Source organism: Polypterus senegalus, chromosome 14 (genome assembly GCF_016835505.1).
Source record: "Polypterus senegalus isolate Bchr_013 chromosome 14, ASM1683550v1, whole genome shotgun sequence".
Lineage (NCBI taxonomy): Eukaryota > Metazoa > Chordata > Cladistia > Polypteriformes > Polypteridae > Polypterus > Polypterus senegalus.
Genome location: NC_053167.1, coordinates 35,077,685 through 35,221,863, shown reverse-complemented (window position 1 = coordinate 35,221,863; position 144,179 = coordinate 35,077,685). Strand labels below are relative to the sequence as shown.

Sequence of the window (144,179 nt, the reverse complement as noted above, 5' to 3'; positions counted from 1 at the left end):
GCTCTGTGTCAGGCCAACCATACCATGCTCTGGCCCACTTGGAAGAGGTGAGCCCTGACACGGTTCTTTAGGATTTGGTGACAGTGTGGTCCCAAGAACGGAAGCATAGGCATAACATAAATGTACCATCATTTCATTCAATACCATTCGAGTTTAAAACAGGGTTTTATTCTCACCTTACAGATGAACATGAACTGTACTTGGCAAGAAAAGTTGTTAAAGGAGGAATTTGCATAATTCGTCTCTTTAAAAATCTTCTCGTACATGCAGCATGATTAACAGCAAAACACTGCGTTGCACACTCAATGAATCTGTAAGAGGGTGGAGCGTTATCCTGCCCTACACAACTACAAAAAACACAAAATAAAGAAAATCATTTTGATGTGCACAGTATGCTGTCATTTTGTGTTCAGATCTTGTTTTGGGGCTTTACACAAAGTCACATGGTGATGACAAAAGCGTGTATGGGTCCAGAACGTTAAAGCACAGTGTGAGTGCAGGCCAGCGAGGAAGTAGGGAGAGGCAACAATCACGCTCATGCATGATACGTAACAAACATGCCCAGTGCGAGTACATCCTTAAAAACGTCCATAAAAAGACCATACATTAAGCACACCACTTAGTTTTTCAATTTAGGAAAAAGAAACAATTAAGGAGTCTGAGTCTTCAAGAGCACGTCAATTAAAATTAATTCAAAAGGAGTTAATTAGCACCAAAACAGGTCATTAATTAAGAAAAGGGTTAGAATAAAAACTTGCAGCCACTATGACCCTCCAGAACCAGAGTTGGGACCCCTGGTTTATGAGGTGACCAGTGCTTCTAGTATTTTTAGGGGACATATGGCCAAGACACTGCACATGACAGAGGGGGATTTAACCCTTTCTTATCAGACCCAGTGGGGCAGCAGGGATTTGTTTCCTATCAATTATTTTGTTACTTTGTATTATTATTTTTGGAACCTTTTTTCCATTTCATTATAAACTCAAACAGTAATTTACAAAATATTAGAACAACGTCAAAAGTTGTGACTAGAGCAGGCTATTAATCCCAATGAGCTTGTCCATCCAATTCAATCTTGATTGTCCAAAATAACTTCAAGTCAACATATGACGGTCCTTAAAGTTTTACTATTCACCACACCACTTGACATTTTATTCCTTGTGCTTTCAAGAAGAAAAACTTCATAACATGTGTACAAAATCTGCCCTTAACAAGTTTCCAACTGTAGCCCTATTCTTCAAATGGAACGGCTCCCTTCAATCTACCCCTAGAAACTAGAAATGTAATGCTTTAAATGGCAACAAACCCAAACCCCTCCAGATTTCCTTGTAGAAAAAGGATGCATAATAGGTTGAAGTTACTGAAGCCTGTGAAGAAAATGGCCAGACAGACACAGCAAGCCTCACTAGAGAAAAAGGAAGAAGAAAAGGAGGAAATTAATGATTAAGATTAGTGGCATGGCACAGACCACCGCTACCCAGCTCTGAATCAAGGGCACAGCACCTTGCCACTTCTTTACATTGAAGCCAAGATGATTCATTGATCTGTGACACAGAACATTCAGGTAAAATTAGATTATTGAAAGAGGAGTTCCAGAAGTATACAGGGAGTGAGAGTCAGAAGATTTCTAGTGAGAGCTTAAGATTAGTTTAGCAGACATGGTACCCAGACTGAATAACCTCCTCTGAATAGAAGTCAAGGTAAGACAAGAGATGTGCAGGAGAATAATTGTATGAGACAAAAGGGAAATATCAAGAGGATAAAAATTAAACAGGCAGTTTACAGAAACATTCACCCAAAATATAGAAAACCTGAGGGCACTCCTAAGACATGTGGAGAAAATGGCCAGTAACATTTAAAGGGCACAAAAGGAAGATGGGATGAGCATACAAATGCAAATTTTCACAACTTTTAAAAGTTTACGCACCCATTTGGAAATCCTTTGAAAACATTACAAAACAATTAAAAAAATGAAAGAGGTGATTGAGTTTAGGTGTTAATATACTGAGGCATCTAAAATGCCAATACTTAACAGAAAATCTTAGAAAACACAGAATACCTTCAGAGATATGCACAAGGAGGTGGCTACTGAGGCTTAAACCCCTAGCCCCTTTCGCCTCAATGGTCTAAGTGGCCTTTTCTGCCATTGCAAATGTGAGGCTCAAGCAGAGGTAAGTAATAGGCCTTATTTATGCCAGGTAGACTACTGTTTACTATCCCATATGGAAATAAAGTATGTTCCTTAATATGGGTGTAACATTACTCAGGCAGTTTTTGTGTTGTTTAATAATACAAAAAAAGCAAAAGTGCAATTTCCAGCCTATATCTGCTATAGACAAACCGCCAGCTTCAATGGATTAAAATGGAGAAAATTGTCAATGGTTTAAGTAAGTCAACAAAACTATGAGCATTCATTGGTCAGCAAGCCTTCAAACAAATCTACCAACAGTTGATACTAAATGTACCTGATTTTTATTATCATAATTTATACATTGACTTGCTCTGTTTTGCTGTTTGAGTCACCAAAATTCAAAGCAACATGTAAGTCAGGGATTCATAATTTGGGGATCGCATCATAATTATGACAAGTGACTTACGCGCCGCCACGAGTGGCAGCCATTCCAGCAGCTCCGTTTATGACTTTATCTTTCTACCTTTTTCTCTGTTTTCTCTATTTCACTGTTAACTCCTACCAGTTTCTTTTATGTGGACTCGTTCCCTGGACACTTTTTACTACTTAGATTCATCTATTCAAGTAGTCAACTTCAAGTGCTGAGAACAAAGGCCCGCGCCGGTGTGGTTCTCTATTTACCTGATGAGGTAAGAAGGCGGTATCGTGGCAGCAGAGCTGGTGCTAAGATAAAAGCCAAGTGTCTAGTGAGAAAGTGGTGCTACAAACCTTCGGTAACTTCTGTGATCCTGGGAAATGTGAACTTACCAAATAAGATCGACGAACTGGCTGCGCTGGTGAAAAATGTCAGGACCTACAGAGAATGCATTTTGTTGTGTTTTAGTGAAACGTGGCTAACAACTAACATCCCAGATGCTAACGTGGAGCTACCCGGGCTTAGCACAGTTAGATGCAACACAGAGATGCAAGTACTTGCGGGAAGCAGAAAGGAGGAGGAGTTGCTCTTTATGTCAATACAAGGTGGTGCAACTCTGGACATATAAACATTAAAATCTCCACTTGCTGCAGGGACATTGAACTGTTGGCCGTAAGTTTGCATCCCTATTACTTGCCCAGGGAGTTTGGACACGTCATTGTTGTTATCGTTTACATCCCTCCTCGGGCAGACGTGGAAATAGCGGGTGACATCATCCATTCTGCTGTTGCTAAAGTAAAAACGCAGCACCCTGAGGCGCTTGAGCTAATTGCTGGAGACTAACCATGTGACGCTGGACAAAACATTACCTGCCTTCTCTCAGTATGTGGACTGTAACACCCGGGGAAAAAAGACTATCGACCTACTGTATGCAAACGTTAAAGATGCATACAGTGCCACCCCGGTGCCTGTGCTTGGGAAAGCAGATCATAACCTGGTTCTGCTTCAGCCTCACTACAAACCAAGAGTGAGGGAGCTACCTACAACCACACACTCATTCAGGAAGTGGTTCCCTGAGGCAGAGCAAGCTCTGAGAGACTGCTTTGGAACTATGGACTGGGATATCCTTCAGGGGTCACATAATGAGAACATTGAGGAGGTTGTTGACTGCACTACTGACTACATCAACTTCTGTATGGACATTGTAGTTCCAGTAAGAACAGTACGCTACACCGATCCCTCTCCCACTTGGACAGAGGCAGTGGTGCTGTAAAAATTATGTTTCTGGACTTATCTAGCACCTTCAACACCATCCAACCTCTGCTCCTTTGGGACAAGCTGACAGAGATGGGAGTAGATTCATACCTGGTGGCATGGATCGTGGATTATCTTAAAGACAGACCTCAGTATGTACGTCTCGGGAACTGCAGGTCTGACATTGTGGTCAGCAACACAGGAGTGCCACAGGGGACTGTACTTTCTCAAGGTCCTGTTCAGCCTTTACACATCGGACTTCCAATACAACTCGGAGTCCTGCCACATGCAAAAGTTTGCAGACGACACTGCTATCATGGGCTGCATCAGGATAGGAACCTAATCAAGGACTTTGTTAAATGGTGCAACTCAAACCACCTACAACTGAACACCAGCAAAACCAAGGAGCTGGTGGTAGATTTTAGGAGGACCAGGCCCCTCATGGACCCCGTGATCATCAGAGGCGACTGTGTGCAGAAGGTGCAGACCTGTAAATGCCTGGGAGTGCAGCTGGATGATAAATTGGACTGGACTGCCAATACTGATGCTCTGTGTAAGAAAGGACAGAGCCGACTATACTTCCTTAGAAGGCTGGTGTCCTTCAACATCTGCAATAAGATGCTGCAGATGTTCTAGATAGATAGATAGATAGATAGATACTTTATTAATCCCAAGGGGAAATTCACACGGTTGTGGCAAGCGCCCTGTTCTATGTGGTGGTGGGCTGGGGAGGCAGCATAAAGAAGAGAGATGCCTCATGCCTGGACAAACTGGTGAGGAAGGTAGGCTCTGTTGTAGGCACGGAGGTGGACAGTTTGACATCCGTGGCAGAGCGACGGGCACTGAGCAAGCTCCTGTCAATAATGGAGAATCCACTGCATCCACTGAACATCGTCATCTCCAGACAGAGGAGCAGCTTCTGCGACGGACTGCTGTCACTGTCCTGCTCCACTGACAGACTGAGGAGATCATTCCTCCCCCACACTATGCGACTCTTCAATTTCACCCGAGGGGGTAAACGTTAACATTATACAAAGTTATTGTCTGTTTGTTATACCTTCATTTTTATCACTCTTTAATTTAATATTGTTCTTTATCAGTATGGTGCTGCTGGAGTATTTGAATTTTCCCTTGGGATTAATAAAGTATCTATCTATCTATCTATCTATCTATCTATCTATCTATAATTGACACCAGTTGTTCACAGTTCATAGCTGTCTTTAATGTTACAAAACTACAGATGAGTGAGTGTGACTTTAAGAAGATGGCAACGTCAAGCAGAACTTCAGAAATCAAAGAAAATTCAGTTATCTCTTTAATGAAACAAACCTTCATAAATTGTTCACTTGATGAAAAAAAAAGAAGATAAAGGACCTTGGACTGGACCGACCTGACTTAACAGTTTAGCAGCAGGCAAGTGTTCGAGGATGAGCTAACACATGGACTTTCTCAGAATTTTTGTTATGACAAATGGTAAGCTATAAATACAGAAAGAGCAGGTCTTTGTTATGTGTATTATTTGCAAGGAGATCAGTTTCTGATATTATTTAATTCCTATGTTTTGTTTTGGCATCATCGTAAGGCCATGCCTAGACGACTTGCTCTTTAAACTTATGTGTGTGCATCTTCTAATGTCTTATACACAACTGTGCAGGATTTTTATTAGAGAATCACCCTCGTTTGGCTGATGATGGCAAAGTTTGATAAAACCGTCTCATCTGGGTGAAATGTTATTTACCCACCTAGTTTTATATATACCCACCCACCAACACATTTCAGGCTAAACTACTATAATAATTCTTTCCGTTTATGCATTTATATAGTGCTTTTCTGACCACTCAAAGCGCTCTGTGTGTAGTTTGTGTATGCGTTTTTTCTTTTCTTTTTTTCTGAACTATGAGGTGGTGCTTCAATCTGTCCACCCCACCCCAAACACTGCGCCCCCATCCAAATTTTTTTTACCAGCCTACGCTGCTTATTACACTACACATCCACTAAGGACATTAGTCAGCCACAGGCCAGGGAGGTATTTTCCGTACTTCGCTTAAATCATTCGAGATCAGATGCCTCATCTTGGATGAGTTAATGCCAGTGAAACTCATTCAGGATAAGTCAGTTTTTCAAACGCAGTCATGTAGTAGATTAGTTTAGCTGGATCTAATCATCCTAGAGCCCGCACTGATTGAAAATCCCATATATACTGAGACTAGAAAATACGATCAGCAAGTCTTTGATAGGCTGCAACAAAATGACGAAAGAACAGGCGTATTTTTTCACACAAACGGAGCAGGACCTTCTACTCGAAGGATATGAAGAATTTCAAGATTTAATATGCACAAGAGGTAACACTGCAAAAGCAGCCCAAACCAGAAAAGACGGCTGGCAAAACCGTCTACTTAATCGTTTAAGTAGTGTGCATTGTACTCACTGAATGCAGCGTTTCATTTCCTGTGTGCCAGAATAATTATTATTTAATATGTCATAATTCCAGATCAAATGTGAGCACAAGGAGTACATGAGAACAAGTTAAAGTGAAGTACAAGAAAAACTGGTAAATATTGGTACATAACTAAAGAATTGTTGACATAAGGAATCATATATAATATAAAAAACATTAATTTCAAAGCTAATAAGAAGGCAGGCAAGCAAAAAACAGGTGGAGGTCCACGCGGTCCAGACCTGACCCCTGCAGAAGAGTTGGCTCTCCAGCAAAATGCCCATCGCCCTGTTTCTGAGGGCATTCCATTGGGAAGCTCCTCCTCAGAACCAGTGGCAGGATGCAGTGGTCACTTCATTTCAGGTAAAGGATGGTCATTGCATATATTTGTCCTCAATGTGTGCCATAGATATGTTCCATATAGCCCTCTTTTGTTGGTTCAGTTGCAGGGAATGTCATATCCCTAGAACTTGTGTCTGACCAACGAGATATTGACGAAGGTCAAATATTTGATGAAGACACTGTGTTTGATTATTCATCAGGAGGAGAAGTACATTTTCCAAATAATGTTTGATCAAACTCCACTCTGATCAGTCCCATGTGCCCCAATCACATCTGGAAATCATGGTTAATGAGAATGTTAGGCTGATTGTAAGATTCTTTATGAAACTGTTGGTGTTTTTGCCTGTGTATTACCTACCTGCAATGGCATGAAACACTTCTTTTATTGTCTGCACATGCAGGTGTCCAGGAAACACTATGAAAACTCGAAGGAAATATTTTAGAGCCAAACAGACTTTATGAATTGACTGGCAAACTGCACTTTTAGATCGATTTTCTGCATCACTTACAGTATATAAAAAATATACCGCTTGCAAAAAACCTCAAAGCAACACATACTGTCTGTGTGGTTGTGAGAGCCCGACTTCGCCTAGTTTGACTTCGAATATAAGGTGCTAATAAATCTTTGAGGTACAATATCCCCCCTCCCCTCCAGTTAAAGTGGTATCTTTCGAAAGGAATTTCCTCCGGGAGCAATAAAAGATCTTGCCGATCGCACAAAACCCTTTCTATATGAAATTCTCTTCTTATAATTTGCGCACCAATAGCAATTGGTCGATCATTCATGAACGGTGAAGCCATGACTGAATGAATTCCGTGCACGGACACTGATTAAGTGTGTGAGCTAATCCTTGCTTACATAAAACAAACTTGCTCTGAGCAGGTTTGAGGATTTGGATGTATTGCTATGACAACATATCCAGCAAGAGTTTCAAAAAACCGACAGATCCAGGATTATGCCAAATCATCAAACAATTACATCCGGCTAAACGAGTAATCCACGTACGAAAAATACCCCCCAGGCATTAGGCATAACAAACCAACAATGATAACAAAAAAAAATAGAAATGCATGCAAATCATTTACCAGAACTAATACCATTGGCATCACTGAAAACTGCACTACAATTTACAAAAGCAGAATTTAAAACTATTAATTTTGCTACATAATTTACTGCAGTAAGAAAATATGGAACAATAACGATTTCTGAAGAATTTAGAAGTTAACCTAAAATGAGGCTGACATACAAGACTGTCCCAAGGAAATGCAACACACTTGGCTGCCCAACCCAGGACTCTTCCTGAACTAGATAGGCACAATAAACTATTGTGGCAGTAGGGGGCACTAGTGCTCCCTTGAACCCTGAGGTAGAATTCCAGACGCCAGGTAAAAGTCCAATAATTTTTATTTTGACTCACAGTGCACCAGGCACCTTCCACACTACTCATATAATAAATCAACACAATAACCACTACTAATAAACTCAATACTCTCTTCTCCTCCTCGCCCAGACACTTTGCTCCTCCACCTCCCAGCACAGCTCAGTGTCTGGACTGAGGCACCGTCCTTTTATAGCCCCTGACCCGGAGGTGTTCCAGTCCAATTAGACCACAGTTCCTTTTTCCTTCCGGGTCAGGGCAAACAGTCCTGTTCTTCACCCCGGGAGCACGTCGTTCCTTCCCGTCACGTGACCGTGACGTACTCCTGGGTTATAGGGCATCACAGAGCCCCTAAGCCCCCTCACAGGGACTCCTGGTGGTCCCCAAGGTATCCAGCAGGGCTGTGTATAAACACTACAAAGTCCATAAGGCCCTGCTGGACCTCGGGGCACAATCCTGCTGTCGGGAGAGCTCCTCCTGGCGGCCTGGGGGTGAGGACCGGCATGGGAAGCCGGCAGGTCCTCCACACTATCTTTCACACTCTTCCAGGATCCAGTTTTGGCATTCCTTATTTTAATTGAAACCATACATTTATCATTTTCTGACACTAGCAGAAACCATTTTTGCTGTCTGCTGCTGTAGGAGCCTCTCTCGGTCAATTGAATGACAACACAGATAAGCCAAAACTTAAGCATTTTAAAGCACTTGCCAGTTTTAAACTCTAGCAACATCATTCTGAAAGACTAGTCACTTAACATTGATCAAGTCAAACTGCTGAAGTGTTCACCGAGTATAGCCAATTCTACCAGCCAAACAAAGTGTACAGCTTACACATCTGTAACTCAACAGATGAGATCCCACTAAGGCAATCTATGAAATTTACTCAAATAACAAAATGGATCAACTGACACAAAATTAGGGCACATCGCATTTATGTTTCTCTGTGTCATTTTTCAAAATGTATTAACCTTTGATTATATTCGAGTCGAATTTTCATTTTTAACAGTTTTTTCAATCTCGTGGGTGAAAATATTGCGTGTGGCTTAAGGGAGTTTCTTAACTCGTGACATCTAGAAGAGGACAAAGAGGTATCTAGAGGAGGAATCTAGAAATCTAGAAGAGGTATCTAGGCATCTAGAAGAGGACAAAGACAGCGGGGCCAATGTTGTTACAGCCTTCGCTCTTAATAACTGGACCAGACTGTCACGTTTTGGCACATCTTCTGCACATTGCAATTTGGTAAGTTTCACTTACTATCAAAATACAAAACTTCTAATTTATTTTTATGGGTAATGGCTGCCACTTTTCCCCAAAAATCAAGTAAGAACAAATACAAAAATCATAATTGTCTTTGTTATAAACCACCAGTCTATTCTCAATAGCAGGCAGTCCCAAAATAATTGTCATGGGTCATATTGAGAGAGAGACAGAATATGAGAGAGTGTGTGTGTGTGTGTGTGAGAGAGAGGGAGAGAGACAGCGAGCAATGCAAGGCAACTCTTATTTAAGTTTTGACAGCATTTTTATTTTATTTTATTAGCAGTGTGTGTTTACATCTTAGCTGAAGGTATGTTTGGATTGCTGCTGTGTGTTGACATTTGTATTTAGTATATTGGATCAAATTTATTAGGGGACAATGATGTGCAGGCTCTTGAAGAGTTACAGTACAAGGTTAAGTTACTTTAGTTATTGTTATTGTTCACTGTTAAGTATTTATTTTATACTTAAGATTTTAAGGGTAAAGCACTACCTAGACTACTTTTGTGCTTGCTGTGTCACTACTACTGCAGTGTAATGCTGCTGCTGCTGGCACCTTGTGGCTATAGATTCACACTTTGAATTAGGCAGGCTGTCATCAGTGACAGCAGCTCATTGGAAAAGAAGGATGGAAAATGCCCTTAATTTTGTTTGCACTAATAAATACTATTGCCTGCAAGCTGAAGTCACTGATAAAATGTTGTTCAGTATTCTTTTTTCCATATCTCTCTATTAAAAAAAAAAACTTGTGGCGAGACGTGAGCTTTTGAAGAGAGATCTTTGAGAGACACTTTCACGTCCCGTGAGACAGGCAAGTCACGTCATTCTTACAACCTTTGGAAGCAAGTCCCGTGATACACATGCAGAGCAGGTTAGAGATAATGGAAGTAGGAAAATTTGAAAGTCTCAAGAAAATGAGAGTAAAGCTCACATTAGTGCAAACAAACGGAAATTATTCAATCAATCAATCAATCAACATTTATTTATATAGCACATATTCATACAAAAAAATGTAGCTCAAAGTGCTTTACAAAATGAATAGAAAAATAGAAGACACAATAAAAAATAAAAATAAGTCAACATTAATTAACATAGAATAAGAGTAAGGTCCGATGGCCAGGGTGGACAGAAGAAACAAAAAAAAGCTCCAAAGGCTGGAGAAAAAAATAAAATCTGTAGGGGTTCCAGACCAAGAGACCGCCCAGTCCCCTCTGGGCAATCTACCTAACATTAGTCAAACAGTCCTCTTTGTATTTGGGGTTTCAGGGAAGTAACGGAACAGCGAAATGAGATTGAATAGTGTTTGAGGATCTCCGGGGGAGAAGAGAGACAAGGCAGTGACTTTAAAACGTTCGAAGCACTGCACGAAATGCAGATCACGCGGCAAGGGGAGCAGCAGCAATCCAGCAGCTGATTGAGCAAACAGGACGTAAATAAACAACTGTTATTTGTTTTCTATTGTATCACCATTTAAGAAGGGTTTCGGAGGAGCGACCACGTCTCCTTGGGATGAGTTCAGCCCCCCTCTTCACAACGGCAAGTAGCACAGATGGTGGCGGTGGGGTGGGGGGTTGAAGGTGCTTGGGTTATGCGAGCGAAGTACAGATCACGCAGGGTTCACCGACAAAAGCGCGATAGCCATATGCGCCCAGACAAAACCGCGACGGAAAAATGAGCGCTGACAAACCTGCTAACTGGTTTTCGACAAATGCGCGCCGACAAAATCGTGAGAGAGGCCAAGAGAGTGGGACGCATACGTGCGCATTATGTACACATTATGTGCTAGGTTATAACTGCTGATGGCATGCCACGAGCAAATAACTCAGTCGAGGGTTGGCATAACGCATCATATACAAAGCGGAATTACCAGCAGTCAGGCAGCCAGCAAGTTTAAATACGCTCAACTATCAAGACGTCTTGCTGCAATTCTTCCTACATATGCAGGGCGTGATCTTAAGGACTATCTGCGTGCCGTGCTGATGGCATGCCGCGTCTCATAATATTGACTTCTAAAATAAACATTATTATATATGCTTTAAACTAGTAATTCATATTTAATGAAACTTTCGCGATTTTGTCGGCGCGATTTTGACGCCGCGTTTTAATCACCGCTATTTTGTCGGCGTTCATATGTCTATCGCGCAAATGTCGGGTCACATCACACGGCACGGAAGCACCAGCAAGCCAGCACCTGATCCAGCAAAGAGGAGTTTTTTCTTCACAACGGCGTATAGCACTTGGCTTTTGGTGAGCAAAGCAAGCAGGGGGCAAAGTCCCCAAGTTATTATAAATATCATTATTACAAATTTCCTTGAAATATTGTAATATAATTTTGAGGCTATATCAGAATCAGAAAACTTTATTAATCCTGAAGGAAATTACTTATGTTACAACTTAAGAACAGACAAGGGACATGTTACACTAAGAGCAAGTATAAAGTAATTTATGTAAATATAAATAAAGTATAATAAATGTAAGTATCAAACTAGAGTGCAGAGTGTTGCACCTTAAGTTAAAATTGAGCATTCTGAGAACTAATAAGGTTATTCTCATGTGAAGAGAAGACAATTTATTGCACAAGAACAGATAGTATGTTGCACATTTCAAATACTTGAAAAATGTACCTGGATATCCAATAAAGAAAGAGGGTAATACCTTAAAGTGTGGGTAAGTGACCAGAAAAGGAGTTATAGAGTCTGATGGCTGTAAGGAGGAAGGATTTTCTGTGACGTTCAGTGGAGCACTTGGTGCTAGTCCGTCTACTGCTGAAAACGCTCCTCTGTCCAACCACAACACTACGAAGTGGTTGATTAGCATTTTCAATAATAGACCAAAGCCTAGACAACATTCTCTGAACTGTCACAGTTTCTCTCCTACCACTGAGGAAACCTTCTTAATTAGTTATATTGCCCACCCTCTAGCTGGAATCCTGTTCTTTTCAGTACTTGCAATGAGATAGCTAATTTGATGGCTGAAGAAACACCATATAGTGAAGTGGCCATCACCAGAGACACAAAATACTAGAAAATGGGTGATGCAATCAGTGTAATTTGCCAGTGTCAACACACTGGTAAATTACACTGATTGCATCACCCATTTTCTATTATTTTGCAATAATGATGGCAAAATATGTACATCATCCCGAAACAAATGCCTATGTCTCTTTGCTTGACTAGCCGAAATGTGCATCTGAAGTATAGCTGGAAACTTCCAAAAGAGATACAAGCTGAACTCCAAAGTCAAAGGAACATTTTGCACAATCATTAGAAAGTTCTTTCTTTTCACACTGATGTCCATAGACACATGTAATAAGTTACCAAATAGTGTGTTGGACAGCAAAAACTCAACTCAATGTTACTTTGGAGAAATTAAGCAGATGGGATTGAAAGGCTTTGTTGGGCTGAAAGGCCTGTTCTTGTCAAAATTTTCTAATCAACAGCATGGCCCGTCTGTTTCACAAATGAAATATTCATGATTTCAAGTGTTAATGGTTTCATGAAACGGGATTGAGCAGACGCCACAATGAGGTATACTTATATTGATCCAGCAATAAGTCTTTCAATCCATGTGAACTTTTCAAATAAAGAAGACATTTGTACAAGGGTGGGCCATTTATATGGATACACTTTAATAAAATGGGAATGGTTGGTGATATTAACTTCCTGTTTGTGGCACATTAGTATATGTGAGGGGGAAAACTTTTCAAGATGGGTGGTGACCATGGTGGCCATTTTGAATTCGGCCATTTTGGATCCAACTTTTGTTTTTTCAATAGGAAGAGGGTCATGTGACACATCAAACTTATTGGGAATTTCACAAGAAAAACAATGGTGTGCTTGGTTTTACCGTAACTTTATTCTTTCATGAGTTATTTACAAGTTTCTGACCACTTATAAAATGTGTTCAATGTGCTGCCCATTGTGTTGGATTGTCAATGCAACCCTCAGCCTCAATACAAACCAAGAGTGAGGGCGCTACCTACAACCACACGCTCATTCAGGAAGTGGTCCCCTGAGGCAGAGCAGGCTCTGAGAGACTGCTTTGGAACTACAGACTGGGATATATTGCTGAGATCACATAGTGAGAACATTGAAGAGGCTGTTGAATGCACAACTGATTACATCAACTTCTGTATGGACATTGTAGTTCCAGTAAGAACAGTATGCTGCTATGCTAACAACAAGCCATGGATTACAAGTGACATCAAGGGCCTTTTGAACCAGAAGAAAAGGGCTTTTAAAGGTGGTGATAAGCATGAGCTGAAGTGCGTGCAGAAGGAACTCCGAGTCCAGCTCAGGGCGGCGAAAGAGCAGTACAGGAGAAAGCTGGAGCAGAAGTTGCAGAACAACAGTATGAAGGAAGTGTGGGATGGGATGAAGATTATCACTGGCTGCAGCTCGAAGCGGGGTGCCGCCATCGAGACAGACGTGGAGAGAGCAAACCAAATGAACAACTTCTTTAATAGGTTTGATCACAGTAACCCACTCTCACCTCGGAGTACTGCATCCTCCAACCATCCTTCTGCTGATACCAGCATAGGTGAGACATCCCCACCCACAATTACAGCAGCCCAGGTGAGCAGAGAGCTGAAAAGACTTTGTGCCAGCAAAGCAGCGGGTCCAGATGGTGTATCGCCACGATTGCTGAAGGCCTGTGCGCTGGAACTGGGGAGTCCTCTACAGCGCATCTTCAACCTGAGCCTGGAACAGGGGAGAGTCCCGAGGCTTTGGAAAACATCTTGTATCACTCCTGTCCCAAAGGTATCACGCCCTAGTGAGCTGAATGACTTCCGGCCTGTTGCTCTGACGTCACATCTGATGAAGACCATGGAGCGGCTGCTGCTTCACCACCTGAGGCCACAGGTCCGTCACGCCCTCGACCCTCTGCAGTTCGCATACCAGGAGAAGGTGGGAGCGGAGGATGCCATCATCTATATGCTTCATCGATCCCTCTCCCACCTGGACAGAGGCAGTGGTGCTGTAAGAATTATGTTTTGGACTTCTCTAGCGCCTTCAACACCATCCAACCTCTGCTCCTTAGGGATAAGCTGACTGAGATGGGAGTAGATTCACACCTTGTGGCATGGATTGTGGACTATCTTACAGACAGACCTCAATATGTGCGTCTTGGGAACTGCAGGTCTGACATTGTGTGCAGCAATACAGGGGCACCGCAGGGGACTGTACTTTCTCCGGTCCTGTTCAGTCTATATACATCAGACTTCCAATATGACTCAGAGTCCTGCCATGTGCAAAAGTTCGCTGATGACACTGCTATTGTGGGCTGCATCAGGTGTGGGCAGGAGGAGGAGTACAGAAAGCTAATCAAAGACTTTGTTAAATGGTGCGACTCAAACCACTTACACCTTAACACCAGCAAGACCAAGGAGCTGGTGGTGGATTTTAGGAGGCCCAGGCCCCTCATGGACCCTGTGATTATCAGAGGTGACTGTGTGCAGAGGGTGCAGACCTATAAATACAGTGGTGTGAAAAACTATTTGCCCCCTTCCTGATTTCTTATTCTTTTGCATGTTTGTCACACAAAATGTTTCTGATCATCAAACACATTTAACCATTAGTCAAATATAACACAAGTAAACACAAAATGCAGTTTTTAAATGATGGTTTTTATTATTTAGGGAGAAAAAAAAAATCCAAGCCTACATGGCCCTGTGTGAAAAAGTAATTGCCCCTGAACCTAATAACTGGTTGGGCCACCCTTAGCAGCAATAACTGCAATCAAGCGTTTGTGATAACTTGCAATGAGTCTTTTACAGCGCTCTGGAGGAATTTTGGCCCACTCATCTTTGCAGAATTGTTGTAATTCAGCTTTATTTGAGGGTTTTCTAGCATGAACCGCCTTTTTAAGGTCATGCCATAGCATCTCAATTGGATTCAGCTCAGGACTTTGACTAGGCCACTCCAAAGTCTTCAGTTTGTTTTTCTTCAGCCATTCAGAGGTGGATTTGCTGGTGTGTTTTGAGTCATTGTCCTGTTGCAGCCCCCAAGATCGCTTCAGCTTGAGTTGACGAACAGATGGCCGGACATTCTCCTTCAGGATTTTTTGGTAGACAGTAGAATTCATGGTTCCATCTATCACAGCAAGCCTTCCAGGTCCTGAAGCAGCAAAACAACCCCAGACCATCACACTACCACCACCATATTTTACTGTTGGTATGATGTTCTTTTTCTGAAATGCTGTGTTCCTTTTACGCCAGATGTAATGGGACATTTGCTTTCCAAAAAGTTCAACTTTTGTCTCATCAGTCCACAAGGTATTTTCCCAAAAGTCTTGGCAATCATTGCAATGTTTCTTAGCAAAGTTGAGACGAGCCCTAATGTTCTTTTGCTTAACAGTGGTTTGCGTCTTGAAATCTGCCATGCAGGCCGTTTTTGCCCAGTCTCTTTCTTATGGTGGAGTCGTGAACACTGACCTTAATTGAGGCAAGTGAGGCCTGCAGTTCTTTAGACGTTGTCCTGGGGTCTTTTGTGACCTCTCGGATGAGTCGCTCTGCGCTCTTGGGTAATTTTGGTCGGCCGGCCACTCCAAGGAAGGTTCACCACTGTTCCATGTTTTTGCCATTTGTGGATAATGGCTCTCACTGTGGTTCGCTGGAGTCCCAAAGCTTTAGAAATGGCTTTATAACCTTTACCAGACTGATAGATCTCAATTACTTCTGTTCTCATTTGTTCCTGAATTTCTTTGGATCTTGGCATGATGTCTAGCTTTTGAGGTGCTTTTGGTCTACTTCTCTGTGTCAGGCAGCTCCTATTTAAGTGATTTCTTGATTGAAACAGGTGTGGCAGTAATCAGGCCTGGGGGTGGCTACGGAAATTGAACTCAGGTGTGATACACCACAGTTAGGTTATTTTTGAACAAGGGGGCAATTACTTTTCACACAGGGCCATGTAGGTTTGGATTTTTTCTCCCTAAATAATAAAACCATCATTTAAAAACTGCATTTTGTGTTTACTTGTGTTATATTTGACTAATGGTTAAATGTGTTTGATGATCAGAAACATTTTGTGTGACAAACATGCAAAAGAAAAAGAAATCTGGAGGGGGGCAAATAGTTTTTCACACCACTGTATCTGGGAGTGCAGCTGGATGACAAATTGGACTGGACTGCCAATACTGATGCTCTATGTAAGAAAGCTCAGAGCAGACTATACTTTCTGAGAAGGTTGGCATCCTTCAACATCTGCAGTAAGATGCTGCAGATGTTCTACCAGACGGTTGTGGCGAGTGCCTTCTTCTACGCGGTGGTGTGCTGGGGTGGCAGCATAAAGATGAAAGACGCCTCACGCCTGGACAAACTTGTTAAGAAGGCAGGCTCCATTGTAGGATTAAAGTTGGACAGTTTAACATCTGTGGCAGAGCGACGGGCTCTAAGCAAACTCCTGTCAATCATGAAGAATCCACTGCATCCACTTAACAGGATCATCTCCAAGCAGAGGAGTAGCTTCAGTGACAGACTTTTGTCACTGTCCTGTTCCACTGACAGACTGAGGAGATCGTTCCTCCCCCACACTATGCGACTCTTCAATTCCACCCGGGGGAGTAAATGCGAACATTAATTTTATTTTAATTCTTTTCATTTTTATTACTATTTAATTTAATATTGTTTCTTTGTATCAGTATACTGCTGCTGGATTATGTGAATTTCCCCTTGGGATTAATAAAGTATCTATCTATCTATCTATCTATCTTCTCCCACTCTTCACACACTGATAGCAACACCGCAGGAGAAATGCTAGCACAGGTTTCCAGTATCCGTAGTTTCAGGTGCTGCACATCTCGTATCTTCACAGCATAGACAATTGCCTTCAGATGACCCCAAAGATAAAAGTCTAAGGGGGTCAGATCGGGAGATCTTGGGGGCCATTCAACTGGCCCACGACGACCAATCCACTTTCCAGGAAACTGTTCGTCTAGGAATGCTCGGACCTGACACCCATAATGTGGTGGTGCACCATCTTGCTGGAAAAACTCAGGGAACGTGCCAGCTTCAGTGCATAAAGAGGGAAACACATCATCATGTAGCAATTTCACATATCCAGTGGCCTTGAGGTTTCCATTGATGAAGAATGGCCCCACTATCTTTGTACCCCATATACCACACCATACCATCAATTTTTTTGTTCCAACAGTCTTGGAGGGATCTATCCAATGTGGGTTAGTGTCAGACCAATAGCGGTGGTTTTGTTTGTTAACTTCACCATTCACATAAAAGTTTGCTTCATCACTGAACAAAATCTTCTGTAAACTGAGGGTCCTATTCCAATTTTTGTTTTGCCCATTCTGTAAATTCAGTGCGCCGATCTGGGTCATCCTCGTTGAGATGCTGCAGTAGCTGGAGTTTGTAAGGGTGCCATTTGTGAGTAGCTAATATCCGCCTAAGGGATGTTCGACTAATGCCACTCTCCAGTGACATGCGGCGAGTGCTGAATGAAGCTAGGACAGCCACTGATGTTTCTTCATTAGTGACAGTTTTCATGCGTCCACATTTTGGCAAATCCAACACTGAACCAGTTTTACGAAACTTAGCAAGCAGTTTGCTAACTGTAGCATGGGAGATGGGTGGTCTCGTAGGGAGTCTTGCATTGAAATCTGCTGCAATGACCCGGTTACTGCGTTCACAAGACATCAACACAATTTCTATCCGCTCCTCACGTGTTAACCTCTGCGACATGTCAACGGCTGTAAACAAAGAGAAACTTGTAAATAACTCATGAAAGAATAAAGTTACGTTAAAACCAAGCACACCATTGCTTTTCTTGTGAAATTCCCAATAAGTTTGATGTGTCACATGACCCTCTTCCTATTGAAAAAACAAAAGTTGGATCCAAAATGGCTGACTTCAAAATGGCCACCATGGTCACCACCCATCTTGAAAAGTTTTCCCCCTCACATATACTAATGTGCCACAAACAGGAAGTTAATATCACCAACCATTCCCATTTTATTAAGGTGTATCCATATAAATGGCCCACCCTATATTTTTCTTATTATATTATGGCTATTTTAAATCAATTTTTGGTGCTGATGTTCTTTGTGACTATATTGTAAGGAAATAATTGAGCACAAAAAAAAAGTTAATCTTGGCAAACATAGAACAAATTTAGGACATAATTTCATTTTCCTATTCAAACATTCCCATTTAAATTCATTTAAACACCAAACATGAAAGTGCAGTGTCCCCTTCTGGTCATTGAAGGGACTGCCATTTTCTAGAGTAAAAGTAATCACTATAGCAGCTGTCTTGAAGGTTTTTTTTTTAAATTATTTTTAACAATGAGGTAATGAGGGCTAACACTAGGTTGTCCACTTATGATATTGTTGAGGTGAAAGCAGCAATGATCACTTTGTTTTTGTATCTCTTGCAGTAAAGGAATTTTGGTTGGGGTGGTGTATGGGTGCTTGAAGATTTTCTCTGATATGACATAAGTGGTGCTGCTTAACATACGGTACTAGACTTTGTTCTTTTAATATTAATTGTGGCGGAGAGGTTTGGCTTCTAAAGTTATTTGACTCAGTTAGCACAGAAACTGATATTTCTTAGACATCAGTAGATGTTTAAAAAGACTACTGACTTATGTTAGATGACTTCTTCTTGTGCTACAGTTTGCTGCAAATGCATCTTTGACGTCCTTCACCGTTAGTTTCATTTGGGTTGCTAAAATCTTTAGGGCCAGGCACCTGCAAAGCATAACAAATCCAACATGGCTACTGTAACAACCTCAATATTTTGCTGTTACAATTACATTAAAAAGAGGTTCTTCATTACTAGCACTGTCCTTGCTCTTCTCAGCACTAGCAGCCTCCAGTTTAAACAAACTCTGACAAGGATGTACAGTGAGAAACACGTTCAAGTCATTATTATTAATCTTTGATAGACTTTGCAGATCTATCCTGCTTAGCCAAAGCTTGTTACCACTGTGTCTCCCATGATTGCATGAATAAGAAAGCAACATATTAAAAGGAAAAGAAAAACTAAGTAACTGTTGGCTGGTTATAATAAATAGGGCTTTAGAACTAAAGTGGTTTTATTTGTTTACAGTTTTCATCTTTCAAGCTTATTCTTTATCCATTTTTCTTTGTTTCATGGCCATTTGCAGGGTGTGGCAGAAGCACTGCTAGTAGGCAAGACTTAAGCTAATAATAAAATAATAATACATTTTATTCACAGCGCCTATCTCTAGTAAGCCACCTTGTACAACCGCAAATGGATACCAGCCACTAAAACGTTTGTGGGTCAGTCTACTGTGACCTGGGAAACAACCGACACATCTAAGTATAACAATCAATGGTATCCGGTGTGGGGTAGAAGGTAAGACACTATAGACTTACCCACAGCCTTGCACTGAAACTCTTCTTTTTGACATCCCATTCATTTCTGTTTTGCTTCCAGGCCTTTGCCGACTTTTGTGGCCATTTTCTACACACCAACTGTTGAGCCTGAGCACCTGTGCCTCATCTCATCCAACACACAAAAGCTAACTAATGACCAGCTTCTAAAGAGTTAAGTAAAAGCAGCAAAAGGATAACAGATAAGCTGTCAGGCTTTTCTGCTAACTTATAGACCCTGGCACCGTCTTCAGGACAATACCTGTTACCAGGGCCATTTCATAAAATAAGCATGTTGAGCAAATGCATGGGGTCATCTGGGAGGTACCAAAAACCACTTAAGACTATGAATAGGCCTGTTGCAATAGCAGATTTGTTCACTATCTTTCATGGCTTGTTTTTTTTTAATTTTGTGCCCAAATAGGTGCTCTTCATTGTCAATAAGAACTAGAGTCTAAGCTAATAGACACATTTAAAAACACATCTTTTTTGGTTTTTATTATTATTTTTGACCTCCATTCACAATGAAACAGTGTTTTTAACCACTGAAAATGAAACATTTTATTTGAAAGAGCTATGCAAAGAGTATAAATCTAATAATGCCTTGTCTCGAGATACAGTGTGAATGGGGAAATCTAAACTTCTCGAAAACGCTGATGTATGTCATGGGATCAAGCACCGACTTTTGGTTTGTCCCGTGATCTCATCTTTACTGTGGGTATTGTCCTTTCTTAATTTCTCAGCATCAGCGGGCATGTACTGCGCCTTAAAGCACACTGAAAATTTCAGGGTTTTTTTTTTTTTGTAGAGAAAAGCCAAGAAAAATGACACCTTTTATTGGCTAACTAAAAAGATTACAATATGCAAGCTTTCGAGGCAACTCAGGCCCTGGCAAGACTTCTAGGCGCTATCTTTCAAGGCTTTGACAGTCATATACTCAAAATGATGGGACCTTTAACCCAATATTTTGTCGCACTACCTTTAGATGCAATTACTGCTAACCAGCAATTCCTGTAGCTCTCCATGACACTTACGCACCTGCTCCTGCTGTGTCAGGTTTAAAGGGGGCCTTCTCCAGACAGCACGTTTCAGTTCTTTCCATAGATGGTCCATAGGATTCACATCAGCGCTCCTAGAAAGCTACTTCAGAATACTGCAGTCTAATGTTTTGTTCTTAACCATTCTTGGATGCCTTTAGCTATGTGTTATGGCTCATTACCCTATTGGAGGACCTGATCTGTGACTGAGACCGAGCTTTCTGACACTGAGAAGCACACTTCACTCCAGAATGTCTTCATAGCCATGAGATTTCGTTCTTCTCTGCACAGACTCAAGGCACCCCATGCCAAGCTCAGCAAAGCAGCTTCAAAAAATAAGCAAGCTTCCTCCGTGTTTCACAGTAAGTATGGCTTTCTTTTCTTTGAAAGCTTCATTTTGTTCATCTGTGGTCCTAGAACTGATGTGGCTTGCCAAAAAATCTCCAGTTTTGTCCCGTCTGACCGAAGGACATTCTCCTCGAAGAATTGTGTCTAGTCAACATGCATTTTTGTTTTTTCTGTCAAGAGTGGAGTCTCCCTGGGTCTTCTTCAATTGAATCCACTGTCACTCTAAAAGCAACTGATGGTTCGATCAGACACTAATGGACTTTGACTTTGGAGTTCAGCTGGTCTCTCTTTTGGAAGTTGTCCTTGACTTTTTGTCTACCATTCGCACTAGCCACCTGCCCATTGTGGAGTTGATTTTCCTCTTGCGGCCACGTCCAGGGAGGATGGCTACAGTCCTACGGACCCTAAACTTCTTAATATTTGCAACAGTTATGAAAGGAATATTAAGCTGCTTAGTGATGGTCTTCTAGCTTTTGACTTTAACCTGTCTGTCTATAATTTTCTGTCTGATTTCCTCAGACAACGTTCTCTGCTTTCTGTTGTCCATGTTCATTAGGGGACACAAAGTGATGATACCAAACAGCAGAGTGACGACTTGTCTCCATTTGAATGACGTGTGATGCTAATTAAAGAAAACAGCTAGTTTGAAAAATCACTTGAGTTCAATTATTTATGATCCTTTGTAAAGGTACCAGCAAATGTGTCAAGAACATTTTAGAACATCTCTGTAGAATAAGCAATACTTTATCGTATTTCACATTTGCTTTGCTTATTCTATGACATATCCAAGGCATGAAAGTATACTTGAGACATTTGCTTTTGTGAATTCACATTTCAGGAGGTATACGGCACTTTTTCAAAGATCTTTAAGGGTACCAACAAATTTGTTCACATCTGTATCTCAACTATATACATATATTAGGACCCTTGTTTGTGGTTAACAAAGTCTGTAGGAGCAACTTTAACGGAACTGAAACATGTGACTAGAAATGCTAAAAGAACAGGATACTGTGCGAGTTTTTTGGCCTGCACGACTTTTCAATTTGTGCAAGTAAGTCAAGGACAGTGCAGTGAGACTGCCATACTGGAGAGGTAGTCCAGGATTTTAGAAAGGTAGGCTTGAGGGTGTGTTTAAATTATCAAGAGAATCAAAGCCCTCAGTCTCTCCCAGGACTGGTTTAAGGTGGGTGCTATTGATGCTGCAGCATTAGGCCCATTCCTGAAATAGGCCCAGATGAAAACAGACGAGAATTTTCCGGAACCTGAAGAGTTTTCCTTTGCTATATTAACCTCAAAATAATTCTTAGAATGAAATTTACAGTCTGACTTTCGGACGCCAAGACACAGCGTTACTTATTATACAATAACTATTGTTCTTTGAGCTGTGACATAACTATAACGTCGTTGTGTTTATTGTTAACCGAAGATTAATGTTATCAATTTTACGTTAAGCAGTTTACTTAGTAATTTAGCTGCATTTTTTGCAATATCTTGGGGATTCTTGACACTTTATTATTGTTCGGTAAGTGCCACGTAGTAAATTTTTCACCTAGAAAGTTAGTTGTACAGTAAAAATCGATGGCTATTTAAATGGTTATCTGTAAAGGTAAAACTAAAAGCCGGCCCGCGGGCCCAAGGTGGATGTTTAGAATTTTTAAAATCCTCGACAGGATTCTGGTCTATTATGAAATTTAAATCGTGGACAAATTTTTACCGTCAAGAGCCTGAACTGAGTCACTTTGACCCAATGTCTCTGCAAATTCATTTTTTCTTACTCTGTTTCATAAGAGAATTGCAAAATTTTGTGCATTTCATTGTTAGGTTTTCTGCATTAAGTGCACTTTATCAGACAATTACTATTGAATATTGATGTTACATAGTTTGATATTAATCTCGAGTTGTTACGATACTACATCGTTATTATTATTCATGTTCAATAAAGGCTGGCAGGTTGCGTCGCAAGCAATTAAGGCTCCTTGGTCGGTCTGAGTGCACATGTACGGCGAGTGTCGAATGCACCAATGCCGAGAAAAAATAGCCCTTTTTAGCACTGCAGCATCAGGCCCAATTTCGTCTTAATTCGGCCCTGGCCTCTCCAGGTTATCATAGTGAAAAGTTGTGTTTGCATAATAAGTTTGTTTAATGTGAGCTTTGGATTTTGCACAGGAGTAATCTGTTTTCTTACCTGTTGAGTTTTCATGAACAGAAAATGAAGGTGCAGCCAAGACTGTCCTCCAGTTTTTTAACCCAAGGGCTGTATCTCTGTTATTTGCAAACAGTTTTGTCTTCTTGACCACACCTGATATCTCTGGCACATACAGGAATGCTTTGCAGCTCAGTGTTAGCTTTGTTCTTCATTAAACCATGAATAACTGCAAACAAACATGGATTAGGTAACAGATTAAAAAATAATTTTGGGGTGGATTACTAGAAGGAATAAAAAAACACAATCAAATTAAATGGCTTGGACTGATTATTTACTCAAATATGTCAGGAGACGGGGTGTTTAGCTGGCAAAGACAACATTTTATGAAAACACTAGAGATTCATGACAGAGCAACAAAAGAAAACACACAATATACAAAACCGAGGTGTCCTTAAAACACCTTAAAAAGTTTAAAGATCAGCACCATATATACCATAAACTTGTTATATTTTCTCATGATAGTAAAGTGAAATATTAACATAAGAAACTGATTTCCTCCTTCCACAATGTAACAATCTCATGAATAGCCATATCTCAAAGAAAAGTTTGAAACAGCATGTTTTTTGCAACCGTTTACTATTTTATTCAATTTGACTGTTTTATATAAGGAAAAACAAGGTTTTCATTCATTACCACATAAATTATAGAACATAATACACATATATGTATATAACATATATAAATCTTTACGATTTACATCAACAACAATTTATTTCTTCTACAGCCCAAAATCACACAAGTAGTGCTATAGTAGGCTTTACCAGGCCCTGTTTCTTGATAGCTCTCCCAGCCTCGACTCCCTAAGAAGATAGGTCGGGGAACATGCACTGGTACAGCTTGTTGCTGCACCCACCACACAACGAAACTGCTCGAGATCCTGGTTGGAAACCCCCCAGGCAGACACGTGGTCCAGTGCCACCCTCTGGAAATGATCTGCTGCGGCCAGGTGTAATGCGGGCGTCCCCATGGCATGGTCCAGCCACTCTGGCCCTTAACAATGATGATTCTGAGTCACCCTCAGGGAATTGTGCTACATAGTCGTAGTGCCATAACGGACACTCCCTCACAATGTAGGTAATGTGCCACATTCTTCATAAGAATACAAGAGGGAAAGAAAAAAAGAAAAATGGAACAAATCTTGGGAAAGACAAGAGAGAGAGAGAGAGTACCTTTCCAGGCAAGTTGGACATGCAATGGGTGTCAAAATTTGGGGTAAAAAAAATACACAAAACAGAACACAAGTAATCCTCTTCACAAATCTTAATGGCCAATCTATCATTGCCATGTCAGGAATAGTAAAATATTAATAGTACAGAGCAACATGCAAGAATAGATTATATCACTCACTGATTGTTCCAAATTATGAATTTGCATACACAATTTTGATAGAAATCGGTACCTTTTTTGTAAAGGTGCAATTAAATTGATTTATAAATATAGCAAAGACTGTTCTGTTACAACCTTTTAAAACTTTATATGTATTAAGATTTGCAGTTTAGCTCCATCTAGTGGGTACAGCTGGGATTTTTCCTCCCCTCCCTTGCTTTCTGTCATGCGAGGTAATCAGGAAGTTCATTTAAGAATCAGGAAGGCTGCTGTCATGTGCATGGAAAGGCACTAGTCAAATCCTCGGTCATCTGTGCTTATCTTCAGTGCTTGTGATAGCATCATCTGTATGTATTATTTTATTTTAATGTTATCCTTCACTATATATATACATTTGCAGTGAAAAGTAACTCTTTTACTAGTTTATTAATAATACATATATAAGGCACAGTAATATACATTTAGAGGATATGTTTGTTGTTTATATAAAGCGACTTAGCGTTTTGTATCCTTTTTTTCCCCTCTGTATTAGTTTCACCCTTTTTAATTCCAATAAACCTGTGGATCAAGAAACAAGGTCTATAGAGTTTTGGATAAGGAAAGGTGTTTATCTGCCTGTCAAAACACGTAGTCTGTGTAGAGGACAGGACAAAGACATTACTAGTTTTTATACAGTCTGTTACTGCGTGAAATGACTGAATTTTAATGTATTATTCACATATGGCTGCAAAGCAGCAGTAGCTTCCTTCAGTGTCCCAAGGTAAGCTTCCTTAGACATGTTTACATGCTAATTGGTTATTAGAGAAACTAATTGTCAATTGCATTAGCGCTGCTAAAATCTGCAATCCTGTTCACTTATGTTGCAAAGTACTGGTATTTATAAAGTTCAGTTCTGGTTAAAAAAATGTACAAAATGAAACCACTTTCTCTTTTTTTTTTGCATAATGAAGGCCATTCTATGTGACAGACTGCCAAAACACAAAGGTGTCTATTATTATCGAGAGAAGAGGGATAACTGGATCTTACTGGGACAGAAGAAGGGGAAGGCTTAGATGGGTAACTGTATAAAAGCACAAGGACATCAAAATCTGTACTTTGAGAAACAAATGCCTTACAAGTTCTCAGCTCTCTTCTTCACCAAAAACACACTAGTGTGTGTATAATACTGTGGTGTTATGGGTCCACAGCTCTCTCTCAGCAAAGGCCAGTTGTTTTTAAATAAATAATCAGCGCGCTCGCGGCTTAGTGAGGGGGCGTGGTGGCTGTAACGGATCTCAGGGCGATCTGCGGTGTGGGTGTTTCTCACCTAGTGAACAGGTGAGGGACTGCCCACAGCTGCTATGGCCCCTTTCAATATATAGAAGCACGAGTCGGTTAGGAGGCAGGAACAAAAGAATAGATAGAAGGACAGAGGTTGCTGGAGAGCGAGGAGCAGGAGAAAAGAGAGACAGCCGGTGTGAGTGGGCAAGTGAGCGCTCGCAGGCAGCTGTGTAGCCTGGGTGTCGTAGTAGTGGCTGCTCCCGATGAGTGAGCATGTAGCGGGAGTGACCAATGAAGAAGAAAGACTGTCTGCGTAAGGCTGGGACGGCAGCGAGAGTCTTGGTGGAGAAGTCCTTGGTGTGAGCATCCTGGATGCCAAGGTTTCCAAGTCTCAGGCCTGGGATGAGTGCCAGACTGAAGCCAGGACCGGAAGGACTCCAGACCTGTGTGAGATGTGAGAAAGGCCAGCTGCTGAGAGAGCGTCTTGCCTGCTGTAAAGCCTAACCGGGAGAAGCAGGTGAGACGCTAGGAGTACCGGGCTTATTGATTTTAAGGACTGCTTCCAGCGCCGTTAGAAAACAATCCTTTAAAACAACGAGGTTCTATTTTATTTTTAACCTCCATGTTTCTTTTAGGGATTATTTATTTGATGAAGATTTTTGGGAATCACAGCACTATTTATTTAAACATTGCTTTATTGTTGACTGTTTTTAATAAAAGCACTTTTATACACCATCCCCTTGCTCCATTGTTAGTGCCTCACTGTCTAGCTCATCTCAGTTATATCTATCGACTGTGTTGGGTTCAAGGGCTCCCAAATAGCCGATGGGAGCATGAAGCTGAACCCGCATCATCACAAATACACACACACACACACACACACACACACACACACACACACACACACACACACACACACACACACACACACACACACACACACACACACACACTCTCTCACAGGACAAATCTTGTTATAACGAATGCTGAAGTAACAAAATATTCAGAATAATGAATATCTTTTGTTGGCCCGAACAATCATTCATACATTATACTTAACAGATTTTGTTTTAATGAAACGTAAATTTCAGCATAACAAAATGTTTTGTCAACCTAAAATGGCCACCGAAGATAATAATGCGATTCAAAAAATACTTAATGCTGTGCCTATACTTTTGCTGTCTTGGCAACCCTACAACAGTTTGCCTCTTTCTTGTTAGATCAAAAGAAAGTGACAGTCTGTTGTGAAATTTCAGTTCTTGGGCAGTTTCGGTAAGAGTGTAGGCGTGAAATCATACAGATAATCAAAATCTGAGTCAGTGCTCCACCGAACATCTGCTTTGGTAGTTGTGTCATGTGTAGATACTGTACTGTTTGAGTTTCATCGCACTTTTCAAAGTTTCCTTTGCAATGAACAAATAAAGTGAGAATAGTGTCGGTTTACACTGAGAAAAAAAAGCTGCATCTCATGTCTCATTTTCATTCTGTATTCATACCTGCATTTCCACAGAAAAAGTTGCATTTAACGTTTCCTTTTGAAATAATTTTTTTTATTTTGCAGTTTAAGAAGTGCTGTTTTTGTATGCAGGTATTGTCGAGCTTGGGTCACAGACTTATACAAGAGACAGGAAGGCGAGTCCAGGTTTCTAAGGAAAATGTAGTTACTTTATTACTGTATAGAGAAGACCGATACAGTCTGAAGACCTCATTCAAAACCAGAGCTGTTACTTCAGGACACAAGAACCACGACAAGGGGGACAATCATCCTGCTTTAGCTCCTATCTTCAGATTAGAAGAACATCAGCAGCTCAGAATCACCACTGTGGCAGAGCAGGTGAAAGCCCGGTGTGAAATGTTCTAAACATTGTGCGACGAGAATGTTACACGGCAAGCCTGATCCTGCAGAGGACAATCAATTGCTTTGCTCTTGGTTTTCTGTTTACCAGATGCAGCAGAGCAGAAAAAAGAAAGAGTAATTAAACAAACACAGTACTAGTAATAAGAGAATAGACTTTTGTGGATTTTATTTAGCTTGACTTCCAGGTTAAGTGAGGTTACATATCAACATGATTTAAGACGACAATCTTGTATGTTGTCGCATACTGGGTATAAACCACTCTTTCCTGCATAGGAAAGAAATGGCAAAAATAAAAACTCTTTTTCATGCTGGTGGCAGAACAAACACAACCAAGTATATTTACAGAAATATACATTTCCTTTGTGTTAATGGAATGTCTGAATCAGACAAGGCATATGATAAATGACACGTCAAGTAAAAAATAATAAAATGACACTTATTCAGAAGAGAAAAAAAAAACACACAAAAAAACACACACAAATATTTATATAATCACAATTTAAGAGGAAAAAACCCAGCCAGGCAGAAAGGAATATACAAACAAAATTAGCAACATAAAATTTTCATTCAACAGCAATACATTAAAACACTAAAATTAACAAAAATGCACCAGAGATAAGAGTACAAGTTACATTTTGAAGCCTTGACGAAATTTTTCAACAATACGTTCATGAGAAACTGACCCCAGAACCATAGTAACTAGGATTGGGAGGCATCATATAAGACGATCATTATCAAGCTATGGAACACTTAAGAGTTGGTACACTGCATATTTTGATATTAACATGACCTTTCCTAGTATTTAAAGTTGGTGACAATGAAGTGCTTAAATCATTTTAAATTAAAAATGTGACCTTAAGAAATATTTTTGGACAATTTGCATCAGACTGAACATATTTCTGTCAAATGATGAAAGGAACTGTGCCACCAGACTGTCTGGAGAAAAGTTGCGTCACTGAAAACTAAGTGTTAGTCCAGAATTTCCAATTGAATTTGAACCAGAGTCGTCTCTGACCACTTGTATATTGAGGGCCTTGTATGACAGTCCAGACTTTGTGACAGAAAAGTGAAGCTAACTTATTAAGATGTTTAACACATTAAAGCTATGAACTGATTAGCAAAGTGGAGATTGTCTGCACTACAGTAAACTAATTCAAGAAGTTTAATTTATTTTCTCCACATCAATTTAAAGCAAGTCTGAAAACTATTAAACAGCCTCTAGAATTATTGATGGTTTTCTTCATCAGTCAACAACTAGATGACAGCAAAGAAAAAAAAAAAAAACAGTGGCTGAACACTCACTTCATGTGTACATCATTTATCGCTGTTGCATCTTTCATTGCCAAGAAAAGATACCTGGTGTAGGAGCTAGTTACATTTCATGTATTCACTCCAATGGGTTAATGTAATTGGAAACTACTGAACTGTTAAATATAGATAAAAAAAATTAATTAATATTTGTATCCTGTCACATTTAATAATTTACAAATGGTGTCATTTCAGCTTGTTATTCATTTAGGACTGCCCTTAGATGGTGAAAATATAAAACTAAAGGTTTATTTCCGAAAATTAGAAAAGAGAACAAAAACTAGCTACACTACATTCAGCAAGTTTAAGACATGCTAATCACAATTATTTATGCATCTTATTTGTCAGACTTAAAAGGAAATTAAAGCGGTATGGATCGCTCTCTGCCTCTTTTCATCTTTAATATTTGGACAGTTTTAAACCAAGTTGATCAAACCAGATATCTGTTATGTACTGAACAGTAATGTTCTTTCATTAATTGTTTAAAATGACTTTGCATTATAATGGACTGTGGACCTTCCCCCTCCAGATGTTTATTTTCTGCAGGGATTTTAAACCCAGGAATATTTATTTATTGATTTTATTTCCTCCATTGTCAGACGGCCATATTTCAACAATAATATTAAAATAATATACATTGTTGGGATCCTTTCATGTTAAATAGAATTAAAAAATTGTATTTTTATCTTAGTGTGCACATATGTAATTAATATTTGTAAAAGTTTTGATTAATTTTGCACTCACTGAACGGTTCTATACAAAATAAACTGAAATTATACTTAATAGGATATATAGCATAACAACCACAATATGGACTTTTCTTAATATCATTCAGGTCTAATCTCAGTTTTGCATACATAAAAAGCACCAACAACAGGAGAAAAAGTGCCAGTACATTCAAAACAGGAAAGCCTCTGAATTCTCAATGAGATCACTTTATAAAATTTAAAATACTGGTTTCCCCCACTGTGTGTTCCAGTCATCCTATCCATTTAAAAGCCTTCCCGCGTATTCATTTAAACAAGTGCAACTCTACAAAAGTAAAAGGAGAGAGCACACAAAGGCTTTTTTAATGCATTACTTCCAAACTCAGGAGTGAAAAACAAAATGTTGGTTACCTGGGCCTGTGCTAATACTTGTACTTCAAAAAACAACAACAAAAAGTATTTAAGAAAGGTTGACTCCTTCCAAATATAATGTCAAGGCAATGCAAGTAAAATGACTTTTAATAAATTATCAGCTGTAGCTTTTAAGAAACTATGGACCTCCAATCCAGACTGAATATCAGCTTCCACATCACATCTATATGGTTATTTCAAGGAAAGCTTATATACAGAAAAGCATGCTTAAGGACTGTGCAAATGATTTCTTTACTGTTAAACAAATAAATAAAAATAAGTAACAACAGATCCCAAAGAAGAAAATGTCAAGGATGCCAAGTCAGTATTATGCAAGTCTGTCTGTCTTCCATTAAATTAGAATAATTATGTCACGGAAAAAGTTTATCTAGATAATATTGTGTATTCTGGTGGCTTTAATGTCAGCCTCACCACTAGAGTATGATGAATAATCCTAGAAGTCACAATTTGTATTATTAAAAAATAAAAAAAAAAAACACTTTTATTCAGTCTTTCTCCCCACTTATAAACGTATCTGTAATGTTTTAGAAGTGGAGGAGGTAGTTTTTCAATTAGTAATTTACAACCTGAACAAAAAAAAAACTAAACTTTGTCCTGATATGATTTAGCATAAAAATAGGGATGCCATTTGAATATGCATTTGAACTAAAGTGTTTATCTATGTAAGGTATTTTATACATATTAAAGCACCCTTAAAATTATATCTGCATTATTAGAACCTAACAATCCTGATGGCAAGAAGTAGCTGGACATACTTTTTATAGATTTCAGACTGTGTAATTATCCAGTCAACAAGTACTACTAAAACAAATGAAAATAATGAACATGATTATTTCATTGAAAAAAAGTTTTCTAATGTAGTCAATTATTTCTGTATGTGAGAAAAGGCAAATACCTTAAAATAGAACATTACCTATTACAAGTTGATATATGCATTATTCAACAATTAAAAAGACCTAAATACTAACTGAATGTTAATGTAATACTTAATTTCTTTCAATATAGGGTTCTTTAATAATTAAAAAAAATACATATTTTAATATGAATAATTTCCTTACTACCCCAGAAGGCATCTATGACTTTGCAAATAGAATAGGGGTCGAGATCAAGCACATTCTCAACCTTTTAAAGTTATTAGTCAAATCTATATGGTCAAAGAATTGCAACTATTCTTTGCAACGTTTTAGAGCCAGGGCTGTTTTCCAACAAGTTTTGTTTCTAGCCAGATATAGCCTCAGTATTTTTAAATTAACTTGTCTAGTAGAGCAGGGCAGGCAGAAAGTTTTTCTCCCCAATATTGACAGTAATGGAGAATCTCTAGAAAATAAAACTCATTTGCCATTTACTCAACTGAAAATACTGACCATCTCATTTTCCAGACCCCTCATTGCTTAATACAGCCATACAGTTTCAGCTTTGAATTTAGGTGTTCAAAGGTACTTTTGAGTGCAGCATAGACATTATGAAATCAACAACAGTGGGATCATATTCTTACAAAAAAGGAAAAATGGGAATTACCATCAAGTAGTTAACCATACACGGCTAACTAACACACTGTTGTCAGCATACAACACAGGAATACTAGTCAAAAGAAGGTGATGGGTCTACCAGTTTTGGTTATCCCAGGCATCATCGTTGGCCACTTTGGCGGTCTTTTTGGGTGATTTTTTTGCTTTACCCTCACCAGCAGCATCCCAGTTGTTATCCCATGTCTCCCAGCTTTCTCCAGTGCTATGGTTATTCTTGGAAACGGCCTCAGAACCCCAATTGTCCCAGCTATCCAAACTCTTTTTCTCAGTGGAATTGTTATCTGCATATGTCCAGCTGTCATTACTGGGTGATTTTTTCGTCTTGGATTCACTACCAAAGTTTTCCCAAAATTCCTGGTTACCCAAGCCACTGTTCTGATAACTCTCCTCAATGCTGCTATTCTGGTAGCTATCACCCATTGCAGGCCTGTGGGTAAACAGTAATGATGCATGTAGTTATTAAACCGTTGTCAACAAGAAAATTACAAACATATATTTTAAATTTGTGTCATGGTACACGTGAATAGTTTTATAGGATAACACCTGATGCAAGATCTGAACTTTGAACTTCAAAAGATATCAAAGCACATAATTAAATCCAGAATCTAACATTCAAATAATTTATCTTTCTGTTGTCAGGTTTTCTTAATTCTAACAGCTGCCATGAAATAAAAGAAGAAAAAACTTGACAATTATCATTCCTCTATGCCATTACCTATTAGAAGAATCTTCTGGTTTTCCAGAAAAGAATGTGCTCATGTCTTTCCAGCCTTTTGTTCCAGCTCCCTGAACCTAAATTTGATAGATAAACGAGTAAATAAAATTACAGCTTGCAATTTTTTTTAAAGAAACAAATATGCAGAGGACTGAATTAGCAAAAATCAAAACAAGACAAAATATGAAATAAATAATAAAATGTACTTATTAATTTGTATAGTCTTGGAAAACATTTTCTTGCTATGACGTGCATATTGAATACTTACCACCATAACAATGGTCACGGCAGCAAAATCAACAAGAGATCAGAAAATTAGTTTATATGAACATTTTGAAAACAAAATGGGAGTTCAAATCCAGCCAGCCTACATAAGAAACCAGAAAATAAGCTAAATAAACCAATCACGTGGTTGTTTACAGGCAGGTTTGTATGAAAATAAGTTCTCAATTACCAATGTAAATTCTTGATAACAATTAAAATTACCTATCAAGTCTTCAGATGTAATAATTGAGAATTCATCAATGGCTTTATTTCATAGGTATCATAAGTGATCCTATGCATGAAAGGATATCTAGCTCTGAAGATTACTGAAGACCACACTGACATGGTACTTCTAACAAGATTACTTAGTACTCCACATCCACACATTAAAATGTTTAATAATTCTGAGATATGGAGGCTGGCTTGAAGATCTCCACTTGGCACTAAAGTGCCTCATACCTTTGAAGCCAGATGAGACATACTACTTGCAACATCATCAAATAATTTGCCCTCTTTCACCTGGACAAGTAAAAAAAGACCATAAATACAATACAAGCAAGTTTATAAAATACTTTTACTTGTATGTGTGGTGAAAAAGTACATATTTCCCCCATTATACATTAAGGATTCTTCTAATATAATAAAATAAAATGTTTCCTTAGTAACAATTTGAAATGTATGCTGCTGTAAAATTTACTACAAGGATGCTTGATAATTACTTCACTTGGGATTTAATTGATTTAAGAATCAAATCACCACCTAGAAAGACAAAAATAACCAGTTCTAACATCTGTTTGTACCAGCAGGACAGTGCAAATTATTATACATTTATATTAAAACTTTGGCCTCTTTATGTAATGCAAATGAAACAGTAATTGTACACTGTAATAAGTGATTAAATAAATATTAACTGATGGGCTTGTTATAGTTTAATGTCAGGAAAGAGCACTAGAGATGTGATGTTTGGTCTGAGGGTGTTGATGGAGAAGTTTAGCGATGGCCACAAGGAGTTGCATTGTGTCTTTGTGGACTTAGAGAAAGCATATGTCAGAGTGCCTAGAGAGAAGTTGTGGTACTGTATGAGGAAGTCGGGGCTGGCAGAACAGTATGTTAAGAGTGGTACAGGATATGTAGAAGGAATGTGTAACAGTGGTGAAGTCTGCAGTAGAAGGGACGGATGCATTCGAGGTAGAGGTGGGATTACATTAGGAATCAGCTCTGAGCCCTTTATTTGCAATGGTGATGGACAGGTTGACAGATGAGATTAGACAGGAATCGCCATGGACTATGATGGAGTGGTGAAGATATGCTCTAGAGATGAGAGGAATGAGGGTCAGTAAGAACAAGACAGAATACATGTGTGTGAATGAGAGGGAGGTCAGAGGAATGGTAAGGATGGAAGGAGACAAGTTGGTAAAGATGGGGTGAAGAAGAGAGTGCAGGCAGGGTGTAAAGATGTTAAGATTTGCATTGGCTATGAGAAGGATGGACAGGATTAGAAATTAATACATTAGAGGGTCAGCTAAAGTTGTACAGCTGAAGACAAAGGCAGAGAGGCAAGATTGTGTTGGTTTGGATGTGTGCAGAAGAGAGATGCTGGATATATTGGGAGAAGGATATTGAGGAAAAAATGAATGCCTAAGAGACGGTTTATTGTGAGAGAGGACATGAAAGTGGTGGTTGTAATGGAGCAAGATGCAGAGAACAGGAAGATATGAAAAAAGATGCTAGGCTGTGACAACCCCAATGAGAGCAGCCAGAAGAAGCTGATGAGCTTGTTCCCAAATCTGCAGAACCCACCAAAGTATAATGTCTTTTGACACTAAAGACAGTAATAAATAAAATTAACAATGTAATATTCAAAATGCCTATTAATCTAATCAGAGCTAGATGATTAAGCGGAGCAGATTGTTCATCACTGGGCTTTAAAGACAGATGCCTATTTCTTCAAAGGTCTTAAATAATGTCACAGTATGTTTGAGAGGTCTGCTGGTTTAAATTTTCTTTCCAAACAAGAACCAGCCACACAAACCAAGCTTTCATTTTGATGTAAAACAGTGAATCCAAATCTATAACATACAGGAGAGAAGATATCCTTAGAAAGAGAGGCATATTGTATTAGATTGGACAATTACCTTCTCTTGTGTAGGTTTGATAACATTTTCGTTTATACTCTGACTCAACTCTGTCGCCTATTTAAAAGGAAAAAAAGTTATTTCAAAACTGATTTAGTAACACAATACGATGTATACTTTCAGAAATAAAAAAATTATGTTTTTAGAGTAATTCTTCAATTTAGTTCTTTATGGATGAGATGGTCATTCGAATAAAATGGAAAGTGCTAGCACAGAAGATATACAACTGTATCAATACAAGTATTAAAACTGTGGACATGATTATGATGGAATAAATAAAAGAGCAGAAGACATTTTGACAATAAAATATGTAAAATGTTAAGCTCTGCTCAGCAAGATTATTTCTTTCAGATGTCTCCCACCTTGATTTATCAGCACCATGGTGAAACCTTGATAGTATTTTCTGTTATATAAGGTTGTGTGTAAATTAAAAGGGGTCTTTTAAGTGCTTTCTATAGGATAAAAAGTCAATTTCATGAAGCTTTGGTTTCCTGTTTATGATATTTGCTCATTATTCCAGAAGTATGTATTTAAAAATACTTCAGCAAAAAAAAGCATTCATTTTGGGCATATGACTGGATAACTCTAATATGGATTATCCAGCATGGGTAATGTGGTGTGGTGGATGTTTTTCAAATCATTTGCAGTTGTATGGCATTGGTCTCTGTTGGCTTCTATTAATATATATCAAACTTTTTTCTCTCCATTTTGTATGAAAACATGAGATTAGTTTTTTTTCTTAGCATTTGCTACAAAGTACATTGGGTAAATAACTTAAAGTATTACAATTGGGGTGGAGAAGTACATTTCATCAAACTAAACAGAAACTCAGCTATGTTCTTAAATCTTAATTAGGGGATCCTTCCTACAAGTGCTGGAAACAATTCTGATATATATATATATATATATATATATATATATATATATATATATATATATATATATATATATATATATATATATATATATATATATATATATATATATATATATATATATATATATATATATATACACACAGACAATTTATATACAAGTCTGTCTACTATCCAGGAAGAGAACTCAAATTTTTATGGATTATTTTATAACATGATCCTCATACTAAATGGTGAGCCCATGGGAAGAAGTATTACACATAGGAAGTAAAAATATTAGGTTTGAATACACAATGGGCGGTCGGAAAATCGAGAGTACACCTTATGAGAAGGATTTAGGAGTCATAGTGGACTCTAAGCTATCGACTTCCCGACAGTGTTCAGAAGCCTTTAAAAAGGCTAACAGAATATTAGATTATATAGCACGGTGTGTGGAGTACAAGTCCAAGGAGGTTATGCCTTTATAATGCACTGGTGAGGCCTCATCTTGAGTACTGTGTGCAGTTTTGGTCTCCAGGCTACAAAAAGGACATAGCAGCACTAGAAAAGGTCCACAGAAGAGCGACTAGGCTGATTCCAGGACTACAGGGGTTGAATTATGATGAAAGATTAAAAGAGCTGAGCCGATACAGTATAAACAAAAGAAGATTAATAGGTGACATGATTGAAGTGTTTAAAATTATGAAGGGAAATAGTACAGTGGATCGAGACTTGTATTTTAAAATGAATTCATCAAGAACATGGGGACACAGTTGGAAACTTGTTAAGGGTAAATTTCGCACAAACATTAGGAAGTTTTCCTTTACACAAAGAACGATAGACACTTGGAATAAGCTACCAAGTAGTGTGGTAGACAGTAAGACGTTAGGGACTTTCAAAACTCGACTTGATGTTTTCTTGGAGGAAACAAGTGGATAGGACTGGCGAGCTTTGTTGGGCTGAATGGCCTGTTCTCGTCTAGAGTGTTCTAATGTTCTAAATAAACAAAGGATTTCTGTTAAAAACGGTCTTGGAGAAACTATCAGCACAACACTGTGTGAAGACATAATCTTAATTCAGTCTTCTGTCTTAATGGAAAATCTTTCCTAGATAAGGGTCTTCTTTGTTTTTCTTCCTACTGCTTGCCATGTGAGACAACAGAAATCTAAATTTATGTACTGATGCCTGGCACATACTGTCTATACATGTAAAATAACTATTAAGGACAGAATTTATAGCTTGTACATGTAAATCTCAAAAGAGCAGTGCATGGAAAATAGTCCATGAATCTTGCAGAATTAGAACCCTTTTTCACGGATGAATGACAAAGTATTACAAGTAAGAATTGAAAGACTTTAAGCTAGCTACAAAAAGTGTTTAGAATCTGTGATTTTTGCTTAAAATATTAAAGAAATGTGTCATTGTTAACTTTATGCCTTTTGGTGATCAGTTGTTCTTCTACTCAATTAGCTATTCACAGTTACAGACATTTTAACAAAGGTGCCCAAACGTTTGAAGGCCACCTCTTTCAATTTGGCATGTATATTTCGAAGTGCTTAATTTGGATGTGCAAAACTTAAAATACATCCATGGGACATCAGATGTTTTTCTGATCTTAGTTTTAGTCAGAATTTTATCATCTATTAGATGTGCAGCCTTATATACCTAGATCAAAAACTGTAAAGCCTCAGGTCAAACTTGATTAATCCAGTCACAGTTAGTGTGGATCAAAAAGGCTAAAGGGACACACAAGATGTATTCTTTCCATGGGCAGAACCACTGGTGACTCCACTTTCAAAGCATGTGATGAAACTGATGTGGTAAATTATACTTATAACAGCAGTTGTCTGTCACAACCAGCTATTCTTTTTTCTAATCTAGGTGTTAGTCTTCCCCTATTCATATAAAAACAGTATACAAATTAAATTCATTAAAAGTAAAAATAATATAAAATACACATTAGGAAAATATGCATACATTTTGTCGAGGAAGAAAGAAAAGAGTAAAGAACAAGCAGGAATTGGAGCACTTTCCCAAAAGGCTAAAAGAAGAGAGAACATATTCAAAAATATAAACAAAAAAATATATGAAGCTATCATTCTTTTTTCTTAGTATTCCAAATTGAGGATTTTAACATATTCTCTACTATAGTTTTAAATTAATGATTCCTTTCTTCAGTATACAATTTTTTTTTTTGTTATGGGTGTGCAATTTTTACTGTGGGCATTGTGTTTATTAAACTAAACTAGTAAGCTCAGAAAGCACTTATACAATGTCAGCCTAGTCATTTTTAAAGATGATATGCCATGATTTCCACTGTGAGTTTTCTGTGAACTCCACATTAAAACCAACATTTTAATCTACTACACATTCCTATTATTTTCTAAAATACATCTAAAACTCAAGGTCACTTTTTGGTTAAATGTATTCACCAACAATAGAAAAAGAGTCAGTATAACACGATCACTTGAAATGGGCACCATTTTTTATTACCCTGTGGATCTTGGATGAACATTTCTGTGAAAAATTAAATGAAGTGAATCCCAAATATGGAAAAAAGTGAAAAGAGGAACATGCAATGCCATTATATCAAAGTAAGGTGAGATTACCCTTTCCCTATATTATCAGGATGTTATTATTGTTTCAGTGAATACTATTAGAGTATTGTATTCATTCTTTATTGATGTGTTTTGGTAAGCAGATGTGCCCAGTGGTCAATTTGACAACAAACTTTAAAAGTACATCACTAAATTTCTTCCGCATTAATTTTATCCAGCAAAAACATATTTCTTCTTCTATCACTTGAGCCTAAATATTGATTTTATTATCCTTCCTACTTTTCAAAATGAAATCCTCCTTTTTTCCTATAACTGAAATCAGTCCTGTACTTTGAATAGTTTTAGCATCATTTCCCCTTACTTTGGTCTTTCACTTGAGTTGTCCTGGCAGCAGAATAAGTTAAAGTATTAGAAACAAAGAGAAAAAAGTTCAAACAAAAGGTCTTCTTATAAATGGATTATGTGCCACTTTATACAGCATCTTTAATGTAGTCTCTGTTTAATCAAGAGTTACTGAATGATCTTTATAAAATGATTTATGGATTCCACATAATTTTGAGCAAATTTTATTTGTATGCATAAATCTAGACACACTTTCCTCTTTCTAGGTAATTTAATTTCACATAATGCATTGGTGTCTTAATTAAACAAATATTCAAAGACTAAAGTAAAAATCTTATTCCAGTTCAGAAAACCATTATAAAGGTTCTTTCTGAATTGGCCCCAACATATTTATCAGTGGTATGAAGAAAAGTATTTCAATTTAGAAAACAAAACCTTTTCTAAAACTTAACATGGAGTCATGTCATGAAATACAAAAAAAAAAAAAAAACTGTTTTAGAAATTTTGGGCTCTATATTTTAGCATGAAGTCTATATTTCTCAGTATTATTGCATGTATATGTATTATTGTGCTATACAGCTTTAATAAAAATAAAAAACAATTTTATACGAAATATTTTAATTATAAAGACCTGTTGACATTAATAATTTTAGCATTACCATCTAACTTTTTGACTTGCTTAGGAGAGCTTAAAGGCATTTTTTATCAACCTGTTCAACATCTTGACACATTAAACCTGCATCACAGAAGCAGAGGCAGCAAAAAAAAAAAAAAAAAAAAGTGCCTATACTCAGAATGGAAATGGATTCAGTATATAGATTCAGAAATGGATTACTGCAGATCAGTTTAAATACTTAGGGGTTAAAATCACAAGTAAACATGAAGCCCTTTATCAACAAAATTTTGCTGTCTGCTTGGAAAAACTTAAGCAAGACTTGCATAGATGGTCTACCCTTCATCTCACTTTAGCTGGAAGAATTAACACTGTCAAGATGAATATCCTTCCTAAGCTTCTTTTTCTATTTCAAAGTTTTCCAATATACATCAATAAATTGTTTTTTAAGAAGTTAGTTTCAATCATAACCTCATTTATTTGGAAATCAAAACATCCACATATCCAAACGGAGACCCTACAAAGATCTAAGACAGAAGGAGTCATGGCTCTACCTAGCTTTCAATTTTATTACTGGGCAGCAAATATACAAACCATAACAACCTGGACATTGACACAAATAGATGAACATACACAGGCTTGGTCCGCAATATAAATAAAATCCTGCAGCACTTCCTTATATTCCTTGCTTTATACCTCAGTAAATACAAGTTATTGCCAATATACTAACAACCAAATTGTGTTTCATTCACTCAGGATATACTTCAAGTTAGAGAAGTTTTTATCTGTGGCACCTCTGCACAATAACCACCTTTTTCCACCATCTCAAAAGGTACACAGTTTTAATGTTTTGAAAACATTCAGGATTAAATCTCTTAGAGATTTGTACGTAAACAACGTCTTCACATCCTATGAACAATTAACCTCCAAATTTAACTTTCCAAACTTTTCTAAACAAAACCTGCCCAATTTTCCTCACCTTCCACCTGTTTATATTTAGGAAAAATTACTGATCAGTACTGAGGACTCAGACAGCATTTCTGTAATATACAAAAACATTTTAAAGACCCTCCCTTTCAAAGACCCTAGAGTACAGTTGGGAAGAGGATCTCTCACTGAACATTTCAGAAAAGGATTGGAAAGGCAGCGATGCATAGAATTTACTTGAGCTCCATATATGCAAAGTGTACAATTAACTTAAAATCATCTATCAAGCACATCTGTCTCATTTAAAATTGTCCAAAATGTTCCCAGGGCAAGTTACAATCAAGTTCCAGCCTCAATAGGCCATATGTTTTGGGTGTGCACCATATTAACATAATTTTGGACCAAAATTTTTAAATGCCTTTCAGAGAGGCTTGGTGTCACAATCTCTCCTAATCCACTACCAGCTGTGTTTGGTGTACTTCCAGATGGGCTTAAAGTGGAGAAGGACAAACAAAGTGTAATTGCCGTTACTATACTATTACCATGTAGACCTATCTTGCTCAACTGGAAGAATCCTAACTCACCTCTTTTAAGTCAGTGAGTAACTGATGTTATATATTATAAATCTAATTCCCACTTAGAGAATCTGTACAAAACTTGAAAACCTGGCAGAATCTAATCAATAACATTTTAGAATAAGGATTTAAAATGAGAATGTGGATTCTCTTCCCTTATTTACTTTTATTATTTATGTTGGCTTAACTCTCTCTCTCATGGGTGGGGGTTGACTTGATGTGAAGTTTTGTAAAAATTTGACTTGCTTGTATGGAATGTTATTTGCGTTTAATAAATTCTTAAAAAAAAAAACTATTATATTTGTTATTGTGTGTAAGCCTATCTTTATTAAATAGTGCTGTATGAGAAATGAATTGTGTTAAAGCTAACTTTGCTCAAAAAAGCTGCAAAATGGCATGCCCTACAATGAGCTGGAGTTTCAGCCAAGGCATGTTACTGCATTCATCCCTCATCCCACATAAACAATTTGGTGCTTACTTATTATCTGAACTTATTACTTACAGCCCAGAGCACAGATTGAGATTAAGACGTCAGCCTATTTAAGATTCCAAGGATCAATAACAGTGGGAGGTCAAGTTTTTAGTTAAAGGGCCCCGAAGCCGTGGAATGATCTGCTTGCTAATATAAGGCATGCCACTTGAGTCTCAGCTTTTAAATCTAAACTGAAGACTTACTACTTTAGCCTAGCACACCTCGACTAAAGCTGCTGATTAGCTGTACATACTACATTTGTGTTAATTATTTGAACAGAAATAGAAGTAATACAATCTTTTTAAACCGTTAATAAATCTAATCTATTGCGTTTCTCTTCTTGTTGTCTTGATATGGCACTTGGTGCCACTGCCTTCTATCAGGCTGATTTCCTGCATAGGGAAAAGTCATCTGGGATAAAGGGGCGCTGGAATCATGAAAAAATTATCTCATCAGATCCGACAGCCAGCACATACTCCACTATCAGAAGAAGGAGGAGGCAGGCAGCCAGGACTGTGACTTTTTTAATCTCCTTCGCTGTCAACTGACCATACTTCATCAATTAACTAATGGACAGATATTGCTGGTTTCCATTTATTTTAATCAGTTTCTGCCTTGTTCTCAGTGTGTTTTAACAAATCTATATTTTTATGTGTACCAATTCTGTATTTAGTAATTAGTATAATCTATACTTGTATTTTAACTGAGAATTGTTCACAGAGCTCTGCGTCTGCACTAAGTGAAGAGAGCTATACAAAATAATAAGTTGTAGTGTTGGACAACAGATGAATACTTTTCGATGTGAAGTCACTAAAAATGCAGCAGGTATAGAAAGATTTAGTTTGTTTATACACATTGAGGAAAAACAAAACAGAATCATCTGCTATGAAATCCCATGTGTGCTGGACACTAGACCATAGAATAAATGCATTGGTGAATTCAGTGGTGTTCACTAAAGAAAGAAGAGCCATCAGTAAAGAGGTATGGCTTAAACATCAATACAAATAATCAAATAACACAGTGGTCATGAGTAAATGAAATACAATTACGTATCATTATTAACACAGGCAGGCAAAGAAAATGTGAGCCATGCAGAGTACAATCAACTGCTTTACCGGCTCTGGTGGGGGTTTATAACCCCATATCTTAATCCAGATATGATGCAAAGAAGGATAGAAAGTAGAAACTGATCAGATAAGCAGAGCAAGTAAAGGCATACAAATACACAAAGTGTGACAAAAGTTATTACATTCATAAAAATAAAAAACTTAAGTATTTACATTTTTTTCTCAGTTTAAAAAAGGTATTAATTAAAACCAAGTTGTATAAATATAGAAAGTGTAGTATTTTAAAAATATTTAAAAAATGAGCAAACACTTTAGAAAATCTAGGATTTCCTTGATTCAAAGTCAAGTAAGAATAAATAAAATTATATTCCATTGGCCTTTGAGGAACAGTAATTCAGAAACAACTAAATAGTACTTATCTTTTAACATTCATTTACGATACCATAATCAATTTTAATTTTTTTCCATTGTGTGCTATAAGTTTTACTTTGAACCGCTAAAACCAACTACTGTATCTTTACTGTATGTATGGTGTCTTTTCTTATCTCCTGCCATGTGGATTGGAAAAAAAAAACACACCATTGCTTTGCTGCTCATAACTTTACAAGCAATACTCTATGACTTGCTTCTGTGTAGATTAACAAAAGGCTTACATCCTGTTAGAGAAATAAAGGACAGTCTGATACAATATATCATATCTGCATGAGTCTATAAACAGTGGTTATCCCATTAACCTTTACAATTATTATTAAACAGTTTTTTTACACTGTTCTGAGTAGTCCAAAAGTACATAAAAATATTAGCAATACTACTAGAAATGCCCTATCAAATTATTTTTCAGCCACCAAACTGCTCCATGTCTACTGTTCAGATGCCTCATGAAGACACGTTTGTATGGACCAACTTGGGACACCTCGGAATTTATACCTCTTCTGTTCTCTGGGATATCTATAGCTGTACAGTCAAGCAAGAGCTTGAATTCTTATTTATCACCTAACCTTAGGACTAAAAGTAATGCTACAAGACATACTGTACTCGACTTTGAGTTTCAGTTCTCAATTGCTTGCTAGGTTTACAACATAAATCTCACAAATTGCATGTATTAAGGCTTTGCTTCATAATTCTCCCTTGATAATGAGATCTTATAAATGAAGAATAAAAACACAAAATACAGTTTTAAAAACAAGCAAATTGAAAGAGATTATATTAAAACCTATAAAGAAACCTTCACAGAAAATGAGAGGAAAAAAGAAATCATTTCAGGTATTAATATATATGCTTAACTAGCGGATTACCCAGCGGATATTCCCAGTGGGGAAAAAAATTAAATGTAGTATATAAATTTTTAAACAGTAAAACATTAACATTTAAGAAGTAAAGATACATTGAGCACTACTGGAGTGCTTTCAGGTAAAGTACATTTTAAAGGTGCTATAACACAACAGGTAAGTAATACTAACAGCAGCTTAAATGTATTGGGATCATCTCTCGGTAGGAGATCACTTGTGAAAGGTGCCACACGACCAGTATGGTATTAAAATAACATTTTGTATGTGATCCTCCAAATTTCTGCCTGACAACGTTGCACTATGTGCCTGTGATTTAAGAGAAAAATTATTCAGAGAAATGTGGATGCTGCCGTTCCGTGCTTAACGGGCAGAAGGTCCAAACAATTCCCAAGTCCAATACTTTACATGAAGAGGTCGGTACACCTTCTTAGATGTAAACCCTACATGTTGTTAAAAGAATTCATCAAAAAAGCAACCTTGAATGTTCAAGGGTTTTAGTGACCCGAACTCACCTTAAGGGACAATTAGTAGTGGTGCAGCGCCATTTACAAAGACAGTCTTGCTTTGATGGCGCTGATTACACTCATTCGCAAAGATTTCCATTCTCCCAGGAGCCGACGGGGCACTCAAAGTGTCACAAACAGTGTGAGAAGAGAGGACGCTGCCTGAAACTGTGAAGCTCTTGCCCTGGTGGAGGAGCCTGACATTCCACGCCTTTCAGCGTACACTTTGTTCTCACGACCCGATGCCGCTAAAGGCGGTCTTGTCTTCACATTATTTACAGCTCAGTGCAGTTAAAAAGTAGAAAGACGCAAAGCTATTTTCCTCATCTCTTCTACTATCAAGTACTGGCAATTAAAAAAAAAGTTACAATGTGGCAGTTTCCGCGACAGTGACGTGGACAAATAAATAACACTTCTCTGTCAGAACGCACCTGGTGGCGGACGGCTCAGCGCTGGAGTCCAGATAGGAGGGCTGGAAGAGGGTGACGCGGGGCGGACTTCTATGGGATAGATCGGCATGTTTGTATTTATTTCTTTTCAATAGCAGTAAAATAACTCACACACAAATAATAATAATTCATAAAGACGATATAAAAATGGTGTCCACAAATGAAGTGATTAGTTCCTGTATTATAATATGTTCTGTGGTCATACGTAATTTCCGTTTTGCGTGGTCATACGTAATTTCCGTTTCAAACGTGAAAAGAATTATATATATATATATATATAGTAAAATTACAAGTTACATATTGGAATGGTGAGAATACTGGTTATATGCTTTTCAAACTGCATTGCAAATGAAACAGTGATTGCTTCTTTTGTTTTTCTATTTTGAATTTTAAGTTAAGTTAAAACCTCAAATATACAATTTCAGAATACTGCTAAATAAATAATCATTTCAAAATATCTTTTGTTTGAAATATTAAGTGTGTGATAAAAAAGTGACATTCAGGGTTGTAAAGCAATTTTAAAGACAATGTGAAAGAAATATCAAAGGGATCATGGTATAAAGTCGGTATTATGTGTAGGCTACTCCTGAGACAATCAAAGGAATTTCATCCAAAGTGGATCAGTTTCATGTGGAATGCTTTTTATTTACAATAAACTCTTAAGTCATTTAATGGTGTGGTTTTATTACATTTCCTTTTGCATTTGCAAACCTTAAAGGGGTGCTATTAAGCTACAATATACATATTCTTAATAAACTGTTGTTACCATTCTTTTCCATATTGTATGTATACACAGAAACAGTTCACAAATAAGGAACTACAAAAACAGTCAGGAGCTTGTTTGATGGAAATGATTCAAAGCTTGACAAAATGCAGTACACAGGCATTTCACACCCCATAATCATAATATATTTGATAATCACTGCTATCATGTTGAGTTTAAAATAATGTATAAGCAAGAATAATTTTTATATTCCTTTAAAATTTGTTTTCAGCACATTGCAAAACACCTAGATAGAGAGAAAAGTATGGCAATGTATTTATTACGATTAAAAGATTTTCCAGAGTGTCTGACTTATTTGATGCTTTAAAATTTACACATGATCACATAATTAAACTAAAGTGACATAAATAAGGTATTACCTTCTGTGTTGCTTGGTTTGCAAGTTTTGTTGTCTACAAAAAAAAAAAATAAAAAAATAAAAAAATAACTATTTCATATCAAAAAAGACAAAAGCATAGCTCTAAATATCTATAACCTTTTAAAACAGCAGTGTTTAGAAAAAAATATGTAAATTACAAAATCATGTTATTAATTGTTATTTTTAAAAAAATGCATTTGAATCACAGTCACACTTACGTTTTCTTTTGCCGCTAATGCAAATTTACTTGCCCCAACAGTAAAATTGCTCCATCCCTGCAGAAACACAGAAGTTTATTTAAAATGAAGACAGCTTTAAACAGAAGGGTTTTTCAACAATTCCAACATTTGCTATGTGCAAACTCTACACTAGCAGAACCAGTCTCAAGAAGGTGTGTAGCAGCAGTACATTATGAAAACATGTAAACTGAACTTTTCCAGCTACCAGTGATTAATAAAGCTATAGGGATGCTCCAATCAGGTTTTTTAGGGCTGATGCAGATAACTGATTTAATATTAATGAACTGGCGGATTCCTTTTTTTTTTATTCTTTTAAAAACATTTTACACTAATCTCCTGCATAACCAGAATAAAAGCTTTACGTTCTATATTAAAGTGTTAAACTGTAGACCACAGGTGTTAATTATTTATTTTTAATTGGCAAAATTAAATTCTGTAGGCTTATTGTTCAGTGACCATAAAAATTCTAAAATAAATAAAATTACCTTAAAATCAAGACTTTGCCTTATAAAATAGGTGAAGAAAATATTTACTCATAATACACTTGGCATAAAGTAGTGATGTTCTGATCAACTGACCGCCGTTCAAAATCGATGGATTTTCACGACAAAAGACTCAAAGACAAAAGAGTCGGTGATCTGTAAATTGGCCAATCACAAATTATTTTCCTCAACATCTACTTTTTTAAGTCAGCATGGTGGCGCAGTGGTAGTGCTGCTGCCTCGCAGTTAGGAGACTTGGGTTCGCTTCCCGGGTCCTCCCTGTGTGGAGTTTGCATGTTCTCCCCGTGTCTGTGTGGGTTTCCTCCAGGTGCTCCGGTTTCCTCCCAAAGTCCAAAGACATGCAGATTAGGTGCATTGGCGATCTGAAATTGTCCCTAGTGTGTGCCCTGAGGTGGGCTGGCGCCCTGCCCGGGGTTTGTTTCCTGCCTTGCACCCTGTGTTGGCTGGGATTTGCTCCAGGTGACCCTGTAGTTAGGATATAGCGAGTTGGATAATGGGTGGATGGATCTACTTTTCTAAGCTTTACAGTAATTTGGTTGTAGTGCTCCTTTATGGGTAACATTACAGTACTTCAGCTAGCTCATAAGTTTTTTTTTTTTATATATGCCACAAACTTCCTGTTTACAGAAAGCAGCAAGGCAGACTTTACCAAAGAGACAAAAAAATAGAATATTAACCTTTACATCAAAGAAAATGAAGTAACAAACTGAGAAAAAGGAATTGGAGAAGCATCTGGTACAATTAGACAAATGGCAAGAAAACTTGATACATCAATAAATTAAGACCTTTTTTGAATTATTTAATTGAAGTGGACACTGCTTGTCTGAATTTGGACCGTGAGCAAGCTTGTGTTTAGTATAAAAGCTCACATTTTCAATAAAAATAAAATATGAAAAATAATTGAAAATTGCTGCTTTGTAAACAATTGGCTTGTTTGCATAAAAGCAAAATTTGTCATTTTCCTTGTAAACATTAAGCATGTTAGCCCAGTCGGTTTGAAAAAACCTGATCAGAGTATCGCTACATAACAGAAAATGAAATGATTCTCACAATTGCAAGGTGTCACACTGTTAATTTTTTCATTAAAATACTTATCTGAATCAAATCTTAACAACAACAAAAAAAAGTCGTTTTCAAGACAAGTCACTTCCAAAATGCTGTACATGAAAGTAGGAAAATTAATTCAAAGATTATTAAATAAAAAGTTAATACAAAGAAATAAACTTGAAAAAGTAAATAAAAACAATAAACAATTGACAACTAACAATTGGCAAAACGTAAAAACATATCATGAGCCACTAAAAGCCAGAGAGAGAAAAAAGTGTTTTCAGCAAAGATTTAGTAGTAAGGTCTTGTACCGTGTTAGCTATTATGGATGCAATGAGAAGTTAAGCTAAGTGGCACCTTTTAATGACTAACTGAAAAGATTACAAAATGCAATATCAAAAGATCTTGACTATACATTGTTCTCCTCTCCTGCTAAAATTTAGCAGCAAAATGAATCTTAGGCTAGAGAGATCTGCTAAGTTTTTTACATTCCCTTGGGTTCCCTGCCTGGAGGTTTGCGTGTTTTCCTGGTGGGTTTCAACAGTGTGCTTTGGTTACCTTCCAAACGTATGCACGTCTGAGGATATGGTGATGCTAAAATGATGCTAGTGTACATGTGTGCTTGTATGCACCTTGCGATGAGCTAATGCCCAGTCCTGGGATTGTTTCTGCCTAGTGCCCAATGCTAGCTGGAATGGGCACATCCCTGGATTGATGGATTTAATCGTTAAACATCCATCCTTTTCAGAAATAATGTGGCAAGGTGTCCTTGGATTTTAATGGGTGTTTTAGGCAATTCACAATACATTGAAGCCGAACCTGTTCTCACCGTGATGATATCTTGCGCTGCCACCTGGTGGAATCTTCCAGATTTACATAAAGTACATACGCAAGCATAAACAGTACAGCGCTTGTATAGCAGTACCGTCCTCAGGAACATGCATTGCGTGAAGTATAAACTTGGCCTTAGGCTGTTCCATAGCTGAGGAGCAGTTACTGCAAAAGCTTAATAACACCACTGATCATGGTAAAGCCAGTAGCAACTGGCCGGACAATCTCACGGATCGAGAAGGGGCACAAGGAAGTCAGACTGATAAGCCAGAGCCAGTCAGTTTAAACATTTAAAAGTATACAATAAACTTTTGAAATCAATTCTAAGACTGACAAGAAGCCAATGGAGTGAAGTTAAAATAGGAGTGATGTGCTCATGCTTACATAAACCAGTTAAGGGTCTTGTAGCAGAGTTTTGGACCACCTGCAGGCGAGAGAGAAGAGTATGACTGACACCACTGTACAATGAATTAAAATAGTCTATGTGGGATGAAACAACAGCATGAACAACTTTTTTCAAATCAGCAAAACAAAGAAAGGGGTTGATTTTTTTTAAAACGATACTTAACTGGAAAAAACAGCTTCTTACAGAGTTTATCTAGTTATCCAGTTTAAGAATATTGTCTAGGATAGATCTAGAATAGGCCAGATCTCCAATTGAGGCACTTTACAAGAAAAAACAAACTCTACAATCAAAATTTAACCTCTTGACAACAAAAGAAAAAAAAAAACAAAAAACAAACAACTTTAAATCGTGCCATCACTAATATGAACATAGACAAAGGCTAATAAAATCTTAGATCAACAAATCCCCAAGCAGGAAGATTAAAATAATTGATCATAAAAATAAAACCCACACATATAGCAAGTACTTTAAGTCCTTATATTTTACACAGTTTAAAGAAGACAAGACACAACCTAAGGAGTTTTTTGATGTAATACAAATACTCCAGCTAAATACTCGGTCTAGAGACACTGATCAAACCTCTGAAACTCTCAGAATTACTGGATGCTATAATCTCAATCCAAAGTTGTAAAGCAGCAGGGCTTGATGGCTACCTAGTAAAATTTTATAAAAAAAAAATTTCAACTAAGTTAGCGCCATTATTATTAGCAACATTCATAAAAGCTAAAAACAAAACTCTACCTTAAACTTTTCTTCAAGAATCAATTATCTTTACAAAGAAAAAAAAACACTTATTACAATGTGCATGATACCAACAAATTTCACTTACGAAAAATTATGTTAAAATACTCTCCAATGTTTTAGCTAGAATGACTCAGAATGCGCTTCTGTCTGTAATATCTCACAAGACCAAACTAGATTTATTAAAGGCAGATACTTACAGTAGCTTCAAACGTTCAGCCTTTGTATAATGTAATATTCTCACCTACATAATCTAACACAGAGATCTTAACATCTTTGGATGCAGAAAAAGCCTTTGACAGAGTCAGAATTGAACTACCTATTATACCAAATTGCACAAATTTGAGTTTGGCACAAATAAACGTGCACGGATAAAATTACTTTATACAACTCCAGAATACTCAGTCTGAATTAACAACATGACCTCAAATTACTTCAAATTAGAATGTGGTATTCAACAAATTATGCACTTTGAGAGAAGCTGTTAAGATGGTTTCTTGCAGCTCTACAATTTAAATGTGTTCTGATGAGTCACTGCTAGCTAGATAGATAGATAGATAAACTTTATTAATCCCAAGGGGAAATTCACATAAACCAGCAGCAGTATACTGATACAAAAAAACAATATTAAAGAGTAATAAAAACGCATGTAAAAACAGACAATAACTTTGAATAATGTTAGCGTTTACCCCTCCCAAAAGGGGTAGAATTGAAGAGTCGCATAGTGTGGGGGAGGAATGATCTCCTCAGTCTGGCAGTGGAGCAGGACAGTGACAGCAGTATGTCACTGAAGCTACTCCTCTGCCTGGAGATGACACTGTTCAGTGGATGCAGTGAATTCTCCATGATTGACAGGAGCTTGCTTAGCGCCAGTCGCTCTGCCACAGATGTTAAACTGTCCAGCTTCAATCCTACAGTAGAGTCTGCCTTCCTAACAAGTTTGTCCAGGCGTGAGACATCCTTCTTTATGCTGCCTCCCCAGCACACCAGCGCGTAGAAGAGGGCACTCGCCACAACTGTCTGGTAGAACATCTGCAGCATCTTATTGCAGATGTTGAAGGACGCCAACCTTCTAAGGGAGTATAGTTGGCTCTGACCTTTCTTACACAGAGCATCAGTATTGGCAGTCCGGTCCAATTTAACATCTAGCTGCACTCCCAGGTATTTATAGGTCTGCACCCTCTGCACACAGTCTCCTCTGATGATCACTGGGTTCATGAGGGGCCTGGGCCTCCAAAAATCCACCACCAGTTCCTTGGTCTTGCTGGTGTTCAGGTGTAAGTGGCTTGAGTCGCACCATTTAACAAAGTATTTGATTAGCTTCCTATACTCCTCCTTCTGCCCATTCCTGACGCAGCCGACAATAGCAGTGTCGTCAGTGAACTTTAATCATATCGGAAGTCTGATATATATAGGCTGAACAGGACCGGAGAAAGTACAGTCCCCTGCGGCGCTCCTGTGTTGCTGACCACAATGTCAGACCTGCAGTTTCTGAGACACACATACTGAGGTCTGTCTGTAAGATAGTCCACAATCCATGCCACCAGGTGTGAATCTACTCCCATCTCTGTCAGCTTGTCTCTAAGGAGCAGAGGTTGGATGGTGCTGAAGGTGCTAGAGAAGTCCAAAAACATAATTCTTACAGCACCACTGCCTCTGTCCAAGTGGGAGAGGGATCGGTGTAGCATATAGATGATGGCATCCTCCGCTCCCACCTTCTCCTGGTATGCGAACTGCAGAGGGTCGAGGAAGTGGCAGACCTGTGGCCTCAGGTGGTGAAGCAGCAGACGCTCCATGGTCTTCATCAGATGTGACGTCAGAGCAACAGGCCAGAAGTCATTCAGCTCACTAGGACGTGATACCTTTGTATACTTGTATATTTGTTTACTATAATGTGCAGATTTAAAAAATTTCAATAGACCTCACATCCCTTTGTTTTATAACTTCTTAATTAGTAAATATTTGAGTATTTAATACAGCATCCTAGGTTTTGTCCAAGTTGTCAACAAACATACCAAATTTACCCTACAAGGTATTGTAGCTAAGATAAAGGGCATACTTCATAACTGCTGTCTTGTGCTCTTTGGAATAAGTACAACCTTTATAAGGTACTCATAAAGTGATACAAAATTAATTAATACAATGTAGAATTTGGAAATTCACAAGAAATACTACGGATGAGGAGCAGATGGATGCTCAGAAATGTCATGTGCAGAGATGTGTAAATGCAGCAGTCTATTTGGTACAAAAAAAGCTCTTCCCTGTGGTAACTATTTTCTAATTACATTTACAGGTATATTAGTGTGCAGGATTAGATAGTTTCATGAACAGCTACCACAATGTGCTTTCTTTCATAATAAACAAGCCTTCCAATACATTTTGGGGAGAACTTGAAAGTCCTAATTAAAATATTTTAATACTCAATAAGATGAAGATATGCATTAGTCCACTGGTGCACTGTAGATTGCTTAGTTTTCTGCATTTTTTTAAAAAAGAAATTCACTGTCAGATTCTTAAATGCTAACGTATTTACTTTAACTAAAATAAAAAAGATAAACAGGAGAGAGGCTCACGAAAAATCTAAACATTCAAAATCTTTTTTTATTACTGTATTCAAATTTCATAGATGTTACAGCTGAAATAGAGTATTTGTTTAAACTAATCAGGATTAAAAGCATCTGTTTTAAATATTTCCAATTGCCTGCTAATCTTCTCAATCTGTTTTGAATAACAAAATACAGGCTTAACTTGCAGTCCAAGCTGGCCAATGATTACCAGAAATAAGGAGTCTTAACGGCGATTAACTTTTAATATGGATTTAGTATGATTTGTTTTTATATTATATACAATATATCATGTTCATTATGATGAGTTATTGCTTAGTTCAAGGCTATGTTTGATAGTTGCATTTTTTTCTGTTGTCTTTCTAATATCATGCTTGGCTCTCTAAAAATAGTCATATAACTAAACCAACCATTTGCAGACAAAACTTTTAAGGTTTATGTGTGCCAGAGAACTGTTCAGAGTATTTAGTCCTTTCAGACATCGATTTCATGATTGAAACAGATACCTATGTAGTAAATCAGTAGTTCTGGTAGACCTGAACACTCATGTAGGAAATTAGAATGATTTCTGGAGATAAGTAAATAGAAGGAATGGCCTACTTGATAATACTCAGACTGAAAAACTGTTTTGGCAATTCTGTGCTGGACTGTCCAAAACATACACCATGTTCAAACAAATGCACAGCATTGTGGGAATGATATATTCCGTTGTTGACATTTAGTGCGGAGCTTTCAGGAAGTAACCATTAACATTTTTTTTTTTGCTAAAACACATTTTCACCATACCTCCATTGAACATATGTGACACAAATTTTTCTTTTTTCCATGGACTCATCATTCTGTGCTGATCCTCTATTGATGCCATCAAGTTTATCTATTCAATTTTAAAATGGTTAATGACTATGAATTTGAAATAAGGAATTGTTAAATCCAGTGAAATGCCTTCCTCAAAAGAAGCAACTGCAGAAGAATTGGTTGGAATTAAGTCCATTTCTGTGATTGAGGTTTCAGTGTTGAAAATAAAACTCCATAGCAGTAAGGACTCAATGGATAAATGAAATCAGACTGCAGATGCTAAAATCTCTGGAAATTTTCAAGCTAATTGTCCATGCCATGTTGAGTAGACAGTGGGAAAGAATAAATGGTAGATTTTGGAGGGTGGTTCCCACTTTTACAAAGCTGGAAATCTACGTGTGATCATACTATGCATCCTAAATGGAAAAACATATGCAGTGAGGAAGAGAAATGGAAAGCCTGTCTAATAGATGAACCTCAGATCCTTTAACACCAAAGATTCAGTTATGCCATGGAACAGTGGACCAAGTTTCCTGGCACAGATAATTTGTAGGGTTATAAAAGCTTGCCAATCAGAAATGTGATCTGCATACCTGAAAAAAGCTTATGACCCTGTGGTACCTTATGGAAACTATTTCAAGAAAAATGGTCGAGCCACTGTTAGGGGCAAATGTTTTTATCACACTGAAGCAGTTCATAGCTGAATAAAATAGGGACAGGATGAGAATTAAAATTTCCAAATCCTAGGTCAGGATTGTCTCCCAGAAGTCAGTAGCTTGAAGTCTTTCCAAGTTTGGGAGTTTGGATTTCATGTAACTTAAGATTCTGTTCATGTGTGATGGTACAGAATACTGTGAGACTAACCAGTGAATCCATCCTACAGCAGGAGTTCTGCATATGTAGTATACTGCTGTATACTTTATTTTCCAGTTAGCCTACAACCCCATTCCAACTTGTAGTAAAGGTAGTAATGCAAAGTAGAGGGTTGAACAAAAAGATTGCATAAAAATGTGAGGGAACTAAAGTATTTTTTTTAAAACAATCCCTTTATTTCAGGGGCTCAAAAGTAATTGGACAAATTAAATACCTGGATATAAAATGTTCATTTCTAATACTTAGTTAAAAATCCTTTGTTGGCAATGACAGCCTGAAGTCTTGAACTCATGGGCATCACCAGATGCTGGGTTTCCTTCTTTTTAATGCTCTGCCAAGCCTTTACTACAGTGGCTTTCAGTTGCTGTTTGTCTGTGGGTCTTTCTGTCCAAAGTTTAGTCTTCAACAAGTGAAATGCATGCTCAATTGGGATAAGATCAGGTGACTGACTTGGCCATTCAAGAAGTTTCCACTTCTTTGCTTTAATAAACTCCTGAGTTGCTTTGGCTGAATGTTTTGGGTCAATGTCCATCTGTATTATGAAACGCAGCCCAATCAATTTGACTGCATTTAGCTGGATTTGAGCAGACAGTATGTCTCTGAACACCTCGGAATTCATTCGGCTGCTTCTGTCCTGTGTCACATCATCAATAAACACTAGTGTCCCAGTGCCACTGGCAGCCATGCACGCCCAAGCCATCACACTGCCTCCACCGTGTTTTACAGGTGATGCGGTATGCTTTGGATAATGAGCTGTTCCCCGCCTTCTCCATACTTTTTTCTTGCCATCATTCTGGTAGAGGTTGATCTTGGTTTCATCTGTCCAAAGAATGTTTTTCCAGAACTGTGCTGGCTTTTTTAGATGTTCTTTAGCAAAGTCCAATCTAGCCTTTCTATTCTTGAGTATTATGAGTGGCTTGCACCTTGCAGTGCACCCTCTGTATTTACTTTCATGCAGTCTTCTCTTTATGGTAGACTTGGATATTGATATGCCTACCCCGTGGAGAGTGTTGTTCACTTGGTTGGCTGTTGTGAAGGGGTTTCTCTTCACCATGGAAATGATTCTGTGATCATCCACCACTGTTGTCTTCCGTGGACGTGCAAGTCTTTTTGCGTTGCTGAGTTCACCAGTGCTTGCTTTCTTTCTCAGGATGTACCAAACTGTAGATTTTTCCACTCGTAATACTGTAGCCATTTCTCGGATGGGTTTTTTCTGTTTTCGTAGCTTAAGGACGGCTTCTTTCACCTGCATGGAGAGCTCCTTTGACGGCATGTTGTCTGTTCACAGCAAAATCTTCCACATGCAAGCACCACACCTCAAATCAACTTCAGGCCTTTTATCTGCTTAATTGATAATGACATAACGACGGACTTGCCCACACCTGCCCATGAAATAGCCTTTGAGTCAAATGTCCAATTACTTTTGAGCCCCTGAAATGAAGGGATTGTGTTAAAAATGCTTTAGTTGCCTCACATTTTTATGCAATCGTTTTGTTCACCCCACTGAATTAAAGCTGAAAGTCTGCACTTCAACTGCATCTGAGTTGTTTCATTTAAAATTCATTGTGGTAATGTTTAGAACCAAAATTAGAAAAAGTTGTCTCTGTCCAAATATTTATGGACCTAACTGTATGTTGTAAATTTAAAGCCAAGTAAAACTGTTAACTTTACAGCAGCATCAGCATTGTAGAAAATAAAGCATAAAACTCATACCGAATAAATTGATGTCATGGCATTATTAAAGAAGTCCTCTTCTTTCCTCTGTGAGTTAACAGTGTTTCCAAAACCAACATAACGGTTCTCCTGACTGCTGTATCCACCTCCGCTAAAATACATTTTTTAGAATGATTAATAAACATTTAAACAATCATCTGCTATAACAATGATATTCCCACCAGATCCAATACGTTAATCAGTGTTTACTAATAATCTGATTACCTGACATAACAATATTGTGATCTTGTTATCAGTCAAAGCATTCTCAATTTCTGATTTGTTCAGTAATGGGAAGCAAGTGTAATGTTTAAATTGTCAGCTTTCCTCCCAAATCACACTAGAAAGTACCAGACCACACTTGAAAAATTGCAAAAGACTGCAAAGAAGAAGAAAGAAAGAAAAAACAACAACAACAAAAAAAAAACGAGCAGGTATACCTTTGATAGGAGTTAAGATCATCACTCAGCCAATCTTCAAACGCCTTATCCGAGGAAGAACCTGAACTCTGGGCTTGACCAGCTGAAGTGCTGCCAAGGAGAGATTAAAACATGACAAAATCTTTGTAACTGAAACAGATTCATGAAGTCTGATAATGCAAATGCAAAAGACAGTTTTGCTTTCAGTGCATACAGTGTCTCAAATTAACAAGAAATACATTTTATGTTACCTACTCTTAACTTGGATTTCCCCTGGATTTAATTTTTTATACCTTATATGACTGTAAACAACTAAGAACATCAAAAGAAATTTCAGATATCCTAGTCAGTCACATTTTCAAATGAATAGTTCTGCAGAAAACAATAACAATATGAAAATAAGACCATCAATTCTGAAAGCATATACACTGTAAGATGGACATAATGCCATGAAAGACCTCACTAAGGATTGAAAATAGGAAACTTATCAATTGCCAACTGAAGCAATTACAATTCTTTAAAAAGCAATGTGACACAGTGAGAGGAACAACCTTAGCTGCAGCTCTAACATTACTTTTCCATGGAATACTCTTGAGCTTTAATTTAGAAACTGAGACTACTAGACTAGTTAGGTTACTCTAATTTACCAGCTAGATCATCCAGCATTTATGTACTCTTTAGATCAGGGGTGCACAATGCGTCGATCGCAATGGTAGTGCAGGTAGATCGCGTTGCATTCCAAAAAATTTTTTTTTAAATGTTAATCTATCATATATGCTGCATATGGCATTTGCCACTTGATTGACATACAGGGCGGCCAGTCTGAGATATCTTTTCTTCTTACACACTGGTCATCCCGCATGCACGATCAAGCGCGCAAGCTACTGCAAAACTCCAGCTGTGATCTAGTTAGCCTTCCGATTTATATCAACTTAAGAAGGGATTTCAAAAAAAATTGTTTGGGGGAGGGTATGGGCTGGATGTGGAATTGGAAGAGGATTTTTTTTTTCTAACAATGTCATAATGGAAGTGCGTTTGTCTGATCTGTCAATCTATCATTACTATTCCAAAGAAGGAAAATGTGGAAAGGCACTTTCGAACTGTTCATAAAAACTACGAAACTGACTTCCTTCCAGCGATCTGAGAAAGAGAAAGGAGAGGAACTAAAATGCATGATTAATCGGACAGCCGTCATTTTTCACTCGGCTGAATTCAAAAGCTCCTTGACTGCAGTATTCGGCTCAACTTATATATGTGAGTAAGCCTTTTCCCACATGAAGATTATTAAATCCAAATACTGTAGTGACCATAAATGTATTGAATTGTTATTGTGCCATAATGGTTATTCAGTTATGCAAGGTACAACAACATATTTTATATATATATATATATATATATATATATATATATATATATATATATATATATATATATATATATATATATATATATATATATATATATATATATATATTGTGAGCTGGAGGGCTGATCGCACCCCAAATAGAGACAGACGCCCTGGGAAAACCACAAACCCTGAAACACTGACTACACATTGCTCCTTATCCTTGCACTATAACGCGTAATACAAGCCTCGCGGTACTCCGCCGACTTATAAGCCTTGCAGCCTGTCAGTTTGGGAATTGATTGTTTGCTTTTATCTCTCTCTGCTCCTAGCGGAACTGTTATATCTGACTTGTCATGGAGCACGTTTAAGCTCATGTGTTTGCGGTGTCTGAATAAAAATCCTTCTTTTTTCTACGTGTCTCTGTGCAAATCTGTGACCCAAGCGTGACAAGTGGTACCAGGAGTGGTTGCACAGATGGATGCCGCCGAAGACTTATTTCAGAAGTCTAAAACATTTGCACTTAAAGACTGGAAACTAAACATGGATGACCCAATCCGTGCGCAAATTCAAGATTTGATACATAAAGTGCACTGTTGGTTTGAAGGAGACGTATGGAAACAGTTGTCGTGAATATATTACTGGCGGCATACCTGAAGTTCTTGAGATGAATTTCTACGCCATGATATTAAATCATTAACGATTATGTCCAGGCGATTAGAGGGTTCACAGTCCACTTGGAGAAAGAGCGGTGGATTTCGTGCTGCTTCGCAACCTGTGAGCGAGCGTCCAGGACATTCTCGCCGCTCGATCGACAAGCTGCAGGACCTGAAAATCTAATGGGGTCAGGTAGGACCCGGAAATCCAGTCGTAGATGGGGCGCCTGTTTCTGGGGAGACAGCGGCAACAGCGGTCGACAAGACCGTGGAGGCTACAGAGCACGTCGGCGTGGGCGTCAGAGGATATTTCGGAAGCGGAGCCGACCGTAGATGTTTCCGATGTGATCAGCTCGGCCATTTGGCAAGAGATTGTCGCTTGTCTCCAGCTCATTCAATGGAGATTGGACTGGCCGAGATTTGTTGCTCAACTATTACATATCCGGATGGAAAAGATGGCTTGTTGATCCCGGTGAAATTGGGACACAGAAATCTCAGCATTGTTAGATTCGGAAGTGACCTTTGTATTGTGAGACGAGACTGTCTTAATGAACAATGCCTTAGAGACTGTGAGACTGTAAAAATACGCTGTGTACATGGTGATGTTAAAGATTATCAGACTTTACTTCTTCCTTTAACTTATAGGGGGCGCCACTTTAAGGTTTGGTCTGCCGTTTGACTCGTGCCCTTGGCCATTACTCATAGGACGGAGAAATGCCCTTTTTCGAAACTGATTAATAAATGTAAGGGACCAGTAGTCCAGTCCACTAATGAACTTGGTGGGGGGGGAGAAGAAGAAGAAATCCAAGACGAAGAACTGGTAGCGGCGGGAAAATCTAGAGCCCAACTTAGATATTGAACCCGATCTCTCCAGCGAGACGGAGGAGGTCACCCCCGACAATCTTCCAGAATGGGCTGCTCCTTCTACATCTTCCCAGATTGCAAACGCCTCGAACACAAACCGAGTGTTAACGAACAATCAGATTTTGTGCGTTTGCAGCATACTGATAGCTCATTAGAATATGCATTTAAACAGGCTCGCCCTGCTAATGACTCTTATTACCAAGAGCGTAATTCCGGGGGTGTGAAAACCCCACACTTTATAGAAAAGGACGGTTGCCTTTTCAGAGTGATCTCAGATCATTTGGAGGGAATTTATTGAACAACTGGTGGTACCTGAAGCACATAGGGAAACTGTTTTGCATCTGGCACATTCACACATCTTGGGGGGGCACCTCGGTGCCGACAAAACTAGAGACCGGTTATCAAAACGATTTTATTGGCTTAATATGGGAAAAGATGTTGAACGATTTTGTACTTCATGTCCAGACTGCCAGATCGTCTCTGCTTATAAGCCTCCTCGGGCTCCCCTTTGTCCTATGCCCATATTGGAAGTTCCCTTTCAGCGTGTGGGATTAGATATTGTGGGACCATTACCTAAGACTAAGGATGGGTACCAATATTTGCTGGTGTTGGTTGATTATGCGACACGATATCCAGAAATGATCGCTGAAAAGGCCAACTCTTCGGCTGTAGCCAAAGCACTATGTGAAACTTTTACTCGTATTGGTATCCCTAGAGAAATCTTAACTGATCAGGGCACACCTTTCACTTCTCGCGTGATGAAACAATTGTGTGACAGCTTTGCTATTAAGAAATTGAGTACTACTGTTTACCATCCTCAAACGAATGGTTTAACCGGCGATTTAACAAAACATTGAAACAGATGATCAGGCGAGTTGCTCATAATGATCCCACAACATGGAACACTGTCCTACCGTTTGTTTTGTATGCGTGCGAGAATCACCACAGGCGTCCACTGGCTTGAGTCCCTTGAGTTGTTATTCGGCAGGCGGCGCGAGGCATCCTGGATGTGGTATGCGTGAGGAATGGATAGGAAACGAGAGAGCAGCTAAGGGTCCAAGCTTTGCAGATCGACTAATTTCGTTGCAAGACAGAATTTCTATGCTTTCCTCTATTGCTGTGGAACACCAACAACGAGAACAGGAAACTCAGAAGCGTCTTTACGATAGGCGCAGCAAGCTCCGTGAGTTCAAACCTGGCGATCGTGTTTTGGTACTGGTTCCCTCGGATCCACACAAATTCTTAGCTAAATGGCAGGGCCCGCCATTATTGAGGAGCGTATGAGTCCGTAAATTACAAGGTTAGAATACCGGCGGCGCAAACCATTCCAGATTTTACACATTAACCTCTTGAAGGAATGGCACGACCGACAAGAGGTTAACACTTCCTTGGCTGCTGTTTCTCAGTCCGATGTTACCATTGGTAACGATCTTACTGACACGCAAAAGACAGAACTGTTATCTTTGATAGAACGGAACACTGATGTCTTTTCAGATTTACCAGGCAAGACTAACATTACAAAACATAAAATTACCCAAAAAAATTTTTAAAGAAAACTTTTTAAAGAACCGACCGGAAAAAAATGAGTTTTTGGGGTTTAGCTGTTCTACCCGAGGGGCGTCCCCCCAAAAAAACAAAAAAAAAGGGGGAACCGCCTTTTAAAACCACAAACCCTTTTTAAATTTAAAAAGTTTCTTATTAAAAACCATTAAAAGTTTTCCAAAAGGGGAATTCCCTTTTTGGGAAAAATTTCCTTTGGGGAAAAATTAAATTTTAGGGTTTTTTCCCCTTCCGTTCAAGGAATTTAAGGGCCTGGCGTTAAAACCCTTTCCTTAGGTTTTTTGTTCTGGGGAAATTTAAAAAATCCCCTTTTTTTTCTACAACCCCCTAAACCGGGGCCCGGGGAAAAAAGAAAAATTTATTTTTTTAATTAAAAAAAAATTTTTTAAAAAAATTTAAAAAACATCTGTAAAAAAGGAGGGGAAATTTGGAATTGTGTTTTAAAACCCCTTGAAAAAAAAGGAAACATTTTAAAAAAAGTAACATTTTGGGCATTTAAAATTTTTTTTCACCCCTTTGGGTGATATTTTGCTATAATATATATTATATTTAATTTTTTTTATTATTTAAAAATTTAATATAATTGTTAGGGAATATTTTTTTAAAAAAAAAATTTTTTTTTCAACCCCAAAAATTTTTCATTTATAAAAAATTTTAAAAATAATATATTTTATTAATATATAAATAATATATAAAAAATATATAAAATATATATAATATAATATTATTATTAAATATTTTAAAACAAAATACACACACATATTTTCATAAAAGCTGTTTTTAAAACGGGATGACAACTCGGCTCCCAGAATTTGGATATTATGAACATAGTTTTTTTAAAGTTCTTTTTAAATTTTAAAAAAAGGGAATTTTTTATTTAGTGAAGAAATATCTTTGTAGGAAGGGTCAGACGGGAAATTTTCCCTGAATAAACCCTTTCAAACCAAACAACATAATTTTGCTCTCAAAAATTTTCCCCTTCTATACAAGTTGAAATAAATAAACATTAAAAGAAAAAACAAATTTCTTTACTCTTATGTAATTTTATATTTTAAAAAAAATAAACTTAGATTTTAAATACCCCAAAAAAGATTTTCTCTCCATAAAATATATCCGTCAAAATTATACAAATTCAAAAAAAGAACTGCTGCATAACAAAACCTAAAATATAAAAAAATGTGTTCCTTTCAAAAAAAAATCAAAAATTAGTTGTCTTTGCTCATATGTCATTTTTGAGCTGGGCCTATCTTTTGCACGGTTTGTTTCTGTTTTGTGAGGTTCTGTGTTTGGGGATTCTCAGGATGGATTGCGGTGCCTCGGGGAAGGGATCCTTTTGCTTTTGTTAGTCTTTTATGAGAAGCTTTCCCGATATTGCTAAAACATCACAAGTTGAGGGATGTAACAGTTTTTTTTTTCTTCAAAATCACGGGGGTGCAAACCAGCCGTTTATCAAAAACGGTTTGGGAACACCGGGGGCGATTGGTTTTAAATTCTTGGAACAGGGAAGTGGGGCAAGTGGTTTGTTCCCCCAGCCTCAATTTAAATCACTTTGTGGGTTTTACGGAAACTCCTTGAAGGGGATTCTTATTTAATTCTTCTGCTTTCTGTTCTTCGCTTTTCAGGTCTTTGTTACCCGGTTTTTTTTTTTTGGTCCCCTTAGATTAAATTCTGTAATTACAAACCCCTTAGTCCACAAATAGACACGCGGGTTCAGTAAACATATACTCAGCCTCCCATGGTTTTAATGGCTCTTTTCAGAATCAACTTTTCTCTTCAGCATCGTGTGAGCTAGCCGCAATAACTTGGCATCTTAAGGTAGACTTGATTACGCGTAACTGTTCGGTAAGGCAGCTAGCGCTGCATTATGGATCTGTAGTTTGATTGTTACCAGCGTCATATACCGGCTTTAATAACAATAATACAGTATATAAAATGATCTGCGGGCGGATATAATTACCGGGCGGATGATGCCGTTGAGTTTGACACATATGGACTAAATAGAACTTGAAAAGATATATTTTTCAAATGTGATCGCGAATTCAGATAGAGTTGGCACAGCTACAGCCTGCATGCCTCAATAAGTCATCCCCTTGCCCTTACTTTTTACCGTTCATCTAATGAATACACTGAGATGGCTTTACCAAAACAATCACTGATGGTATAAAGTATCCATTATTGAATATGTAGTCGGGTTATATATATATACATATATATATATCCTGTACGAAAGGAGAAGTAGTGTGTTAAAAAGCTAGAAAAGAAAAGGGAACATTTTAAAATAACGTGACATGACTGTCAATATACAGTATTTGTTTTGTGAGTGTTACTGAGTGTTGCTGTCATCAAGATTTGATTATCATATTTCTTTCAATCAGGTTCAGTATTTGTAGGATGTGTTGTGTTCAAGTTCATTCGTGTTTGTCAATTGTTGTAAATATGATAGGTTTCATTCATCGATTGCTTTCTTACCATCAATAAACAGCTGTCTCTTCTTTATCTGAGACCTGACACACTGCATGCACGGTTTTTTACACTGTCTTCCTTAGCGGACATTGACTTTTCCAACGTGTGCTTTGTTTCCGCGGTAGTTGGATTTATGAATTCCTTGTATGTATGAGGCGCTTATTTTTGCCTTTTCAATTGTGAATTGGTTTTGTTCGGCTCTTTGGAACTGTGCTTTATCATTTTTATGGTTCCGTTGAGCCACTTGTACATGATCGAAGGTTCCAGCTGTGCTGGTGCCATCTGTGCTATGTCCATGGCTGTATTTAATGTTACCTTAGTCCTGGCACTTAAACTTTCTCCAGTTTGCTGAGTTTGTGTCAACACCACCCTGACCATATCATCTTCTCTCCATAAGCACAGTCCTTCACCCGTAATATTTCGCGTAGTTTGCTATTGGTTGCATGCGCATAGGCAGGCACTAATACAAGCTACCTGTCTGAACTTAATTAAAGTTAGGTTTCATGTCTTGTTAGTAGCAGAACTCATAAAAATGGTTGTATATGTCACCGCTTTTTTTGTGTCCTTTCAATTATATAATGCTTTTCACGGGGGGTTTTTTGGGGGCTGGGGTTTTTTTTTTTCCCCAAAATAAAAAACTTTTTGGGAAAAAAGCTTTTTTTTTTTCCTTTTAAAGGGTTAAAAAACTTTTGGGTTTTTTTTAAAACCGGGCCCGGGAAAAAACCTGTTCCCCCGGAAAAAAAGGTAGCCAGCCGTCCCCTTTGGGGCCCCCCCCCCCCCCCCCCCCCCCCCCCCCCCCCCCCCCCCCCCCCCCCCCCCCCCCCCCCCCCCCCCCTCCCCCCCCCCCCCCCCCCCGGGGGGGGGGGGGGGGGGGGGGGGGGGGGGGGGGGGGGGGGGGGGGGGGGGGGGGGGGGGGGGGGGGGGGGGGGGGGGGGGGGGGGGGGGGGGTGGGGGTTTTGCCATTAAATATAGGTTTAATAAAAAATACATTTAAAAAAATTTTTCCCCCTAAATGGATTTTGAAGGTTGTCCCAAGGCAAAGGGGAAAAGGACTAAAAGAATCCTGGAAAATTTTTTTCAAAGTGGCCAAAATTGGGAGAAAAAGGGGAAAACGAAAAAATAACCTTTTTAAAAGTAAATTGTTTTTTTTTGGCATTTCTTTGGGGGGGAAAATATTTTTGGCCCTTTTTCCCAAAAAATTTAATTTTAATTTAAAACCTTTTTAAAGAAGAGGCAAAATTTCTTATATATACCGTTTGAAAAATTTGGGGGAATGTTTTTAAAAACTAAAAAAAAAGGGAACTTTTTAAAAATCCCTAAAGGTTTGGGGGTTTTGTTTTGTATTTATTTGGGGTTTCCCCCCAAAAAGGATTTTTTCTATTTTTTAACCCGGATTTTTGTGGGGTTTTGGGGGTTTAATTTTGCTTTTCTTTTGAGCCATTTCCCCTTTCACGCTGCTTTTTTTGGGCCCCTTTTATCTTGGAACCCCCCAACCGAACCCATTTTTTAATTTTCCTTTACCCCCTTGAAAAGGGGTTTTTTTCCGCTAGGGTTTTTAAAATACGACCCAACGTTCCTTTTTTTCCGTTAAATTGTTAATTGGGGTTTTTCCCACCTTTGGAAAACCACCCCAAACCCAAAATGTTTCCACCCCCAAGGCCGTTGGGAGGGGTTTGTTTCCAGGGTCTTTTAATGTTATTTTCCCTTTCCCAAAACCCCCTTTTGGAAGTTTAAAAGAGTTTGCACCCAACCACCTTCTCCCAAAAGTCACCCCTTGAATTTTTAGGGGTTTTTCATTGGAACCCCCCGGGGGGCCTGACGGGGCCTTTTAAGGGGGCCTTTAAAAAAGCCTAAAGGATTTTAACCCAAATTTGGGTGAAATTTTTAATGGGTTTTTTTTAAAGTCCCCGCCTCTTTTTTAGGTTTAAATATTTTTCCCCCGTTTTTTTGGTTTCCCCTTTTCCCCTTTTAAACCATTTTTTCCCCCAGGGGGTTTGGGGTCTTTGGTTTTCCCAAGTATGGGGATTAGGGTTTTATTTTGTGCCCCTTTCCCAATTTTGAAAAATTTTTCAGAAAGGGAAATTTCTTCCAGTTTCCTTCCCCAATGGTTTTCCCAATTTCCCCCCCTTTGAAAGGGGTTTTAAAATTTACCCCCCCTTCCTCTACACCTTGGAAGTTTTGGGTTTTATGTTGAGCCGGGAGTGGGGGTGGAGCCGCTTGATTGAGGGGGATGAGGGGAGGGGTTTCCCTTTTTTTGGGTATAGTTAAACAAGGTTTTTTGCCCCTTTAACTGATTTTGGGTAAAGTTTTCCCAAAAACCCCCGGGGGAAAGCCAGAACTTCTTTAAGGGTTTTGGGGGGGTTTATTTTTCCCTAAATTTGAAATCAAAAAAAAAAAATTTTTTAAAATTGAAGTTATTTTGTTTTCTTTTGGGGGAAAAATAAATTGACTTTAAAAAAACCTTACCTTTGTGTATTTTTGGGGGGTTTCACGGTTTCGGGAAACAAACCCGAAGTTTCGGGTTTGGAGGGGGAAAAATTTATTTCCCGGGATTTTAATATAATACCCCCCCATTTTAATAATTTTTAAAATTTCCCCTTTTAAAGTGGGGCCCCCCAAAATTTAAAAATTTTTCCCCCCCAAACCCTTGAAAAAGGTTTTTGGGGGCCCCAACTTTTTCTTTAAAAAAAGGGATTAAATCCAAAATTTTTTTGGGCCAAATTTACGGGAATTTTAGTCAGGGGGGGAACTTTAATTTTTTAAAAATTTAACGGGGAAAACCCCTTCCCCGGGGGGGAGCCCCCGGCAGGATTTTAAAAAAGGGTTTAATTTTCCCCCCCAAAAGGTTTTTTTGGAAAAAGGGCCCCAAATTTGAGGAATTAACCTTTTCCCTGAATTTGGGATTTTTTAATTTTAAAATTGAACCCAGGAGGTAAATTTCCGGGACCCCAGGGAAAAGGTGCCTTTAAGGGTTAAAATTTTGGTTTCCCTTTTAAAATTGGGCCGACCAAAGGATTTTAAAATTTTTGAATTTTTTGCCCCTTTATTTGGGGGCTAAATTTTTTTCCGAATCCGAAAAGCTCGGTTTTCCCATTTGGATTAATCTTTTAATTGTTGGAACCGGGGAAACAGGTTTAAAAATGTTTTTAAAACATGCCTTAAGGGGGGGGAAACAAAATTTATAAATTTAAATTTGGGGGGGAAAACTAATGGTTTTGGGGGGAAAAAAAAAAATTTTTTTAAAATGAAAGGAAAAAAAGAAAACTGTTTTTTTAAGGAAATTAAGTTAAAAAAAACTCCCAAAATGAATTTTTCTAAAACCTTTTTGTCTTGGGGAAAAATTTTTAAAAAGGGGGTCAGGGGGGTAAAAATTAAGAAATATAAATAAAAAAAATAATTTTTCCTTTTTTAAGTGGGTTAAAAAGAAGTGGTGTGTGGGGGGAATCAAGGGAAAAAGTCACCCCCAAAAATATAAAAGGGAATTTAAAGAAAAGCATGGGGATTTTTAAAATTTCCCAAATTTTTCCTTGAGGGGGGAACCAAAAGGAGCGGGATTTTGGAAAAAACCCTTTTTCCCAGAGTTAAACACCAAAGGTATAAAGGGAAATTTAGGAAATTTAGAAAAGGGAAATGAAAGAAGGGATTAAAATTTGGGGGATGAAATAAGAAAAAATTCTAACCAGGACCAGATAAAAAAAAATTCTTTTAAATTGCCGGGGGGCTAAGTGTAATTACCCAATGGAATACCCCAAAATTTTTAAAGGGAGCCCCATGGAACAGGGTAAAAAATGGCAAATACCCCCTTTAATAAAAAAAAAAAGGAAACAAAAAACCCCAATGGGGATTAAAAAATTAAAAAAAAGGGGGGGAAAAACTTTTTAAAGGATAAAGACAAACTGAAAAGGAAACCCCCTTGGAACCCAAAACATGGGGCAAAAAGGAGGAATGGGGGGTTTATAAAAGCGGTTTAGGGGAAACAAAGGAAAAAAAAGGGGCCCCCAAAGGGGAGATTTTTTCCCAGGATTTTAGAAAGAAAAAACATTTCCAAGGGGGGAGGTTTGGGCCCAAAAAAATTAAAAAAAAGAAGGGGGAAATTAGGGGATGTTTTTAAATTTTCAAAATTTTTTTTGGAAAAGGGAAAGAAAGGGGGTGAAACCCCCCGGGAAAAAACCCAAAATCAAGGAACCCGGGGGTTTGGAAATTTTTAAAGGGAAGGAAGGGCTTTTTAAATTTTAAATGTTTTAAATAAACAAATCCCCGGGCCGGAAAAATTTTCCCCGGGGTTCTTAAGGGGTTAGGAGTAATTTATAACCCCCGTACAAAAAATTTTTTTGGGGGAACCCTATAAAAATTTTGGGGGAATTTCAAGGAAAAAAGGGCCAAATAAAATATCACCCAAAAAAAAAGGGGGTTGGGGAAACCACAATTGGGTTGTTGGAAAAATAAGGGAAACAAAATGAAAGGGTTTAAACATGGTGGCCCAAAAACTACCAACCCGATGGGTTCAGAAAAAAGGGAAAAGGCCTAACAATGTTGGTTTTATGGGGGACAATGGTAGCCCAAAGTAAAAGGTTATGTAATTTATTGACTTTGGGGCCCCATTTACGGGTTAATGGATTTTTGGGCCGGGCAAAAAAAGGGAATAACGGGGGTTTTTTAGAAAGGTTCCAGAAAGAAAGCGATGATTCAGGGCTACAGGGGTTGTTAAAGGGGGTTAAAGGGGAAAAGTCTACCTTTTTTTAAGAAAAAGTTTTGAAGGGGGGAAACATAAAAAATTAAGTTTTTTAAAAGTTTGAAGGGATAAAGAAGGGTGGTTTGAAAACTTTAAAATTTTAAAAATTTTAAGGCCCCTTTAAAAAGAACTTTGGGGAAAAAGTTGGAAATTTAAAGAAACCCCACACAAAAAGGGAAGTTTTTTTTACAAAAAGGTGCCCGGAAAATCCAAGTAAAAATTGAGGGGTTTGGGAGTTAGGGCCCAAAACCTCAATTTTATGTTTTCGGAAGAAAAAAGGAAAGTGGATATATGGCACTTTTTTGGGGGAGTCCTTTTCCTTTGGGTTTGTTCTAATTTTAAAAAAGCATTACCTTTCTAACCCCGGGAAAAATTTTGGCCCGGGGTTTCAAAAGGACTGGTTAAAAATCCAAAAGGGGATTTTATAGGCTTGGTTTCCCACCTGGGGGGTTTAAAAAAGGGAAAAAAAAAGGCAATCAAAAAGTTTAAACAAAAAAAAATTAAAAAAATTTTTTAAAAAAAAAAGGGGAAAATTAGTAAAAGGCTGGGTTTTTAAATTTTAAAAGAAGTTCCCAAAAACCCATTAAAAACTTTTAAAAGTTTTAAAAATTTGGGAAGTTTTTTTTAAAAAGAACAATTGCCTTAATGTTTCCAAAGTGTGGTGAAAGAAACTGAACCCAAACCAATTATTTTCTGAAATAATTAACTGCACCTTTTTCTGGGGGCCTGTTTTTCCTCAATTTAAATTTCAAAAAGGTTTTACTTTTTTAATCCTTAAATTTTTTTTTTGGACTTTTTAAAATTTTGGGTAAAATTTAATTTTTAAAAGGTAATGAAAAAAGGTTTAAAAAGCCCCAACATAAACCCTGAAATTTTTTTTTAAAAAAGAGGTTGCTTAACTTTTAAAGAAACCAAGTGTCCCAATTTTTTTTAGAAATTTCTTTTTTTTTTTTTAGATTTTCCATTTCTTAAAAAAACCTTATTTTTCGCTTTGTCTTTTTAAAAGTTGGGGTAAAGAAAAAACATTTCAAAAATTTAACGCATTTAATTTATGGGAAACTTTTTAAAATTTTAAAAAAATTTTAAATTTTTTTGGAAATTTTCCGGGTTTTTTAATGAAAAAAATTTAGAACATAAACGCAATTTTTCCAAAGGGCAATTTAAAAAAGGATTCCAATTTAAAAATTTAAAAATTTTTTTTGGCCTGTGAGACCCCCAATAAAATTTTGAAAATTTTCACGGCCGGTTTTCCTAATTCCAGGAACGATTTAAAAATTCATTTCCCCAATTTAAAAACGGGCCCCTAAAAAAAAAAAAAATGGGAAAAATCCCTTGGTTGTTCCACAAAAAGTCGGGAAGGACCGTATTTTCTAAAAGCAAAGGAGAGTGGGGTAAGATTCTCGGGTTCTTTTAAAAAATGTTTTTGGCCAACAAAGTTTTTTAATTTTGGGGGGGTTCAAAGCGGCCCCGCTTTTGATAATGGTTTAAGGTTTTTAAAGCCCCCCTCGAGCATTCGGGGTTTAACGGACCCGGCCAAGCGGTAAAGAAAAATAAAAAAGGGCAAAAAAAAGGGCGGAGACTTTTTAAAATGTAAACAATCTTAGACCCCGGGGTTTATGGGGCCCCGTTTGGGGAATTTTTAAAGGGGTTGAAAAAAAGGGCCAATAGCCGGGCTTTTTCCCTTCACCTCAGGGTTAAAAAAATAAACCCTTTAAAAGATGGGGAGGCTTTTTAAAATGTAGGTTATTCCCCGGGAATACATTTTAAAAAATCTTTATTTATTTTTTGCAACTTAACAACAGCAACATAATGTATAGCGTTATACAGTATTTGAACCACTGAGAAAAAAAAAAGGACGGTGAAACGTGTATTTTGTGATTAAAGTGGACATTTAGGCTTTAATCTCAAAAGTCCACTTTAACCTCGTAGTTTACTTTATCATTAAAGCAGACCGTCGTAAACGTCATCCCAGTTTTTAATCGCTACGAGCTTTTTGGGCCCGACAGAAGCGGAAAGCAGCAATAGATCGCCACACAGAACAAATTAAATGTATGATAGTCCAACTCTCTGCACATTTAGAATCTTTAGATTTATAATTTCACCCCTGTAACTTCTGTTTTTCACATATCGACAGACAGACTGACCTACCTGAGAAGCGACAGTTTCCACCCCAAACATATAAGGCACTCCATTATTTTCAGCCAAGCAATACGATACAATCATATTTGCTCAGACCCGACAGACCAGGATAAACAAATGCAGGAGCTTAGACAAGATTTCATTAGACAAGGTTATACCCCCAAAACAACAGACACAAAAAAGAAGAGCTACTGCCATACCCAGTGACAACCTTCTGGAATATTAAAACAAAGACAACAAGATCCGCATCCCCCTTGTTGTCACCTATAATCCACATCTTGAAACACTTTGAAAAATTATAAAAGAACTTCAGTCAATGATACACAATGACGAAACACTGAAAATGTATTTACAGAACCTCCCCTCCTGGCATACAGACAACTGCCAAAACTGCAGCAACTAATTGTCCAAAGCTCCCTAACTGAACCAACAGAAAATGGCACAACTCCCTGCCTACAGAAAAGATGTTAAACATGTGCTCACATGTATAATACAGACTGTGTAGTTATACCACACTGCTGACTAGAACATTGCATAAAGGGATCAGTTTCCTGCAGATCATCTAATTTGGTCTACCTAATTCTCTGTATGAAATGTCCTGACACTACACTCTATGTGGGAGAAACTGGACAAACACTCCACCAGAGAATGAGTTTACACAGGTTTTACAACAAGCATGGCAACACAGATGTTTCTGTAGCAGCCCACCTCACCACCATGAACACTGTGAGAAGGACTTTAAAGTCACAGTGCTTACAGTGGGATGCAAAAGTTTGGGCAACCTTGTTAATAGTCATTATTTTCTTGTATAAATCGTTGGTTGTTATGATAAAAAATGTCAGTTAAACATATCATATAGGAGACACAGACAGTGATATTTGAGAAGTGAAATGAAGTTTATTGGATTTACAGAAAGTGTGCAATAATTGTTCAATCAAAATCAGGCAGGTGCATAAATTTGGGCACCACAAAAAAGAAATGAAATCAATATTTAGTAGATCCTCCTTTTGCAGAAATTACAGCCTCTAAACGCTTCCTGTAGGTTCCAATGAGAGTCTGGATTGTGGTTGAAGGTATTTTGGACCATTCCTCTTTACAAAACAGCTCTAGTTCATTCAGGTTTGATGGCTTCTGAGCATTAACAGCTCTCTTTAACTCACACCACAGATTTTCAATTATATTCAGGTCTGGGGACTGAGATGGCCATTCCAGAACGTTGTACTTGTTCCTCTGCATGAATGCCTTAGTGGATTTTGAGCAGTGTTTTTCGGGTCATTGTCTTGTTGAAAGATCCAGCCCCAGTGCAGCTTCAGCTTTGTCACTGATTCCTGGACATTGGTCTCCAGAATCTGCTGATACTGAGTGGAATCCATGCGTCCCTCAACAGACAAGATTCCCAGTCCCTGCACTGGCCATGCAGCCCCACAGCATGATGGAACCACCACCATATTTTACTGTAAGTAGCAGGTGTTTTTCTTGGAATGCTGAGTTCTTTTTCCTCCATGCATAATGCCCCTTGTTATGCCCAAATAACTCAATTTTAGTTTCATCAGTCCACAGCACCTTATTCCAAAATGAAGCTGGCTTGTCCAAATGTGCTTGAGCACCTCAAGCAGCTCTGTTTGTGCTGTGCGGAGAAAAGGCTTCCTCTGCATCACTCTTGCATACAGCATCTCCTTGTGTAAAGTGTGCCGAATGGTTGAACAATGCACAGTGACTCCCATCTGCTGCAAGATGATGTTGTAGGTCTTTGGTGCTGGTCTGTGGGTTGACTCTGACTTTTCTCACCATTCGTCGCTTCTGTCTATCCGAAATCTTTCTTGGTCTGCCACTTTGAGCCTTAACTTGAACTGAACCTGTGGTCTTCCATTTCCTCAATATGTTCCCAACTGTGGAAACAGACAGCTTAAATCTCTGGGACAGCTTTCTGTATCCTTCCCCTAAACCATGATGGTGAACAATCTTTGTCTTCCGGTCATTTGAGAGTTGTTTTGTGACCCCCATGTTGCTACTCTTCAGAGAAAATTAAAGGAAAAGGGAAACTTACAATTGACACCCTTAAATACTCTTTCTCATTATAGGATTCACCTGTGTATGTAGGTCAGGGGTCACTGAGCTTACAAAGCCAATTTGAGTTCCAATAATTAGTTCTAAAAGTTTTGGAATCAATAAAATGACAACGGTGCCCAAATTTATGCACCTGCCTGATTTTGTTTGAACAATTATTGCACACTTTCTGTAAATCCAATAAACTTCATTTCACTTCTCAAATATCACTGTGTGTGTCTCCTATATGATATATTTAACTGACATTTTTTATCGTAACAACTGATTTATACAGGAAAATAATGACTATTAACAAGGTTGCCCAAACTTTTGCATCCCACTGTATGTGCAACTTCAGAACACAGCAAGGGAGAAAAGAATGGGAAGTTAAACTCATGCTCAAATTTAACACATTACAACATGGTGTGAATAGAGACCAGAGTTTTATGGCCAGATATGAGGATTGTTTGTATCTCTCCGGTGACACAGACAACTTGTCTACAGACCCACATTGTATTGAAAAACTCATCAGAAACTTCAAAAGACTTTTTATCCAAACATCTTGCACATACATTGTTTTCCTCTCTTGCTTAATAAATCTTAGCCTGAAGAGGTCTATACATTTTTTACATTTAAAATCTTCTTCTTCTTCTGGCTGCTCACGTTAGGGGTCGCCACAGCAGATCATCTTCTTCCATATCTTTCAATTTTTTACATTTGAAATGTTTACCTAAAGGTTTTCCAATGTTGTATCTGTCCTGGTGTCTATATAAACACAGGGAACTCCAATTTCTATATTACATCTTGCCTGAACAAGGGGCCTGAGTTGCCTCGAAAGCTTGAATTTTGTAATCTTTTTAGTTAGCCAATAAAAGGTGTAATTTTGCTTAACTTCTCACTACAACCATAATGGCTAACACAGTACAACACCCTAGTACAAAATATTGTCTAAAAATGCCTTAAATAGATTTTTTAAATTGCAAAATTAGGACAGTTAAAAGCAGATATTCAAATAAATAAAAATCTGGTTTTAAAAGCAATGACCAGTAGTTAAAAGATTACCTAAAAACCCCATAATTCATAAAAAAAAATTGGATTAGAAACTTTAATTTGATGGTGTACATTAGGGTTCTAAAAGGTGTTCTTAAGATAAGGGGCTCTAAAAGAATGGGCCAGAAGGGAAAATCTTAGGATTAGGCACCCAAAAGAGAGTCTTAACATTAGGCACCTAAGGGGAGATCTTAACATTAGGGACTTAAAGGTAACAATGCCCCACCCACACAAACTTTAAGGTTAGTCTTTGTGGTTGGGGTAGGGCGGTCTAATAGTTCTGTATACAGGAATTAAACAATCGATTTGCAGACTCCGGTCCAAGTCCTACAAAACATTCTTAAAGTAGTACACAAAAAGGTTAGGGAAATTTACAAAATGATCTACTCAGACACCCTGCCTTTGTTATACCTTTGTCCATTTAAGGTTGTGTTTAAATTTTTGAACTAGAAAGGACACATAGGTTTTATGAGGCATCCAAACATATTTTGCAATAAACGAAAGCTGCATATTAACATATGGAGCACTGGTATACCAAGATGGCTGCTTAGACTTTATTTAAATAAAGCCTTTTACTTATTTGTGAGACAATTTTAGAATTACAATAATTCCCATTTCACTTATAGCACTGTTTGGGGTAATAGTCAATGGTATATTACTGGATAATGAAAAAACGTATCCTAACTTTCACAAACACTGTTGGAACAAACCTGCTCAACAGAAAGAACCTAAAACCACCTATTATAACACACTGGAAAAAGAATGCATTTTACTAGAAAAAGGTAATTTCACCTTATAAGTGTATTAGAATCTGGCAATCTTTTATTACTCCTATCCTTAAAAAAAATTTGGTATACTACGTCATTGTTGAATGATAACTTCAAACTAAGCCTTTATTCTTTCTCTGCTCTCTAAATGGGTAGGAGAAAGGGCTAATACCTTTTCAACAAGCTGTAATATCATGTATGTTACTCACACGTAAATGTTATTATTGATTTTTAAAACTGTGCTGCAATGATATTTAAAAGAAGAACTAACAATTCATGCTCAATACAAATTAATTTACTATTTCAAAACAGTGATATCATGGTCACACTGCTGACTCAAGGTTTGAGTATCCTGCATTTGATTCCACACCCAGATTTTGTTAAGAGTGGAATTTTCATTGTCCCAGTGTGCGTGTTAGGTATTTCACCTTTCCTCCCACATTCCCAAAGACATGAAGATTAGGTTAAATGGCAACTTTAATTTGGCTCCAGTATGCATATTTGTATAGGTGCAAACCATTTGATGGACAGATGTCATTATGTGCATAAACTTCCATATGTAAGGATAGTTTCATAATTTTAATAGAACCATAATATAAATTAAATATAGTTTAAAATTATACATTTATTTTTCAGCAAGTATTGGTTTGGAAAGTACAAATAAAAAGATACAAAATAAATGCTAAGAAGCCTCACAACTATTGCTTTAGACTGAATGACTAACACAAAGTATGTAAATTATGACAATTTCCTGTAACCACCAGTATATCACCTTCCTTGCTATAAAGATCTATTTACAGATGTTAACAAATTATTACATGTATAGTGCCATGGTTCCTAGAGATAGGAAAATATTCAAGATGAATGGAAAATGAAAGTCTCTACACAGGAATGAAAAATAATTGGGAGATCTTGAAAATTTTTATACCCCGAGATTTCTTAACAATTTATAAAAATTAAGCATTTTCCTTTGTTAACATGGAACTACAGTATTAAACGTTTCTTAAATGTTTTGAATACCATGTATGATTACAAAAGCACATATCAGGGTTGGGGGTCTTTATTCAGCTTAATTATGTTTAGTACATAGTGATAAAACGCTATACACATAATGCTTACCGATGGACAGATGCTAGTGGAACCTTGGTTTGAGGTGGGGACCAGTTTCTAGCCGATGAAGTTTCAACAGACCAATCTCGGCCTTCAGCTAAAGTGGCCACCTGGGAAGGGAAAAAGAAAAACACACACACTCATAAAACTTATATTAAAAAGGCTATATCTTATTGTATTAAGTTTAAAAAATAATTGTATCACTGTCTGCTCTAAATCCTAACAAAACTAACTTTTAATGGTAGAATTTAAGAGTAACAAACAAAACTGGGATATGGTCAGGGTACTGGCACATTTAGAGATTCATATATAGAATATCATTCATATATCACTTACATTATTTAAACAATATTAACTTACAGGTAATCAATTGTAAGACGTATTGTAATATACCTACCCTAGAGTCACTGTCACTAAATAAACTCATACCCAATTGGACGAATCTTCAAATCATCTAAAACCTATACTAATACAATTAAAAAAAAAAAGCTAATGTATAGACCAGGGGTCACCAACCTTTTTTGAAACTGAGAGCTACTTCACGAGTACTGAGCCATACGAAAGGCTACCAGTTTGATACACTCTTCTTAAATAACAAATTTGCTCAGTTTACCTTTAGTTGTATATTATTATTAATGATTAATGATACTCATCTATGTGAAGACACTGATCACGTTTATGATTTTTATCAACAATGACTTAAGGTGGGAAACAGATAATATCAATATTAAACACTTTATTTATATTAATCTCAGCAATTGTTTACATTTTCGAATGATCACTTCTACAACATTTCATAGGAAATCACCATGTCCCATTTTCACTAACCACCGACAAACCCTTTTAACAAATTATGAACTATGTTGCACCTCGTTTGAACAAGTTATCAATTATGTGATGTTTAACAAAAAACTTTCAGAATTTTAAATAAATCTTATCACATTTTGAACTAATGACCAAATCTGCAGTATTTTTAATAAAATTATTATATCTGTTACATTTCATGAACACACTTTTGACTTTTGAATTGAACACAATTGTTCAATATTTGAATTCAAATTTGCCATGGCACTGCCATGTTGCCAATGACATCATCTGGTATTTGTTTCTTTGTGAGTGGGAAGACTGGGGTTACATGCTGTTCACCAGTGTATTGTAATCTAGTGTGTAACTTAACATCTGCAACTCTGAGCGAGTCCTGCAGATGTGCATCAGTGAGGCATGTTCTGCGTTTGTTCTTAATGAAGTTCATGGCAGAAAATGCTGATTCACAGAGATAGGCTGAACCAAACAGGCTGGCAACCTTCATAGCTGCTGTGCATACACCACTGTACTTTTCTGTGTCAACAAGGCACCAAAAGTTTGGTGCAGCCGGGTAGGCTTTGAGGTGGAGGTCATTTTGCAATGCTACAATTTCGATCTCCACTTGTCCAGCATCCAAGTTGAATGTTACACTTAGTTGCTCAGCAATGCATGTTATGTCCATGTTCATGAAAGGATTGGAAATAAATGACATACGTGGCTCAAGATGATCAAGGTCACGAAACCTGTTTTCAAACTCTTGCCCAAGTCTGTTTATGACTTGACAGTACTTTTCTGCAACTTTGTCAAATGTCTTGGATGCATAAGCATTGTCTTGCAGCACCCTCTGCACAGAGGGAAAGTGCAGCACCTTTTTTTCTCTGTAAATGCACAGAGAAAATGTTAATGTTGGCTTTAAATGCATTTAAAGTACTTATCATATCAACAACAGTCTTACTCTTGCCTTGCAACTCGCAGTTCGGTTGGTTTAGTTTCCCAGTAATGTCCGTTAAAAATGCAAGGTCAAGTGTCCACTCTGTGTCCTCTAGCAGCGAGACGTCTTCGCCCTTGGACTGCAAGAACTCTTTGATTTCACCCAAAAGTGACAAAACACGAAGTAAAACTCGTCCTCTGCTGATCCTTCGGATTTCTGTGTGTAGCAGCAGGTCACCATATTCAGCTGACATCTCCTCCAATAGCACCTTGAATATCCTGTGCTGTTTCGCTTTGGAGCGGATGCCGTTTATGATTTTCACAACGGGAGTCATTACGTGCTCGAAGCTGATCACTTTTGCACATATCACCTGCTGGTGAATGATGTAGTGGTAATGCAGAAATTTTGGGAAGTCTGGGTCACCTTTACAGTGAGCAATGAAACCTGTATGTCGGCCGATCAAAGCAGGAGACGCGTCTGTAGTCAACGCTACCAGCTTTTCCAATGGAACATTTTTCTGCACAAAAAACTCCTTTACCGCGTTATAAATTTCAACTCTTCTCAAGGTCATCTTTAGTGGTAGTAGTGTCAGGAGTTCTTCTTTTGTGGACAAAACATCAAACACCATCCGGATAAAGACCAACAGCTGGGCTGTACTGCTGCTGTCTACGGACTCGTCGCACTGGATGCCAAACCAACTGCACTTCACCAGATCCCGGTCCAGCTGATTGGCTAAGTTACCGGACATAGCCGACACCCGTCTAGCCGTCGCAGATGCCTCCAGTTGGACATCAGAGAGAGAAGAGATTAACACCTGGAGTTTGCCAAAAGGCACCTGAAGGACTCTCAGACCATGAGAAACAAAATTCTCTGGTCTGATGAGGCAAAGATTGAACTCTTTGGTGTGAATGCCAGGCGTCACGTTTGGAGGAAACCAGGCACCGCTCATCACCAGGTGAATACCATCCCTACAGTGAAGCATGGTGGTGGCAGCATCATGCTGTGGGGATGTTTTTCAGCAGCAGGTACTGGGAGACTAGTCAGGATAAAGGGAAAGATGACTGCAGCAATGTACAGAGATGAAAACCTGCTCCAGAGCGCTCTTGACCTCAGACTGGGGCGACGGTTCATCTTTCAGCAGTACAACGACCCTAAGCACACAGCTAAGATATCAAAGGAGTGGCTTCAGGGCAACTCTATGAATGTCCCTGAGTGGCCCAGCCACAGCCCAGACTTGAATCCGATTGAACATCTCTGGAGAGATTTTAAAATGGCTGTGCACCGACGCTTCCCATCCAACCTGATGGAGTTTGAGAGGTGCTGCAAAGAGTAATGGGCGAAACTGGCCAAGGATAGGTGTGCCAAGCTTGTGGCATTATATTCAAAAAGACTTGAGGCTGTAATTGCTGCCAAAGGTGCATCGACAAAGTATTGAGCAAAGGCTGTGAATACTTATGTAGATGTGATTTCTCAGTTTTTTTATTTTTAATAAATTTGTAAAAACGTCAAGTAAACTTTTTTCATGTTGTCATAATGGGGTGTTGTGTGTAGAATTCTGGTGAAAAAAATGAATTTAATCAATTTTGGAATAAGGCTGTAACATAAAATGTGGAAAAAGTGATGCGCTGTGAATACTTTCCGGATGCACTGTACATCAGACTTGCTGACTGCAGCTCCTGGTCTTGTCACTGGACCATGTCAATTTACACAACTGAAAATTATTGAGCATGTCACATTTGGCAACTGCGTGCCAACTTTCGAGCACTGTCGTTCCTGCCTCTTTTTGTTACAACTATTAGTGTGCTGCCCAATGGACCTGGTGTTGTACAAAGAATTATAAGGTCTGGTGAGGTCAGCCACAATCTCAGCCCCTTTGCCAATTCTGTCATGGAAGCTCAGATTTCTGAGGTCTAAAACTCCTATGTGCCTTACTCCTTTGTGCTGCATTACATACATTGTATGTATGAATCAGCATTCATTTTTGTCTCTCATGCACAAAGAGTCCATCCCTATGACAAAAGACAAAATCACTGAGTCACTGGATATGCTGATTATGTGACCAGCCTCCACAAGAATGCACTGCAAACTGGCTCCAACTTGGTAAGATTATATAAATGAAGGCTAGTACTTAAAAATTATTGGAAAAGTCAGGCAATGTCACAGTCTTTAGTAGCTAATGAAAATTCATTTTCAGTTTACTTTTCTATAAAGTTTTTCACTGAGTGCAGGCATAGAGTGCTACAGTAAGTTCACAGGTAAATGCAATTATAATGTTTAGAAAATGTTAATGATACAAAGACACAGATTTCTTCAACAAAAATAGAACAATAATCCATTAATATTATCACTAAACTATGGTCAGTTGAAGACATGGGTGCTACCTGGGTGCAACCAACAGCTAACTGGTTATAGACACTGAAGAGAAGGTCTCTCTCTCTCTCTCTCTCTCTATCTCATCTTAGGTGAGAAAGAGAGAGCTGAAAGGAAAGGGAGACAGAATGAGCTTTGTACAGAAGTCACCAAAACATTTACAAAGCATTTAAACATAAATCTAATGAACAAGTGGAAACTTACTGTAGTGAAATACATATGAAGAAAAGAAAAAAAGAATCAACTGTAATTCAAAGGACAAATATAAAGCACAGCTTCACTAACCTTGTCTCTGAATAGTGCAGCTGCTTTGCTGTTGTACTTTTCCTGCAAATTCCAGCATGGGTCATAGTCATCCTGAGATTCTAAGAACTCTCGGAACTTGCGATTTCCACCAGCTTTCATCTTCTCTAATTCAATGTCCTTCCATTTATCCATTGTGACAGAGCACAAAACTAAAAGGTATGAAATAAGAGACGAATCACTTTATATTTTAACTTGCTAAAATTAGAATACAACTAACAAAACTTTAAACAAATTTGTATCAGTAATTTAACAAGATGGAAATAAACCATAAAAGAAAGAACCGAGGAAAAAATTCCTCAGTGATACAGCACAAGCGTTTTTTTTTTAATGTAAACATCTTAATGCCATGATTCTCAAATAATTTTGCAATTATCTTGCTTTATTTTGTGATTGAATATTTTTAAATTCTGAACGGTTTACTTTTTTGCAGAATGTGGCATTTGTGATTATTGTTGCTATGGCTGTTGCTAAGAATGTCATCCATATTTGCATTGTGTTTGACGTCATAACTATCACTATAAATCACAACATCACTGTTTAGTCAATACCACATTTTTGGATTGTTTCTGTATTATCACAACCACAAACAGGTCAAACAGCCTTATTAACAGTAAATATTAATATTAATAAAGTTACTAAAAAAGACTTGCAAAAAAAAATAAATAAAAAAACTTGAAAGCTACAAACTATGGTTTTAGATAAGATTATGGTCAATTGTGAACTATTATATCACAGGTAAAAGGATAGGCTAATGAAAATAGTCTAGAAAATAGACACATGGTGTAACATTTAGGTGTGTTCAAGAACCATGCAGGCACAGGTGCTGTCAAGAGTCTTCCTAATCCATTTCAGCTTTTTCTCATCAAGACATACAAACACATACACACCCCACAATTTGCAACTGCCAATTAACCTAACCTAAATAAAAAAAAAACACCTTTCTAAATGAGTTCATTTTTGCTTGAGCATGTCTGGTCATTGTAATTTTTATGAAATGGGACTTGCAATGCTATTCAGTTATGACAAATGTTAGGCAATAACAGAGGTGAACTTTATTACAGTAAGTGACCATTATTGATATCAGCTGAATGTGGCACTCTAATGGTGACAAGATTTTCAAAGTCCCAAATTTTAACAATTGTGTAGCAAATATACCCACTCATTAGGCCCCTTTTCATTTGTTTATAGTTTGCTTTATCTCAGCATCATCAGGGAGAGATCACAGCTCTTGGGGGTAAGAAAATAAACACTTTCAAAAATGAACTCTTATGATTCCACACAGTGCTTGAAGTGGAAATAAATAAATTGCAGTACTCTTTTTGCTTGGTTTTTGGTCCTCATCGAGATGCTGCTCATATGCACAAATTCCTAATCATCCTTGTCCCATTTGGAGTTTTGACTACTGGTTAGGTCTGGTCAGGTTGGGGAGCATGCATTGGTACAGCGCATTGCCGCACCCACCACACAATGAAACAACTCCGGATCCTGGTTGGCAATCTCCCAGGCAGACCCCTGGTTCAGTTCCACCCTCCAGAAGTAACCATTTATCTGCCAGGTATTAGGTGGGCATCCCCTGATCAAGCAAATTGGGAGTTGGTCTTGTCCGTTATGGGAGATGGACATCTGAAGAAGATACTCTGTTAGCAGCGGTGCTCATTTTTCTCTTATTTTCATCCTTCCGAGGTATCCTGTATTTACCCAACTCTAGGAGGTTCTACTACAGTATATGCAAGCATATATAAACATGAGCAGTAAGTAAGGGGATCAGAAAGAAACAGAAAAGAAAACCAAAGCTACAACCAAGCCTAGACAGGCATCAAGTCCAAGTTCAACCTCAAGGTATGGCTTTACAGAGACTGACCCGGAGAAGACGGGTGAAAGCACAGATCTCCCAGGTCCCCAGGTCACTTCATTGTCTCCAGTTAAGAGCGAAAGTGGGAATGAATATACAGGTGACGCAGGTCACGATAGCTCGTTGATTCCAGAAGATTCATTGAAACTGGAAATGGCCTTGCCTTCTGCGTTTTCATCTATTCCTCGCGAGCCGGAAGCATCGGCTGTAAGGGCCAGTTTATACTTCACACTCAGAACGCATACGCTCCTGCATCATGGCTGCCACGCGTTCCTAGTGTTCATTTCACACGTCCTCTGAGCAGGTCCTCAGAAATTAATGAGATGCGTGCGTGAGCTGCAGTACCAGAAAAAGTTGGGAGGCGCAGTTTGCTAATAGTCGGAACGTGACATCAGGGTCTCTGTTTACTATCTACATGTGACAGAAAGCCTCTATGCAGATCCTACGGGGATCGATGTGCGTGCTTTGCTGTTTGATGAATACTTTGATATGGTGAAGCAAAATGCCGACATACAGATGCATTCGTGGTTCTTTTATATTCAAGCGTCGCATATTCCCCGATCGTAATGACACGATACATTTTAAAAGTCTCACATACCACATTTTGTGCCGTCTTTTTTTTTCCCCTGCAACTTCACAACAGCAACATAATGTATAGCGCTGTATTTGAGCCACTGAGAAAAAAATAAAGGACACGGTGAAAACGTGTATTTAGTGATTAAAAGTGGTAATTTTGGCTTTAATCTCGAAATGTCCACTTTAACCTCGTAGTTTACTTTATCATTAAAGCAGACCACCGTAAACGTCATCCCAGTTTTTAATCGCTATGACCTTCTTGGACCTGACAGTAGCAGCAAGCAGCAATAGGTCACCACACAGAACAAATTAAAATGTATGATATTCCAACTCTCTGCACATTTAGAATCTTTAGATTTACACTTGATATCACTTTCATGATAAAATGCATTAAAGTGTGCATGTTACATTTTACATATAATTTCATTTAAATAATGAATACTGTTAATAATTACACACATGGGGGTGACATGATGGCGGAACGGTAGACTGCTGTCTCGTAGGGAGTTATGCTGCTAGTTTTTCCTGCTTGTATTCCACACTGTGCTCCAGTTTCCTTCCAAAGATATGCAGATTTGGGGATTTGGTGCCACTAAAATGACGCTAGTGTAAGTGTGTGCTTCTATTCACCTTGCGATGAGCCGAGGCCTCGTCCAGGGATTGTTTCTCACTCGTGCCCAATGCTTGCTGGAATGGACACATCCCTGGATTGATGGATTTAATCAATAAACATCCTTTGTCAGAGATATTGCTGTAAGGTGTCATCGGAATTTAATAGGTGTTCTAGGCAATTCACAACACAGAGAAGCCGAACATGTTCTTACCGTGATAATATCTCGCACTGCCACCTGGTGGATTCCTCCAGATTTACATAAAGTATAAACAGTACAACGCTTGCGTAGCAGGAGTGTCCGCTGCAGAATGCGTCGCATGAAGTATAACCGGCCTAACAGGGCTTGTCAGTTCACCTGCGGAGCACGAAGGCTGAAATGATCTGTTTGAACTGTGCAATGGCCATGGCCACCAGTCAAGACATGAAGGAGCTCAAGAAACATAGAAAGAAAGAAATAAATGGTATTCTCAAGACAAACGAGAAGCTGCGGCAGGATAATAAAGACCTGAAGAAACGTGTATATAATCGCTTTGAGACATTCTTTAAAAGGTATGCTGGAAAAAATTGAGAAGACAAACTTGCTGCACTGGAAGATGGATGCAAAAGGAATAATATTAGAATCGAAGGTCTCCCAGAGAATCGTGAAAGTCCAAACCCATTGAAATTTGTAGCTGAGCTATTCTCTAAAATAATTGGAGAGGACTGTAAATCTAACACTGAAATAGCAGTAGCTTACCACATACGGGGATCAAATACCTTTAAACCTAGGAATCTTATCGTGCGCTTCGAGAAATTACACTTTAAATTATATGCAATGTCACTTCTCGGACAGTAACGAGATTATATTTGAAAATAACCACATTCACATTTTCCCAGATTTCTCACCCTCAACAGCTGCTTAGCATGCAGCTTTTTACAAAATTAAACAGCACTTATGGAAAGCCAAGATCAGATACAGCCTCTTGTACCCTGCCAAACTGAAAGTGGATATTCAAGACAAGCATTACATCATTACCACTATGGAGGATGCAGAAAAAGAGTTAAGAAAGCGGATTCTGACACTTTTTTGAAATACGATCCTGTCATGGCATGACAAAGAAGATCTTGCCAGTTGTTTGTTCCACTTGCAGTGATACTGGTACTGTAACTATACATCCTTTTCCCTTCTCAGACACTTGTTTATGCTTGAATTACAATTATATGCGTATTATATGCATATATGAATGTATATGTTGAAGAAATTAATATTTTTTTTTTCATCTTTTTTCTTTTTTTACTCTTCTAAAGGAGACTGTTTAACATTATACCCTTGGTTTATTGTTATTATCAAATTAGGGTTTACTATGCTTATCCAGGGCCACTTTTAACACCATTCCCTAGGCTTATTATTTTGCTATCTCAAGATTCCTGAATATTAGATTTTATTCTTATAGTAATTGGACTGTATTGGCAATGGATATCTTAATTTTATTCCTCATACGCCACTGCTGGGGAGCTTGTTTTGTTTTGGACATGATCTGTCGCTAGGTATGTCAGAGGACTGGGACTTTGGGAAGTGGGGTCCAGCCTCGGGGCAAAATGGGGGGCATAGGGGGACTAGGGGGAGAAAGAAAGAGAGCAAGCTATCTTTTTAATCTTTGTAATTATTAATGCCAACGTAACAATAGCCTTCAGGGCAATGACTCCAGGGAAAATTGGAAATTAAGGTCAAAGCTGTCTTATTTTCTGTTAAGACTTAAAAATGACAAAAGCTCAGGAGCAAAAGGGGAGAAGCCACTCAGTTCCTCAAGTGTGAGGATCCTGCAAGCCAGATGACCCTTGAGGAACTGCACCACATGGCTAAAGTACCGTAACTGATGCTCACTCACAATGCAGGTAAAGTGCCTCATTCGGGACTCCATGAACAACCACTCATTCGACATAAATTCAAACCAGTGGTAGCCAAGGATTCTCCGAAGAGAGACCCAAAAGAGTCTAATCTTCATTTCAGGTCACTGGATAGTGTCCATGTCTAAACCATATAGCAAAACAGGAACAATCAGGACTCTAAAGGCTTGAACCTTCCTTTTGCAAAGATACTGGGAGCGCCATACACCCCTTTCCAGTGACCTTCATGTGCACCATTTTCAGTCTGGGTTGATACCTTTGCAGGACTGGAAAGAGGAACTGGTTATTTTTTGTAAAACAGTCTTCTTGAAAGGAAAGGTAGAACTTGAGTTATTATCTGAGCTGGAAAGAGGAGGTTAATATCAACTTAAAAATTTAAAGGATGCAAGCAAAAGCTAAGATAATCAGCCATTAGCAACAAATGCAATGTAAACTCTCTCTTGATTCACATCTATGTGCTGATCAGTTGAACCCCATAGTACGATGCTGGAGTCATCGCACTTAGCTACATGTACAGTATTCCTTGAGGCAGAGGTAGTGTCAAGCCTATACCTACCAAATCTCTCTGAAATTTGGATAAAATACCTTAATCTTGTGTCTTATATGACCACAAGACTTTTACTTTCCAGCAAACTCTACATGTGCCTAAATACTGAATCTTTTTGAGCACTTGCATTAAACAAAGTTGATGAAATTATCTGTTACTGCTTTTCCAAGGTAACTGTTGGCTTCTCAGTGGATTCCATTGCAAGTTCTTGCTTGGATTCTGAGATTTGACAAACCTCCTTTTCTAGGTTATGTCTTAGTGGTTTGATGCAGTCTCTAGTGCTATAAGAAAGATCCAAAAAACTCTATGGCATGTACAGGAAGCTTTCACTCATTGAATACAAATAGAATGTTTTCTGGTCACTTTCATGCTGTTTTCAGATTCATTGTGAAATTAACAATTCCTAAACAGAGGAGGCTGTATGTGACTTCACTGGTGTACATCCACTACCGAGACTAATTGTTAAGAAAATTTATTCCATATTTGATGACTTCACCCTTCAAAGACAAAACTACTGCTGCCAAAAACTACATTTTAATTTGAAATAATTTTATCTGAAATAAATTACTTTGAATATGTCAGCTTACATTATAAACACAATCTAAGCAAGATGTGTAAAAATCCAGAAACATTTAAAATTTTTGAAGAAATATGAACACTTCTGCAAAACAATGCACATTTTAATAAAATGACATTCACTTTTAAGTGAATAAAAACAAAACAGTTTTAAAAAACATTGTGATGTTTTAAAACTTGACTGCAGATGGGTGCTCAGCTATACACAGTAAAACATTAAAACAACTCAACTTTTTAGGGGGACTTCAGATGTAATAGGTCAGAGATCAGTCCTAATATTAAATGTCAAAAGATTTCTATCTAGCTATCTGCTATATTGTAAAAAAACCTGGGGCCTCATGAATAACGGCGTGCATAGAATTCACACTAAAACATTGTGTATGGACAAAAGCCGAAATGTGTGTACGCACAATAAAAATTAAGATGCAGAAAACTGTGCATAAGCCAATTTCCACACACTTCCTCTACATTAAATCCTGGTCAGTGTGAAATGTAACACTCATGCACTCATCTGGTGCCCCTCCCAAACTAATGCCTCTTTGAATATGCAAATCAATATAAATATTACCTTAAGTTCCGTGTTCTGTGAAAGACAAAGACAAAATCACAGGGAAAAAAGAATGGGTGTTGGCGAGCGAAGCCCCCTAGTTATACAAATAATTGAAAACTATATTTTTTTTTTTTTTTGTTCTTTATTTTGCCTTATACAATTTCTCGTATTAGGAATTTGTTAGTTTTTGTATACCCCTTGGGGTCAAAGCGCAGGGTCAGCCATTGTGCAGCACCCCTGGAGCAATTGAAGGTTAGGGGACCAGCAGAGTAGGATCTCTTTTGGCAGTGACAGGGATTCGAACCGGCATCCTTTGGGATACCATCGCAGATCCTTAGCCTCACAGCCACCACTCCGCCCATTTTATAAATCTGTTAAGGCACTGATGAGAATGAATTTCTGTCTAGATTTAGTATTTTGCAGTAAAAATTTGGGAAGTAGAGGTGACTAAAACATCAAGTGATCATAATACAGGGACATGCCCATTACAGCATGCATCGGGCGCGAGGCAGACACAATCCCTGGACAGGGCATCAGCTCATTGCAAGATGAATACAAGCACACACAAACACCAGCATCATTTTAGCATCACTGAATCCCCCAAACCTGCATGGCCTTGGAAAGAAACAGGGGCACACAGCGGAAACCCACCAGGAAAACATGCAAACTCCAGGAAGGGAACATCAGAGACAGAACTCCCTGTGAGGCAGCTGCACTACCGCTCCGCCACTGTGCCGCCCGCTTGTGTGTAAATATTTAACAGTATTAATTATTTAAATGAAGTTAACAATTTATCTGTAAATTGTAACATACATGCTTTAACGCATTTTATCATGAATGAGATACCAAGTATAAATCTAAGGATTCTAAAAGTGCAGAGAGCTGGAATATCATAAATTTAATGTTCTCTGTGTTACAATCGCTGCCTGCCGCTGCTGTAAGCACAGGAAGAAACCCCAGAAGCATGCAGAGATTAACAACTGGGTCAGTTTTAAGAGGATTTTTATAACACTCTATTTTAATGACAAACAAGATTAAAGTCGAAATTTCCACTTTAATCACAAAATAGACTTTTTTCTTCACTGTGTCCCTAATTCTCTTTTCACAGTGGCTCAAATATGCTTCAGTACATCCTAATGCTGTTGTAAAAGTGCACAAAAAAAAAAGACAACACAGAAGATGGTATGTGAGACCTTTAACATGTATTGCATCATTACGATGGGGAGTATGCAACGCTTATATTGCCCATGAAGAAATAGATGAAGGAAAGCACCACAAATACATTTGCATGTCAGCATTTAAGTTTGATGATTTGCTTCATCACATCGAACCAGTCATCAAACATCGAAGCATGCACATTGATACCCTGTAGGATCTGTAAAGCGGCTTGTTGTCATATGTTGATAATAAACAGAGAGACTAATGTCACATTCCAACTTGAACACACTGCGCCCCTCGGCTTTTTGCTGGTACTGCAACTCGCACACACATCTCGTCAATTTTGGATGGACGTGCCCAGAAGACATGTCAAATAAATTGCTGGGATCCATAAGCAGAGTCGCTGGTGAACATACACTCGAGCCAAAGGATTTTAGCAGAAGAAAACCAGCTTCTAAACTCATGAAAGTGCTCTGTATCCTCAAACTCAAGCCCCCAAATCTGCTACACCATTTACGGCTGAGCGCTAACCAAAAGGATTGTTATGTGGCACTTTAAAATATAGTTTAGAAAAGATACTGTTATGTTACCACTAGCTGTGCTACCTAAGACGGGATGAAATCTAAGCAATCAATTTAAACCTCAGCATTAACGTTTGCAGTGAACCATCTAATGCATATGTCTCTGTTATGCTCCATTTGGTATGAGATTTATAAAAGCAGTGTTAATATTTGTGATATGCAATCTATTGGTAAGACAACTGTAATGCATTTTATTACTAAAAATGTTTGTAATGTGCCATTATTTGGAATGAGAACATGTTGACGTGCTTAAATTTTTGCATTGCAACTCAAAACTCCTGTATTATCATTATACTTTACATCTCTGTTGACACTGGTGGAGGGGTGGCATATCCTTGGAGGGTCACACAGAGCTCCACATGCTAGGCAACAGTGCCCTGGCTGTTGTTAGGTACCAGGATGAAATCCTCAGAGCCACTGTCCGACCTTACGTTGGTGCAGTAGGCCCTGGGGTTTCTTCTAGTGCAGGAAATCCTCAGCCATGTGCCCAGACTGTGTGTGCAGTTACTGACACATTATGATTTGATTCAATTTCATTTTTGACTTTGGTTTACAGTGTGATGTTGAATCCAAACCTCAATGTGGTTTTGGTTTTCATTGACCATAGTTACATCATGTTGTTCTCAATGAATTACAGTATTACTCAGTAAAAATTGTCCACTTCAATATTTCATTCATCAAGATCCAATGTGTGTTCCCTTCATTTTAAGCAGTGTACAGTATATCAAATTAAAAAGGTTTGCACTGTTGGATTTACTGGGTGCGGTTAGAAGAAGGATCACTTATCCTATAAAGTTTCCACCTAAACTGCAAGTGCTTCCTGGAGACCAAAAAAAAAAAAATACATATCGGAGTCACAGCAGGGACAGGGAAAGGGCAAAGCTTGCCTGAGTGGAGCAGGAGAGAAGTGGATTTCTTTAAATAAAATTTATTTTGAAGCTGGGGCTTGTTTGGAATGCAGTTGTGTCTTAGAGGGCGTTTTGCAACTACAACACATATAGTATGATATTTTAAAAGAGCGCCTTCAGCGTTAATTGTGAAGTGCAATCTTTCAGACTGAGAAGCAAAGGAGAAATCATGTTTTGTGTGTTTGATGAGGGCATGTGCAAGGACAGAGTACAATTTGGATGAACTCAAGAGGTATCAGCTTACGGTTTTAATCTAACTATACCATGAAAAATAAAAGTGGAAACAATGACCTATTTTGGTGATCAACACATATTTACTATATTAAAAAAAAACAATTCAATCCAAAGTGTGTCGACATTGCTTCACTAAAGTAAAATGATATCCAAACAATGAATTAGCTTATGGAGATGACTCAGTGGATAGACTGACAATGAAGTATATTTGCAAATATACAGTCATTAAAAACAAAAGTACACACATGTTCATAATGACAGCTGGAAGCTCATTAAGCCATTCATGTTAAAAGAATTCTTTATAAGCCCCTGGATAAGTAATTGCAATGTGGTAAACTAACCTCAGATGTACTCCTAGACCTCGATGTTTCCCTGAACACTCCAAGCAAATCCAGATGCCATATGTAACGCTCACCCATTGTGGATTGAAAGCACCACACTCAAAGCATATCTGCAAAAAGAGTAGAATTGAGAAATTTTAAAGTCTGAATGCAATTAAGTGATATTTTTGTAAAATGATCTTAGGTTTTTGTACTATAAAATACACTTGAATTTACAGTAGATACACATAAGTAAGAACATGTGGAGTTGTAAAGAGAATGGATGAAAACAAAGACATGACACATTTAAACAGCTACAGATAGCTCTTCTTTAAAGTAACTTACCATTACATTGAATGTTTAAAATACATGAACAGGTTTTCAGGATAAATTTAATCTGTTTCAAAAGAAATATACAGGTGTACTCATAATACTAGGTACAAAATAGAACATCATTTTTTTTTATAAGAATTCCCCATAAGGTACAGTAAGCACTGGTACAGGTGCACAACATACTAAACTAAAAGAATTGTATCACTTTTCAGGTCAGACATAGAACTCTGTCAGGCTATGTTATATTGAAAATTATTACTAGATACAAGAGTAAGTATGAATCATCATTATAAATGCAGCACATGACCAACTAGTCAATGTAGCTTACAGAAATAAAAAGGCATCTCTCCTCATTTGATCTTAACATAGCATACATCACAAAATTATTCCACCACTTTGATCTTGCTTCTAAGAGCCTGACAGTCAATTAAAGTACACCTCAGAGAGTATAGCACAATACTATAAAATGTGGCTACCACTACAGAAGAAGATCATCTGTAAGACTTCAGACCCATTAAATTCTTCCTTAAGTTTAAATTAGATTTGAGCACTGTTCTTGCATCAACCACCTTATATTGCAATGCCTTGTTATTTGTCTGTTCTATACTTGGAGGCTAGCTCTGTGTAAGCTGGTTGGTTCTAATAGTGGCATTTCTGCAGATATATCATTTGGTTGATCATCTGTCCTTCTTTGATGAGCCTCTAACTGAATTAGTTACATGAATTGAGTCAGGGTCCCCACCTATTAGCATCCTAGTTTTGAATCAGCATCACCGGATCTCCTTTCAGTTGTTAATTGGTGGTGAAAGCTAATTAAAGTATAGCCTTGCTTTTGTGTTCTCTCTCTATTGCGGGCATCTGGGTGGATTTGAATCGAAGGAATTTGTTGCTTACAATAGGGCAGAACAATTTAAATGGGGCATCCTGATGGATATGCTTGATATTCTCCTCTTCTGGGGAAAAATCAAATCTAGAACAAGGTTAAAGTATGGAAAGCAAAATGCCTGGTTTAACAATACAGGAGAAAGTAGGGTAATATGAAAACTTTTATTGGCTAACTAAACAGATTACAAATGAAAGCTTTCGAGGCTGCTAAGGCCCCTTCATCAGGCAAGGTGTAACAAAGAAACTGAAAAATACTCTAGCTTATATTGGGACAGCCAAGTGATTTTTTTATTTCATCTTAACAACCTTTTTGTTCAAATGTTAGCAAAATGAATACACCTGAGATGAATTAACCCTGAAAGAAGAGAACAATGAACTAATAAAATGTAGAGATAAGATAACCATCACTAGAGAAAGTCCTGTAAGATTTTTTTGAAGTGCATTGTCTGTAAGATAAGCCACTGATGTAGTCAGCTGGTGAATCAGTCTGTTAGTCCATATATCTGGTCATAAAACTCTTGTCTCTATTCAGACCATTTTGTAGAGTGTTGAATTTAAGCATAAGTTTGTATTCCCATTCTCTCCGCTCCTGTTGGGCCTTGAAATTACCCATAAGTACAGTGACCCTCAGATTTAACAGTAATGGCCACAGCATAAAGGATCTGAGGGTCAATGTGCTTATGGGTGATTTCAAGACCCAACAGGAGCACAATTTCAATTACAGTTTAATGTTCAGACAGTAAAATGTTGGAGCATTAGCCAATGTATTTCTGAGGTTTTTCCCTCTAGAAAAAAAAAAAATACTTGTTTTCTTGGTCTCCAACTTGTGTGCGCAATATTTATCACCTTTTACTTCACTACCAAGTCTTCCTCTTAACTCAGCATGCATTTTCTGCTCACTCCATGATACTCCTACAGAAATAATAATGGGAGACACCTTCCAGAATTCCTTCCACATACCTCTCAGCCTTGCCATCACTGGTATACCAGCATCTCCTTTTGAATTCAACATGTCACTGAAGAAGCAGAACTTCTCTATTTTTATTAAGACCATTTCATTCCCAATATTTAAATTTACACTTTAATATATCAACATTCTGCACTCCTCTTAAAGCCACCATATGTTTTACATACCCACTTCACTTGCATTGGATTGAATTTCTCCCAAAACTTGTTTCTTACCATAAATGCCACACAGCTATGTACCCACCTGTTTCAGACCTCCTACCTGATACTCTCCGACCAATATCCTTGTGTTTCTTACATTTACCTTTCTATTCCAAACTAGCTTTCTAGTTCAGTAACTTCCCCTTCAATTCGGCTCCACTCTTTGCCATTAAAGAGATCAGTGCCTGTCGTTCCTATATATACATACAGTACATATAATTGTGTTTTCATTTTTTTATTAAACATGCAAATAGCACTGCTGTAGGTTTCTTCAGATAATACACCAATTCTTCCATAAATGTATGGCACTGGAAAATAATTGTTGTTAACACATTTTTTTTTTTATTTTTTTTTTACTTTGGATGAACACAAAAACCCAGGGAGAAAAAACAGCTGCATCTATTCTTATTTCACACAGAACCCTAGAAAGGGTATTGACAAAATTATTAGCACATTTTAGAAGATGCGAGAAATAACTGGTATTCCAAATCACCTGTAACAAGTTATAAGTGCTGTCAATTTTAAAAAATCACACATTTAACCAGTTTAAATAGGAACAAAAAGGTGATTTTACATGTTTTGTGTGCACCAAACCCTGCAAGGAGAAAAGCCAGAAAAGTAAAGAATTGTCTGAAGTGGTGAGAAACAAAGTTATAGTAAAGCATAAACAATTGCACAGCCATTGTTCCAATGTCAACTGCACTGTCATTATCAAGATGTTAAAGGTCTTTGGAATCCTTCTGGGAGAATGTACTCTGGACAGACGAGACAAAATTACAGCTTTTTGCTATAGCACATCATCTTTATGTTTACAGGAAAAAAAGAAAAAAAAAATGAAGTCTTCAAAGAAAACAGTACCCCTATTCTCAAACACAGATGTAGTCACCGATATTATTTAATTGCTTTGCTGCCCCCCTGTACTGGTTTGCCTTGAAACTGTGCAAGATATCATGAAATCTGAAGATTGTCAAGTAATCCAGTATCAAAGTTTGGTCTCAGTTGAAGATCAAGGGTCTTTTAGCATGACAATGACCCAAAGCACACTTCACAAAGGACACAGAAATAGTTTCAAAACAAGCACTAGACTACACTTGTGGGGGTATCTGAAAACCACATTGCTACAAGAAGTGCTTGATTGCAGTTGTCCATTCCAAAGAGTGTGATACCAAATATTAAGTCAAGAGCGTCAATAATTTTGTCAGTATACGTTTGTGGTGTTCTAGGTGAAATAAGATTAGATATGGTTTTTGAAATTAAATGTAATACATATTCTAACACCAATGTCACACATTATACATAGATACACAAACATAATACTAGCTGTGTTAATAACAAGGCTTTGTCTGGAAAAATTATGTAGCAACAAGTCTTATTATTGACTTTAATGGTCAAGATTAATATTTGAGGATAGGATCTTGTCAATGGAGGAGAATATCCAAAAATGGACAACCTATAGTTGTCAAAGATAGAAAGTTGTAACCATTAAGCATTGGCAAAATATACCAATAAAAAGTGGTTTATTTTTTTCCTCTAGATGGAACCAAAGACTGCAAGATGAACTATCGAATAGCTCAAGCTTACTTACCCCAATTCCCACCACAACAGTACAACATCAAATACTAACTGTTGCTATCAAAGTAAATACTTTGCAAAAAGAAGTTCTGCATACTGCTGATGAGGGTTTGAATTTCAAACCCTGAGGTTGTAGATTCAGTTCCTGCTACTGACACATGGAGACCTTAAGCAAGTCACTTCACCTACCTGTACTCCAATTGGAAATACAAAAGAAATGTAACCAATTCTATCTCGAATGTTGTAAGTTGCATTGGAAAAATGCTCCATTCAAATAATAAGTAACAACAAGATTTTTAGGTTAATGGAGCTGCTTACTCATCAACATGCTATACATAATTGTCCATGAGTAAAACATTCCTGCCTTTCCTAATGACCTGGCTTTGGTTAATGATGATTGCAAAACAATTATACAGGAAAATGTACTCTTTTGAACTGAAACAGGAAAATCGGTAGGAATAACGTGAACTTTATTATTAAAGGTTTAGGATTTTCATTTGTTTACATTGTTCACTTCAGCATTTCTTTACATGTTTTTCATATGCTCAAGTTTCTTTTGTGCTATACTTTAAACCAGACAAAGATCTTTCAATCAATCATGTTACATACGTAAATGACATTTACATTGCCCATATAGTGAACTGGATGTTTTAAATACTGTACAGGAAAGAACACTTGAAAAGAATTAATTTTATGAACTCTGAACGATATGAACTGTGGAAAGTGAAAGACTGCAGCAGAGCTTCATATTAAAGGACCAATAGTGGTATTCGGTAATATGACAAGTGTGATTTAAAATTGATTCATTTAAAGCTAAAAACTACTAGAAACCTCAACTCTCCACTACTGTAGCATCAAAGCCTAAAGTTAGTAGTGCCTCATTATACAGTGGGTTTCAATAAATGTTTACCAACCAAAAAAAGAAAAAAGTTAATTGCTTTTGCTCATTCACCACCCTCTCCTGTTATCCCATTCTGATAAACAGCATCTCAATCAGCTACAGAAAAATTAACACCTCATTTTGAGAAACTGTTGCTCGGCATCATTAGTTAATCTGTGGAATGCGTTTTTAATTTTAAAAATCACCTAACGATGATCACTGATTGGTGTCACAAATTTAATGATGATTTGCATGTGGAAAACAGTGTTTGCAAGGCTCTGCACCAATTTAAACAAAAAAAAAGTAATATGTTTTTGACTATGTCAAGCATGATATTACAATAAGTAAATGTCAAGCAAAACTGCAGAGTTTCCTTTTGAATACATTATGTTTGTTTTTTTTTTTTTTTGGTGGGTGTAGAAATAAAGAAAAGAAGATTGCTCTTTAAGGGTTTGGTAACACTGCTTACACTTGTTCTGGCAACATATTTCTCAGAAAAGGATTCAAATTAAAATAAATAGAGAAAAAGTGTCTTTTGTATATGTTTAAAAACAATTCAAGATGAAAAAAAAAAGATAGTCCCTAAGATAAATGCTGTAAAAACGATTTAATCCACTGACACAATGAAATTGTTATTTTAAAAAAAATGCTGTGTTTGTAGATGCTTTTATTTAAACCATGTGGGCGCTGATAAAATCGTCTAGACCAGCACACTGGCTAATGAGAACTGCACTCCCTGTGTCGACATTTGCTAACAAAATAGAGGGTACTACATGAACCCAAGGAGGCCACCTGCTAACCACATCTAACTTTTCTTTGCCCACTTCACATCTCATTTTCCATGCAGTTTGCCACTTTGACTTTTTTTTCTGTGCAGGGCAACTGCCCTCCCCCAAACTTGCCACAAGTGCCATTTCTCTTTATGATTACCACCAAATATCAACAAAAGGCTAATATTCTTTTTCTATAATGGCATCAGAATTCAATCAATCCAGGAAAGTGCTTTTCACAATTTGGGGTATTTATTTTTTATGGGGGTGGGGTTTACCCCTAAAAATCAATGTATCAAAATCTTCTTCCTTAGCAGATATCGACAGTCTAATCCAAATCCAAAAACATATGTAAAAAATTTTAATAATAAAAAAAAAAAATCTAACAAATGAAAAAAATTTAAAAAAAGTGTCCATACTAGGCAAAAAAATAAACAGCATCCACTGCATACAAATGTGCCTATGGTTACAATACTATATAACTCTGAAAAAGTACCCTACAGTATATGTGTTAAACATTAAATATCATTGTAAATTAACATAATTTATAGATATTGATAGGTGCCTAAGAGCCTCAGGATTTAAAAATGTACAGTACACGCCCGAAAATAGCTAGATCTCACAGATGTGAGCAACACATTGAATCTGTGTTTTAAAATTAAAGTGTAGCACAAAATAAAAATAGCAAGAAATGAATCCTTTTCTATTTGTTTATTACTTACGTTATTCTCATCTTGTGTTCGCACTTCCTTAAGCACACGTCTAGTCCTGGGACTTGCCATAATTCCTATTTAAAAAAAAAAAAACAACACATTAGAACATTGGAAGGATTTAGACAAAAAAAGGACATTCATCCCAAAAAGGCTTGCCAGTCCAATCCTTTTAATTCCTCCAAAATAAAATCTTTTAATGGTCCATATAGTCCTACTGTCTACCTTACCACTTGGTAACTTATTCCATGTGTCTGTGGTTCTCTGTGTAAAGTAAAACTCCCTGCCATTTGTGTGAAATTTTCCCCTAACAAATGTCCAACTGTGTCACCTTGTCCTTGTTGAACACATTTTACAGTCTCGATACATTGTACTAATTCCTTTCGCAATTTTGAATACTTCAATGATGTCATCTCCTATCATACTTTAACTGAAAAGACTCAGCCGTTTTAATCCTTCCTCATAACCTAACTCCTGCAGTCTTGGGATCACACTAGTTACTATTCTCTGGACTTTTTTTTTTTTTTTAGCCTTTTTAGTCCTCTAATGTCTTATTTTAATATCCTGGAGACCAAAACTGCAAAAAGTACTCCAGATGTGACTGTACCAATACATTATAAAGTTCCAGCAGAACCTCCTTTGATTTGTACTCCACACACTGTGCTATATAATCTAGTATGTACTCTACACTCTAATATACCATTCTGTTAGCATTCTTAATGACTTTTGAATACTGTTTAGTAGTTGACAGTGACAAGTCCACTACGACTCCTAAATCATTCTCATATGATGTACTTTCAATTTTTATTGTGTATTCAAATTTCATATCTTTACTTCCTATATTTAATACTTTACATTTACCAACATTATATTTCATTTGCCACAAATCTGCCAAAGGCTGTATGCTGTCTAAGTCCCTCTGTAATGATTAAACAAATTCAAGATTGTTTTACAATTGTCTATATCTATATTCTAGTGTCTGTCTGTCCACTTTTTACGAGAGAACTACTTTACAGATTTAGATCTTGTTTTTTTCTATAATTTGCTTGAACATTCCAGTTGATTTTTGTGTCTCCTCTCATTGCGCTAAGCATCATAGTTTGCTTGCAGAAACGATTTATTCGTGCAAATTCAAGAGAAAGGCTGTGAGCCAAGGCCCTCCTCACACACACCAGCCTCTGTTCAAGTCAGTCTACCTCTAGCCATGGGTTGCAGCGTACTTTGTTCAACAGACATTATCATCTACAGATTGTTGAGGAGTAACATTTGATGTTGGAGAGAGAGAGAGAGAGTGTATGTTTTCTCCCATCAGAGCTGAACACGATCAGACACAGTGCCAACGTTTGACGTTGGAGTGTACCTGCTTTCCGCTTGGCTAGAATTACTTTTTTTCTTAAATGATTTTTAAAGTTTGTCCTACTATTTTGGCGGAGCCACAGGGGACAGCTAGTTTTTTATATATATATATATTTTAAAAATAGTAGCGGCTATAGCACTGATCCCTGTGGGCCACCACTCTTAACTTCAACCAATTCTGATAAGGCTCCTCACACTATCACCCAATGCTTCCTCGTTTTAGTCATTTCTGTACCCATTGTGGAGATTGGCCCGGACACAGACAGGCAGACACATCAATGGCACCCAACACACATTTACTGATCATATTTACAGTGCCACACAAACCCCAAAGTCCTGGCCACAACACAATGCCTTTCCTTCTTCAGGCCGCCTCCTTGCCTCTCCACCAAGACCTTGTCCTCTGCACTTCCAACTCCAGCCATCATATGAAGGAAGGCGGTCCCTTTTATAATCCCCCGGATGTGCTCCAGGTGTGTCCTGGCAATCTTCCACAGACATGCCCTCTTGTGGCAGAAGTGCCAGCTGCATCCTGCTCCTCTAACCCCCCAGCACTTCCAGGTGTGGCGGAAGTGCTTAGGTCCAGGGCTCCAAAGGCATAGGGGTGCCCCTGGCGGTGACCTCGGGCCCCTACAAGGTTGAGCTTCAAAGCTCTGTACCCGTGGCCCCCAAAGGTACCGGGGCCGTGGTACCCACATGGTCTGGGGAAGGTGCAAGCTCTCCTCCAGTCCTCCTGGGCGTCCCCCCCAGCCATCTCCGACACCATCTACACATTTCACCCAAAACTCCCAAATCTTTTAGTTTTTTGTCTAACCATCCACTCTTTTTCTTTCCTAGGATGCGAAGCAGAAGGGCAAGATGGATGACCATTAAATGCAACGCATTGCTTAAGAACTGCGGGCTCTTGAGAGTCAGATTGAGCAACTCCTTGACAAACAGATGCACCTTAGGGAACAGAAGGTTTGCCTGCTAAAAGAGACATCTTTAGCAGGTGATGACAACTTATTTCGATTCAACATCATCAATCCCGTGCCATGCAGCTTGCTCACTATGCCAAGCAAGTTTGTCCACCCCTACGACAATATCTCGAAGGTAATCGAGCTTTCTTGACTACGTAATTTTAGTCCTAATGTTTTCTATAATGCCTTGTTAGAATGCAATAATTCTTTAGCGAGTTCAACTTTAGATGTGTGCTGTATTAGCACTAAAACCACAGTGTAACAAAAAAAAAAAAAGACAAATCAGTATAAAACCAAGTAATTTACCATTTCACCTACAGAGGTGCACAAAGTGGCATTAACACAAATTACTTTTTACATTAACAAATCTTATCAATGATAGAAAAATTGACTTTCTTGTACTAAGTAAAACATAGCTCAGATGGTACAACAGTGCAAATTGAAGCAGCGAGTGGGTTGGAGTTGCTAGCATAGCACAGTAGTGAAGCCTCGAGCAGGCAGTGAGGGATAATTAAAAAGGCTTTCCACAAGATTAAAACAAAACTTTATTTAAACTTGACATAAATGAAATTGCCTCAACCCATATCCCGCTTAATTTATATCACAGTATATTTTAACATTTCAATATACTATATCTCCCAGCCCCAAGACTGTATTTATCAATTTAAGGAAAATTACAAAAATGAGACCTCTTATAGCACATCAAGAAATTCATGCTTTTGTTTTTAGTCAGCTAAATTACATAATGCACTCATAACTGTTCAACCTAAGAAAGACATCAATTGGTTGCAGTTATTTCAGAATGCAACAGCAAGAAAGGTAACCAGAAAAAGAAAACCTGAGCATGCCACAAGTTTTAGCATCATTATACTGGTTATCCATGTCCTTTAGAAATGAATAATCTTGCACCTATATCTTGGAGTGCCTTTCCTCCTACATTCCAAGCCGTTATGTTATATCTTCAAAGAGCAGATTGCTTATAATTCCAAGAGCCAAGCTTTAAGGAAGTGGTGAGGAAGCTTTTTGCTATTATGCACCAAAATTTGAAACATTTCACCAATTGAGATATGCCAGGCTAATACTGGGGAACATGTTTAGAAACTCATAAAATCCACCTTTTTTAATTTAGATTTTTTTGTAGCTTCAATTTCGTTTTACTCTTAATACCCTAGATAAGCAAACAATTATTACTTTCAGCGAATCTGCACTCGTTTTTAATCTTTTCTGGTTCTTCTGTGGTGGCATTCAGCACCACAACCACTTCAAAGTTCTGTGTAGCCACCCATGATAGAATGAATGTGGATACTCCAACTTGTGACAACACCCACTGAATTGAATCCTTTAAGATGAAGCCAAAAAAGAACCAATTAAGAACTACACAAGAATATTAATGCAAGGTACAGTGTTTTGGCTTGGAAGCCAACCATGTAGATTTTGTTTGAACACTGAACTGTTATTTAGTTATCTAAATTTAAAGTGGTTTTTTTTTGGCATATAACTACCTCTTTAACTTTGAGCTACATCCTTTATATGAAAATGTGCTATAGAAATAAATGGTTTTTAGCATCTGCTACTTTACAGTCTGTATATGTTAATCCCCTTTTACTATTATTGATACACGCTACCTCCTACTTGACTGTTCTTTTTCTATTAAAACACTGAAAGAAAATCTTTCAGTCACATCTTTTACCTTAAATGTTATATCCTCTCCAACTGCCTTTTAATATCCTTTTCAACAGTTGCCCTCATACACCCTATGATTAGCATTAAAGGTATTAGTCTGACATGCTTTATACAACTGTTTACTCATTTGCTGCTTCTTTTTTTTTTAATCTACTTCCCCTATTTTTTTTTTTATTTACTACCAATTCCAATTTTTGGAAAGTGCAATCTTGCATTATGTGTAAAACGTTTTAAAACCTGTTCTACTGCTTTTCCACTGTTCCCACAACTTAAAAGCTTATCCCAGTTTATCCCTTTTAGACTTTGCTGCATCTGTTCAAAATCTGTCCAATCAAACTTAAACCTAACAGTTTCAGCTTCTGCATCCATGCTCTTCCAAAATATTGAGAACTGTTTATATTATGGTCACTTGACCCAGGGGTTCAATAACTTCTATACCCTCAATTCTATTCTGATTATTACAAAATACTAAATTGAGACAGGCTTCTCCCAGTGTTAGTGCTTTATACAGTGCTTAAAATAAACAAACACACAACACATTGATTTTGTCTATTAACTCCTGTTCTTGTACTTCACTATTTGCAGAGTTAAATTTTGGGTAGTTAAAAATCACCCATGACTACAATATCCCTTTGAATACTTGCCTTTTTAATATTGCTAAAAATGTGTATTAAAATTACTGTCTGCATTGGGGGTTGTACATACAACATTCCTGGTCACTTGACCCAGGGGTTCAATAACTTCTATACCCTCAATTCTATTCTGGTTATTACAAAATACTAAATTGAGACAGGCTTCTCCCAGTGTTCGTGCTTTATGCAGTGCTTAAAATAAACAAACACACAACACATTGATTTCACTTCTGTCCTGGCCCTTCTTCATCCTATTATGAACAAGGTGACGTATCAGGCGCTTCTTCGTGCTTTCGGAGTGCTGCTGCTGGGTGTGCACCTTGCGCTGCTATGTCAGGATGGCCACAATAATTACTTTAACTTGGGTCTCCTGTCAACAAATGGCCATGAGGTTCCATCTGTGATGTCAACTGTGGACCACCGGGGTGCCTACGGCTGCCCTGACAGGCAGGACAAGAGTTGTCATACAGCACACCTTTATTTACAGCTGGGGAGCACTCTTCTCTGCTCCCCACAGCAAAGTACATAAAGCTCAGCACAGTCCTCTTTTCCTTCTTTCTTCTCTCCACCTCCACTCCTCTCCCAGCAAGCTTCATCCACTCTCTCCAGACTCTGGCTCTTGACACGGATTTTTTTATTGTCAACGTGTCATAAACAGAACCCCTTAATAGAGGCTGCAGTCACAAAGAACCACATTGGTTTTTGTAACTGCAATGCACTACATGAACGTCTGGGGGCAGTACCATTTTTTATTTTTTGTCAAGACTGCACACAATCCTACCAACGAAGAAGTCTGAAGAGAAGAAGAATGTAGAGGAAAATAAACGTGGTTGCAATGGCGAGTCGGATAGAGAAGGGTGAAGGAGATGGAAAAAAAATTGTGACCACTTCACTGAAAAAGAAAAAAGTTTAAATGCAGATTATGCAAAGCGGAGCTTTCTTTTCAAAGCAGCACCACCACGATGCATGAGCATCTGAAACGCAAGCATCCTGGAGCTGTGATGCCGCCGTCTCTTGAGAGGTAAGTTTTAGCGAGTAAAGTTAGAGTCGTGTTAACATTGATGTTTGTACTATAATGTGTATATCAAGGTTTCAACAATGATAGTTAACCCTTAAACCGCCACATACTTGGGGGTTAATGCACCCCTGGACGCCAAATACTTTTTAGCTGCACTTAAGTAATGTCACAATTCACAAAGAAAATGTGAAATTTTAATGGAACACTTTTTTCATGCAAAAGCATCACAATTACTGCAACCCTGACCATTTTAGAAAAATGCAAATGACCTGTAAAAACTATTTAAAAAAAAAACACTACTGCAACAACCCAATATATGTTCAAGATGCAACTGACGCCATTGATGAAATTCAGTAAATCACCGAGCTAACTGCATTTGAACTGGCTGCACGCAAACACACAGATGTAAATGCGGATGATAGCAGGCTTGTCTAGTGCAGCAGCTCAATCCCAGAGACAGTGGTGCTGCAGTTCTGCCGGGGCCAACAGTGGTCGTGAGCTGGCTGCTCAACGAATGTACGGCACTGACTGATCAGCTCTGGCATGCTGGCAAATTGCTCTGTAAAGCAAATATAGCAGGTTACGGGGTTCAATGAATGCACGTCGCCAAATATACTCACCCCCTGTGTGCTGGCAAATTGCACAGAGAGAGGACTATAGCCGTTGCAGCATTCAATGAATATAATATACATCGCCGAATATACTCAGCTCCGGCGTGCTGGGAAATTGTACTGAGAAACAACTTTAGCCGGTTGCAGAGTTCAATGAATGTATGTTGCCGAATGTATATCGCCACACATACTCGGCTTCGGCTAAGTACTACCTCTGAGCGTCTCTTCTCAGCAGCTGGGAACATGGTCTCAAAGAAGAGAGCCAGCCTCACACCAGAGCATGTCAAAATGCTCATGTTCCTACACTGTAATCAGGAATATATGAACGGAATCTTTTATAAACTGTACAGGCAGTTCCCGGGTTACGTACAAAATAGGGACTGTAGGTTTTTACTTAAGTTGAATTTGTATGTAAGTCGGAACAGGTACATTATTTTAATAAATGCTATTGTTGACCAAATGTAACCAAGTGCTCTGCCAGTGAATGATGGAGTTTCACCTCTTTCTGACCTTTTTATTATTTCTAATTTATTTTCAATGGTGATGGTTTTTCTCTTCTTTACTATATCGCCAGCACTTGCATCAGATTTGTGTTTCAGAGACTTTCTTGAAGGGTGAAGACAAAAGAATAAGATGAGGTCTTCTGCACAGCACTGTGCACGTTATCACAGCAGGAAGGCACTAGACGTCAACACATCTGATGTATAGGGTGGTCCAGATCTAATTATGCAATTTTCATTACGCTATAACTTATTCAGTTTATTACATAGAAAATCACCCAAAAAATCCCGGACCATCTAGAAGTGTTAGAACTGACGACATGTAGAATCGTCTTCATGCCGAACTGCAATCATCCCTGCATAAATCAAAGTCATCTAGACAATCTTTATCCACATAATTAGATCTGGGCAACCCTGTACTGACAAGAGACAACTTCCTGCTATGTGCGTAAAAGTATAAGCAGGCTTGCTATTGAGAATGAATGGGGGCAGCGAGAGGCGGTTCACCAGCCCACCTCACAGTCACCTCCACTACAGTATGCTGCCTGCAATGTCCGCTGCACCACCGCCCCCTTTCAACACACAGCCATCCGAGGCACACTACAATGCTAGCCCCCGCCGCCCTGTTCACCCTAAATGGCCTCCGTTCAGCCACAACCAGGTCACCACTTGCAGAATTACCAGCTGCCCACCTAGAATGAACAGGCAGCCATGTGTGGTAGGCAGACATTGAAACAGCTTGCCGCTAGGAGCCGCCCGAGGTGACGCTACACTGCGTGAGCAGCGAAATCGCCCCCCTCCTGCCTCCGTTCAGCCACTGCTTGCAGAGTGCCCAGGCAGAAGATGACGGAGCAGCAGTGACCGAGGCGCATGCGTCGTAGCTGAAGCCCCGTTCGTTTGTCGTAGGTCGGATGTCCGGAACCTGGGGACTACCTGTACATTATCTAGTTATTTTATTTGAATTGAAGCTTTATTTAAACTTTTGGACTTTAAAGACACACCAGTGGCTATATTTGTTAAGTTAAATGTACTTTTTTTGTTTAAAGACTACGTGTACTTTAGTTTGTATTGCTTAATGTTATTTCTTTGTTATTGTGATGGTCACACTAATATAAAAACATCTGATTATTTTCAAATTCATATGTTTCACTGGTTGTTATTTTAATTTGATTATTATTAATTTTAATCGTGTTAATGCAGAGACATGAGGGTGACATTCACAGGTGGACAGATGTGAGCAGATGAGGCAAGACATGCACTGGAGCCCAGAACAGGATGTGCAACCACAGGTCGCAGGCATCAAAATAGTCAGGCATGAAACATTCGTGACTAATCGAAAAAAAAATTGAACAATTAGTCGACTATCAAAATAATCATTAGTTGCTGCCCTTGGTAACACTCCACACCAGTTGACACTCTAAAAAAGTAGCTTGCTTGGATGCACAGTGATAAAAAAAAATGTAAGGGAACATATTCATGCTGTCAACTATAAAATATGTTTTACTTAATATTTATAGATTACGGCAACTACTTTCCTACTTGTTAATCAAATTGGCTGCTGCCCTGAGGCTAAAGATAGTTCACTTAGAAGTTGCCTAATTGCCTAATAGATTAGTTGCCTAATCTTGTGATAACTGATTTCTGCTCTTTATTTCACACCTTCGATACCGATTCAGTGAGAGGTTTCAAAGCTTATGATTAAATTTAAACAGCTTCCAGAAGAGATGATTAACTAAACCACTCACGTTGCAAAGTATATAAATTCATCCATCCACCTTCCAAACCTGCTTATCCAGAGCTTTTATCTTCAATATACTGGTCTACATTTTCTTTGTTATTTTAAAATTTACAAACTCAGTAAGAAAACTATTATGAAAAATGTTGTTTGATGTAAGCATCTCATTGAATTTTGTTGCCAATAAAAAAAAAAATACACTGATCTATTTGATATAGTTCCTCTCCAAATAAGAAATTCTATACAATTGCTGAAGTAATAAAAGAATCTTTGTCAAAGATCAGACAACTCTTTCAAATCCTCTTCAGTAAAATGGCCAACAAAGAGATTGCACACCTTTCTAAAAAATGAGCAACAACTGTAGCGTAAACAGTGAAGTCATGCAGTTGTTTTGTTTTTTTTGTTGCGCTACTGTTGAAAAATTAACAGTTTCACTGTGAAAGAAGTTACAATATTTAGCTTTAATTAATTTGAAAACCTCTGTAGTTAATGTTCTTCACTGAACAAACAGACAACCCTGCATATTCTCCTAATATATTGTGTAAACAGCATTAGCAACATAAAATTCTGGTTTGGTGAATTTATGCAAAAAATATTTCACAATAAGATCACGGTCTTCAAATTAGAAAACATCTTAGTTTGTCATTAAAGTATCTACTGCAAAATGGCTTGAAAGCCACCATACTTTAACTCAATGGGTGGAATGAAATAAATTAACATTCTGCAGCCTTACCAAGTTTGACAAATGTATGCGTTTTGAACACCAACTACATATTTTATAAACTGTTCATTTTAGGGTTTTAACATCTTGATTATAAAATGTGCACCCACATGTCAATAATTCATCTCTGTATGCTATAAAGTGTTGATCAAGCTAACATTGAATAAATAAAAGTATGGTGGCAGGTACACTATTGAGTTTTTTTTTTTTTAGCATAAAGAGATATTGCGTACTGTGAACATTATCATTTTGCTCAAGCAAGGCTGATCAAGTCTAACTGCCAATATAATAGCTGCACTGTTGCATACAATCAGTTTATGAATCCCTGCACAACATAGTATGGTAAAAAATTCCTCCAGCTATCTGAATTTAAAATAAAGAATTCAGTATTTTGCATGTGGAACAAAAATCCTCAGCTCCTGCTTTATAAAATAGTTTATGTTTTCAAGAAATACAAATGAGTACAGTAAATATTTGATTCTCAGTTATTCTGGAAATATATTTAGCAACCTGACTATGGATCTCCAGTATTTACAGCACTGCCTAATTTTATACCAAGGAGGATGCTACTTTGAGCAGCTGTTCAAAGCTGATCCTTAGACTAGGACGTTGGATATCTCTAGGCCTACGATTCTTGAGGCTGATCCTCCAATTAGCTGTGAACCACCCAATCTCACTCGAGATTGCACAGGTGGTGAACCAGCTGAGGGGAGGAAAAGCTGCAGGGATCTGTGGTACTAGGGGTGAGGTTCTCCAGGCTGGTGGTAAGGCTGTCCTCCTGGCATTGCAAGCAATCTTTACTTGCATTTGGGAGACTGGCATCATCCCAACTGTCTGGAAAATGGAACTTGTCTTCCCTATCTGGAAAGGGAAGGGTGATCGCCTATATTGCAGCAACTACAGGGGGATAACACTGCTCTCGGTGCCGGGTAAGGTCCTTGCTAGGGTCGTCTTCAATAGGATCCGAGATCACTTACTCACCTACCAGCAACCAGAACAGTCTGGTCTTACACCTAAAAAGTCTACCATCGACCGCATCCTGACACTGAGGGTTTTCATGGAGCGCAAATGCGAATATCGGCAGAGTTTCTTTGCAGCCTTTGTCAATTTTTGTAAAGCGTTCAACTCAGTTGATCGAGCTGCCCTGTGGGACATCCTGAGGGTTCGCGGAATCCCCTCAAGGTTGCTGGATATCATGAGCAGCCTGTACACTGGTACTATGAGTGCTGTGCAGAGTGGAGGCAGAACCTCTGTTTTTCCCAGCTGATTCTGGGTTTCATCAGGGTTGCGTTCTTGCTCCTACTCTGTTCAATGCTTGTATGGAAGTGAGGCATCTGTTGGTGTAGAAAGATTCACGGATCTTGACTTTGCTGATGATGCTATGATCTTCACTGAGTCAATGGAGGCTCTGATCGGGGCGCTCAAAAGACTGAGCGAGGAAGTCCGAGTGTCTGGGCTTGCGAGTGTCCTGGATAAATAAAAAAAAAAACAAAATCCAGTCCTTTAATGACCTCTTGGGCACGGCCATCAGCAGTTTGTCTGTTTGCAGAGAGAGTGTCCTTCTTGTCGAGAAGTTTACTTACCGTGGCAGTGACACTCGTGTCTCTGGTTACTCTTCCTATGAAGTCATAGACAGATTGGGAGAGCGTGGGGTGTCATGAGGTCGCTGGAAAGGGGTGTGTGGTGCTCCTGATGCAGAAGAACAATGGTCCAAGTCTTTAGAGTCCTGGTGCTTCCTGTCTTGTTATATGGTTGCGAGACACGGACTCTATCCAGTGACCGGAGACGAAGACTGGATTCCTTTGGTACTGTGTCTCTCCAGAAAATTCTTGGGTAACATTGGTTTGACTTTGTGGAGAATGAGCGGTTGCTCATGGAGGCCCAAATGAGCCACATTACCTGCATTGTGAGGGAGCATCAGTTATGGCACTATGGCCATGTGGCGTGGTTCCCTGAAGGTGATCCAGCTCATAGGATCCTCACTGTTGGGGAACCGAGTGGCTGGACTGGACTACGTGCCTGGCTGGGGGTTGTCAACTAGGATCCCAAGCTGTTTCTTCGTGTGGTGGGTGCGGCAACACACTGTACCAGTGCATGCTCCCCAACTTGACTTGACTTGAGGATGTTATCCATCAGAATTTTGACATCATTTCCAGTATCTGCCTCCCCTTTTGGTCACTTTAATGCTTTTATTCTCTAGCTTCAGGGATTTTTGCTTAATTAATAATATTTTAATTATTTATCACTTCTGAGGAGTTTTTTTTGCAAAATTACATTTTAGGTAGTCTACTTTACACTCTCCCAAGTTTACCAAAAGCCCATTAACAATTGGCTTTCACCTACTGGTTTGATGTACAAAGGACAGCTTCATGATCATACTCCCAAATGCATGATTTATACACTGCTTTATAAATGATAATTAGATGCTCCTTTCTAGGCGTATTTAGCATATTATTGGCAAGCAGTCCTTGCAACCACCTAAATTGGAAACAGATTTTCTTCTTTAGACTATTACTAGTTTTGTCCTCTTTCAAACAAGCAGTTTGACATTTTATGCTGGTAAATTTTAATTCTAACAAACTCACAATTATTTGTGTGCTTGAGTTCACCAGTAAACATGAACAGAGCAGGAATGAACCTGAACAGTTAGTTGCCACTATTTGTTAATGACCAATAAAAAAATAAAAAATAAAAAAAAAAGCACATTTTAGTAGGAATGTCACAAGAACTGATACATATGTACAAAGTCAGCACCAAAGCTCTGAAAAGTATTTGCCTTTTTACAGTATTAGTTCAACTAGGGTTACACAATAAACTGATACAAAACAAGTACAGAAAACCCCAATTTTTAAAACAGTATGGTACCAGCATTTCAGGAATTTCAGTACTGGAAGTAAACAGTAGTTCTGAAAGAACTTGTTCTCAGTTATTTGTTCTTTTGCTCTCACAGGCACTGTAGACTCCACTGGGGACAAACTCTCCCCTGCCCCTTTCAAGCAGTGTTTCTTAAACTATGGGTCTCCACATGATTGTGCAGTAACATTACAGAAGCTCACTTAAATGTGAATTGTACCAAGTGATATTCCTCCCACTATTTATCATAGTTTAATTGCAGCAGTATGTGAAGTGATGCCTTTGTTTCTAAAGCATTAAAATAAAATATGTTTTCCTCAACTCCTATCTCACAACCTATTAAATAGTCATAATAACAGCAAAGACATGTATAAGAAAGGGATAGAGAGGAGGAACTGTCAGATGAGCTTAAGAGGTGAAGAGACTGTGGTGTGGCATTAAAATATCAAAATGAAATAACATGTGCAAAAAAAGGATGTGACAATTTTCAAGGTGTTATGAAGGGTGGGTGAATTGGGTAAAAGTGTGTGTCTGTATGTAGAGAATGTGTTGTCACATTACTAAGAACTGTAAAAATGACAGAAAATATGAAAAGGTTGAGATAAGCAGCAGACATTCATTAAGATGTCTGTTGGTAGATTTGAACATTTTAAACTGGTCTCGAAAACCTTCAAGATTCATTCCAACTCCATCACCCATAAAGTACAAATGGTGCTTACATTTTTAGGACTAATTTTGCTTTCTTTTTTTTGCTCAATGGAACCTCGGATGTATTAAACTACTTGGGAACTAATTTAGAAAAATGTATTGTTAATAGTGAAGCTTATTTTAAAAACATTACTTACAAAAATATTATTTAAGACAAGGTAAATAAGTGGTTCAAAAATTAATCGAAGAAGCTTTATCCCTTATCCAGCAGCATATGTCAAGTTACTAAGTTAAATGAGCTTTCATACTATCCTTTCAAAATGTAATTATCTTCTTGGTTCCCAGTACAGAATGGATTTTCTTAATTGGGGCCCCAGATTAAAAAGTTTAAGCAAGGAAACAAGCATAGCCTTTAGTTTTTCGGATTTTTTTTTTTTTTTAAGAATTTTTTTGTCTACTTGGAGGATTTGACTCTGATGTTATAGGTCAAAAATAAGTAAAATTAATATTGATCAGGACTGTCTGTATCCACTGCCAGTGGATGCTACCTACCCCTTACATGGAGTTGAAATTAATATGAAGCAGTTTTTCACACTTGGCTTTTGGTGTCAGGTAGTATTGTTCATTGGATAAAAGAGTAGAAAAGCTTTTCATTCACTCAAGTGTCCCTCAACTAAACATTTTCTTATAGCACTGTACATAGTGTGCTATATTTGCACAAGAACATTTAGAAATATATACATCATAGCAATATTTCATATCATTCAATCAATAAATGCAGGAAGGAGGGTGCTAAGGGTTCTGCAGCACTGTCAACTAGGGTACATAGCACTCAAAGGTTGGGAATGTTAATGTATAAAGATGATTTAAGACCACTTAAAGATGCCATATACTATATACTGTATATTATATACCATATAAATTGTACAATATAATCAATTTGAAATATTTGCTATAATCTATATATGTGCTGGACTAAGAAAAATGACTACTAGCCGGAAGCGCATGAGTATACAGTGGGTACGGAAAGTATTCAGACCCCCTTCAATTTTTCACTCTGTTATATTGCAGCCATTTGCTAAAATCATTTAAATTAATTTTTTTCCTCATTAATGTACACACAGCACCCCATATTGACAGACAAAAAATAATAATTTTTGAAATTGTTGCAGATTTTTTAAAAAAGAAAAACTGAAATATCACATGGTCCTAAGTATTCAGACCCTTTGCTCAGTATTAAGTAGAAGCACCCTTTTGAGCTAATACAGCCATGAGTCTTCTTGGGAAAGATGCAACAAGTTTTTCACACCTGGATTTGGGGATCCTCTGCCATTCCTCCTTGCAGATCCTCTCCAGTTCTGTCAGGTTGGATGGTAAACGTTGGCGGACAGCCATTTTTAGGTCTCTCCAGAGATGCTCAATTGGGTTTAAATCAGGGCTCTGGCTAGGCCATTCAAGAACAGTCACAGAGTTGTTGTGAAGCCACTCCTTCGTTATTTTAGCTGTGTGCTTAGGGTCATTGTCTTGTTGGAAGGTAAACCTTTGGCCCAGTCTGAGATCCTTAGCACTCTGGAGAAGGTTTTTGTCCAGAATATCCCTGTACTTGGCTGCATTCATCTTTCCCTCGATTGCAACCAGTCGTCCTGTCCCTGCAGCTAAAAAACACCCCCACAGCATGATGCTGCCACCGCCATGCTTCACTGTGGGGACTGTATTGGAGAAGTGATGAGCAGTGCCTGGTTGTCTCCACACACTGAGGAGAGGCAAGACACATGACAGCCCGCATGGAGTTTGCTAAAAGACACCTGAAGGACTCTGAGATGGTGAGAAATAAGATTCTCTGGTCTGATGAGACCAAGATAGAACTTTTTGGCCTTAATTCTAAGCGGTATGTGTGGAGACAACTAGGCACTGCTCATCACTTGTCCAATACAGTCCCCACAGTGAAGCATGGCGGTGGCAGCATCATGCTGTGGGGGTGTTTCTCAGCAGCAGGGACAGGACGACTGGTTGCAATCGAGGGAAAGATAAATGCGGCCAAGTACAGGGATATCCTGGACAAAAACCTTCTCCAGAGTGCTAAGGACCTCAGACTGGGCTGAAGGTTTACCTTCCAACAAGACAATGACCCTAAGCACACAGCTAAAATAACGAAGGAGTGGCTTCACAACAACTCTGTGACTGTTCTTGAATGGCCCAGCCAGAGCCCTGACTTAAACCCAATTGAGCATCTCTGGAGAGACCTAAAATGGCTGTCCGCCAACGTTTACCATCCAACCTGACAGAACTGGAGAGGATCTGCAAGGAGGAATGGCAGAGGATCCCCAAATCCAGGTGTGAAAACTTGTTGCATCTTTCCAAAGAAGACTCATGGCTGTATTAGCTCAAAAGGGTGCTTCTACTAAATACAGAGCAAAGGGTCTGAATACTTAGGACCATGTGATATTTCAGTTTTTCTTTTTTAATAAATCTGCAACAATTTCAAAAATTCTTTTTTTTGTCTGTCAATATAGAGTGCTGTGTGTACATTAATGAGGAAAAAAATTAATTTAAATGATTTTAGCAAATGGCTGCAATATAACAAAGAGTGAAAAATTGAAGGGGGTCTGAATACTTTCCGTACCCACTGTATATTGTCTGTCTATCCATTATCAAACCAGTTTGATCCAGTCGGGACATTACCCCTCATTTTCATTTACACTATTTCAAAAGAGGTCGAACACATACATCTATAAAGCAGTTTACATATTTATTTAAAAAAATGCTTCATGATTACACGTGGTTTATTACTGGGGAGAAAAACAAAGTCCTATGAAGATAAAAAAAGATTCTACAGGTTTTTAGTTTGGGATTTTTCTGTAGAGCTATAAAATAAACAGACGATTCTTAAGTGTAGCTTCACCTCTTGCTGAATTCTCTGGTGAAGGGGCATACTGACTCAACACTGGCAACTGAATGTGCTTAATACAGTACTCTCCATTATGTTTAGGATGAAGACACATCTTATTTCCATTGATATAACCCCTCTGCTCCACAGTATAAAATTACAAATCAAATTATTCAGATGTGATTAATGTGCACATTGCAGATTTTAAGGGTATTTGCATACATTTATTCTTGTCACCACTCTAATACAAGTTAACCTTTGTCTCGATTGTCCACAAGACCTTTTTCCAGAGTTGTGCAGGTTCTTTCAAGTACTTTTTCACAAACAATCTGGCCATCCCGTGTTTGTAGCCAACTAGTGATTTGCATCTTGCAGTGTGACCTCTATATTTCTGCTCATGAAGTCTTTTACAGATAGTAGTCTCTGACACACGCATATACACATCTGCCTCCTGAAGACTGTTTCTGATCTGTTAGACAGGTGTTTTCTTTACCATAGTGAGGATTCTTCTGTCATCAGCAGTGGAGGTCTTCCTTGGCCTACCAGTCCCTTTGTGAATACTGAGCTCACCAGTGCATTCTTTCTTGTTAATGATATTGCTGGCAGATATTCCCAAAACCTCAGGTAATCCTAAATTTTCACCAATGTCTCTAATGGTTTTATTCTTGTTTCTCAGCCTCAATGACTTTACCCCAGTCCTCAGCAGTCCAATCCCTGTACCTTTTCTCTGATGAATCCCCTTTCCAATTATCTGGGGGATCTGGAAAAAAAGATTGTCCGGAGAAGAAAAGGTGAGCACTACCATCAGTCCTGTGTCATGCCAACAGTAAAGCATCCTGAGACCATTCATGTGTGGGGCTGCTTCTCAGCCAAGGGAGTGAGCTCACAATTTTGCCTAAGAACACAGCCACGAATAAAGAATGATACCAAAACATTCTCCGAGAGCAACTTATCCCAACCATCCAAGAACAGTATGATGACTAACAATGCCTTTTCCAACATGATGGAGCACCATGCCATAAGGCAAAAGTGATAACTAAGTGGCTCGGGGAACAAAACATCGAAATACTGGGTCCACGGCCAGTAAACTCCCCAGACCTTAATCCCTCTGAGAAGTTGTAGTCAATCCACAAGAGGCAGGTGGACAAACAAAAACTCACAAATTCTGACAAACTCCAAGTATTGATTATGCAAGAATGGGCTGCCATCAGTTAGGACAGTGTTTCCCAACCTCGGTCCTAGGGACACACTGTGGCTTCAGGTTTTTGTCCCAACCAGCTTGTTTTTAATTGGACTCCTGGGCTAATTAAGTGATTGATTTCCCAAGTTCTCTGTTTTGGGAACAATACAGAAATTAGAAAACTAAGTTTGGTAAAAAAAAAATATATATATATATATATATATATATATATATATATATATATATATATATATATATATATATATATATATATATATATTAAAATGTACGAAGCAGTTATATAGGAGTAATGTATTTTTTTCTTTTTAACAATATTTTCATCTTGATTTTCACTCTTTTTTTACTTTCACTCTACTTTTTTTAGGTGTTGTAATTGTTTAATTAATCCATTATTTACTAATTAGTGGGTCTGATGCTAAAGTAGTTGCAGCCTTTGATTATTCAGTGTTATTTGCCAGCAGGTCTGTTCTGCTCTTTTTTAGTTGTCATTATTAACATACAACAAAGAGGAAAACTGCACAGAGAAAGGGCAAAATATAATGAAATCAACAAAAGAGAGTTAAGCATTTAAATCTATAGCAAAAGCAGAAATATTTCTAAATGTCTTATAAATGTAAAATTCATGCGGCAGTGCTTTTATGAAAGTAGAATAAAAGAACAATAATACCAGCTAATTAAATTAAATCAGTGTCATCAGGTGTTGTCACTGTTTAGGAATCTGGCTGTAACAAAAACCTGCAGCCACAGTGTGCCCCCAGGACCGAGGTTGGGAAACACTGATTTAGGATTTGACTCAGAAGTTGATCGACAGCATGCCAGGGCAAATTGCAGAGGTATTGAAAAAGAAGGGCCAACACTGCAAATATTGTCTCTTTGTATAAACTTAATGCAACACAGACCTAAAGAAACATAAAGCATTTCTAAGATTGTGCCCATGTGCTGTGACACACTTCTGCCACTCTAATTGGGGCTTGGAGGGGAAAATAGATAGGTGGTACATTCTACAAATATTGCACAATTAGCTACAAGAATACATTGCAAAAATTTAAAATCAAAATAAATAAGCATATTCCACTGAGCAAGAATAGCTGGCTTTCATTAAATTCAAACATGTGCTCCAGTTAATCAGGAAAAACTGATCTGACATACAGTTGGAGACTTCATAACACCATAAATCAGCATACATGGTAGTTTGGCTTTACCAACTTTGTCACAGTTTTTCATGACCAAGGAGCATACAAATCTATCAGTAATTTAATAAAAAAATATATATATTTTTTTTATACAGCTTCATAATTTTGAGAGACACTCTGAATTGTGAATTTCACCTTGGGATTAATAATCTGTCTATCTATCTAAATCTGCCTGAAAGAAGAAGCTGAGATATATAGCAGCATTAAATCATTAGTCACTACAAACATAACATTTCATCCTTTTGTGATCAAGGCTGATGAAAAGTAGCACGTCTTGGTGATTTAGCTTTCACATTCTTTTAATTAATTTACTTTTTCTTTTAATTTATGAACTGCAATCACCCCATTTTAAATTTCACAAATAGGTACAATCACAAGGCTCCACCACATCTATACACATTTCTTAAAAAAAAAAAAAATTGCTGCATTGTATCAATAGTACTAAATGTGTAGTCCACAAGTGTAAGTTAATTCTATTTGATCAAAGTGACCTTTAATACTTTAATCCACTAGACCTTATACAATTATAAAAAGTTAAAAACACGTTTATTTGCATAAAACCCTTACTGACAACTCCATGTGATGTAATGAGCACCATATTGGCAAACTATTTTCTTACTTTCCCATACATTACAGAAGAAATTTAACAGTATAACAGCTTGTAATTATGAGAAGCATTTTATTTTCTTTAATGCTACTTGTACTATGAATAAACATTGTATCTAAATATTGTATAAGTATTTATATATTTTTATGGTCAATGAACAATAAGCCTACAGAATTTCATTTTGCAAGTAACACCTGTAATCTAGAGTTTAATTGTAAAAATACCACAAAGTTAACACTTTAATCTATACTAATAAAAGGCAAAGCCCTCACTGACTGACTGACTGACTCACTGATCACTAATTCTCCAACTTCCCGTGTAGGTAGAAGGTTGAAATTTGGCAGGCTCATTCCTTACAGGTTACTTACAAAAGTTAAGCAGGTTTCATTTCGAAATTCTACGCGTAACGGTCATAATTAAATCCTACGTACATATATATGTCCATAGCCTGAAGCTCGGTCGCCGTGTGAGGCGGTGTTGCGTGCGCCATCACCACACCTCCCACGTTTTTGGCTGCCTGCCCATATAAGTCCATCCATCACTCCGGTCTCTTCATTCCCTTCTTTGCTTCGCCACGGTATTCATGTCTCCCTGCTGATAATTGCAGCCTTTTTATTTAATCCACGGATTCTCCGCTGTTTTATTGTTCGTTTATTACGATTATAGTTATTGTGTTGGTATTTTAGACTTAGTTTACTGTTCAGGTACCCATTTCCTTGCGGCGTTGCATCCCCCATTCCCATGCCTCCCACGTAATTGACTGCCTGCCCATATAAGGCCGTCCTTCGCTCCGGTCTCTTCATTCCCTTCCTTGGTTCGCCACGGTATTCATGTCTTCCTGCTGAAAACTGCAGCCTTTTTATTTAATCCACGGATTATCCGCTATTTTATTGTTCGTTTATTACGATTATAGTTATTGTGTTGGTATTTTAGACTTAGTTTACTGTTCAGGTACCCATTTCCTTTATCGTTCTAACCATACTCCCATTAACATGCCTATCGAGGTGATCACCATCGATCAAAGAAGTGTCACTTACCGAGTGGTTTTCATGCCCGGTGATGCCGCCTGCCTTTTCCATTATCTGTGTTACATATTACACGGCCATATCAGACTCAATCTTGATATCCGGAGGAACATTATGTCTTATGTATTGAATGACTGGGACAGGTTTAAGGTGTGGACTGATGACGGTACAGGAGATAATTATACAACACAGGAGCACTATAAGAGTGAAATGCTTAAGCCCTTCACCTATGGTTCTGCATGCGAGTTGATGGCTGCCGCTGAATTGTTCGGTTGTCGCTTTCAAGTGTACCGAAATGGCCAAATATTTTGCACCTTTGGAGAACCGCCAATGCCTCTTAAACATCTTAGATTCACAGGTGACGATTTGAGTAGTGGACACTTTGATGTTTATGAATGTTTCAACTCTCAAAAGCTGGATGCGAAGTTATCGATGAATCCGGTTGTATGCTTACAATGCTTGACAGATGCAGAATGTCACTTCAACACAAGTCCTGCAAATACTAACATAATTGAAACAAACCATGAAACTCAAACAGATTATGACAGCAGCAATCCAAGCTGTGAGAAAACAGTAAAAAGGAGGCGTGTCAGACGTTATGGTACATTTTCTGATGCAGCTAGACAAAAACAACTTTGTGACGCTGCCACTAAATACTCGCAGAAAAATCCACAAGTTCATAGACATGCTGCCGCTAAATATTCGCAGGCAAACCCACAAGTTAATACCGGGAATACCTGTTAAACATCTTAGATTCGTGAGTAGCGATTGGGGTAGTGAACACTTCGATGAATGAAACCGGTTATCTTTACAACGGTTGACAAACACGGAATGTAACTTGAACACAACATGTCCTCCATATACGAACCTGATTGAAAGAAATAATGATAATCAAATCCTTGATGGCAGCAACACTCATAACAGTGACAAAACAATTACATTGACAATTATGTTACGTTATTTTTGAAATGTTTCCTTTTCTTTTTCATAACTGCTTTAACTCACTACTTCTGCACTGCGAAGCGCGGGTATTTTGCTAATATGAAATATAAGGCTTCTCCACATTTCGTTATGCTGGAGGTTAGTTTAAAAGTTTTTTATTCAATGAGATATGGGAAAAAGAAAAAAAAATTATATAGTAATCAGCTGAACCAGTAACATGAGATCAGTAATTGTTATCAGCCCTAAAAAAAACCTGTTTGTAGCATCCCTATATTTAATCTGCACTGTTAAATTGGGCTTGAAGCTGTTGTGCTTTGAGGCTCCTGTGATCATGCAAGCTGGTGACCCTCAGAAACTTGTCTTCCTATTGGGTTGTGACTTTGAGTCTGCCAGTTCTCTTCCTACAAGAGTTTCTTCCATTTCCCAGTTTCCATTGGATTGTGTAAGACACTATACTCATTGACACTTTGATCTTTTTTTTGCAGTTTCCCTAAATGAAAGGCCCACACGTCTAAAGGTAATAATGCTCTGTCTCATTTCATTTGTTAATTGCTGTTTTCTTGCAATTATCAGTGGAATATTGACCAAGCAGTACTTCAGAGGGTGTAGTAACACAGCCTGTTCCAACTCTGCTTTAAGACAAACAGAGGGGTTTTTAAGTAGTTCAATGCAAAATATTTGTTTTAATGTGCAAGGCTGAATTTACTTTAATTACTGCAGAACATCTGCAGGTAAAGAAGGCCCAATTGAAATATTCTGATACAGTACTGTATTTCCTTTTTTCAGTTTTAGCTAAACTACACTTTAAACTTAAATCTTTTCAACATTTAAGGTCATTCATTATATTTCATCCGATTACAATTCTAGAAAAACGGAAGTGTTCTAAAATTTTTGACCGGTAGTGTACCTCGACAGTCACTTCATCCAAATCATGGCTAACAACTCATTAGGGCTAGGTACCTACTAATGGTAACAGTAGTTATATTTGGCTTTTCAGATTTCCAATTACAGTGTTTTACAGGGATATTTCTTGTTTCATGCCACATTATCAGAATGGTCCATCTGACACTTGTTTATGGAATTAATTAAGCGATTAGCATCACCAAAGACAGGCTCTGCATCAGTCAAAGCAATTTCTTTTTAAACGTCAGTCAGTTTAAGAGCCCTAATTTAAAAAGTTGAAAAGTAAACTTCTTGCATTATGCACTCAAATGAATAACAACTTTACAAGATAATTTTTAAATAAATATTACTTTGTGTTTTAACAATACTATCAGGAAATCTACACGTAAATACACTGTATAGTATATGATTGAAGGAAATGTACTAAATTGAACGCCGTTTGTATTATGAACTTTGCTATTTAGATTTAATTTAACGAGTGACAGTAAATGACGCTTTGAAGTAATCAGGGACAATGTCGAGTAATAAATCTATTCATTCTTTTCACATTCGGCATCGGGTGAGAAGCAAACTCAGATTGAGTGTCATCCATTCAGAGTGCAACGCATTTATATTCAAAGTTTTACGGATGGGCATGGTATGCAAGTGCAAATAAAAATCTAAATAACAGACCATACAAAATCATTACAACGGGAAAGCTAACAAGATAACGCAATTGTTTTCTATCACACAAATTAAAAATATCACAAAGCTGCGTTTTAGGATCCTACCGTTTACAAATACGTAATAGTACGCTAACGTGTTTCTTCACAGGTTGACTAATCCACAAGGAATACAAAACTGTACACGTGTCAGTTATTCAAGAACTTGAATGATGGGGATTAGGAGAGATCGCTCTCCGGCTCTCTGGTCAATGAAAACTGCAGTAGGCACACCGAATCAAAAGAGGCGCCGATACCGCTCCTGGCTAGTTAAAGTGCCCTGCAAAATCATAGCCATTTAAATCCCCAAACAACACCAATAATTTGCCATCTAACAACACATCTCTCACTTATCCACCCAACACTTCTCTCCGGCAAGCGATGGCTTTGTATCCCTTCATTTTTATCATACTCAATAGACACCAAATTCTTCGACGATGTCTAACTTACCCTTTCGTTAAGGTGCAACTCTCTCGTTCTGTTAATCGCAGGACGTCAGAGAGGCAGCTACAGCCGTCCTTAATTTATTCTCTCGGTATGAATATCTTACAACCTGCCGGTTCTATGAAATCGCTTTCCTCAAGCAGCCATCATACTCCCGGTGAGTCTGCCAGTGCCTGACTGCATACGTTGCAGCGCGCATGGACTACTGGGTAATAGCACTGCCGGTTAACCCCTCAGTTACCAAAAGTGGCAACACGGTCCAAATGAAGTAAAAGTAAAAGAGAGATGGGTCTAATTGCAACCCGCAATACCTATGACGTGGGACAAGTTTGGGGCGTTACGTGACTGACCTCAGCATGCAATTGCACTCTGTCGGAAAAAGACGCTTGTGTGTACAGTTCAGGACCGCCCTAACTCTTTCTTATTGGTTCATACGGCCATCAGACCGCCCACATATTGGTGCTCATGTTCAGATTTCAGTAACAACCTTCCTTGAGTCACCACCCTTTCACATCAGGATCGAATGTAGAAAGTGTTGTTGTCAGCCAGATTTTCCGTAACTTTTAGGAGATGAATACTCTTAAAATTTCTCCGACATGTCCTCAAAAGCGTTCTTTAATAATTACAGAATTAAAAATATGTAATTTGGTGCCATTCTCTAAGCGGTTTTGAGAATGTCAAATGGCTTAAGTAGTTATTAAAAAAAAAGAAAGCAATGTAAACGTTTCCATCAGTTTCTGGACTTTCTCTTAAGTATAACAAATATAAGTAACTTGTTATCAGCAACAAACAGTACTTTAACATAATGTAATATCGTGAACCGTTTTACTGTGCATGTAAGAGTTCAAAATTCTTAAGAATTATCTTGATTAGGGTAGTTGGTGCCCCTAAAAGTAGTGAGTGAGGGTTCAGCCTCCTAGCGCTAAGCTAGGAGTTTAAGCTTTTGAGTCCCGTGAAAAATAGAAGGATAAGTTGGCTTGTGTCACTTTCACAGCAACCCAAAGATCAGTGGTGTAGCAGATGCCCCCATGATGTGGCGAAGGGGGGCCTCTAGTACCAAAAGTGACTAGATGAGGCTTGTTCTCCTTGCTCAGCTCTTCCCATTGTTGATGATCATGAGCCTGTTAATAAAGATGCGCAGAGTAACTTCACAGGCTCAAGTCTGTTGGGAGGAGCACTGATACAATGTATTGCCTCACCCACCACACAGCCCCAGATTCAGGTAAAAATAACAATATGCAAAATTTGATAGAATTAATATCATTTGGTTCTCAAAATATTTTATATGTTAACTCTATACCAGTATCCAAATTGTAACAAATTGGCTAGACACAGCATGAATTTAATTTAAAACATTTGTTTGAATAGTTACTGACTAGAACTAGAGATACAGCAGAACACCTATGCAACATTTTTTTGGGGACTGACAACAACAACAAAAAAGAGTGTTAAATGGAGGATATTGGCAATGCTTTCTTGGAATTGCATCATTACACATCTTTATTTAGGGTTGTTCACTTTTTGTTTAATATTTTCACTGCAGTTTTTACTATGATTTATAATTACAATCAAGTTTGATTAATTACAATCAAGTTTGAAGTCCCCTCCTTGAACTGTCACCTTATTGTGGTGGAGGGGTTTGCGTGTCCCAATGATCCTAGGAGCTATGTTGTCCGGGGCTTTATGCTCCTGGTAGGGCCATCCAAGGCAAACTGGTCCTAGGTGAGGGATGAGACAAAGAGCGGTTCAACAAACCTCCGATGAAGAATAAAAACCTTGGACGACGTTTTCCCTTGCCCGACGCTGGTCACCGGGGCCCCCCTCTGGAGCCAGGCTTGGAGGTGGGGCTCAATGGCGAGCGCCTGGTGGCCAGGCCTGAACCCATGGGGCTCGGCGGGCACAGCCAAGAGGTAACGTGGGTCCTCCTCCCCATGGGCTCATCACCTATTGGAGGGGCCAAGGAGGTCGGGTGCAGTGTGAGTTGGGTGGTGACCGAAGGCGGGGACCTTGGCGGTCTGATCCTCGGCTACAGAAACTGGCTCTTGGGACGTGGAATGTCACCTCTCTGAAGGGAAGGAGCCTGAGCTAGTGCGGAGGTCGAGAGGTTCGGCTAGATATAGTCGGACTCACCTCGCGCACAGCTTGGACTCTGGAACCAATCTCCTTGAGAGGGGCTGGACTCTCTACCACTCTGGAGTTGCCCCCGGTGAGAGGCGCCGAGCAGGTGTGGGCATACTTATTGCCCCCCGACTTGGAGCCTGTGCATTGGGGTTTACCCGGTGGACGAGAGGGTGGCCTCCCTCCGCCTTTGGGTGGGGGGAAGGGTCCTGACTGTTGTTTGTGTGTATGCACCGAACAGCAGTTTGGAGTATCCACCCTTTTTGGAGTCTCTGGAGGGTTGCTAGAGGGCATACCTTCTGGGGATTCCCTCGTTTTGCTGGGAGACTTCAATGCTCACGTGGGCAATGACAGTGAGACCTGGAAGGGCGTGATTGGGAGGAATGGCCCCGATCTGAACCCGGCGGTGTTTTGTTATTGGACTTCTGTGCTCGTCACGGATTGTCCATAACGAACACCATGTTCAAGCATAAGGGTGTTCATATGTGCACTTGGCACCAGGACACCCTAGGCCTCAGGTCGATGATCGACTTTGTGGTCGTGTCGCGGACTTGCGGCCATATGTCTTGGACACTCGGGTGAAGAGAGGGGCGGAGCTGTCAACTGATCACCACCTGGTGGTGAGTTGGCTTCGATGGTGGGGGAAGATGCCGGTCAGACCTGGTAGGCCCAAACGTGTTGTGAGGGTCTGCTGGGAACGGCTGGCAGAGTCCCCTGTCAGAAGTAGCTTCAACTCCCACCTCCGGCAGAACTTCAACCACGTCCCGAGGGAGGTGGGGACATTGAGTCCGAATGGGCCATGTTCCGTGCCTCTATTGTTGAGGCGGCTGACGGAGCTGTGGCCGCAAGGTGGTCGGTGCCTGTCGTGGCGGCAATCCCCAACCCGTTGGTGGACACCGCGTGAGGGATGCCGTCAAGCTGAAGAAGGAGTCCTATAGGACTTTTTGTCCTGTGGGTCTCTGGAGGCAGCTGATAGGTACCGCAGGCCAAGCGAACGGCTTCGGTTGTTGCTGAGGCAAAACTCGGGCATGGGAGGAGTTTGGAGAGGCCATGGAGAGCGACTTTGGACGGCTTCGAGGAGATTCTGGTCCACTGTCCGGCATCTCAGGAGGGGGAAGCAGTGCAGTTTCAACACCGTATATGGGGATGGTGCGCTGCTGACCTCGATTCGGGATGTTGTGGGTCGGTGGGAGGAGTACTTCGAAGACCTCCTCAATCCCACTAACATGCCTTCCAATGAGGAAGCAGAGCCTGGGGACTCTGAGGTGGGCTCTCCCATCTCTGGGACTGAAGTCACCGAGGTGGTCAAAAAACTCCTTGGTGGCAGGGCCCGGGGTGGATGAGATACCGAGTTCCTTAAGGCTCTGGATGTTGTAGGACTGTCTTGGTTGACACGTCTCTGCAACATCGCATGGACATCGGGACAGTGCCTCTGGATTGGCAGACGGGGTGGTGGTCCCCCTCTTTAAAAAGGGGGACCGGAGGGTGTGTTCCAACTATAGAGGGATCACACTCCTCAGCCTCCCTGGAAAAGTCTATTCGGGGGTTCTGGAGAGGAGGGTCCGTCGGATAGTCGAACCTCGGATTCAGGAGGAACAGTGTGGTTTTGTCCTGGTGCGAACAGTGGACCAGCTCTTCACCCTTAGCAGAGTCCTGGAGGGTGCATGGGAGTTTGCCCGACCAGTCTACATGTGTTTTGTGGACTTGGAAAAGGCGTTCGACCGTGTCCCTCGGAGAATCCTGTGGGGGTGCTCGGGTATGGGGTACCGGACCCCTGATAAGAGCTGTTCGGTCTCTGTACAACCGTGTCAGAGCTTGGTCCGCATTGCCGGCAGTAAGTCGAGCTCGTTTCCAGTGAGAGTTGGACTCCGCCAGGGCTGCCCTTTGTCACCGATTCTGTTCATAACTTTTATGGATGGAATTTCTAGGCGCAGCCAGGGTGTTGAAGGGGTCGGGTTTGGTGGACTCAGGATTGGGTCACTGCTTTTTGCAGATAATGTTGTCCTGTTTGCTTCATCAGTTCGTGATCTTCAGCTCTCTCTGGATCGGTTCGCAGCTGAGTGTGAAGCGGCTGGGATGAGAATCAGCACCTCCAAATCCTGAGCATGGTCCTCAGCCGGAAAGGGTGGAGTGCCCTCTCAGGTTTGGGGGAGAGATCCTGCCCCAAGTGGAGGAGTTCAAGTATCTTGGGGTCTTGTTCACGAGTGAGGGAAGAATGGAGCGTGAGATCAACAGGCGGATCGGTGTATTAAAAGTTTAATATGTCAATGTTAAATCAGGGTTCCATTGTAAGTGCTTTTTTCATGGATAGGTCCCTCACCTCTGCCTTTGCTGGGTTTGAAGTTGGCACAAATTGTGCCAATGGCCTAAAAACTCATTGTCCAGTCATATTTGGAACAATAAACTTGCACTCCCCTTTACTTTAAATTATACACTTCATTCTTCCCAAGTATACCTGATCAACCTTTCAGAAAAGTTTACAATATGTAGTGTAAAAATGTACAATTTGCATTGTAACTGACAAAACGAATATTTCAAGCAGTGTGTTTTTTATACACCACCATTGCACTGTCTGTGAAATCCCAAGGCATTTTACACTTAGAGTCATCTTACATACATCATACAGTATTTTAGGGCAGGCAGCATGGTGTACTGGCTGAAGCAATGTCTTTAACACAAGCTTGCTGGTTTAGTTTTAACCTGTGACATGCTGAATGACTTTAAGTAGGCCATTTAACCTGCTCTAACTGTATAACATATTGTAATATACCCTAATCTTGTGTGTCCCTTTAGATAAAGGTGTCAGCCAAATACAAGATGATAATAGTTGGTGCACAGATTATTAGAATACTTGCATTCTATCTCCATTTCCATTTACATTTATTTGCTTAGCGAACACTTTCATCCAAAGTGAATTACAAAAGAGGTAAACAATCAAGTAACATTAGGCTAGGCCCTGTTTGTTCAGCAATTGTATTAGAAGAGTTAACAAAAGTTGATTGCCACAAGTGAAACGAATAACTCATACATTTACAATCATAGATTAAAATCAATAAATCAATAAAACTTGAACAAATTAATCAATAATATAAAGTATCACAGAGCAAAGGTTTTTTTTTTCTTCATCAATTTGACAGATCTTCACAGAACATATAGGTCTTCAGTCTCTTCAAAAATACATTAAGGAAGTCAGAAGTATGGATGGAGTAGGGCAGCCCATTCCACTAACTAGGAATTACACAGGAAAAGAGTCTGGATTGAGACTTGATGCTACGTAGAGGTGACATCACCTGGCAGACCTGAATGGGCGAGAAGGAATATAGCAGTTCACCAGTGTCTCCATATATTCAGGTGCTGACCCATTGACTACTCTGTGAGCAAGCATCAGGGATTTGAACTTAATGCTTGCTGCTACAGGGGGCCAATGTAGCGACCTGAAGAGAGGAGTGACATGTGCCCATCTCAGCTGATTAAATACAAGACATGACGCTGCATTCTGGAACATCTACAGCAGTTTGACAGCACATGTGAGTACTCCTGCCAGAAGTGAATTGCAGTGGTCCAGATGCGACAAGACCAAAGCCTGGACCAGAAGTTGTGCTTCATACTCTGCCAGATAAGGTCTGATCTTGTGGAAGTTGTACGGCATGAACCTACATGAATGAGAAAACGGTAGAAATATGGTCAGAAAAAGACTGACTGTTTATCTATCACCGCCCCAAGGTTGCATATTGACTTGACAAATGTTAGCAATGGTGATCCAAGCTGTACAGAGATGGGGAGATGAGTTGCCTGGCTAAAGCTCATTACACGGAACATACAGTAAGTTGAAACCTTGTAGCTACTAGCTACTAGGTGTTCTGTCACAGTTGAAAACAGGCATACCACAAGAACATCAATGATAATGGACTAGAAAATGAAATCATAACAGCAGAAGTCAAAGCCAGGAACCAAATAATGAAATCAGCTAAATCCAATACAAAAATGAAAAATCCTAAAACCCATCCCAAAGATTCATTGCACAGAATTTACAAGCTAAGCTAACGGGTGCGGCTTCCAAGGGCTGAGGGAGCAACCTGTTTGCTGCATCCTGCCTGGTTTCAAAGCAGCTGTTCCCCTGGGGACGGAGTGCCCACAGTACGTCTTTCACGTGGGGTGCAACCACATCTTCACAGAAGGTGCACCAGGGTTCAGTTGCAAAGTCAGCTCTCCACCCAACCTATATTGAAACACGGACTAAGAAGTCTAACACATGCTTGAGTCAGAGTGCCCCCACCACCGAGGGTGGCCTCTCTTGAAACCCTGTGGTGCAATGAAAGTGAAAGGTGCAACGACAGGCCTCCCCCACCAGCCCACCCTGCCAGGAAGGGGTTCCAGAGCATATGTAATAGGACCTGAAAGGTGATGAACTATGCCTGGGTAAGGCAAAGACAGAGGAAGCTCTGGTGGAGGTCCGCAGGAGTCCTGACGTGCAAATTGGTCAGCCGACCTGGGTATAGGGGTAATCAAACCATCTAATAGTTGGTTCCAATCAAAGTTTCCCTCAGTATAGCTGGCATTCACCGATGCAGTTATATCTGGTAAAGCAAATGATAAGATGCCTTGCAGCAGAAATTATCTCAACCAATTCTCAAAATTTGAATAGGTAAGAAGCCCGGCTCGCTGGCATGGAGCTGCGGTGTAGAATGCCAAGTGCTTAGTGGGCCACTTTTAGAAAGCAGAATTGCCGCTGTAGGATGAACCAAATACCAGGTTAACGTGCCTGATGACAACACTTATCAGATCCCAGAAAAGGTGTTGGTTAATACGGACAGCAGTAGGGTGGCCATGGAAGTCGGAACCAGCTAAGGAGTATGTAACAACTCACCTGCTCAACCAGCCCTGAAAATGGATGTAGCCTGAGCGTCGGGCCCATACCCTAGGGCTAAGAAGCGACAGCTAAGCCATGACTGGTAGAAGGATCACCACAGTGGGCACTGACACCTTCCTGAATCACGGGGCGTTGGCCTCCATCGCCTCTTCCCCCATCGAAACAGAGTCTGGTTCAGATCCCCGAAATCCGGAGTGCCGGAGACGGATGCACTCTCCCTGGGTTTGTCCAGTGTGGTGATGCGAACGACTTAAGATAATCCGACAGGAGCCCCAGGGAAAGTTCTTGATACTCATTGAAGGGAAGGGCCGCCCTGGAATGGGTTTGTTCCAAGAGAGGGGCCCGTGCCTTGGAAAGTGTTGTGCTTCTGTTGGCATCTGGAGAGCTCCAGCAGTCCTTGAAAATATGGGGGAGAGGGTGTAAATCTCCCACTGGGCTGTACCCAGCAGGTCTACAATCTGAATTGCCTCTGGCATGTTAGAACAATGTTAGTAAGGGAAGTCAGCAAGCTGGATCAGTAACTTTGGGATAAAGATTTGCTCTAAGAGCTGGGTCAGTTTGGCTGGGCGCAAACTGTTACTGGTTGAGGTGCTGGCACCTGGGTGTCCCCCGGCAGTGACTCTGGATGGTTGCTGAGCCCTTCCCATGGCTTTCCCCAACTGCAGTGTGCATCAGCCTGCCTCTGATGCCCTACCCCTCTCCCTGTCAACGGGGCAGGGGTTGAGGGCTAGAATGTGGCCTCAGCTGGTGCCTAGCAGCTGGCTTAGAACTGGTGCAGACCAGGGGAATCAGACTGTTTACTTAAAATAAATCATTGCAAGGGCCAGAGAGTGGTGTTGATGCAATATGATTTCTGCCCAGTGCTCTGAATGTCAAAGTTAAGAAATTTAATAAAGCATGGGTAAACAGTGGGAGTAGCTATGACTATCAAGATTCCCACTGTAACTACCTACTATCTAGCAAAACAACAGCCAAGGAAACAGGCTTGGCAGAATCAGAGGGAAAAGAAGACCTTGTTGAGCATCCTGGACATAATGCTGTGGGGGTATCTATACTTATTCAGTGGTCCTAACACAGGAGATCACAGTTGTACGGTCTGGGTGGATAAGGGCATTCCCATAGGGACTACTCTTGAGCATCCTGGACATTATGCTGCACAAGGTCCTATTCTCCTTTATTTTGGCCTCCACTCCACACAGCTGCCAGACACTTTTTCTTATGTTTTACATCTTCTCCTTGCTGTGCCCAAGCCATGGGTCAAAGTGGAGTGACTTTTTGGGGAACTCCAGAGGTACCAAGGGAGCCCATCTGCAGCTAGCCCTTTTGCATCACATGTGGTGATTGAGAGAAGTGCTATAACTCTGTCAGTCTTGGGCACTTTGGCACCAAATTTCAGCAGCTGTCTTCTCAGGGGCTGTGCTATTACCATGCCCAGGTGAGTGGTTGTCTTTATCTTGCCCTTTCGGCACTTGGTCCTTTTCTTCTCCTGTTTGGTGCACTTGCCTGGGTTGAACAGGTGCTCAAAAAAGCCATACATGGGAGCAACACGGAACCAGGGGAAGCTGCAGGGCCATTTCCAATTCCCCACAGCCTGTCTGCATTTCTATTTGTGGCTGAAAATAAAATAAGAGCTCTGATATGAACTGTATACTGTTTAGTGTACCTCTCTATAGACTGCTGTTCATTTTCCAGATGAATGAGGTTTCACTACATGTGACAAGCCGATGAAAGGGGTAATGTCAGATGTAGCTTGCCAGTAACCATGTTACCAAGTAGTGTGGTAAACAGCAGGACTTTAGGGCTTTTCAAAACTAGACTTGATGTTTTTTTAGAAGAATTAAGTGTATCAGACTGGCAAGCTTTATTGGGCTGAACAGCCTGTTCTCATCTAGATTTTGTAATGTTCCAATGCCCTAAATGAAAAGGTGATCAAGCTCATCCAAGTACCTAGAGACCAGCAAATATAACATGCATCATGGATAGACTAATAAAAGCAATTACTCAGAAAATAATTTAACAACACATGTCAAAAACATCTGTATAAGTTAATAGTAATCATGAGTTCAATTTAGGAAGATTGCATTTGATAAATATGCTATCTCTCTAGCAATAGACAGTAATTGTAACAAAACCACAAAATGATAAGGTGGTAAAAAAAAATAACATGAAATAAAAAAAGAATCTTTCTAGAACAAAAATATAAAAGAAATGAACATCCCAAAAAATTCTCTGATCTTCATCTCCAACAATGAAACAGTTTTGCAAATTAAAATAAGTAAAAAAATTGGTCCGCTTCATTATATTTTTTTCAGTTATCCTTGAAATGAGTCTAGAACTTGATTGGAGTTCACCTGTGGGAAATGAAATTGATAGGAGTTGTGTAAATAAGGGCCAACAATTCACACTGCATGTCAGGACAAAAGCAAAGCCTTAAAGTCCAAGAAACTCTCTGAAGACCTGTGACACAGTGATTAGTGGTGAGGCATAGATATGGCCAAATGCATACAACCATTTTTTAAAGCTTAGAGTATTCCAGATGCACAGTGGCTTCAAAATTTGTAAAATGGAAAAAGTTTGGAACCACCAGGACGCACAAGCATCTTGATGTCTTCATAGATTTACTCATAGAGATTCACCAGAAGGATCTCCAAAAAGAAACACATTAAAGAAGAACATTTAAAAAAATCTTTTAAATTTGAGCATGGATGCTGGCTTGCTTGACAGCTACTTTCTGTGCTATCAGTGGTGATACCAGCTAAGTAAACAAAATGGCATCAACCATTTTTTTAAGTGTTTTTAACCTGGAAATCTTAAAACATTCTTTGATTTTATATTTTTTTCAGATTCAATACGCACAAACTACTGAATGTCACTGATGTACATTTACAAACCATTTGCATCAATCACTACAATACACACTTGTGTTTATCTGATAGTTAACATTGCACTATATCTAAAAGCTTTCAATTCTCTCATAAGTAATGCCTGTCAGATCTATTTATTATAGCATTTGATGATTTCCTAATATTCAGTCATTTTCTAAACTTACTATCCTGAGCTACAGCCTATATATAGGCCCATTGCAGAGTGAACATGCACATATCAAGGTCCAACTTAGCTTTACTAGCCCACCTAACCTGCACATCTTTTGACTGTAGGAGGAAACCTGGAGCATGTGGAAGAGACCCAAGAGGAAATGGGGAGAACATGCAACCTCCTCTTTGTTGCAAGGAATCAGTGCTACAACTGCACCACCATGCTACCTTATTTAAAACATCATGGGTACAAATACTTGAAAATCACAAATGATTGCGAGTCTTTGCAGCAAGTTGGTGCCATGTCCAGATTCATCTCCAGTTGCTCCTCACTTGTTTCTCTAGTGTGTATATTATTTTTTTTGGTTAAAACATAACAAACATCTCTCCTATGAAACTGGAAGTGCAAACAGTCTTCTGTTTTATCAATTTTTCAACAAACTTCCGAATACCATCTTTTTTAGTTCCTGTCTAAATCTGATGCAACTGATTTATGCTCAGTAAGTATGCAGAAGAAGGTTGAGGATCTTTCTTCTTCTTTCAGCTGCTCCTGTTAGGGGTTGTACAGCGGATCATCTTCTTCCATATCTTCCTGTCCTCTACATCTTGTTCTGTCACACCCATCACCTGCATGTCCTCTCTCACCACAGCCACAAACCTTCTCTTAGACCTTCCTCTTTTCCTCTTGCATGGCAGCTCTATCCTTTTTCCCAATATACCCAGCATCTCTCCTCTGCATATGTCCTAAACCAATGCACTCTCACCTCTCTGACTTCAAACCAACCAACCTGAGCTGACCCTCATTTCTAATTCTGTTCATAGGCTGAAATTCACCTCTGGATTGATACAGCTTGAAATCTTCTCCTTTGTAATACCACGTATGTACATGCAGTATACACAGCCAGATGGCACTATTGGTGTTCAGGAGGTTCTTCCTTTTCAGTGTTGAGGAGCTGGTAAATATTTAACCATATATCATATCTTTTTCTTTTTAATGATGAATTCTTTTTATTTATGAAATGCAAAAGTATAATACATATAAGCAGAAAAATAGTACACAGTAAAAAATGAAAAAGGAGGGGGAAAGGTGAGTTAAGGGGTCTCTTCATTTAATTTAAAATCAACAATAATGTTCAGGATTTTTATATACTTTTAATGATTTACAGTACAATGAAAATTTTTTAATAAAAATCACAAATTAAGGTTTGTTTTTAATATATTTATATTTATAAATAAAAAAAAAATCCTAGAACAAGCAGGACACCCAACAGACATTGAATCTTCTTCATTAAAATCCTAAATATTATATAATTTCTGATAAAATGAGAAATGGAAAGAATGTAACCTATCAAATAAGTCATTACAAGATGTACTACTATAACAACATGAAGAAAATAGTCTGTACTTTCAATATCCGCTACACAAAATGTACAATTATCATGATCAATATTAAACCCATGAAATTCTTCTGATAGAAACAGTACATATCATTAAATACCTTTAAGTGAACCTCTTTAGCTTTTGAAGGCAGAAGTAACTTCAAGAAATTAACACACAGTTTCTTTGAAACAGTTTAAATGAAAATGAAAGAAAGAGAATGTTGATAAAACACAAATTGCTTAATTTGGCAAAATGGTCTTTATAAAATCCTGATCATCAGTTAGTAAAGGAGGAAGAAGAGGAGTGAATCTAAGTAAGGTAGTGTATTTTTAGTAATCAGAATGAAGGAGATTGGAATACCTTTTTTACGCTTCTCATATTGTTTACAATTACAGGAGAAATTAAATTTTATTCAAAATTCAATAAAGGGTAATAGATTACCATATTCATCTAACAAATTAGAAACAAGTCAAATGTTCCTTACCATCAATACCCTAAAAAACAGACATTTATGTCTAAAACGAATAAATTTGTAATTCCACATAGCAATATTGTATGGAGTTAATATGTTTGTAAAATGTTTCTAGTACTTCAGAATTTGTCTATGGAAGTCGACAATCTTGAAAGTGATTTTCCAATGGAAAAGTTACAGTTTAATAAAAATTTAATACCACTCAACATTTGTAATATTTCTCTTGGAACACAATACCAAAAGCTGTGATCATATTTCTAAGAATTACTTTTTAAATGCTTTGAAATATCTATAACTTTTTTGCTATTTTGGTGTTCCTTCGTATTTTTGGACATCAAGAAACAAAAACCTCTCCTTTTTATGCCATTATTTGAATACATTTTGTGAAGGAAAATACACCCTTATGAAAAATGGTAAACCATAGGTGTCTTAAACAAAAAAGATCACAAGGACGTGTACAAGTCTTATCAACCAACCCCAAGGGTACACATCGTAATGGGATATAAAGGGTCAAATGTACTTCTTTTCAAAAAAATTCAAACATTGGGGATTGGTAATAGAGGCATATTGAATGTTGTTTTATGCTATTTTCAGGTTCCTGATCATGAATATGATAATATTTTTACATTTGATTCTTTGCTGGTGGTTCTTGCCCTCTAAGAGCCACTCCCAGAAGGTTAAAAATGAAAAATTTCAAGCATAAGCATGGTTATCATTTTAGACTATTTGAAGATCAGTGATTACAAATTTAATGTTATTTTTAATTTGTATTCCAAGCCCTCTAAGGACCTCTCTGTCACAGGGTGAAAAATGACAGATTTCTATTACAATTGAAAACATTTACTGTAGATTTAAATTAAAGCACATATTTTAATATTTCAAATATTTGTTTCAACTCTTCTTGTTAATTATGTACTTCTACCTCATGAAATAAATGATTATGTTTCTTAAGAAAACCCTAAATTAGCGTAACTTATGCTAATTCAGACTTTGTATTTATTATAAAAGATTTTAACCATTTGGTTTCCAAAATCTGATCAATGCAGTCAAAGTTGATGGCTAGTAGACCCCCATCTTGATAAATGTTCACCAAGAATGCATACAGAGATGAGGTGGAATGGCTGTCCGCATGGTGTGAAGACAACAATTTATCTCTCAATGTCGACAAGACAAAAGAGATCATTTTGGACTTCAGGAAATCACATCCTGCCCACATCCCACTCAACATCAACGGTTCAGATGTGGAGACTGTTAGGAGTACCAAGTTCCTCTGTGTGCACATAATTGAGCAGCTTATGTGGGCGCATAATACCTCATCACTAATCAAGAAAGCCCAGCAGAGACTACACTTCCTGAGGCGGCTGAAGTGGGCACGTCTTCCCCCTTCCATCCTCACCATGTTCTACAGAGGCACCATTGAAAGTGTTCTGACCAGCTGCATCACTGTCTGGTATGGCAACTGCAACATATCCGACCGCAAGCACCTGCAAAAGATAGTGAACACAGCAGAGAACATTATTGGGGTGCCTCTTCCTTCACTCTAGGACATATTTTACAAGCGCAGTGTCCACAAGGCCTGCAACATTGTGCAAGACCCCTTACACCCCTCACATGGACTTTTCACACTTCTGCCATTCAAGAGAAGATACTGCAGCATCAGAACCAGATCTGCTAGGCTACAGGATAGTTTTTACCCCCAAGCTGTCAGACTCCTTAACATCATGCTGCCCCCTGGGATCTTCCACACTGCTTCAACCACCTCTAAAAACAGAGCTTTTATACATGCAAGCCACTTTCCTGCAAAGACTAGCGTGCATGTAAAAAAGAACTGAAAAATCTCATACTGACCTTTAAGTATTTTGCACACTGCACTTTGACATTCTTTGATATCCTTCTGCTGTGAAACATTCTGACCTGTCATTGTTAACACATGTCTTAAACAACTATTATCATACACAGTCATGCTGCCATTTCTGCACTACCTCCCACTGTGTTGTATTATCTATATCTATTATTTATTTATTATATTACATATTTATTGACAATATTTATATATCTAGTTTAATACCATACATTGCATCAATGTTCATATTGCTTACTACATGTCAATATTGCTGCTACTTCTTTGTCTCGTCTTTGGACAATGTGTTGTCTTGTTTGTGTTTTAATTTTAATTTAAAATTTAAATGTTATTTCTAATTTTAATTTAGTTGTAATTTTTATTTGTTTATTTTTTTTATTTGCACTTCATGTTGTTACACTGTGGACTCTGAGCTTTGCAATTTATTCGATCTGTATACTTGTATATGGTTGAGATGACAATAAACTTCACTTTGACTTTGACTTTGTTTTCTAATTAAGATCAAAATTCATTCTGCCGATTGTCTTTAAAGCCCTGTTTGAAATGGAAGGGAATAAGTTGGAAATATTCATTGTGAGATGTGCTTTAGTTTGGTTACATAAATGCAACAAAAAAGGATAAGATCCCTACATAATTGTTTATCTCATTTGTATTTGCATTCTTTAAGTTTGTTCCATATCATTGTTTCATTTACTTACTATGACACCAAGTATTTACTTAAAGACATGCCAGTGTTAGCTACTGCTGCTTACTGTCATGCCTTACTGATGTTAGTTTTATTACAAACAACAAGAATAAGTACACTGTGACAAGAAAGGACACCAGACATTGCAAAGGTTTGGGGCAGCCACCCATATAATGTGTTCCTGGCTGCAAAAGTAAAAGGTTTAATAGCGAGTAATGTTTACAAGACAGACTCCAAAACAGAAATGAATTCCAGAGGAAGGGAGTGAGGTTTTATAGGGAGTCTGGGGTAAATGATGTCATCCTCGAGGCCAGGACTGGAAGTGCTGTGTACCGAGCTGAGTTAGCAACTCCTGGTGGGATTTCCTGGGAAAGGTCTGCAGGAGACTTAGAAAAAGAGTTAGTGCACCCCACCACCCCCTGGGCAGATAAGTTACTACTAGTCGTTAAGCCCTTCAGCTGCCTCCTATTTGCACATGTGTGACAAGACTCCCCCCTTAGCTCAGACCTGTTGGGTCGGGCGGCCTACAGTGAAAGGTTGTAAGCCCAGGAGAGGGTGTCAGCGTTGGCATGAAGAGACCCCTTTCGATGAATGACCGAAAACTTGTACGGCTGTAGGTCAAGAAACCACCTAGTGACCCACGGATTCGACTCCTTGTGTTGGGCCATCCACTTTAAAGGCGCTTGGCCTGTCACCAGAGTGAACTTCTGGCCCAAGAGGTAGTACTGCAACTGAGTAATCGCCCATTTAATCGCCAAGGCTTCCTTCTCCACCGCTGCATACCTGGTCTCCCGATCCAACAGTTTCCGGCTAAGGTACATGACGGGGTGTTCAACACCATCGACGCTTTGGCTGAAAACGGCTCCTAAGCCTGTTTCCGAAGTGTTCGACTGGAGGATAAATGGCAGAGAAAAGTTATGGGCTATCAATATAGGTGCTGAAGTCAGAGCCTGTTTCAAGTCACAGAATGCAGCTTCGGTCTTGTCAGACCATACCACATGGTTGGGAGCTCTTTTCTTCGTTAAGTCGGTCAAGTGCGCTGCTGTCTCAGAGAACCTAGATACAAATCGGCAGTAGTACCCGTCCAAACCGAGAAATGTTTGGACCTGCCTCTTGTTTTGCGGACGGGGCAAGTTCAAAATGGCATTTAGTTTTGAACACTGTGGCTTCACAGTACCCCAGCCCACCAGGTAGCCCAAATATCTAGCCTCTCTCAGTCCGAAGAAACATTTCTTGGGATTGATTCGAAGCCCGGCCTCTCCCAGTGTCCGCAATACTGCTGTGACCTGCTGCGCATGTTCTTTCAATGTGCTGGAATAGATAACGACGTCATCCAGGTAGGCAGCACTATACGCGTTATGGGGCCAGAGAACTTTGTCAACCAGACACTGGAAAGATGCAGGAGCCCCGTGTAACCCAAATGAAAGAACACGATACTGCCAGTGTCCACTGGGGTGCTAAATGTGGTCTTGACCTTCGTGGACTCCATTAATGGAACCTGCCAGTACCCTTTCATCATGTCAAGTGTGCTCAAGAATCTAGCTTGTCCCAGCCTCTCGAGGAGGTCGTCCACTCATGGCATGGCATAGTCATCGAACTGGGATACCTGGTTAAGCCAACGGAAGTCATTTAAAACCTTCAACTGCCGTTGGACTTACCGATCAAGACAATGGAACTGGACCAGGGACTAAAATGTTCCACAATCACTCCTAGTTCCAGCATTCGCTTGATTTCCAGTTGCACCTCAGCTTTCTTTGCCTCCAGGAGTCTATAGGGCCGCTCTCGGACAATAACCCCCGGCTCAGTCAGTATGTCATGCGCAATCAGAGAGGTTAAATGCTTGTGTCATGAGCACGAGGCGGCTATGCAGTGTCTGCAACGGACGTGGCCATCCACCGTGCATAAGCTACCTTACTGACATTGGCGGGCGAAGGAGTCACCGATTCTTCTGCTGCCCAGTGCCACCACAAGCCTCGAGCCGCCCCTGAGTACTGCTGCAAAAAATTATTTCATCGAAGTGAAACCCATGTTTAATAACGTGCTTTAACTCCTATCATCATAAAAATGACATCACGTATACATCTCAGTATTTTAGTTATTCAGAGAGCTGTAATATCACAAATGTAATGGATTCTGGAATCCATGGAATGGAAGAGAGCCGGTTTAAGAAGCAAGTAGTGATTCACACACATAGAGCACATAGAAGATCACATACAAAACAAACCATTTAACGTGCTACTTTAATTACGATGTCATTTGAGAAACTGGTTAATTAAACAATTTTAAGATGAAGTTTATGATGCTCTACTTTAATGACAAAATAAACTACGTGATTAAAGTGGAAATGTCGAGATTGAAGTTGACATTTCGTACTTTTTCCCCACTGTGTGCCTTTTTTCTCTGTACCCTAATAAGCTTTCATATGACACTCAGACAGTGGGCTAGAACTCGCCTTTTCACGGCGACTTTGATATGTGACTTCTTTTTTATTTCCGGCACTGTGCGATTTTGTGAATGTGAGCTTTCAAGTTTCTCCAACACGCTATGTCACTCGATCAACTTCCTTTTGTTGATTATACCACGGTTTATTTGAACAAATAGTATGTTTTTCCTTTGCCTCCATTTGGTATTCGCTGAAATTCTTATATTTTCCCCCATGCTTTTTCCATTGTCTTTTCACAGAAGGCTGAGTTTAAGGGCGATTTATATTCATTTGCATATTATGTAAATATGTATGCACCTAAGACTGGTCTTTTGTTTATTCCACTGTCGCAGTAAGACATACGATAGACACGTTACTGCCGGAGACAAACAATGCCATGACTTTATATCCGTTGATAAGTACTTCTCCGGTAGCTGAAGCCACCAGGGGGTTACTAAGGGCACACAAACAATATCCCTGTGTCACCCTGCATTACGCCTCGCTTCCGGACAGGTTGCACACCAAGCAGCCTGGGGACCTCGGAATGGGGTCGGATTTGTGTAAGAGAGACTTATTGAGTGGGACGTAGTCCCTAGGGGTTCTACTAGAGGGCCATTCCGCCCTCCCAGATTTCGAGACTGGCCTCGGATTTTTTATGAGTCGTACAAGCTCGTCCATGTTATGGAAGTCTCCCCAGGCTGTCTGGGCAAAGGTCTGGGGCAGACATTGGAGGATCAAGAAGCAGGCAACCTGCTGCACAATCTGGAAGGTGGTCAAATCAACAGCTGTAGCCACAGAGCCACCGGCTCCCAGAGAGTCATAGCCTGCTCAGGGACCAAACCCTCTGGATCAAATTCCCGATGTTTGATTAGCTTTACCTGCTGGCCCGGGGAATGCCCATCTTTTGGTCCCGATGGGCAGCTCAGCTCTCTTGTCTGAGCGAGCATAATAAGCCCTTTTTGTTTCTTCCCCAGAAACCAGTCCACGTCTGTGGGTCCCTTCCACAGTCTCCTTTTGGTAGGACTTATGCCCGGGAATGCCCTTGTGGAGCGGAGCCCGTACCGGGTCTTTCCCTACCCCCCGACGCACTCCCCATCCAGAAATTTGGTCCTGGTACTTTCCTACCTGGTTTGATTTTAGGTTCTTTCTCGGTCTCTTCTGGGGCAGCATCCTGCCAACTACGCCACTGTGACAAGAAAGGACACCAGACATTGCAAAGGTTTGGGGCAGCCACCCATATAATGTGTTAAATTTTCTAAACACACCCCCAAACACCCACCTGCTCCTATACAGATGAAAAACAGCAAAAAACCCTTCTAAAGGGGAAAAAGCTTTTAAAATTCTTGCACAGCTCCTTAGTGGCAACCAAAACACCAGGTTTTTAGGAGCAAAATGTATTTTTTAATTGACTCTTGCACCACAGAAAACAACAACATCTTCTCTCTTGTTTGCAAAGATGACGTCACCATATCTCCTCAGAATTCAGGAGCTCCAAACCTGCCTAGTTTGAAGCTTTGCTAATTTCACAACAGAGAGCTATATTGATGTAAATCCAGAAGACTGAGCGCAACAAACAAATTCCAACATAAAAAGGCACCAGAGTACTAATATAACAGGAATGTATGGGTCAGAAAAGAAATGGAGAAATGTTGTCTGAGAAAGTAAAGCAGCTTCATCTAGTGTAGGGACCCAGTAGGTTCAACATACTGTACTAAAGTCCACAGTATACCAAAACAGAACATACATAATTACATTTACATTTAAATTGATTTGCTTGACAGATGCTTTTATCCAAAGCAACTTACAACAGAGTAACATTAGGCTAGGGCCTGTTTGTTCAGCAAGTGTAATAGGACAGGTAACAAAAGTTGATTGCCAGAAGTGAAAATATTCAATAACTAATAATTTACAATCATACATTATAATCAATAAAGCAATTAAACTTATCCAACAAATTAACCAACAATATAAAAGATCATGGAGCATAGTTTTTTTCTTCTTCAATCAATTAGACAAATAATTAGGCACTCCAAATATAAATTGCTGTTTTTGACACTAAAGACGACCTCTGCTCTTTTGTACCAAGATAAAAAAAATAGTGAAGGGGGTATATATACTCATAAATACAATCTTATCTCAATGGTTTTTACAGTATTTATTGTTCATAGCTTTGATGTAAAGTTGACTTCACAGCAGTTTTAGTATTATTTCTTTGCTGTTTAACTAAATGTTGCAAGCAACTTTACCTGCTTCAGTGCTATCATTGTGCTAAAGCAGATGGAGTTACTGAATTATTAAAATGTAACAAAAATAGAACTAAATTGAAAAAAAAAAAACTTGAAAATTTTAAAAGTCTAATTTTGTATTTTGCATGATGAAAATAATTTATTGCAATGATGGTAATAATTTTATTTGTATTATAAGACTGACTAAACAATTTGGACTTGGTTGCACATCACTACTGCAGAGGTCCCAAAATTCAAATGCCAGTCCAGACACTGTCTGTGAGGTGGTAGCCCATTCTTCATGTGACTGTATGTACTTTTTCCTGTTACTGTAGCTTACTCTGACTTCCACACAATTTGTAAGTTTGGTTGGCTGGTGACTCTAAATGTTCCCAGTATGGCTGAGCCATGTGGTGATCCAGTGCCCCATCTAGTTCTACCAGGAAAGGCCCAGTAATAATATACACAAGTTACTTATGACCTCAGTATTGTTTATAAAATTAGTAAATCTTCTTCTTTCATTTGTCTCCATTTATCCCTGTCCTTTACATCATTTTCTGCCACACTGACTTCCTTTATGTCCTCTCTCACCACATCCATTAACCTCTCTTTAGCCTTCCTCTTTTCCTTTTACCTAGCAGTTCCATCCTCAGCACTTTTTTCTAAATGTACCCCTCATTTTTCCTCTGCACGTGTCCTGTTGTACCTATGTTGTACCCCTAATATACTCATTCCTAAATAAAAAATATTAATGAAAAATTATAACATTTGTAAATAAAATGTCATAAAAATATTGTTACTATGATACCAGATGAATACTGCACAATCTGTTTTGAAATCAGTTGATTTAGAAAATAATGTTAACTTGGCATTCGGTACTATAAAAAGTATTTTCCACCTTTCTGATTTCTGCGTTATAGCATATGTAATACTCTACTTGGTTCAATACATTTGATGGCTGAAATAGTATTTAGAAGAAAGTCCAGAATCAAAAAGCAAAATTATGTGCTTTCTTCCAATTTCTTTAAGTACAAGTTAGTCAAATATGTAATTTTCGTGTGTAAAACGTTCATACTCCCATTACTAAACTTACCTCAAGGTGCAAAATTTTCCATGAAGTCGCAAAGAACCACATAATAATATTTAGGCATCTATACATCTCTCACTGCCAGGCTAAAGCCACCATATTTGATTTCATCTTCAAAACAGACAGGGCAAAAATTAGATCCATTGCAGTATCAGAAGAGGGAGAAAAAAACTGCTGATTAAGAGGTACATGAAGTCTGCCATTATTCACATGGCAAATAAACATTTTGGAATTTATGTTCTATGCATGGTTGAGCCATGTTCTGGTCAGCACTGACCTCTTTATAAGAGAATCTAAAAACTGTATTCAACATGAAGATATTATTAATAGCCAAGAACGAAGATTATTTGGAACTTATGCATCAGTGTCTGGTTAACCTGCTGTCATTATGAAAATCATGAATTCTGCCCCCCTCTTTGAACCTTCACCTTATCGTGGTGGAGGGGTTTTGCGTGTCCCAATGATCCTAGGAGCTATGTTGTCTGAGGCTTTATGCCCCTGGTAGGGCCACCCAAGGCAAACTGGTCCTAGGTGAGGAATGAGACAAAGAGCGGTTCAACCAAACCTCCAATGATGAGCGAAAACTTTGGACAACGTTTTCTCTTGCCCAGACGCGGGTCACCGGGGCCCTCCTCTGGAGCCAGGCCTGGAGGTGGGGTTCGATGGTGAGCGCCTGGTGGCCGGGCCTGCACCCATGGGACTCGGCCGTGCACAGCCCGAAGAAGTAATGTGGGTTCTCCTTCCCATGGGCTCACTACCTATGGGATGGGCCAAGGAGATCGGGTGCAGTGTGAGTTGGGTGGTGGCCGAAGTTAGGGACCTTGGCGGTCTGATCCTCGGCTACAGAAACTGGCTCTTGGGATGTGGAATGTCACCTCTCTGAAGGGGAAGGAGCCTGAGCTAGTGTGCGAGGTCGAGAGGTTCCAGCTAGATATAGTCGGACTCACCTCGACGCACAGCTTGGACTCTGGAACCAATCTCCTTGAGAGGGGCTGGACTCTCTACCACTCTGGAGTTGCCCCGGTCAGAGGCGCCAAGCAGGTGTGGGCATGCTTATTGCCCCTCGACTTGGAGCCTGTGCATTGGGGTTTACCCGAGTGGATAAGAGGGTGGCCTCCCTCCGCCTTCGGGTGGGGGGAAGGGTCCTGACTGTTGTTTGTGCGGACAGCACAGCAGTTTGGAGTATTCACCCTTTTTGGAGTCTCTAGAGGGGGTGCTAGAGGGCATACCTTCTGGGGACTCCCTCGTTTTGCTGGGAGACTTCAATGCTCACGTGGGCAATGACAGTGAGACCTGGAAGGGCGTGATTGGGAGGAATGGCCCCCGATCTGAACCCAAGCAGTGTTTTGTTATTAGACTTCTGTGCTCATCACGGATTGTCCATAACGAACACCATGTTCAAGCATAGGGGTGTTCATATGTGCACTTGGCACCAGGACACCCTAGGCCTCAGTTCGATGATCGACTTTGTGGTCATGTCATCTGACTTGCGGCCATATGTCTTGGACACTCGGGTGAAGAGAGGGGCGGAGCTGTCAACTGATCACCACCTGGTGGTGAGTTGGCTTCGATGGTGGGGAAGATGCGGTCAGACCTGGTAGGCCCAAATGTGTTGTGAGGGTCTGCTGGGAACGGCTGGCAGAGTCCCCTGTCAGAAGTAGCTTCAACTCCCACCTTTGGCAGAATTTCGACCACATCCTGAGGGAGTTGAGGGACATTGAGTCCGAATGAGCCATGTTCCGTGCCTCTATTGTTGAGGTGGCTGACCGGAGCTGTGGCTGTAAGGTGGTCGGTGGCGTGGCGGCAATCCCCGAACCCGTTGGTGGACTCCGGTGAGGGATGCCGTCAAGCTGAAGAAGGAGTCCTATAGGACCTTTTTGTCCTGTGGGTCTCTGGAGGCAGCTGATAGGTACCAGGGCTTCGGTGGTTACTGAGGCAAAAACTAGGGCATGGGAGGAGTTTGGGGAGGCCATGGAAAACGATTTCTGGACGGCTTTGAGGAGATTGTGGTCCACCGTCCGGCGTCTCAGGAGGGGGAAGCAGTGCAGTGTCAACACCGTATATGGTGGGGATGGTGCGCTGCTGACCTCACTCGGGCGTTAATGGGTCGGTGGGGGAGTACTTGAAGACCTCCTCAATCCCACTAACATGCCTTCCAATGAGGAAGCAGAGCCTGGGGACTCTGAGGTGGGCTCTCCCATCTCTGGGACTGAGGTCACCGAGGTGGTCAAAAAACTCCTTGGTGGCAGGGCCCCGGGGGTGGATGAGTTCCTCAAGGCTCTGGATGTTGTAGGACTGTCTTGGTTGACACGTCTCAGCAAAATCGCATGAACATCAGGGACAGTACCTCTGGATTGGCAGACCGGGGTGGAGGTCCACCTCTTTAAAAAGGGGGACCGGAAGGTGTGTTCCAACTACAGAGGGATCACACTCCTCAGCCTCCATGGAAAAGTCTATTCGGGGGTTCTGGAGAGGAGGGTCCGTCGGATAGTCGAACCTTGGATTCAGGAGGAACAGTGTGGTTTTCGTCCTGGTCGCGAACAGTGGACCAGCTCTACACCCTTAGCAGAGTCCTGGAGGGTGCATGGGAGTTTGCCCAACCAGTCTACATGTGTTTTGTGAACTTGGAAAAGGCGTTTCACCGTGTCCCTCGGGGAATCCTGTGGGGGGTGCTCCAGAAGTATGGGATACCGGACCCCTTGATAAGAGCTGTTCAGTCCTTGTACAACCGGTGTCAGAGCTTGGTCCGCATTGCTGGCAGTAAGTCGAGCCCATTTCCAGTGAGAGTTGGACTCTGCCAGGGCTGCCCTTTGTCACCGATTCTGTTCATAACTTTTATGGACAGAATTTCTAGGCGCAGCCAGGGTGTTGAAGGGATCCGGTTTGGTGGACTCAGGATTGGGTCACTGCTTTTTGCAAATGATGTTGTCCTGTTTGCTTCATCAGGCCATGATCTTCAGCTCTCTCTGGATCGGTTTGCAGCTGAGTGTGAAGCGGCTGGGATGAGAATCAGCACTGCTCTGCATCGGTCTGTCGTGGTGAAAAAAGAGCTGAGCCTTAAGGCAAAGCTCTCAATTTACCAGTCGATCTACGTTCCTACCCTCACCTATGGTTATGAGCTATGGGTAGTGACCGAAAGAACGAGATTGTGAATACAAGCGGCTGAAATGAGTTTCCTTCGCAGGGTGTCTGGGTTTCCCTTAAAGATAGGGTGAGAAGCTCAGTCATCCGGGAGGGGCTCAGAGTAGAGCCGCTGCTCCTCCGCATTGAGAGGAGTCAGATGAGGTGGCTCGGGCATCTGATCAGGATGCCTCCTGGACGCCTCCCTGGTGAGGTGTTCCGGGCACGTCCAACTGGGAGGAGGTCCCGGGGAAGACCCAGGACACGCTGGAGCGACTATGTCTCCCGGCTGGCCTGGGAATGCCTTGGGATTCTCCCAGAAGAGCTAGAAGAAGTGGCCGGAGAGAGGGAAGTCTTTGCCTCTCTGCTCAAGCTGCTGCCCCCGCGACCCAACCCCGGATAAGCGGAAGAGGATGGATGGATGGATGGATGAATTCTGCCCTCTATCAGAAGATTCTACAATAGAATGTCAGGCCATCTGCCCATGAGATAAAGCTCAAGTGCAATTAGGTCAAAGCAGCAAGAGAATGATCTGAGACCACATGCTTAAGGAATAAAAGGACCACATTTAGAAAGAAAAGTCTGGAACTTTATGGAGGAGAAAGGCAAAATATGTAGGGAATGAGGGGACGCCACCTTGTGTCCAATAAAACACTAAGATGGATTGTAATGCTCTTAGAACCGGCACAATTATAATATGAGCTGCCCTCCTAGAACGGAAGCAAAGGAACAACAGAAAAAAGAAAAAAAATAATAATCTGGGGCGCAAGTAACCAACACTACTTTCCTACTATACCACCCCAACTACAGAGACACACCCGTGAGAGCAGGGTTAAGTACAAAATGATTTTTGGTAAAAGATGCACATACTTACTGTAACAAAAGGACCCCTATATACATACAGTAATATTGCGCTGCAGCGCTTCCCACCCAACTCAAATCAGGGTACAAAACACTTAAACACATACGCGACTAATACCGAAATTTGAGCAGGAGAAAAAAATAATGTATTTGTAGTCCTTTAACTATTCTATGTACGGAATGACTATCTCAGTCTGCAGTGGGGAATGAGGCGCCAAACCATACCTCCTGTTCCAGGAAACGTCCAAATTAACAGTTCCTTGTGCTGGCCCGCCAGGTCCTCTCCCAAATACTTTCACCAGAGAGTAAAAATAATTAATCCTGAAATTAACTCAGGTTCACCTGACGTTTTCCATGTGGTGTCAATCCTTTCCCTCTTGCTTTTTCCTGTAATGGTGTCCACTTCTCGCTTGGCTCTGCACTCTCCTTTTTCCCGCCAACCATTTACATACTATTGGCTCCTCCCCATACAGTCTGTTGGGCTCTCCAAGCCAGGTGCTCCCATTGGCCGGCCTTACAAATTAAGCCATTCCACTAAAAACAAGAATGGGAACAGGTACAAACTCACAGTGACGCACACATATTCCAGTTACAGAATTATTTTCAGAAACAGAAAAATGATAAAGTTCTAATTCAGGGAGAGAAACTCCTCCATCACACTTGCCTTGGATTAGTAAAGAATATTTAATATATGGCTTCTTGCCATTCCATAGAAATATGGAGAGTAGTTGGTGGAGAGTAATTAATAGGAGGGAAGATAAGGAGTACTTAGCTAACAAAATTTATACCAGGAACAATATTCGTTTTAATAATGGCCAAGTGACAAGTGAAAAGATAGGAAGTTATGTGCCCAGAAAGACGTGGGGGCTTTAATGTTTTTAAAGGTGAAATGGTAATTGGAGGTGTCTGTGTTTTGCACTAAATTAGAAATGTCAATGTTAAAATATTTAAATTAATTAGACATAGGACTGGCAGAAGAGAGAAGTGAGTGTTGAAAAAGATGAATTAAATGGAGAATGGCTGATTTAGACCAGTTAAATCTATACCTTGAAATGACTTTATAAACATTGAAAAAATTGAGTTTACCCCGGAACAGCAGGATATCATCAGTATATAAAGATTTTTTTGTGGAATGTCATATGTAATTAACAGAGTGGTTAGCTCTGCTTTGATGCACATAGAAATAACAAATGGTGTAAGGTAGAGAGTGAATGAATTGGGAACATTTGTGAAATGTCAGAATTATTTCTAATTAATTATTCAAACCTCATTTGTTCCAGGGTCTGCCAAAGAAAAACCCAGTTCATGCAGTTGAATGCCTTCTCCATATCTAAAGGGAGCTGGTAAGGATAAGGTAGGGGCAACATCAAATGAATAATGGAGACCACAGATATTGTCTGCTGCATAACATACAATAATAAAGCTAGTTTGACCAGGATGTATTATTAAATTCATGTACAACAGATTGCAAATGCAGAGCAAGAAGTTTAGCCAGCAATTTAGTGTCATAATTTAAGGAAATATGACATTAGCTTAAACAGTTTAAGCGATTTTTGGCAGGAGAATGGTCAGGTTGGTGAGATCATCTGAGTTGAGTTAATAGCTAACCAAACAAAGGCAGGATTCTTTACAGCACTAGCATTTAAAGATATACATTCTTTTAAATGAGCTTCAAGATTCTGGCAAAAAGTAATAATCTGAAGGAAAGCACAGAAGCACCCAGTAGAAGTACAAGGATGAAGTAGAGGGAGAACCAGAGCAGGTAGAATAGGTTTGGTGAACTTATAATTGCAGGAGAGAGTGACTGTGAGATGAAAATGTAATCCAATCTAGACTGAGAAAAGTGCTGCAAGGACTAAAATAATATTCTTTAAAAGACAGATTGATTAAATGAAAGAATAAACACAGTTTCAATTGGTGGAAAACTTACTTAGACCCTGGGTGAAATAGTATAAGTGATGATGTGATGACAATAACAAGGGATCATTTATGATTTGAAGCCTAAAACAGACCATCTTTAATCTTAAGTGTTTTATTAAACCAAATAGTGCATGATGAATCCACACAGGTGTATATGGAAACAAGTTAGATGGAGAATTGCTCGCTCCATTGTCATTTGCATCTTATAGCTAATAAGAAGCCATTAATACAGTGAATGCAGTTGTTTAATAAGCAATTAAGGGTGGGGAGCTTTAACAAGAGAGACCACTAAAATGAAGCAGAAAAATGTCACTTGAGCAATAAGTGCTTCATTTAACAATAATTGACTTCTCGTTAAGAAACTGGGTTGGAACAAAAACCTGTAGCCACTGCGGCTCTCCAGGATTGACTTTGCCTACCTCTGACATAAAGTCCATACATACAAGCATTGAACAGAGTAGGAACAAGAACACACCCCTGATGAACCCAGAATCAACTGGGAAAAATGATACTTGTATGGACTGGGTGTTGGGCAAGGTTGTGGGGTCCAGCGGCTGTGGGGCATCTGTTGATGAAGAAATGTACACGGATCTTGACATTGATGACGCTGCTGTGATCTTTGCAGAGTCAATG

General features: G+C 39.0%; 1 protein-coding gene across 1 annotated transcript; it reads right to left on the bottom strand.

Annotated features, from left to right (window-relative positions):
* Window positions 1–29,943: 29,943 nt before the first annotated feature.
* Window positions 29,944–117,723, bottom strand: arfgap1 (ADP-ribosylation factor GTPase activating protein 1). Its single transcript, XM_039734457.1, has 15 exons — window positions 117,497–117,723; window positions 94,884–94,948; window positions 88,576–88,685; window positions 88,494–88,495; window positions 78,732–78,901; window positions 74,351–74,451; window positions 55,631–55,720; window positions 55,191–55,302; window positions 45,697–45,753; window positions 45,480–45,512; window positions 42,144–42,173; window positions 34,688–34,744; window positions 33,012–33,071; window positions 32,289–32,365; window positions 29,944–32,000 (listed from the first exon to the last, which is right to left on the bottom strand). Exons 2-15 carry the CDS (start codon window positions 94,941–94,943, stop codon window positions 31,649–31,651), a joined length of 1,311 nt encoding a protein of 436 aa, XP_039590391.1. The 5' UTR covers window positions 94,944–94,948; window positions 117,497–117,723; the 3' UTR covers window positions 29,944–31,648.
* Window positions 117,724–144,179: the final 26,456 nt, after the last annotated feature.

Coding starts and splice junctions, on each gene's coding strand:
- arfgap1 (XM_039734457.1), bottom strand. CDS start 94,943: ATGGCAAGTCCCAGGACTAGACGTGTGCTTAAGGAAGTGCGAACACAA. Junction 74,452..78,731: donor CTGCACTATTCAGAGACAAG/GTTAGTGAAGCT, acceptor TTCCCTTCCCAG/GTGGCCACTTTAGCTGAAGG. Junction 45,513..45,696: donor CATTAGCGGCAAAAGAAAAC/GTAAGTGTGACT, acceptor TTTTTTTTGTAG/ACAACAAAACTTGCAAACCA.